Source organism: Photinus pyralis, unplaced genomic scaffold (assembly GCF_008802855.1).
Source record: "Photinus pyralis isolate 1611_PpyrPB1 unplaced genomic scaffold, Ppyr1.3 Ppyr1.4_LG8, whole genome shotgun sequence".
NCBI classification, from domain to species: domain Eukaryota; kingdom Metazoa; phylum Arthropoda; class Insecta; order Coleoptera; family Lampyridae; genus Photinus; species Photinus pyralis.
In genome coordinates, this window is record NW_022170819.1 from 12005815 (window position 1) to 12149993 (window position 144179).

Sequence of the window (144179 nt, forward strand, 5' to 3'; positions counted from 1 at the left end):
TGAAAAGGATTGGAAGAAAAGTAAGGGATATTATTTTGTCTTGACGTTCCGTTACACTAGAGGACGCTCCACTACGCTCAAGGACGTCGCGTTTATATCACAGTTGCGAATGAAGAGTTTTTCAAATATACGTCGTCGCAGTTTTGTGAATTTAGAAAGTATTTGAGTTGCACCGGTACAGTCTTGCGTCAATCAAATTCGTCGTTTTTTTCTTTGGTGCACTAAAGGTCGTGATCAAAACCAGAAAATAGCAAGATGGCGTTTGAATTCAATAAAAATAAGTCAGCATAACAACAAGATTATACAAGTGAAATTGTTTTTTTTTTACTGTCTGTGTTGTTTGAACATTAAATTTGTTTCCGTCCAACTTAACTTGAGGAAAAATAAGGTTTAATTGTATATTTAAAGTGTTTGTAATTGTTTTTAAATTTTGTCGCGTGTGTTTACGAACCCAGTAAATTTAGAGTCTTATGTAATTTGGGCAAGCCGAGTGTGCGATTTAAAAATTGTTTGTCAAGTTTGTTTGTAAATCTAGTGGGTTCATTTATTTCTTTAAGTGTTAGCCCTGAAGTTCTGCATGACATTCAGTATTTTATATTTTTGTGTGGACCATACCAAACGACCAAGTAGTTCACACAGCAATATAGTCTAGTCAATTTAATTATTACACCTTACGCTAACTACCCCTATTTTAAGTATGAGTTAAAGCTCTTACTTTTATCCACTCGGCGTTTATCGTGTTAACGGGATACATCGAGAAGTGTAACGGTAGCACCTAATTTGGATTTCGAAAGTAGCCACTTAGGAGATTGTTTAGAGGTGCGCATTGTTGCATGTGGAGAGTGTACGGGGTGGCTTGATAATTTCAAAATTCAATTCAGGTTAAAATTAGCGATCGTATTATTTATTCTGCGTATTTAAATTCTATAGTGTTCTCATAATGGCTTCCGGAAATCTCTGATGGTTCCAGTATGTCGGATATTTTTAAATACACCACCGGCCGTCGGAAATTTTTCCTTGGCACCAACATTTACGTTTAAAAACAGTCGTCTGTGTAGTCACTACCGCCATGTACCTATGGGATTTTGTAAGCACAATATTTTCCAACTAACGTTTCGATGGATTTACAAAAATTCCATTTCATGTCAAATAAATCTGCAGTTTTTTGCCATTTTTGACTATCTGCTTTGTACCTGAAATGCGAAATTCATCAAATCTTTGGCTTGGGCAAATGTAATTTCGTAATATTTGTCAAACCTGGGCCATGTAATAATAATATTAGGGAAGGGGCGACATCTGGGCGCCATTCCCGAGGGTGGGTGATTTTCAGTTTCTTATACAGTTTTGGTCCGATTGTTTTCAAAGTTTGTTTTTTTTTCTAGGGGCGAAATTAACCACCTTGCAAAGCGTACTTCGAGGGGTAGTCGACTTCGGGTGCCCAAAAGTTTCTTAAAGCTCGAATCGCGGACTCTCTCTCTCGTGTCTGTCCGTCGAACCATGAGAAATGCTCCAAAAATTGAATACTATTTTGTGGAGGTACCGACAAAGGGAACGTTGTAGCCCTCTACAAGGTCTTACTGATGGTGGAGTCAAAACTTCAAACTCGAATTGAGGGTGAACGGGACGTCTGAACCGGGCACCGACAAAGAGAACGTGGTAGCCCTCGACAAGATCTTGCTGATGGTGGAGTCAAAATACTGATCTGCCACAGAAAAATACGCTAAAGTCCCTTCGATCTCACATGAGGACTTTGATAATTTTTTTGCGCATTTTTTAAGAATTACAAAAAAGTGTGGGGGGGGGGTTAAAAATTAATTGTATCTTTCATTGTATTCTAATTAGAGGTCTCACCGAAAGAAACAGTTTTCTACAAACTACTGTCCTTCTTTCTGTTCTCTAATCAAAGTACGGGGAAAAGGGGGAAGGGGGGGGGGAGTGGAACTAGTTTTATCCTTCATGGTACTCTAATGAAAGGTCTCAACGAAAGGAATTAATTTATACTAACCATAGTCTTCCTCCTCGATCCCTTGTCGTGATCGGTTATAATTCCTTATATCTTAAGAGTGAATTGTCAAAGGAAAGTACCTACAAAGGGCGATTGGGACGTTTGGAAGAAATATAACCATTGGGCATTTAAATAAAATTTGATACATAGCCACTTGGAATAAAACCAAATTTAACGCCAGTTTCAATATTTCCTTTTGCGCATGCGCAGTGCCAACTTTCTTATTTATGGAGGGATTTAAATGAAATTTGATACATAGCCACTTGGAATAAAAGCAAATGTAGCGCCATTTTCTAAATTTGGTTTTGCGCATGCGCAGTGCCAACTTTCTTATTTATGGAGGCATTTGAATAAAATTTGATACAGAGCCACTTCGAATAAAGGTAAATGTAGCGCCATTTTCCAAATTTGGTTTTGTGTAGGATGTGCAGTGCAAACTTCCTTATTTATGGAAGAAATTTCGTAGGGGTGTCTAAAAAAATGCGCTTTACCTGCACAAGGGTTGTGCATAATTTGTACTTGTTTCTATTGCTTCGTTACGCCCTGTGTGTTGGTATATGGATAAACAATGTATCTCCAACAGAGAGGTACTGCATGCGGTAAAATTTCGCTAATCGCTCACTCTCCGTGGTTGACCCCATGTAGAGGAGGAAAATACATTTAATTTTGAAAGGTGGTTTCGTTTTAAAGTAATAGTGTAACGTTCTCTTCTTACCAATTTAAAATTCCATTATATGTTCTACAGTGGTATTCATTTAGAAGTAGACATAGGGATTTCCTTTATGACTACTTTTAAATGACAAAAAGTCTTTTGAAGGACGCCTAATTTTATGCAACCAAAATAACTTCTTAAAACAAATGAAGATTTTGCTGTGATAGTGTCATATTAATTAATTGGAATATTATTGGTTTGGTTTTTTTATTGTTGTGCGATGTATTCAACTGAAGAAAAAGTTGATATTGTCCATTACTATAGTGCCGGTAATAGTTGGTATTTATATGCGATCCACATAAGAGACCGTAAGCAACTCTCACTTTTAACGCAAGATATGAAACTGAATGTTTTAATTTTTGTGGAAGAGAATCCATAAACCGTTTTTATTAAAACCGTCCGAGTGTTAGAGGTTTCATTGACCTTACTTCATTCTCTTGTCGCTAGAGTTCACGCTATCTACTTTTCTGTACTTCTATCGCCTCTTTAATTTTTCCTTACGCACTAACTGTTCTTGATTCGGTATTCACAGTGGTTACATGTACATTTCTCTTGATACGCCATTACTGTGATTTTACTTATGTCTATCTGAAAAGGGCTCTGTGTTTTGGCTATCACACAGTGAACAATTCAAGGAACAGGCACATATATTGACAGCGAGTAGCAATAATCAGTTGGCGTCATCTGGCTTGCCCGGACACCACCTAATGATGGAATTGTTAGGATGCTGTGAAGTTCTATTAAACTTTTGTTGAAACTGTAGGTCACTTCCAAAGTAACGTTCATCTTGAAGCGTGTTATAAAAAAAACAACATAAACATGTTGATACATCTATCGTGACATGTAAGAGTTTGCGTATACAAGGGCAAAAAACCATTTCTGATTGATGGCCAGAGCCGACAGGCGACATACAAGAGACGTCAATTATGTAGCGGGCCCATCATTTGGAACAGATACTTTAGACAACACCCAAAAAGTCCTATATAAATCAGAATTAAAATTCTTCATGCAATCTCAACCGCGCCAAACAAGAAGATCGAGTTCTTGGGTTAAGAAAAAAAAACGCAAACCTCTAACGCTATCAAACGTACCTACACCACTCACAAAAGTATACTTTTCGCTTCCGACTGTGGATTACATCACCACCCCCATTAACATGTCGCCATCCAAAAAAAAACCTCCTGTTGTAATAATAGATAATGTCTTGTACTAAAAAAAAAGAAATCGGGTAGGTATCGACAAAACAAGTTCTGTTGTCTGCGTGCCTTTTGAAATTAATTTAGTTTGTAGCAAGACTTATGGGTACTATAACCCCTTGTTTTCTTTGATATAAACGCAGTGGGCAGGGAAGGAAGATGGTCGGCATCTTTTACAAGTTGCCAATTTGAAATGTTTTCGTAAACGAAGAATTTGGATTAAAATAAAACCACTCATTACATCCCCAAATCGAAATTATCTCCCACACGAGATCTTGTAGCAGAAGACGACGATTTTCTCGGTAAAACATTCCTTGGATTTGACAGTCGAAATTTTTAATGGTACTGTCTCGCAAACGGACTGCTTTATTAATATGGATATCCACTGCGTCGGAGTGGAAAATTGATTACTGGTCGTCATCAGTCTATATAAGGTCCTATGCGTTCGCTTTCATTGTACGTCCTCAATGAAACTTTATATGGGTTATTTTGAAATGTTCCATTGTGCGCTCTTTCAAATAGGTACTTACAATATTTTGAAAACGATCATCCTTTACCTAATATGTACAGGTACACTACACTAGCAGTCGGGCTTCTCTGAAGTGCATTGAAAGCTGAACGGTACAAGAAAATAAATAAACGCTTTTTTGCACTTTTCTTAAATCGAGTATGGATTTTATACATATGAATGTAGCCATTTTGACACTGCTATTTATGAAAGTTCTTAGAAACGCGTTGAATGCTGTATTTTTACATAATAAGGAATGGCATAAATCTGCCGAAAATTCCAATATTAAATTACATTTTATCTCCTTTTCATGTGCATGTTTATATGTCAACTTAAGCATTTCGGATAACAGTGGTGGGTGGTTTCTTTATACGTATAGTGCCAAAAATAAATACGTATTTTATCTTAGAAGCTATAACGGGGGATCAAAAATGAGTTGCTGTCGAGTCGCCTTTGTACGATTTCTCATGTAAACAAAAATTCCAAATGTAACTTTTGATTGCATAGTATAAATTGTAACCGCTAGGTAACTTAGATAGGGATGACCGACCTTTACCATGTAATGCATCAAACTGGTGTTTTTTTAGAGTAAATGTTCACACGTGATCGTACATAACACGTTATTACATGGGACTATCACATTTTATTTTAGAATAATATCTAATGCTATGGGATTAACCTAAATTAATTCATTCCAACCCAAATTTCACATACATTCATTACCGTACGTTGAGCGACAGATTAAGTAAGCCACCCCTAAATTTCTAAGCCTATACAAATTAAAAGTCGTTTACAAAGTCAACTCTGGTCGTAACGGCCTTTTGAGATCAGAAGGGTGCTTTTCTGCCTTATCTGTAATAGATAACAACACAAAACAAGCAAGAGGGATAGTGAATAGCGCGGCACATAAATATTGCGATAGCAATGTCTAACGTCTGACACTAATCAGGTAAATCGTATACTAAAACGTTACGTTAATTAAACAAAAGCAAAGAATGGTCCGCACAAATCGGACTAGGTCTAAGTAACTTCAAAACGTATTTAGACCGCAACGGGTCGTATAAGAAACTAATCTAAAGAATACAACCTAATCAAATTAACAGGAATTACTCTTCGGAGTCTCGGAAGGTATATTCTTCGGTAACGACAAAAGCGAAGTACGTAGGATCAAAAACATCGAAACGATAATCTCCAAAAAGTTTCGTGATACTTGTTGCAGTTAAAATCCAGGAGCAATATTAAAATCTCAAGGTGTAAATTTTCGAAGTAGGTAATGTAGCAATTTAATACGTGACGTCGTTAATGTCATTCTCACTAAGATGGCGGGCCCAGGTAAAAATGTGTAGTCAACCAGGTTTTACGTGGGTAATTTCCAGGTAGGTAATAACGAAAAAGTAATCCAGAAGAGAAACGATGAGGGAATGGGAGAGGCCAAAACTCTAAAAAAATACGTGTTAAGAATAATGTTGAGTTATATCCGTACTTACCTCACACTAATTACTTGCAAATATTAATCCGCTAAGCGAATCCAATGGAGCAGCCACAACACATTCGAAATAGAGAGAAGCAATATGGTGATAGCCAAAACAAAGAGCCCTTTTCAGATAGACATAGGTCAAATAATAGTAATGGCGTATCAAGAAAAATTTGCACTTAACCACTGTGAATGCAAAATCTTCTAAGTACAGGGAATACGCAAGCCAAAATTAAAGAAACGATCGAATCACAGAAAGGTACATACAGCGTGAACTCTAGCGACAAAAGAATGAAGTAAGATCAATGAAACCTGTAACACTCTAGCGGCAAAAATAAAGAACTATTGTAATGAAACCTGTAATACTTCGTCTAAACTGTTTTACAAAAGAAATATCTAGGTGAGAATATCACTTAAATAAGAGTAAGATTACTTAAGTGAAATATCAATTGGTAATAATAATAAAAATATACCTGACCAGTGATCATATACCTTATACCGTCTTTCCGTGATATTCTATGTATACGTTATCATAAAGTACGTTTTGGATTGGATAGAGCCTTCCATGTTATGTTTTCTGTATTATCGACGTGCTACTGTTAGTGTCGCGATTTCTGTCAATTATACGGCGATGAAGATCATCATCTTGAACATTTCCATTCAAAGAAACGCAATTTACAGCGGAACGAATCACACCAGGGATTTTGTAGTAGCATCCCAACAGCGATCCTGTTTCCATTTTTCCTGGGGGGAGCCATCTTTCATTTAACGGAGAAGCGTACTATTCGTAACTGAAAAAAATACCGTTTATACCGATAACTATAAGCATTGAATAAAAACACTATAAGAAGCCTAACCCCGTGGAAATAAAGCGCGACAGAGTTTGAACTGAGAATATAATGGGAACACTGTCAATAGAGTCGATTCTTGAACTGAGAAGAATGAGAATTTGCTTTCCTCCTATTTACCGCAAAGAGAGTTCGGTGGTCACAACCAATGCGGGTGCAAGGGGATTTGTGAGATTTGTCGCGCTTTCTTCCATAAGCGTTAGGCTTCTTATAGTGTTTTTATTCAATGCTATAAGTTACTTGAATTTTTTTGAGATTGTATAAAGTATTGGCCGGTTAACTTTAAAAATTTGCAGCGGATGTTTATTTGACGGCATTCTAATATCTTTAAAGGAACCGACCTCTGGAAATTGATTGCATGAAACCGATTTCTTGCGCATTTTTTATTGTAATTTGATTCATACAAGGAATTTGGTTAATTTTTCATCATTTGGGAAGTCTAAGTGATTCCATTCCTTTGCATTATGTGTGTATACGGCATATATAAAAAAAATGATCAAAGTCCTCGTGTGAGATCGAAGGGACTTCAGCGCATTTTTGTGTGGCAGATCAGTGTTTTATTAGCCAATATTGACTCCACCATCAATAAGATCTTGCCGAAAGCTACCACGTTCACTTTGTCGGTACCATTTTCTCACTTACCGTGCACTCGCAATTCGCGTTTGAAGTTTTGACTCCACCATCAGTAAAATCCTTTGGGGGTTACCATATTCCCTTTGTCGACACCCACTTCTGATCACCCGCAACAATTCGGATTTGAAGTTTCGACTCCACCATCAGTAAGATCTCGTCGGGGGTTACCACATTCCCTTTGTCGATACACAGTTCCGACGTCCCGTTCATTCGTAATTCACATTTTGGTAGATTTCGCTAAAATCCCGGCATAAAATCGTATTCAACTTTTGGGTACTTCACATAGCTCGACCTTCTATTAGTGACACGAGAAAGAGAGACCGCGATTCGCGCTGTAAGAAACTTTTGGGCGCCCAAAGTCGACTACCCCTCGAAGCGCGCCGCGCAAAAGGTGGTTTATTTCGCCCCTAGGAAAAAAAACAAAATTCCGCCACGCAGGAGTTGTGCGCGTTGACAAGATCTTCCCGACGACACCAATTTGAAAACAATCGGAGAAAAACTGTAGAAGAAGATAGATAAAAACTGAAAAATCTCCAGGTTAGTATAATACGCTCGGGGATGGCGTCCAGATGTCGTCGACTCCAAATCTTGTAGCCCCATCCCTAACGTTCTTAATTACACGGCCCCGATAGTTACATGTACACTCCTTGTCTTTTTACAAGCGTTTTTCTACGGGGGCGCATTTACTGCCAGCCAGCCAGCCAGCCAGCCAGCCAGCCAAAGTGAGATTAAAAGCTACTTTTGACAAAAAAAATTTTTGCAAAAATGCGCTATAATTGATGGCAAAAAGTCTTAAACATTTGGGACATATTTCAGAATCTAAATTAATTAGCGCTCTTCTATTTCCACAAGACACCAAATCCCATCAGACGAGGTTTGCTGCAACTCAATATATTAACTACGGGTAATTGTACTTACTAAATGGCCGAGCGAAAGTTTCGACATTCGGTCATATAACATCTTTTGTTAATTGGAATGCCGGGTCAAGCGGCGGCGCCTTTTGTCAAGCTGCGTAAGCCTGTTGAAGACCCAGAACAAGAGAGGTAAATAAATAAACCCATAAAATATTATTCTGCCCCTACTTCCCCATGCCGAGGCCTCTCAGATGCTACAAGAACAATTTACATATCTCTATGGGAACGGCTGCAAACGGCAAATTAGTTACAGTATCGCATTCCCTTATCAGGTAAAACGATGCTACAAATTACACTTTCTATTTCCAACTCTTACAAAAAGAATTTGCTGTGGCTAGCACAAATACCACCCGCACACCTTCGCGTTTTGCAACTCTTCCTTTCGTGCCTAAGAATATGTGTACCAAATTTGGTCTTAATCGGTTCAGCCGGAAAAGAGAGTACAGACGGACCGACAGATCGACATCATCGAAATTTTGGTCGATTTGGATTCCTGGTGCTTCAAAACGTGTATTTCCGTCAAAAAAGTGGAAGGGGGGGGGGTCATTTTTTACCGAAATTCAATACCGCCGTTACTATAACGTGGTACTGTTTCTTAGTAACGAAACGTCCAATTACTCGTCCACATACCGGGTGGTCAATAAAGCTCGTAGTTTCCATCAATGTACGGTGCGTTCATTAATTCTGATTCAAATATAATTTTCTCAGGGGTTTTTGTCCTACACTTGTAATTCCTGTACGACAACGAGGTGTTTCGTTACAAATTTATACCAGTGCCTTAGAGGTTCAATTTTATGTAGGACGAACCCTTATAATACAACTAGATGTTACAAAACATCATTTACATGCGATTTCCAATTTAAAGAAACATCTACTCTTGATACTCTCTACTTTGATCTACTCCCAAATGACATATCCTTGGTAGGCAACGGTAACTTGCAATGACCAAGTATTAATGAACATTAAAACTGGAACTGGGACTGCCGAATCACGGATGTAAAACACCAACAGCGTTTTCTATTTTTAAGATAAAACGATCACGATATAACGTAAATTGAAAAAATTCCTAATATAGTAAGAAATTATGTAGCGAATATTCCCGAAATCCCGATAAATATCGAGGCGCCATGAAAGATTAGTAATCGGCGATACAGAACAAAGGCGGATGTGATGTAATCTTTCCGGGAAATGTGATGCGTTTTGTTCAAGACCATTCGGGAGCACTCGGGAATATTCGAGTTGGCTATATAAGCAAATCGAATTGCGTTTCAGGAAAGTTCCAATTTCAACATCGAAGTAATAAATAGTTCCCATTGTTATAAATTGTGTTAATGTGACTGATAAATAATATTTGGATGTTATAAATCAATTCATTTCAACATTGATATAAATGCATTTTTAATTAATTGTAAATAAATAAATCTTGAATCTTGAGCCGACCCTGAATGCAGACGATATCCAACATTATCGAGAATTGAACAATTTTTTTACCATTCACTTCATCCAAATTGGTTTAATTAAAATATGACAGGTCGTAGGTACTGCATTTAAGCATTCCACAATTTTAACTCCTATCTTTTCGTGGACGATTACAATAATTTAGAAATAAAGCCGCATTTAATGGCCGGTCTTTCCAGTCGTTAAATTTAATTTTAATGCGCGGTCTCCGGCTCTAGTACCAACGTATGAATTGCAAAATACGCGCGTACCATAGGTCTTTTAATGCATAACGATAGAGGAAATAAATAAGTTGGACCATCATTTTTACACACATTAAGTATTAATAGCAACGATTTGCGGAATAACTGGATAGTGCACTCTGGCAATCAGGAGAATGATCAAGTTCACGTACGCCAGATTTAAAACCGTAATAAATATTAACGTGCCAGGAATGTATAACGCACCGACAGTTAAAAATATTTGAAGAAGAGTGGGCATTGTTAGGAATTTTTCCAAATTTTTAAGGTAGTTTTTCAGTTTCTAGGAAAAAGGTCCTTCATTTCATTTCGCATTTGGCTTGCGTCTGTCCATCACAAGGTCCTGAATGAAATCAGCAGTGCAACCAGGAGGCACACAATCATCATGCAAGTTTATATGCGAACATTCCTTTGCATAGTAATAATGTTGCAATTTTGTGACATATCACTATAGCATTTCCCTAAAGCTGCTTTGCATCGAAATGTGATGTGTAAAATTACAATTCCTGGATGCTTTACATAGAGGGTCGCGCTTAGACCCTGAAAATGGATCAGCAGCAAAAATTTCTGAGAAGAAATGAAATAGTTTGGGAGCGAGCGTTCTATTCCGCCGGTCTTAATTTTTTCGATTCTGTATATACCTACGTCGAATGGGGGTTTACAGTATAGTTGAATTCCGCAGTTCTAATTTAATAAGCGTGTACCTGAAACCATAAAACATTTTTTTGTACAGTAAAAGTTTATTTAAAAATAGAGCCTGATTAGCAAAAAAATAATGAACTAGTGCGGTTTTAAAGGTTTATTCAAAACGATATGATTGTGGCGGGCTCTGTGACGTAATAAGCCCGACCAATCAGCTCCTAGAACCATTCAGATGACATAACGACTTGGCAATATTGCAGGAGAATGGCATTTATAACTTGCGTCATCTGTCACAGGCACTTGTCACTTTCGTGCTAGATGCAGTCATAGAACTGTATACGTAGTAACATACAGTTCTATGGATGCAGTTAAACATCCCTCTCAAAACGTCAAATGTGATAAACGTCAGACCCTCGCGTAAAGTTGCCAGCTCACTTCTACGTGATTGGTTGTAGGTTTGTGACGTATTTAGTCTGAAGCGTTTCAAATTCGGGCTAAAAACACAGCTTTTCAATAATTTATTTTGGGTTTAGTTTACTCGCAAATAAAAATTGAGGACACACGGGTCTTTTTATTTTTAATGTACTTTGTGGATCAGAAATAAAAAATGAAGGTGGGATGACCCCATTACGTAATTTTGAGTAATCGTAGTGAAACTTCAAAATCGAAGAAGCCATTCATTTACCAGACTTGGGATCTTGTATCGGCGGTATGTGGATCAACAAAGTAGGTACATCAATCAGAACTTCCAGTTAAACGACGGAAGGGTATTCCTTTAGCATACTGATAACCAAGGGGTGTTGAAAAGTTAGATTTTTGCTATTTAAATAGGAAAGAAAAAAACTCTTCAAGATTCGATCATTTAAAAGGTATACTATATACAGGGTGATATTTTTAAGTGGACCATAGAAGTATCTCAGGAACGGTTTGGAATTATGATTCGGGACTCATTACCTTTTTTGAATAATCCATCAAAAGGAATCATTTAAAAATATTTCCAAGATGGCCGCTTTTCCGGTTGTATCAGAACGATACCGGAACTTTCTTATTTCAAACGGCACTATCTTTTCTGATGGTATTTTTGAATTCCTCATAAAAAATCAGTAAGATTATGTTAATATGATGGTATGTCTAACTGACATGGTTTCGAAGTTATTTGACATTTTTACATTTTTTCACAGTTGCAGAGGTTCAGTAAATTAGCCATATCAGTTGTGACGGCTTAGTAAAATGATTTTTCACGAATGGACAGCTAAAAATGTACGTAAATGTTATTGATCTGATTTTCAAATGTAATTCGAAAATAATACAAATAAATCAGTCAAAGTTGACAGTGGGTTTTTTGTCAAAAACTCGACATTTTCAAATGGAAACCATATCTTTACAATGGAAAGAGCATAAAAAACGGACAAAAAATGTACTTGCAAAATTTTTCTAAAGTGGACAGTTTATTTGGTTTTTTAGAAAAATTTTGTAAGCACAATTATTTATTCGCTTTTTTGATGCATGGTAAAGATATGGTTTCCATTTGAAAATGTTGAGTCTTTTACCAAAACCCAATTGTCAATTTTGAACGCTTATTCGTAGGTATTACTTTCCAACCACATCAGACCAATAGCATTTGATAGCGTGGACTTTTAACTGTCCATTCATGAAAAAAACATTTCGCTAAGTTGTCAGACAACAGTGATATGGCTAATTTACTGAACCTCTGAAACTGTGAAAAACTGTCAAATAACTTCGAAACCATGTCAGTTAGACATAGCATCATATTACCAAAGTCATACTTTTTTTTGTGAGGAATTCGAAAATGCCATCAGAAAATATAGTGCCATTTGAAATAAAAAAGTTCCGGTACCTTTCTGATACAACCGGAAAAGCCGCCATCTTGAAAATATTTTTAAATGATTCCTTTTGATAGATTATTCAAGAAAGGTAGGTAATAGGGTCGCCCGATTCGAAATTCCAAACCGTTCCTGAAATACCTACTTCTAATGGTCCCTTAAAAACACCATCCTGTATAATTCCATTGACTTTCAGAATGAATAAAAGTCCAGTAACCTTCAAAAATAAATTAAGCTTCTTGCAAAACGCACGTCATGTCATTCACCGTCCAATTTTATTAAATTGCCGGCTCGTGTGGCGCAGTTTAGTTGAAGCTGGACTGTGGTGCTAAGCGTCCCTGGTTCGAATCCGGGTTCGGGCATGGATATTTGTAAATGTATAGTGGATTGGGTTGGTAGAACAGCCTTGGCTGAAACGCCGCCCACCCAAAAATAAAAAATAAAGGCAAAAAAATTTATTTTCAAATACATATCGACAATTTTAATGGGATATTTCCGTTCAAATGCGCTTTTAAAGGGATCGCCATTCCGTATACCAGTTGCGACATCACAATAAAGTGATCCCTAATTTCTGGCGCAACTCGATTCCTAACGTTGGCGAATTTTTGAGACCTCCCGCGAGGGCAAAATGAATCAAAAACGCGTACGGTTAACTTTGTGGTAACGTCATCACAAAAACATTTCGAATGGCTCACGTGATTTTTGCAGACCTTTGAGAGAAATTTTATTACGGCGGTGTCCTCCACGCCCTAAACGGTAAAAGAAAGTAAAAACTCGGGAGCAGGTTCGTAGGTACGCGGGACCGAAATTCGAGAACCACCACGGCAGAAAAACCCTCCTCCGCGTTTTGCACGATCGCTAAAAAACCTAGTAGTAGTTTACGAGCTACGAATTTTTTTGCTTTTTTATCGATTTTTACATTTCTTACGGCAGCAATAATTTCATCAAAATCGACTCTATTTATCAAATTAAAAATATTTTACGAATCCCAGGTACCCAATTATTTAACAAGTTAAAAATTAATCGTAAACGATTTACATAAAGCGCATTTCCACTTGCATTCATTTCCCATTTGTAAGATGCAACTTCTGTTAAAATCGTAAAAATCCGGCCACAAATATGAAAGATAGCATTGCACATGGGCAATCCATTGTTGACGTGCTACTTCAATTTCAGTTTATGAGAATTTCATTTCAATGCTTTTCTAAATAAGAAAGTTGGAACTGCGCATGCGCAAACCTAAATTTTAAAACTAATGTTAGATTTTCCTTTGTTCCAAGCGCCTAAGTATCAAATTTCACTTAAATAGTTCCATAGATAAAAAAGTTGGCACGGCGCATGCGCAAAATAAAATTTTGAAACTGGCGCTAGATTTTCCTTTATTCCAAGTGCCTATGTATCAAATTTCATTTAAATTCTTCCATAAATAAAAAGTTGGCACTGCGCATGCGCAAAACCAAATTTTGAAATTGGCGTTTGATTTTCCTTTATACCAAGTGCCTATGTATCAAATTTCGTTTAAATTCTTCCATAAATAAAAAAAGTTGGCACTGCGCATGCGCAAAACCAAATTTTGAAATTGGCGTTTGATTTTCCTTTATTCGAAGTGCTTTTGTATCAAATTTCGTTTAAATTCTTCCATAAATAAAAAAGTTGGCACTGCGCATGCGCAAAACCAAATTTTGAAATTGGCGTTTGATTTTCCTTTATCCCAAGTGCCTATGTATAAATTTCGTTTAAATTCTTCCATAAATAAAAAAGTTGGCACTGCGCATGCGCAAAACCAAATTTTGAAATTGGCGTTTGATTTTCCTTTATTCGAAGTGCTTCTGTATCAAATTTCGTTTAAATTCTTCCATAAATAAAAAACTTGGCACTGCGCATGCGCAAAACCAAATTTTGAAATTGGCGTTTGATTTTCTTTTATTACAAGTGCCTATGTATCAAATTTCGTTTAAATTCTTCCATAAATAAAAAAGTTGGCACTGCGCATGCGCAAAACCAAATTTTGAAATTGGCGTTTGATTTTCCTTTATCCCAAGTGCCTATGTATCAAATTTCGTTTAAATTCTTCCATAAATAAAAAAAGTTGGCACTGCGCATGCGCAAAACCAAATTTTGAAATTGGCGTTTGATTTTCCTTTATTCCAAGTGCCTATGTATCAAATTTCATTCAAATACTTTTATAAGTAAAAAAGTTTGCAATTCGGTTTATAAATGGTCGAGATGCGAAAAGGGCACTGTGAATTTTGAATCGATTCGATTCAACTTTTGGCATTGCGTATTATATGGTTAAAGCTATGCCCATATTGAATTTCATGCAATTCAGTTCATAACTAACGGAGATGTAAAAGCGATCGAACATTTCTAAACAAAAGTTATCGTTCACACGGACAGATAGATGGACAGACAGACAAAGGAACAGACGGACAGAGACCAACCGGCAGGCGACAGATAGCAATGCAAAATTATAAACGATCTCTAGGATCGTTAATAAACGGCAAAAGTGTAAAATTATGGAACATGTAAAAAACGGTTTTTTGTTTTTTTTACAATAACTTTTTTTGTAAGCGGTACAGAAAAAATTCCTTCCTTGGTACAAGACTCGACACCATAACGAACCAAATAGCGAAAAAAGTAGAACAATAGCTCTTAAGATAAAAAAACTAGTAGCGTCGCAAAGTTAGCGGACGGACGGACGGACGGACGGACGGACGGACGGACGGACGGACGGACGGACGGACGGGACGGACGGACGGACGGACGGACGGACGAACAAAGTGGCCACAATAGCGCATTTTTTTTTTATTTTTGTGGAAATGCGCTAAAAATTAATAAAAAGTGTCAATTTAAAAAATAATTTCATAATTCCAAAAGGGTTTTCATGAATCCCCCCCCGTGCCCTTATCTACAGGAATATAAAGTTTTATATTTATATTTAAATTTAAATAAGGAAAATTGTCCAGCTGGGTTCAATATATTTTTTTTTCTTGTCAACGAAAGTCGTCGCGACCCCGGACCCGGTTCACTTTGCAATAGGCGATTTTTTGATTATGCACTCTGACTCCACGATGCATTTCTCGACAACGATCGGTACGAGATCAAAAATTATAATAAATCTCTAACGAAAGCTGCGAAAGAACAGTTGAGATGTTGGTCTTCTGAATGGTCCGTTGGTTGCGATATGGACTACTTATTGGAGGTGTAGTCTGATCCAAACGATGTATCTCAGGGTGAGCAGCGGAAGGGAGGTGCACAACGCGGGCAGAGGTAGTTGTTGGCGCTATTTGTTTACTTTGATACATGGAAAATAAAGTGTTTATACGTTGGTTATTTGCTCCGTTTATGTTAAAGACTAATAATATTGTTAACGTGTTCGTTTAAGTTAGAAATTATTTCCATTGTAAATATTGTAAGAACATTTCAAATCAAGCATAAATTTGAAAAACAACAAACATTTGATGCTGGAAGCTATTTTGTTTTGATTTGGGATCACCTTTTATAGACGTACTCATTTCCATTATCTCTATTGTTTTGAATTCTTCGCTTGCTTCTGCTTTTCCGACGTTTAATTCAATGCTATCTTCCTTTTTTTTACTCTAAAGGTATTCCTTTTCTAACCAAGTTCCTTCTATCATTTTTAGCGCATTTTTCAAATTTATTTGTAAAAAGGTAGCTTATTTAATCTCACTTTGTCCGGCCGGCCGGCTGGCTGGATGGCAGCAAATGTGGGCCCATAGAAGAACGCTTGCAGAAAGACGAGGAGTGTACATGTACGTACCGCGGCCGTGTATAATTAACAACTTTAGGGATGGGTTGGGCGTGAAGCTAACTTGGAGATTTTTCAGTTTTCCCCTATTTTCTTCTACAGTTTTGGTCCAATTGTTTTAAAAATTGGTGGCTCGGAAATTAATCACCTTTTGAAAGGCGCGCGTCTTTTAGGGTATAGGACTTTGGGCGCCCAAAAGTTTCTTAGAGCTCCAATCGCGGTCTCTCTTTTTCGTACTACGAGAAGTGATCCAAAAATTGAGTACTATTTTGTGGCGGGTTTTTAGCGAAATCCACCAAAATGCGAATTGCGGGCAAAAGGACAAAAGGAATGTAGTAGCCCCCGACAAGATCTTACTGATGGTGGAATCAAAACTTCAAACCCGAATATGCGGGTGAACGGGAGGTCGGAGTTGGGTGAAGTCCCTTCGGTCTCACACGAGGACTAACATAATTTTTTTTATGATCTGGCAAAACATTCATTTCATGAGACGCCTGCGTTTCTCATTCAGAGCCATCATGGTATGTCTTCGCCTCTCTTGCCGCGAATTTCAAAAATATTGTTTACTTACCCTTTCGCGCCTTATTTTTGTGTTCCGCTCTTTGTTTAGCTCCCCTACCCCATCTTTTACGACCTCCAAGTTTCTGTTTAATTGTTGATATTCGTGTTTGTGGGTCACCGAATGTGTAGCTCTGTGGTAGAGTGTTGGGCTACATAGCCGGAGGTCGGGTGTTCGAACCTGGCCTGAGGTAAGAGCTTTTAATCTGTGGCAGAGATGGGAATTTCCTTAAATCAGCGAGCTACTCCGAATTAGGTTTATCCTGCAGTTTTCCTCATTCATAAATGTAAATACTGGAGTAATATAGAACAACTTAAGACCTTCTGCAGGTCACTAAATACATAATCATGTGTTAAAATAAAATAGGTTCATTTTTCTGCTAATAGATACAATGCCAAGGATGGTAGGTACAAATCAAACTGATAAAAACACTTTTAGCTTGAATCTTATCTTCGGAAATTTACCAAAGTACCTAACGCAAGTTCACATAAAACATAATCATTTATTTGCATAACGGCATAAAATTAACAGATTATCGCTTAGTTCCACACAGCAATTATTACTTGCAAATGTTGTACTCACATTCAATTACTAACTTAATGTTATAACTGAAGAAGCAGTCTCAAGGATGCGCTTCAATTGCAATGGCCTTTGAAGCATTTCTTTTGTAACTTCTTGCAAGAAATTGCACTTCTGGTCAGCGGTTCATCGTGAAACGAAATCAAGATCACCTAAACATTTTTTTTGCCGTTTTAGGTATTCACAAACTGGTATCTACAAGCTTTGGTTTCAAGCAAAGCTGAGCTAAATTATTCAGAAGGGTGTTGAGACTTGAGTGGCTTCTGTGAATTAGAAATAGCGTAGGTTGTTATGAAAAATTGTTTTCAACTGATGTTCTCGTGTTTACCACGTTTGTGGTTTTTTATACAATTGTGTATGATTTATACGCATTTTCTGCATAATTTATTAGGTACACGGACACTAAGAGGAAAGGATATACATGCGAGCACTACGAATAAAAATGTTAATCTTCTACGGACCGAAATATTTTTAATTAATCATCCAGCCATATAACTATTTAACTACAAAATTTACACAAATCAATTAAAAATGGCAAAGGAAGCGATTTATCTTTTAGCTTAACAATTCTGGCACATCTCCATAAATTTGGTTGACAGTAAATATTGCTAAAATATACAGCGCGAGATATCTTTACGTTCTGCATGGGGGAAATTCCAGAAATTAACAGAAATCCACCTGTACGATATTTTTAGCTTTTTTTTAAATTAAATCGCCTTCAACTCGTTTGTGTATGAAGAGCGAGAAAAAATAAATTAGTCGATATTTCGCACAGTTGAATTTGCGTGGGCTGAGCGGATTTTACCGTTGCGTTTTTTTACTGATCATTGTGACCCGGAGGTTATTAAATTGCGCACCATTCACTAAATAAAAAGAGATTGTTATGAACCTCTACTTCAAAAAATGAGTTAATCTGCTTTGTGGCAATGAGTGAAGATGTCGGTGATGTAGACTCTAGAGCATCCAGATGAATCATGGACCCACATACAAAAAGAAACCTAAATAAATTCGTTGATTTGCAATCACGTTTGGAACTCGTACGTATACTTTTGCATTTTTTTGTGTCCTGATAATCTGGCAATAAGTGCTAAGATACGTATGTTTATGATGTTGCACCTTCAGCAGGCCATGTCGTACCGTCCAAATTAAAAGCCCTGACAAGTTATTAAAGCAATATTAATTAACCTGAATGCTATATAATATTAATTTAAATAAACCAACAGTTGTCTCCTTTTGTAGGAATTACTCTACCGAATTTTCTAGAGCAATATCAAGGCGCCATCAAGTCGCCATCAAAACGATAAAGGATTAGTCCCAAACGACAAGGAATGAAAGCAGATGTATGTGACTCATTCTTTCCATGATGCTTATTCGAAACTTGCTATACAAGCAAATTGTATCTTAGTCTTAACTTCTATGCCGAAGTGATAAATAGTAAAATGCGCGCTCGTGTTATAAATGTGAGTACAAGTATGTGATAAATAATAATAAAATGTTATAAATCAATCTAGTTAAGGACCGTTATAAATTTAGTTTATTAGTGTGAACGTTAATAATTAATTTTATATAAATAATGGCCGTTTGCACCGACAAATTTAAGCTGGGCTTAGCTTAAGCATAGCTTAAAATCCATGACAACAATTGTCTCAATAATCGTTGCCATGGATTTTAAGCTCCGCTTAAATTTGTAGGTGCAAACGGGCATAAATCGCGTAACTAAGTTCACTGTATACTGCTATCAAGTGTTGAGTGTATGTAAGTGGGCAATTAGTGAAAGTTTAAGCCAGAAGCGCTGATAAAACACTCTTTATCTGTGCCAGTAGTAACCCGATTGACGTAAGAAAAAATGGAACAACTACTGCAACTAAGGCAAACAAGTATAAATTGTGCACACCTGTTGTGCAGATAAAGCGCATTTTTTTAAACCGAAATAACTTTTGTTTTGACATCACCAATGGATATATTTCTTGCAGACGTCTCAGTCACCCTTTGTGAGTACCCTCTTCCGACAATCCGCTCATGAGGTATAAGGGAATATACCCGATCACGATAAGAGGTCGAGGAGAAGGGCTATGGTTGGTAGAAATTAATTCCTTTCGTTGAGACCTTTCATTAGAGTACCATGAAGGAAAAAACTAATTCCGCCCCCCCCTCCCCCTTCACCCCGTACTTTGATAAGAGTGCAGTAGTTAGTAGAAAACGGTTCCTTTCGTTGAGACCTTTAATTAGAATACAATGAGAGATAAAATTACTTTTAACCCCCCCCCCCCCCTCAGACCCCGTCGCTCACTGATCTCGAAAAATAGTCGCACGGGAAGTTATAGTTTCTACAAACCAATTTATTTCGACGAGACGTTTCATTAGAATACCATGAAGGGTAGAACATGTGTTAACCCCCCCCCCCCTCCCCCCATTTTCTAAAGTTTAACTTGGTACCACACTAAAGGCATGCGTATGCCAAATTTGAGACCAATTGGTTGTCGTATGTAAAAGTTACTTTCAAAAACAGCATCTGAGGAAATAATACGTGGGAGGCCCCCTTTTACACAGCGAAATTAGATGGCCGTCTGGCACACCTTCAAGATATAGGTGCTGAAAAAATTTCCAGGACTCTAGGACCGTTCCCCTAGAAGTAGTTCAAAACGGCAGAAGTGGGCCCGGACGGACGGACGGACAAAACGCAAACAATAGCAATTTTTTTTATTCTTAAAAAATGCGCTAAAAATAAGAAGTATATATGATTCAAGATGAGGTAGGTACAAATAAGTTCCCAAGATAAGATCCATACGGTACAAACGGGAGCCAGTTTAGACCGTTTAAATTTTTCGAAATATACGGACGTTGCATATGTACCGGTAGCGGTACATACGAATACTTTATTAGCGATAAACGTGCGCGGTTAGTACGCGTGAGCTCCATTGGTTCCGTTTGGATATAGAGCCGAGAGAACGTAAAGATAAAACTGAGGGTCTACGATTGGTGAAAAGGGTACGCTGGCGCGAAATTTGCGTTTATTTCCAATTTCGAAAAGGGCGGAATTTCAAAGATCCGCGAAAATCATTAAATTAAAGTTTGTGACGCATGTTCTTAATAGTATATTAAGATACAAGTGTATAATCAAGTCTTTAAAGCACGCGCAACGAGTTTAAGGGCACGACGCAAAGCGGAGTGCCTTTAACGTTGCAAGTGCTTTAAAGACCAATTATACACGTGTATCTTATAGTATTTTTTATTATACCTGCAGTATAATTTAAAAATAGGAAATACAATGAAATCATATTGACGTTATACTCGAATACATGTCTAATTAAGTGGGCTGGGTGTTCGTAATTTCACGATTGCCATGGAAATGTCACTTGACGTTCGCTTATAAAAATTATCGTCTTTGTGAATTAAACGATTTCCGATGAAAAAGATAATACACCGTCCATTAAATCGATTGTTGTAAAATCTAAACAAACGTTGGTAGGTGTAAAATCCAACTCCAGTAAAGCCTATTATAAAGAATATGAAAAGTTGTTTCCATGGATGAATAAGAAGTTACTTACGAATACAGTCTTAAATGCATCGATAATGCTGGCATATATGAAGGAAATATCAAAGGTATTTAAATCTTCTATCTTTTGGTGCATTCATTCAAAACTTCGAACAATGCTGCGATTAAAAAGTAGAACAGATTTGGAAGCATACCCTAAATTACGCGCGTTTGTGAAAGCTTCAACCAAAGGATAGGTACAAAAGCCAAAGAAATGTTCTGCATTTACAGAAAGCGACCTAAGAGGAGTTTTTATTTCATCCAGATGACAGTTTCAAAAGTCATACTTGAAGTATCGTTACTTAGCAACTTTAAAGCACGTGTGTTTTAAAGGCCCTTTTTCGCACGCATTTGAGTGTTTAAAACGGAGATTGTGATTCAGGTATAATAAAAAATAAATCAAGGAAACCAACTTTAGTGAAATCGCGCCCGCAAATTCATTTGTGGTCGTAAAAATACACATCGCCCAACGGCAAATTTAACGCAGCAGTTTTATCGTGAACGCAACAGTGTGCAAAAAAAATTAATTAATCGGGCGTTTCGATGACCTCATTCATAGGCGATTATAGTAAACAGTTTCTTGTCACAAACGGTCTTCGTCAGTAGAAAGCTAGTGTGAATGCAGTCGATATAAATAAAGAAGTTCATTGCTTGACCAATCACACACACAAAAGTAGTCGTCCAAAGAAGATTCAAGAAAAACAATTCTATTTCTCCAATAGATCCAATTTTTCATTTCTATGTTGTCCAGCTCTATGGCGCCATCTTTGCAATGAAGGGCAGTACCGTAGGGAAACCATTGATTCTCGAAAACACTTGGTAACGTAATCTTCTTGATTTGTATAAAAATTAATGATCGGTTTTGTTACATTAAATGTTTATTGAAAGTACTATTCCCAAAGAAATTGATCGGTGTAAATTGACTGCGTGGAACGAATTTGTATCTTATTTAATAATTACTGTTTGTACCCAGGTAAAGGAATTTTGGTTGTTTTCGTTCTTTTGGAAATTGTGTATTCATTTAAATGAGAATAATCCTTTAAGTAAGTTCAAGTTCATTAGCCATAACGTGTATATTTTGATTGTGTACAAAATGTCCAGATTTTTCTTATTGTTGATTGAAATTTAAATAAAGGAAGATTTGGTGTTGTCCATAAAGAACCTAAAATACACATTTCTTTGAAGTACCAGTAGAATACCCTTGGGCTCACTCCATAGCCAAGTACATCAAAATGTCCCGGAGTATTACCGTAGGGTTCAAATTCCGGTTTGGTCATTTAGAAGAAATCTACCTTCAACGTTAACAACAGTTAATTGCTTCTTCTTCGAAGACGGAAGATGTACGTAGGGGTCATCGTGCAACCGCAATTAAAATGTAGTCAACGACAGCCCCCTAGGATTGTAACTCCAATATACAGCGGCCCCTATACAACCGTCGTCCGTGTTGCAATGCGCAACAGTTTTAAGAGGGGGACACTGTACGAAACTTTCTAGGGGTACCTATATCAAAGCGCCATCAAGTCGATAAAGGATTAGTCGCCGGCGATAAGGAATGAAAACGGATATGACTCATACTGTCTTTGAAATATGATATGCCTTCTTAGATTTCTATTGTTTGCTATATAAGCAAATTGAATTGGGTTTAGTCTCAGTCCTAACGTGGATGCCGAAGTAATAAATAGTGAAATCCGCGCTCCTGATTTAAATGTGTTATAAACTTACAATCATGTTATAAATGTGAGTGCAAGTAAGTGATTAACGGTAATTAACTTTTATAAATTCATCAATAATTCATTTTATATACCTAATGTTTTTTTAAAATAGATTTGAACATCTCTAAATAATTCCAAATTCCATGGTTTGTCAGTGAAAGCGACGAATAACCTTAAGAGCGTATTGTAGCGGGAGGTCTTGAATGGAGGGCTGGTTATTCCAAAATTTTGTTATTTTAATTGTTTTATTCTAAAATTTATTTATTTATTTATTTATTTAATCAATTTGAGTTGCAAACAGGACAAACCTAAAATAGCAACTACATCGTATTGAAAAAAATATAAATCAATGGTAAATGTGACATTCCACAAGCATAATCAAAATAAAGGCTTAAACAAGGTTAACAGAGTAAATTAAAATATAAATAAAATATTAAAATAAAAATAATTTTAAACACATAAGTAATAAATTAGTATGCAGGACACAAGTGATGTGCTACTTAAATTCAACAAAGAGTAGAGGCAAACAAAAATGTAATTTCGTATAGTATGAAATAAAATTAAAATTAAGATACAGTAAAATAAATGATGTATGGCAAGATAGTAAATGCGATGCGACATGTAGAAAAGGAAAAAGGATAAATAACAAAGTTAATAAACCGAATTAAGAGATTTCAAGTAATATTTTAAATAATTTCTTTTTAAATATATTAAAGCTAAACGAAAAAATGTCCAAATTTCGAAAAGCATTGTTATTAAACAACAAAAACATTCTATTCATTGGGGCATTATAATAGAAATTGGTTCTAGCTTGAGATGATAGGAGAGGCTGTTGATGACGAGGGACATAGGAAGGAGTAATCATTAGAATTTTGGAAAGTAAGTAGTTGTCAAGAAGGTGATTGATAATTTTATATAAGCACATAACATCAATCTTAGTTCTATGCAAAGATAATGGACAGATTTTAAAGTTGACACAGGCAGTTTTTTAATCCACATATTCAACATTAAACTTTTTTGAAATAAACTTGAGAAAAGTTTTCTGAACGCGTTCAATGTGATCACTGTAGGTAATGTAAGGGATTCCAGATCACAGAGCCAAAGTTAAGACGACTAAACACATACGAAAAATATAAGAATTTAAGAGCTTCAATAGATTTAAAACTCTTAGTGGCACGAAAAATGAATCCAAGTAGCTTAAAAGATTTGGCAACCATATAGTCAATATGTGAGCGAAATGTAAGTTGAGAGTCAAAAATAACTCCTAGATCTCTAACTTCCTGAACTCTCGAAATTTGTTGATTACCTAAATTATAAAAAGTTGTTAAGTAATTTCGTTTACGTGTAAATGAGATGGTATAACACTTAGAAAAATTTAACGACAAGTTATTAATGCTACACTAATTGAAGAGTCGATCAAGGTCGTTTTGAAGAAGTTTAGAATCATATATGTTGTTAACCGCTCTGAACACCTTTAGGTCGTCAGCGTATAGTAAAAAATTCGAAGATTGAAAGCAATGATTGATATCATTGATAAATATATTAAAAAGCAAAGGACCTAAAAGTGATCCTTGATTCCTTGCGGAACACCAGATGTGATACGAGACTGATCTGAGTGATAACCATTAACTACAACTACTTGGTGTCGGTTTTCAATATACGATGACAACCAGCGATAAAGATTCCCACATATTCCAATGAGCAACAGTTTTTGTCTAAGAATTTCATGATCAATCCTGTCAAACGCCTTGCTGAAGTCAGTATATACAGAATCAACCTGATATAAATTATCCATCTTTTCAGCAATGAAGTCACAATATTCAATCAAATTAGAATCGACCGATCTCCGTTTAATGAACCCATGTTGCTCATCAATTAAGCGATGCTTGATTAAGAAATAAATACGTGGATAGACCAATTTCTCAAGTATCTTGGCAAAGAGAGATTGAATTGCGATGGGTCTATAGTTTTGAGCTATTGATCTATCGCCACTTTTGAAAATGGGTTTTACATGAACCGTTTTCCATGCTGTAGGATATTCACCTACAGAAAGGGAAAGATTAAAAATTAAGAATAAAGGATATGACAAAGATGACGCACAGTTCTTAATAAAAAGTGCTGGAATATTATCCGGTCCAGGACCTTTTTGTAAAGAAATTTTCAGTAATTCTGTAATAATTTCGTCTTCTTGAACAGTAATAGAGAAAATGTTCGATTCCGCATAGATGACCTCATTGACGGGATGCTGTGAGTTCGATGTGGTAGTGGAAAAAGTGGAGGAAAAATACTTATTAAATATTTCCGGAATTTGTACAGGGTCATTGGAGACAATGTCATTAAACGTAATCCGAGAAGGAAAACCTGATGAGTGTCGTTTGTTGTTAATAAAGTGCCAGAAATGCTTAGAATTATTCAAAATATTACTTTGTACATTAGAAACGTAGTTTCTATAATCCCTGGAAATCAAAAACTTAGCTCGTCCACGCAACAAACTGAAGGTGACATAATCTAATTTGTTTATTGGCTTATTAATAAAATTGACGATCTATATTTTGTGGGTCAATGGTTTCTGGATGCGCCATTGCGTTATTGGCGTCAGTCTGACGATCGGTAACACAATCTTAATGTTCTTTACGTGACTCCACTCTTGTAATGTAACTAACCCTACACTTACCTTATATTTGTGCTACTTCAAATTAAAGACGTACTAAACGACAATCCCTAAAATGAGTCTGAATCTAAGAGAAGGTAAATGGTATATTAACATTACCCTAAAACTCACCACAGTAGGTAAGGTAAGTACCTTTCATTTGAATATCACGCATAGGAGAAACATCGATCTACATATTATCAGTATAAGATTGTACACTCCAATCTGAACAGCAATACGGTTAAAGTGGCAATATTTGGTACCTGCAACTGTTTTTAACAAAGTTAATTTTTACAAATTAATCTCGCTGACAATTTGGGAAAGAGAATCAACTAATTTAGCTTGACACCAACACAATATCGCCGTAATAATATGTGTTCTGCTTCCCACAAGCTAAATTGTTCTCATAGGTTGTCGATAATTCAACGCGTCCCAAATCTCAGTCACCAGTCGCCCCCATATTTTATAAAAGCATGCTTTTTAAAAGAATAAGTAGGTATAACGTATGGAAAAAATCGTGATCATAATTTTTATACCTATACTGCATGCCCAGACCATTTTACATACATTTTATTTAGACAGGTTTACGGTTCGTTGGTACCTACCATAAGCGACCGGATTAATATTTTATTCTATGCAAGCTATAGCTACACGTTGTAAATTAACAGAGTAGGTAAAAAAATGTTGAGACCAAACCGACCTCCATCTTTAGCAAGTGTAATAAAGATTTAGAAGAACATGCAAAGCAAGTGATCGAAAAATTCAGCCACCCCTGTGTTTCAAATCATGAGCGTGACTTATAATGGTCGCAAAGTGGAGAACCGATAATGCGCTAGTTCACTAGTTCACACCAATATAGATTTTTTATCTGCAGTCGTGAGACGATTAATATATAGTTCTCTTCCGACTGGCGTAAGCGATAAAGATGGTATAACTTAAGGCATTAAGAATTTGTTTGTTGTTCAAGCAGGCAGAACGTAGTGTGTTGGAATGCACTGCTGATGAACTGCGAGTACCATAATCACTGAAACTCGTAGAGCATAAATACAGAATGCTTAAAAAATGTCGAATTGATCCCATACTGCACTATTTAGGGAACCCCATAACCCCAGAACCACATAAAAAAAATGTTTAGGAAACCCAACTCGCTGTTTCGTAAAGATATTGAAGTTTTATTTCTCGGTAAGCTGTAACAGTGAATTTTTAATTGTGATTGTTATTTATTTATTATTTATTACCTAACACTTAAATTAACAAGAACACTGCATAGGAACGAAGCGGTTGTGTCGCGCATCTTAGAAAGGGGGAAGTTTGCGATAGGCATTCGTATCCGAGACGTGGGCAAGAAAAAAATTCCCTCCCGGGACACTGTTGCGAAAAATTCGTAAAAGTTGTACGAGTAATTCTCCAGAATGACTCTATTTATCGACTTTTTGCTTGGTATTGGATACACTTAAATTGTGCACAGTCCTTGTGCAGATAAAGACCTGTTTTTAAATCCCAAATAGCTTAATAAATTGTTGTGTTATAAGGCATGCTATATTTATCGATGCTTCCTTTCTTGTCTCGTCCAGACAATTAATTTTGCCTTTTTGCGTATTTCCCCCGATAAAGCGTTTTCGAGTCTCTCGTAAAGTTTTGACATTACCATTCACTAATAGGTATATTTTTTCCAATTGCCCTTTGTGAGTACCGTTCTCCGATAATCTGTTCTTGAAATATAAGGAATTATATCCGATCACGATAAGGGGTCGAGGAGGAGGCCATGGTTGGTTGAAATTAATTCCTTTCGTTAAGACCTTTCATTGGAGTACCATCAAGGATAAAACCACCCCCCCCCCCAAGTCAGAAAGTAGGGCGGTAGTTGGTAGAAAACAGTTCCTTTTGTTGAGCCCTTTAATTGGAATAACATGAAAGAAAATTACTTTCTACTTCCTCCCTCTTCTCCCCGCGCCCACCTACTGATCTCGGAAAAGAGTCGCACGGGATACATATAGTTTGTTCAATTCCAATTCATTTCGGTGAGACCTTTCATTAGAATACCATGAAGGGCAGAACGTATCGTCCCCACCTTCCATTTTGAAAAATTTCGGAAACACCTGAAGAAACAGAATCCTACTATTTGGGAAAAAATGATAGAATTTGCAGAATCTGAAACTGAAGATCATCTTTCGAAGTAATTAAATCTTTTTTAAAGATCCAGAGTATCGATTCAGCTTGAAGGTGCGAATGAACGGAAACGTAAGAGCGTGAAGAAACTGAGGTATCAGAAATATCTAAACAGAATTCAAAGTTGTCAGAGAATCTGAAGAGCCATAAGAATATGAAGATTCTGAGAATTATAAATCCGTGAAGAACTATAGAAGAACATGCAGAACCTAATGAACCTCAAGAGTCAGATTCGGAAACAGATCGAGTAAAACGTGAAATTGCGTGTTAAAATGAAGAAACATTTGATCGTTTGCGATAAGAAGTTCTGTTATCAGACAAAATATAATAATTAATATAATATATAATTATATAATTAACGCAGTACGCGAAAAAATGCGCTTTATTTCGGCGTAATTGGGGACGTTTCGTGCGTTCCTTCGCATCTGGCGTTATCAAGTTAAATTATGATTGGCGGTGTATTTGAAAGTCCCGAGGAAGGAGATTATTGTACAGTGGACATCGTAAAAACGAGACTGTTGCTAGCTGTTAGTTGGATAGTTTTTAAAACGGTTTGTCTGTATTCAGAAAAAGTTAGCTCGAGTGGGAGTCAACAAAGCAGTTGTCTGCTTAGTACAGTTATAAGTTTCTAAAGTATACTAAAAAAGAAATTAAGTTTCCTAAAGCTGTCAGCAAATGTTTTTGTGTCTTTGATAGGTGCGCCTGAATATCGCAACACTTATCAGATTATTTGGAATCTTTAAAAAAATTTGAGGTTTTTTAAATTTTTAATTATCGACCGCCTGCGTGCGGGGCTCAAACAAGATTTGTAACACAATACAATAAATTCTTTGGAATCTTCGGAAGTTGATCGAGGCCACCGAGAGAAGTTTAAGTCAGTATTACGACTTTTCTTTATAACCGATGCCAGATGTGTACCAGACGAGATTCTAAGTTTCAATTTTAATTTGATTTGAGCTAACGAGTCAGGTGTTTTGTAGGTGACGTAGTGCCCGCACGCCATTCCACACAGTAATATAGATTATTATTGCTTGAGTAGCACTGCAATTTTTGATTGAGGACCACTGCTGTAGCAGATGATTTAGTTTAAAAAGCTTCAATTGGTGGATAATTTTTAAGGTGCAGTGCACTTCGCTTTCTTTTTCTGAAACTTCACTTAAGAAACGTTTAACAAAGCCGTCGTATCCCTTTTTGAAAAATTTAATGTCAGTTTAATTTTAAGGATTTCTGGCGAGTAACTGAATTTGGTGTGGATCGGAATACACTTTCTTTTATGTTGGATGCTCTCAATTGACTTATTCCATCATTTTTGGAAACGTAAGGATCGCCAGGGCTGGTTTTTAAAATGATACGCACACAACCGACCATCATTTTAAGTTTAAATTAAATCCTTCTTTATTTAATCATTTATGTATTTTGACACAGCTGGAACTGTATAAAATTAAACTCGAAAATTTTCACAAGTTCTGAAAAATGGTGCACAATGTAACGGTAGCTCGTTTTGCAATTTTGACCTTCATACGGAAGGTGAGCGCGATAAGGTTAGTAATAAACGTGCGCGTTTCAAGGAAAGCGTGGACCGTTACCGAGATAACTGGGAACTCTGTTGTTTGTGTTCGGTCCCCCATGCTGCTCTCGAATTGGACACAAGCGGGTTTTGTCGCGACTATGGCGTCGGGTCCATTTCGTATTTTCTACTGGGCACATACATATAGAAACGTGGAAGCAGAGAGAAAGGAGATCAAGCCTAACTTCGATCATAATAGCGCATCAATTTTCCGTTTAAATTGCTGTTACGTAAATTTGTTCATCGTGTGGTTTCGCTCTTACATAGATTACGGTCATTTCCACGAGAAATGTAATTACGAAGAAATTAAAGATGCCATTTATTTCGGAAGCGCTCTAATAAAATGAAGGTGGCCGCCCAGTCACAAGGAACTGGAAATCAAGAGCAGTATGTGATCGAGTGTCACAAATACATATAGTAGATACTTCTACTGACTCTACTGTAATAGTGTCCACTTATCGGCCTTTCTCTTTTAAGCATAATATGTGGAGAGCCATCTACCTACGTGAAAAACTGTGTTTTGGGGACTTTATTAACTAATCTGTTCTTACATTTAACGTTAATTTGCTCAACCACTAGGTACAAGCTTTAGCAATCGGTGCTACTTTTGTAATTTGATTTGTGATTGGATTCGTACAGTACAAATATATGCGTATTGAAATAAACTTGCTCAGAAATCATGTCATATTCGAGTAACAGTTACTTACTGAATTGTGGGTGAGTCGAAAAAATCGGACATATTCGAATTTGTTTTTACATAAATATCCTACAAAGTGCATTAACGTCTTGTAGCGGAATATATTACAACGCTCTGTAACGGTGGTGGTGGCACTCCTCCGCGAATTACCATTAAGAGTAAATTGCATTTTCAAATAACATAAATTAACGTGATTCTGGAATTTAAAAGGGATATGCACTTAGTTAGCAATTACATATTGTAAGTAGCGTGTCAAATAAACTTAACACATCACGGTGATAACTTCCCACATTTTTATCGGCGTATAATAGCGTTAGTGAATTATCGAAGAGCTTCGAGGGTACCAGCGTGGGTAAATTACTTGTATAGCGTCGTAATTAAATTAACTTTGCACTTGTGCAAATTGGATTGAGCTTTTCTATGCTGGGCGAGTAACTTCACAAGTAAGTACCTATACGATTGAATAAAGAGCAAAGTCTTGTTTTTTTACTATTCAACTGACAAAAGATTAATTTTTTTAACGTCCTTAACAGAAAACGTTAGGTACTGATTTGAATATAATATACAAAAGTAACGCAAATGTCTGGCACTAATATTCAGGAGTTCCAAAAGCTAAAAACGTGTAGATAAGTTTTCCCTCTTGAGGTTGGAACTGCGTTTTCTTAACAATCTGCATCTGGCCTCCCCTTAACTGTTACTTCCTTTGAAAAAATAACTTCGCGTCTTCCGCAATTAAAATTCTCCCAAAAGACCTGTACCCCCAGGCTGTCGTTGCTCGTCTCCATTATTTTCCTATATTGCCGTGCGAGCTTAAAACCGAAACCAGCGCAACATTCACGACTAGCGTCCATTTTCTACCAATCGCAAGCCCTTGTAACGGGCTTAGTTACCTTCACAAAGGTTTCGAAGACCTCACTTTTATAAACTAATTGAACCTCTACGGCACTGGTAAAAATTTTAAACTAACCATTAATTTTTAATTTATCCACGGCTAGCTCAGTAATGAAAAATGTTCTTAAACACCTACCTTAACTGGCGGAAGTTTGGCTCTAATTTACAGTTATTGATGTACGTAATATTCTCATCTGGTAACAATTGATCTTATCTCTCCTTGGTATTCCCTACTCTTTTTAGAAATATGGCAACATACCGCTTCAATATGTACAGTTGCCCCGTGATAATGCAAAATAAAAATGTCCCTACGTATGGCGAATCCGAGCAAACCGGCTTCAATTTTTCTCGATGTCGTGATTATGCATAGCAGTAAAACGCCAATGCTCCGCGGTGTTGATTTCGATTTTGCCCGATTTATTACCTCTTCAAATTCCCCGCCGTATGTCGCACTTTAGTTCGCAGACCTCATCAACCGCCCTCGTTGTCTGCAATACATTTCTTGTTACCGATTGTTATCGCCAGACATACTTTCGTTCACGTTCGCGGTACATGTGGAAATTTTCCTACTTTCTGTCAAATTTGTGCCGACGGCTAGCTCAATATCCATGAAAATGGACCTTTTTCTCTATGCTTGAAAAAATTAAATTTTGCACTGATCTACAAACCTCTGTAACAATAGCAACGGATAATGTTAATTCAAGTGCTGAGGTTGTACAAAAGTGGCCATCTTTGTTTTTGCTAAGTAGACGGCAAAATGTAAATGTCTCAATGTGTATAAAAAATATTATTAACACATAATCGACCGCTTCAGATGCGCGAAAAATTACAATATGAAATTCTCCATTTTTCTAGAGTCATTAGGGTCATAGCAAAAACGACCGCTATTGTTACCCATTCGCAATGTGATCCTTTGAATTTGAAAATCTCCAAAATTTGGATTAGTTCGTTTAGACTTTTCGATCTTGTTTTACACGTACTTAACTTCGCTACCGTATTAACACGAAATTTCTGGAAATTTGTCGATTAGTATTATTATAGGGTGTCACACACATATATAGGTTTAAAACCGCCCTGCACTAATTTACAGGTAGTTCATTTAACGCTATCTCACTTCTAAACGGGAATTCTCTGTTCACAAAATAAAACACACCCCACGATAATTTACAAGTGGTTAACTTGACTTTGCTTATACGACTGAACGCCAATTGCATGACGGTTCTCTGAAGTCTCAGACAACCAACTTCCAATCCATTGACGCTGTAATGTTCCTAGGGGTCTATCAATCCGACACTGAAAATTTTGACTTACCCTATACTTTCCGTTGGCAACTGGCAAAAAAAACTACAAGCAGAGCCACCTACCTTTCAAGTCGTAACGATGGACGTTTCGCGGCACTTTTCAATTTGAATGACAGTCGGCTCGACATGGACGGCACGAATGAACTCCTACGTTGTGTAATCGGTTCTTTATGTGTAGGGACGTGAGACATCATCGGGAAGGGAATTAAATAAAAGACAGAACTGGGCAACCAAAAAAAAAAGTAACTTCTGGGTATCGATTCCCGAAGTTGGTCGATATGCTCCGTGATGTGCATGTGATGTGACCGGCTGCCATGACGTCATGATCGTATACGATAGGGATAAGTTCAAGTTTAGCTGCATTCCCGAATCGCGAACAAACTGTATGCGCTAACCAATCACAGACAAGAATTGAACTGTCATTTGTCAGTTTTGTATTTTGTTTCGTTTTTGCATTAAGGATACTGTTATTAATAACCAGAAAATCCTCGAACAATTCCATGTTTTATTTCACAGAAAATATGTGAATTTATAGGTTAGGGCACTGAATAACCTCTATAGCAAAACAGCTGCAAGATCCGTCCTGTAGCTGCAACTGCGCATGACTTTCACGCAACGAGTGGTCTAGACCAGTCGTTGCGTTCGATCAACTTTTCGCTCGATGTGGTAGGTTCGAGAATGCAGTGACATTCACGTTCACATCAAGGTCAGTCGATGTGAACAAAGCACATCTTCGGGAATCGACGCCCTGACCCCAAACTGGAAGAAACCACTCACCTGCTTGGCCAAACTTCGTTGTTACTATATCGGACCGTGCTTAATTGAAAGAGGAATAATGACATACGTACGGGGTCTTGGAAAGAACTCCGCTCTAACGCTGCAAACAAAAAACTGTATCTTCCCTAGGTACCCAGACAAGAGCAGTGTTGGATTTAAAGGAGACAAAACCGCCCGAACATTACTCTGAAGCGACACGGCTTGAAGAACCTACAGAACCTAAAACTCATACATCTTATATTAAATTCACGCTTTTATTCTCCACCATCTAAATCTTTAAACTGCAACTATCCCATCTACTTACGGTGCCTGGATCTTCACCATTCCTGGTGATCTTCTTTCTACACAAAAACCCTTAAATATCTCGAGTAGCCGAGTACTCCTCGCAACAGTCGCAACACGGTCCCAAACCTGTCTCCTGTCCGCCCCCCGGTAATACCGTATGTGTAAAATTGTTACAATCGAAAAAAATTGTAGTAATAAATACAAATTAATTTATGAACAACAAGCTTTAACCAAATTTGTCCTTGTGTATATTTTTGACATAAATAGATACGTCTACGTTGTATCACCGTGTATATTAATCTAGCAGGGACTTTTACTTCTTACGTGTAACGTGTGGCTATTGTTTATATTCAAGTTGAAAAGTTACCATAACCGTTTTCCTTTTCCCTTTTTTAAAAGTTTTAAACAAATACATAATAATTATAAACAATATAACTACGGAATGAGTAACATATTAGAATTATCGTTAATGAATTCAAGCGATAAGTATTACATTATAAAGCAATTCATTATTGCAACAACGGACTACATACAAATAAAAGGCGAGGACTCCGCAAATGGAATAAATAGGCATTTAGAAGTAAAAGGCAACTCATAGTTCTAAATTGTGGTAATTTTTCATATTTTCTAGCTCATAAACGAAGCAGCCGACTTGAGCATATTCGATCCCCATGTGAACTTAGTCGTAGAATTCTTTGTGTGTTTACACGAGCTGCTGTCAAATTTGGAACCCGGATCGTTCCTAGTCTGGCCTTGTATAGACGTACTTACCTTAGCCTGTAAGAACTTGTCGGCGAGAATGGTGCTTATACAAACGTATCAGTTTATGCCGTTACTATCGAGATCGTTGAGTAATCAGTTACCGAAGGAAAAGAAGTTGAAAATTTTAGGTTTAATGCAAGTTGGTGAACGATCCACCCACTCTTACATGTTAGCTAACGAGTTTGTCGTAGGAATTGTCGTGCGGTATCAAAATCTCGTGGCAAATACCGTATTTGATACACATTATGTCTACGCTTACGCATTGGATCGAGAACAGTGACCAAGATATTCAAGCATTGTCCTTGGCAGTATTAGTAAATTTGTGTTATAAAAACGTACCTGCTGTCTATACATTATCGCGATGTATTGACATAAAGAAATTTATTCGTTTTTGTCTGCCTTTGAAGGTGAGTGTTTTGGACGTGACTTACCGTAGTAGCGTTGTCGATTTCAGGGCTTAAAAGTAGAAGTTCACGTTTGTAAGTTGCTCATAATATTGGATTATATGAATGGTAAAGTTCCCGAAGATGTAGTTCTGAAGTCGATCGAAGTTACATTTAAATCCTTAATCGAAGCGTTTAGGGCCAAGGATTATATTTTGTTGCGGCACGTCGCCGAATTTTGCCTCGATATGTGGGACAATAACTGTCATAGCAGAACGTTACTGAACTTTAACGGCTATGATGGTGATGTGGAAAGTTTGTTGGTGGTATGTATTATGTAGTTGAATGAAAAATGTAAAAATCCCGAGATTCCCATGATAAACATGCTTATCCCAAGATAAGTGGAAGCTCAAGTCGGTTATACCAGATTTGTTAGTACACACTGTATCCAAATACAGTGTGTACTAACAAATCTGGTATAACCGACTTGAGCTTCCACTTACTATATGCAATTTGGCTTGAATGAAGTATTATTTTCATTCGCAATATAGTGTTGTGTAAACTACATCTTGTGTGGACGTTTTATTTGACTTTGGCATCTGCAGTAATGATAGGACACCCTGTATGTTAACTGTCAATTATTTTTTAGCGTGGTTGTTAATTATTAAGTAGGACACAAAATTCGATCATATTAGTTGAATTAGAGGTCAAACTTTGTATCAGAATTATTTATTTAGTTGCTAATTTTGTTTAAATAATCACCTTGTATTTTGTTTATTTGATTAATTTTATTTGTTATCGCGGCGTATGCTAATTAGTTTCAAGATAAGAAAAGGTGCCTGTGCAGTTTATCGTTCAACGACGCATTAATTTGTTAAGAAAGTGGAGACGGAAGTTGAAAAGAAAGGGAAATTGTTTTCAGTAGAGAGACGGACGTGAAACGTGACCTTTCGATGAAGTTTGTTCGTTTTGGTGTTTTTGAGAGTATCCGAAAAGACAGTCTGTCTTGTTTAATTGTAAAGTTTTGTAGGAGAAAGCTATAGAGTGTTTAAAGAATTTTCTTTATATCATGATAAAAGTAAGTAAGTTTAACCGGAAGGCTGCGGTATTCAGCCTTTAGCGCCGAAGAGAGCCATTCTTTAACGTCTTCAAGTGTTTAGTTAAAGAGAATGTTTTCCATCATCGAAGGGCCAATACTATAATTACAACGCAGTCTAAATCGAGTTTTAAGTGAAGTCAAAGGATCATTCAGCTTGATATGTGCATAGAGGAAATACAATAAGAGTTACAAACAAATAGGATAAACTGGGATTGCTAATTTTCGCTCAGGAGATGCTTGTCATCTGCTTTTTAAAGGAGTGTAACTAACCGTAAAAATAGAAAATCGTACGTTCATTAGCGGCCGATATGCGGTCCCCTCGTTCTGAGATGGCGCTATAGTTAGTCGAGGAGCGCCTAGTTCCGAAATGCGTTCTTGTAAATCTAGTTTAGAAAAACGTACGTAGGTAGTTCTTTCACTCTCACACTTTAGACTCTTTAAAGTTTCATTAAAATTTTTCTCCACGTTTTAAGACATAAATACAATTTCAACCGAAATATAGTTCAACAGACGCCCAACGTGGTTCCAGCAATGGAGCAATTTACGACATTTACTGTAATGGTCAACACTCAACTGCAAGTGTACAATCTAATCTACTATGAAATATGACACTTTCTACACAATGTGTAAAAGATAATTCGCTTAATTCGAAAAAATATGAGAACACGAAAGGCGTAATAATTAGGAAAGAGAGGTTTTAATTTTGATATCTAGAAATTGAAATTATAAAGGCTCTCCGGTGTGAGTTATTTCTTCAATTCTTCAACACGGAAGACAACTTGCTTCTTATTCTTACCAGACCACATATGCTCTATAATCTAACCAGTAACCAGCAATGCAATGAAAGGTAGATCGGCAAAGATTGTATTTTTTAGCGCTGGCGCTATTGTTTTGCGTGTTCTCCGTCGGTCAGGAACCACTTTTGCCGTGTTGAACTACTTTTACGGGAATGGTCCTAAACTTTTCATGCGACAACCAATAGAGTCTATTAGTGGTTACGTCATAATAGCCCGCGAAATTCGAACTGCAGGACTTGTCTGTTTTATTGTCGGAAATATTGACCCCTATCGCCCTATCCATTAAGGATCACTTTTAAATAGGCCCTCTTTACGGGCTTATACTGAGCTTATGCGCATTAAATAAGCATATCGACCCTCTTATATCGAAACACTGATTACTTAACTTTAAAACAGAGCAATAATCGTTAAATAAAATCCATTAATTGCGTTATAATTAAAAATTAAAGATATGTCTACCATATTTACACTTTACGGTTGGCAAGATGGAATGATTATGATATGACCTTGTTCTTGTGTTTACATTTTCCCAATTGCTAGACTTGGTCGTTTACTTGCCTTTAAAGTTAAGTAATCAGTGTTTCGATATAAGAGGGTCGATATGCTTATTTAATGCGCATAAGGTCAGTATAAGCCCGTAAAGAGGCCTATTTAAAAGTGATACTTAATGTATGGGGCGATAGGGGTCAATATCTTCGACAGTAAACCAGCCAAGTCCAGCATTTCGAATTTCCCGCTCAAATTTGACGTCACGCCATTTTACATGCGCATGCCTTTAGTGGCAAGTAAAACTTTTGAAAATGGGAAGGGGGGGGGGGAGGACCACACGTTTTATCCATTCATGGTATTCTAATTAAAGGTGTCAACAAAAGGAACTGTTTTCTACGAACTATCGCCCTTTTTTCTGACTGAAAAAATTCGAAATTACTACAAACGATTTTTTGAATTTTTAAGAAATCTTTTTTGAACCTTTTTGAATCGATATTGAATTTTTTCAGTGTTTAATTTAAAAAAAAAAGAATTTAATATGCTATTTTTAGATTGAAATATTCAGGGTATGCCATTTAAATAAAATTAAGTTAGATCCAATAACTTTTTTACCCGATAGTACTGTATAATTATTTATTTTGAAAACGGCAGATTATTTATCAATAATTTTCAAGAAACATTTTTTTGTTTCTGTTTTTACTAAGAATATATACGGTCATTCTGAAATTGAAAATTGTTTGATTTATCTCCGTATCTCTGAAGCAAAAATGTGCAAATTTTGATTTTACCATTGCAAGTTTGACCCAAAAAGAGGCCATAACGCCTATAAAAGTGTCGAAAGTGGGACACCCTGTACATGAAACACTGTAAAATTCCAAAAGAAAATAAAAATGAATTTTCATTAAAAAAAAAGTTGTTGGTTGTAACTTATTTTTGGGCATGTGCTCTTTTTAAATTTTAAAACTTAATACGGTAAAATGAAAATTTTCGCTCGGGTAAGAAATACAGGGAAAACCACAAAATTGTTAATTTCAAAATGATTATCGGCCCGTAATATAAAGCATACTGAACTATGTTGTCAACTAACAGTGTTGTTAAGACATGTGATTGGATGTTTTTACAAACAATAACGTCATTCTTAAGCCAGCCCGTGTGTCGCAGTTGAGTTGAAGCTGGACTGCGGTACTAAGGGTCCCTGGTTCGAATCCAGGTACTGGCATGGGTATTTGTAAATGTGTGTTAGGTTGGTGAGCAGCCTTAGCTGAAACCCCGCACACTCAATACTAAAGACAACAAGTTAAAAAAAAATCGTAAAAATCCGGCCACAAATATGAAAGATAGCGTTGCATATGTGCAGTCCATTTTGATGTCCTACTTCAATTTCAGTTTATAAGAAGAATTTCATTTCAATGCTTTCATAAATAAGAAAATTGTCACTGCGCATGCGCAAACCTAAATTTTGAAACTTACGTTAGATTTTCCTTTGTTTCAAGTGGCTATGCATCAAATTTCATTTAAATGCTTCCATAAATAAAAAAGTTTGCAATTCGGTTTATAATAAATTAGTCGAGATGCGAAAAGGGCACTGTGAATTTTGAATCGATTCGACTCAACTTTTGGCATTGCGTATTATATGGCTAAAGCTATGCCCATATTGAATTTGAAATTAGACGAAAGTTTTAGGACCGTCTAGGCCATTGTTTAGCAGCAAACAGTAATTTAACTTTTTTTGTAATTATCTCTTATTAACGCATTTTTTGCAAATTTATTTGTAAAACGGTGGTTTTTTATCTCACTTTGGCCGGCGGGCTAACTGGCTGGCAGCAAATGAGACCCCGTAGAAGATCGCTTGTAGAAAAGATGAGTGCACCTACCGGGCCGCATAATTAACAATTTTTTAGGGGCGGGGCTACATGATGTGTGGTCGGTGACATCCGGGCGCCATCCCCGAGCGTGGTTTACTAACGTGGTGATTTTTCAGTTTTTGCCGCAGAAGAAGATAGGAAAAAACTAAAAAATCACCACGTTAGTAAAGAATTGTTAATTATGCGGCCTGGTAGGTACAAGTACACTTCTCATCTTTCTACAACTGCAGAAGAAGACTAAAAAATCACCACGCGGTTACCTTTTGAAAAAGTTACTTTGCGACTTTCATGTTGCAATATAAATGGCTAATAGAAACTGGTCTATCACACAAAAATGCGCTGAAGTCCATTCGATCTCACACGACTTTTTTCTCAACGTCATATTTAAATTCTGTTTACGTAGTTTCAAAATTTGGAAAATGGATATCAATGTTACGAACGGATGCGTAACATTAATTTCTACAAAAAAAAAACTAAATAGACTGTTCGAAGCGAATAATCGGACATGAAGATTATTTGGCATTGTATCGGAAGTAGGTAGTTACGCGAGAAGTTTAAAAATTTGTTTGAAATTTCCGAGTAAACGATCAATTTATTAATAAAAATGTGCGGTACAAATCTTGTAATCTTTATGCACTCGAATTTAAATAGGGACAATAAGTTTGTCAAAACCCTCAACAAATTTATTATTTAATGAACCTTCGATACTTACTATTAATTGTTGTGGAAAGGATTTCGTTTCGCACATTTTATTGAATTGCAAGTAGGTAATAAACTATTCGACAGAGTACAATCAATGTATTTTTTTTACGGAATGCATCCTCTTGAAAGGTCGCGCAGTAAAGAAAAGTGAAAAATCAGTTCAAGGTCAGACATTATAAATGAATTCGTAAAGCCGCGGCTTTCAGTGGTTCATAAACGCGCTAATTCAGCTACCCAATTTAGTGATCTGTCCTAGATAACAGGGGGCACGCTTACTCTATGGTATGTGTTAGTGTGCCTGTTTGTTGAATAGCGCATTTAGGTACGGCCGTAGTTGGACCTTTATTTAAATTCTATTTGTTTAATCGATCGCTTGGTGCGTTGTGTGTTGCCCTCAGTGCCTATATTTCTTTCAGCTTATTTGATTGATTTTGTCTAATAAATTTGTTTCATCTGTAAATGTGCTATGTTGTGTTCAATCGAGCCCAGATAAGAGTTCTCAAGTTAAATTTTTTCTATTTCGTACCCAGAATTTAATCAGATGTTGATTCAAAATTTGTTAATTAATCCTTTGAACTTTTGGGGGCGGTTAAGGCTGCTGATTTGTCACATTAATAAAATTTGCCTCAATTTCGACATTTTAAATTGAGGTACCTGAGCTTGTAGGTGGTTTGGTGACCGTTTGCCATTTCGCGTAGCAATAGCAACACATGCGTCCACTTCTCTTTACAAGTTTTTGATGGGTCAAATTGTTTTCATTGAGATCTGGAGGTTCTTTCTGCTCCCCTGATGGACTAGACTAGACCATGTATGATGCAAATCCACTTTCCCTCAGCAATGTATACCAACCAGAACTTTCGTTACAGTACCCCCTCCTTTATCAAAATTCAGTAAAATAAAAACAAATTTGACTTGCCGCATCCGCATTGCACGTTCCTTCACTTTCTCATGAAAATGAACCCCCTGCATCATTTTTGACATTTGTTTTTTCATGTTTAGGAACTGGAAGGCAGACACGAAGACGCGCGAAACAACAACGTATCGCAGTGCGTGGCTGTCGTATTCCAATTTTTACATTTCGTCATGCAAAAGCGACGTCCGAACATAAAATTATTGGACAAGAGATTGGTTAACCTGGCGCTGAAGTGGGTACAAGTCAATCACGTTTGCTCGAACGCTTACGAAATACTACGCACTTTGGCCGCGAACGTAACCGAAGAAACGTCGATCACGCTCGATCCGCTTTTGACCAGCCTGCCGATTTACCTGCTGGACATCGTAAACGGTGAGGAGGAGGTGAACACAAATATTGAAACGAATAGGCGACTGAAATCGTTATTGGAACTGCTCAGATCGTTGATACGAACGGATAGCACGAGGGAACGCGTTTTGGCCATTCTAAAGGAGGACTTGTTCATCAAGATTTTTGTGCCGTTACTCAATAAATCGCCCACAAAAACTAGGGCACACTACACAAGTACACAGACGCTGGACGCTGTCTTGTTGTACGCGAGTGCGATTGTTTTAATTAGTGAACTGTGTAAATATGACGGCATGTGGAGGAGTTTCTTTGCGGATCTAATGCAGCAAAGGTAATTGTGGTTTATTTTAGTTATTGGCATGTGCAAATTTGTCGCAGTTTCGCCTCCTCCTTTTTGGAATCTTCAGTTTGGTCATTCCGTATTGGTAACTTTTTTCCAATTATTTGAATTCATTCGCGTTCTCACGAGTCAAGTTTGGTTGACTGATTTTAGTTGATCAAGAAAAGTGAAACGAAAACTGTAGTGAGAACTAAAATCGGTCAATTAAACTTGACTCGTGAGAACGCGCCTTCTACCGGTATCAGTACCAATTTTTGACTACTCGTATAGGGTGTAACAGGTAGGTAAGTATGTCAAAAAAGTAAATTTTTCTATTTTTTTTTAATTTAGCTGGTGACAGTCTTAAATCACTCACAATTGAGAGGCGGAAAACATTTAAACTGTCATTTTTTATACATAATAAATTCCCGATGCCTTCTTCTGTTCAAGATATACACATACCTCGGAACAAAACTTTAATCCAATCAAAGGTCTGACATTAATTCCAATCAATGAACCAAAATATTTGTTTAGATCCGATTCTTATTGATAAATGCAATACAAATCTGTGTCATGCAAGTAATTCTCATAGGTCGATTCCTTTGGGAATATTAAAATTACTTTGAACAAAATTTCTCATACAAATTCCTAAAAATAATCGACCACTACTTTATACAAATCAAACAATTTAGAATAAGTTACAGTAATTGACTTGGATAAGATTCCTTTCAGGTTACAGTTGGTCTTATCTCTCCTCGGAAAATTCTGCTCCCTTTAGAAATATGAAAACAGACCGCTGTTAATCACGTTTTTTTTATTACAAAAGCGGATCTACGGCTCAAAAATTTTCATTCGCTTAAATTTTCTCGCTACTTACGATATGTTTTTACCCGCAGTTGAAGTCAACTACTATTCGGATAGATTTCACTCAATAATAAACGGTTCGGTTCTTGAAATCCCACCACGAATCTTCCCACATACGCGCCAGAAAATCTCGTACACAAAACGATACGCGCCTGAATTCAATTTCAACGCACTTAAATTGGTCAGCGATAATTCGCGAAAAGCAACTTATAATAAATCTTGAACCGTAGAAAAATTCACGCACAAATAGTACGTTTCAACTCGCGAACTCAAACAAGAACTCGCTGGCTCACTTCTTTCGCTATGCCCGATAGAAATATCGAAACGAGCGTCCTTTTCTGAACGCAACGACCTCGACTTTTTAAACGAATAGTAAATGCGCATTTTTGTCATGTTCTTGGCTTTAAACAGAACGGAACGATACTTTAGGTCCCAAAAGCTCCCTTTCCGAATACGTTTCTTACGAGGGTCGTTTAAAAAATAAGTTTAACGACTTCACTGCTCACGGGCATATTGGGTCCGCTTGACGCAAGAAAAATTGCAGCAATTCCGATGGAAGTGTTTGAGTATCCTCCCTACTCCTCTGACTTGGGCCTAAGTGACTACTATCTTTTCTCTGTGGTAGACGATTCAATTCGACGGAAGAAATTTGCACCGCTACTTTGAGTTAGGAATTTCATAATTAATTTCGCGTTATGAAAAATGTTTAGACCGTTTTGGTCACTGTATAGAAAAAATAGAAAATTAAACGCCCTTGTTTTTGTGATTCAACCTCTTCTTCAGTGTTATGTAGTTGTTCAACTTACTCTTTGAACGACCCTCGTATTATCGCCAGACATGTTTTCGTTCACGTTCGCTATGAAGCGGTACATGTGTAAATTTTCCTATACTGAACAAAACACAAATTCGAAAAAAAATACCTTTTAATTCTAAAGCCACCCGACTTTCTAGCTTTGGTTAAGGCATGTTACTCTCTCCATAGCGCTAGAAAGAGCCGAGGGGCTCCTGGAAAACGCTCAAGATACACCATTTTATTTTCTATCCAAAGCTACAGGTCTTTCTTTAATAGGTATGCTAAAATTATTCTTCGTTTTGGCTTCAAACTCAATCGCGTACAAATATTTGTGCGTGAAAATTAAGACGAGGTTAGACTTTCAAGAGCGAGCACGTATTATTGTTGTGTTAGTATTTTATTGACAACCAATTTCACGGGCGGTTACGTGCGATCTTAGGTGCGCTAAAACTTTCGTTTGTAAAAATTTATCATTTTACATTTTTTTTTTTTGTATAAGGTAGTGGTCGATTATTTTTAGAAATTTGCATAAGGAAGTTTGTTACAAGTAATTTTCATATTCCCAAAGGAATCGACCAATGAACATTATTCACATGAAGTTGCAACAGAAATAGTTTTAATATCATCAAAAATTTAGACAGATACATATGGTGCTGGCGCAGGCGCTATACAATGGCACCAAGGAAACAAAAACGTTAATAATGAGTATATCATCGTGCGAACACTTCCCAATTAATCGAGTATCAGAAGCAATGTGCGAACTACAACCGGCAATGCAATTAGAGACGACGAAAAGTGTGTCGAACCCGATCTCGGATAATTTTAACTTTCCCATGATGTCAGTTACACAAAGTGAAAAACTGAACGATTTAATGGCTAAGATTAAGGTTCGTATTAAGCAAAATTCAAAGGCTTTTATATTAAATGTAGCCGTAGGAAGCGTACAACCAAAGTTTGTTAAGTATCTCGATGGCGGATATTATGGAATTGTACGAGTACAAAATAGCGTCGATGAACCAGGCCGAACGCGCTGGCACCGCTAGTATAGAAGCGGCGACGATGCATTGCACTCATTTACAACACAGGGTGGCGCAACTAACCGCCGAGGTATCGAAATTGCGCCAACTAGGCCTGCACAGTCAACAGTGTAACGAGGAGATGGCGAAAACGAAAGAGGCCGTTCTTGCAGAAAAAGCAAAATTACAGGAATTGTAATTGGGGTACTTCGCGACTTGATTTCTAAAAACAATTATTTTAGGTTGGACGCCGAAAAATCTAGGTATGCCAGTCAATTATCCGCCAAAGAAAAGGTGTTAAAAGACACGATGCAGCTTCTGGAGGACACGTCAAAACGACTGAAAGTGGTGGAAACGGAAAAAGGTGCGCTCGAAGAGAAACAGACGAATCTTAAACAAATTGTGGCGAAATTAGAAGACAACATATTGAAAAAGGAGGCGCTCGTGCAGAAGAACGAAGAAATCATTTTGCGGACTAACGCAAACGTAGACCATTTAAATTTGGTAAGTAAAGCTGAAGCGACGAAACTGCAGATAACTGCGAACGTTTTCAGCAAGTCTCGCAGCTGGAGAAGCAAGTCAAGCGTGGCGAAAACGAGCTGGCGTCAAAGACGCGGGAGTTATCAGAAGTGTCTAAAGAGTTACATAATTGCAAGTCCATATTGGGGACTATAACGCAATTAACTAATTCACAATATGGGAAACATGCGGGTGGTGCTATGTAGGTTAGATTTAAGAAATTGCACGTTGTACATAGAGATCGGAAGTTTTATTGTCCATTGACTGAGATTAGAATATTAGGCAATAAAGGATATTTAATATAATTTGTTCAATCTTAATTATTATTCAATAACTATAATGTAGATAGCGCTTGCGTCTCTGTATGTAAATTTCACTATAGATATGATAATGGTTTGTATTTTAAGCTTCAATTTGAGACTGGGAGTTCAGAAAAGTGACTCCAGAGATAATCAAGTTGGTTCTACCCCACTCATGGACATGTGCATGACCCCCACCGTTCAGGGTACCTGTACTTTTATTAGAAGTGTCAACTATCTTTTACCATTTGTGTACTATCTCCTCTTATTTCAGCATGATAGCTACAATAGATAGAAAATTGGTTGTATGTGTGGTCGTTCTATTGTTCTATTTTTCTCTTCACGAATAAAAAATTTGCTTTCACAAACTAGAAAGGTGTTTCTACGCATGCGCGCACTCGACTTTGGCTCATGCGCAATATAAGTACTATAGTCAAGTAAAATTAGAGTTCAACCTAGAACAAATTCGGGACAAGCAAGCAATGCCCGAAATTAGTACTACCAATAATTCTCTTTAACATACTAAAAGTCCCCATATCTCCGAGGTGCGGAACATCCTGAAAATTGAGCCGCCATCTTGGATTTTCATGTTTTTTGCTAATAACTTTGTTATTATTATTTTTTTCGGAAAAAATTGCCAGTACAATTCCTGCAACATGCAGTGCATTTGAGCCCCGACTTCCTAGAGCTACAAGAATTAGAACACATTTCTTTGCAACCGCAAAACAGCATTTTCAAAATGAGATCCGGTCCACAGGGATTTTCCATTCTTACGGGCTCCAAGACATTGTTTTGATTCGTAAACCAGCCAAAGTCTTTAGGGTTCAATTCCTCACCCATCCAATTCTGGACCTGTAGATACACCCATCTCAAAAGTAATCTAGCAGCATGCGATGTAGGAGGTAATGTTGCTAGCTCGAAATTGGTAGATTCTGCCTTGCTACGACTTGGTTGTACTTGATGTACCGGTAGTCATCGAGCGTTTTGCATTTTTTGGCACCGTATCACATTAATATAAATGCTTCTCCTTGTTTGAGAAGCTCATCCATTCGGTAGATATTTGAAAATATTGCCCCAGGAGGGGGCGGTAAACTAAAATTTGGACTGAAAATCGTTGAATCGATAAAGAATAATAAAGTCTTTGGTCTATAAAGTTCCAATGAATTTCGCCTATCGGATAAATCGAATTATTCGTGTATAGTGCGATTATTGATACAAAAAAAAATCATAACTCCCTTAGTTTCCAATCGATTTCGAGAAATAAAGAAGCATTGGATTCGTATTTTAAAGCTTCACAAATTCCCTTTCCTAACTTTTTCCGAAAAAAATAATAATAACAAAGTTATTAGCAAAAAACATAAAAATCCAAGATGGCGGCTCAATTTTCAGGGTGTTCCACACCTAGAACATATGGGGACTTTTAGTATGTTGAAGAGCATTATTGGTACTACTAATTTCGGACATCGGTTGCTTGTCCCGAATTTGTTCTAGGTTTGAGCAAATATTACTCTAATTTTACTTGACTACTAATTTTGGAGGGACATACTGTTATCATAGTAATTGAAGGCGGTTTCTATCATTTCGGCATGATCACTTCATAAATCAAAAAAGTAATTTCTTGTTTAGGCCTTAACTTATTTTCTTTTGTACAGATAGTCCGTTACATGACGTTTCGGAAAGTACTGATCAATTCATGGAAAATACGCCAAATCCTACTCTGCTTAAGGCGGAAACCCATTTTTTTTAATTTAACACCCTGTATGGGTTTGAAACCCATTTTTTTTAATTTAACACCCTGTATGGGTTTATTTATGCTTCAAACAGTTCAAACCCAAGCATTCTACGATGATTTCTTTGAGTTATACTTAAAAAACCTTTGCAGCCGACCGACTGAACAGTCAAAGTGAATATAATAAGCCTACTTTTTTCAAAAACGCACTAAACATTCAATATTGATTCAAAACGATGGAAAAAATACTTTAACCATTTTTTTTCATTATTATATAATTAATTTATTTTAACCATTTTTTAATTTTATTTAATCATCTGAATCTTTTTGTAATATAAACCTTGTCGTGTTATATTTTTGAAGAGAATGTAATATGCTATATTTTTAGATGAAAATATACAGGGGGTTTCATATTTATAATAATAATAATACTTTATTGCTCAAACAGAAAACATTCCAAAAATAGAGCAACAATACACTATTTACAAGAGTGAAATTAAAATTATGTAACTAAGATAGTATACTTACGTAAAGTAATATTATAAACATACAAAATTTGTAAAAATGCATTGAAAGATCATTAAATTCGATTAAATTGCGCAACATAAACCAAAAATATATATAAATTATATTAAACGTACAAATGAACAACAGAGATATACAAGAGATATAAGTAATAGATGTAATGAAAGAAAAAAAAATAAATAAAAATGAGCATCAATGAAAATGAGGTTAGGTCCAATAACTGTTTACTCTCCCCTGTGTGGTTATTCTGAAAACGGCAGATTATTAAACAATTATTACAAAGAAACTGTTTTAATAAACATATTTCTGTATCTCTTTTAACTAAGTAAATAAAGGTCGTTCCAAATTTGACAATTTTTATTTTCCCATCTTATCTATTAAACGAGCAAAAATATTCAAATTTTGATTTTACCATTTTAACTTTGACTCGACAAGAGCACATAACGCCTATATTACCTATATTTTATAGCACTAACAGTTATGGAGATACCCTATAAGTGTCGAAAATGGGACACGCTGTACAACATGATCTCATATCTGATCTATTTGAAATTTACCATGATTAAAAAACCTCAAAACACTTCCTAAACCTTACTGCCGCTACTTTACCTTCCCCTCTTTTGTAGTACTACTACACAGAACATTATACGGTGGGGGTATGGCGATAACCCCTAGAAAAGAAAGGTTCAACGACGATTTCCAAAAATCCCTTCCCTGTAACCATCAGTCCCCATACCATCAGGAACTACGTTATGTGCTGTAGTACTAGAGGAACTGTTGTGCGTGTGCTGGATCATACCCCCCCCCCCCCCGGTACCACTTTCCCACACAAAACGTTCAGATTTCAGCACTTTTTGGGAAAGGCTCATCAAATCGTGTTCTTCTAGCAGGTACAGGGCAAAGAACGTAAAACTGGGGTGTATGGAAAACCCTGCATCAGTACACAACAAATTCATTGCCATTTCTGGAAAACCATCACGAGGGTTACAGAGGTGTTTCCCGTCTCATCATCGAAGCTTTCTTTTCTGGGCATTATCCGCATACCCCCAGGTACCATGTTCTATGCAGTAGTACTACAGGAGAGGGAACTGTTGTGTGTACTGGCCCTTGATATTTTCTCACACAAAACATTTAGGCTTCAGCAATTTCTGGGCAGTTTCTGTGAAAGTGTCATCAAATCCTGTTCTTCTATCAGGTACAGAGCACTGAGTACACATAACAAATCCATTGCCAGTTGTAGAAAAGCAACATGGGGGCACTCAGGGTTACAGGGTAAGTATTTCCCGAGGTATTTCCCAGAAATTCTCATTAAACCTTTCTTTTGTGGGGGTTATTCCCGCATACCCCTAGGTACTACATTCTGTATCGTAGTACTACAGGAAAGGAACTGTTGTTTGTGTATAACATATAATTATGCTATATTTTTAGAGGTAGTGTTCTATTTAAAAAATGAGGTTAGGTCCGATAACATTTTTGTCTGATCCGGTATACTTATTTTGAAAATGGCAGATTACTCAACAATCATTATAAAGAAACTTTTGTTTTTCTATCTCTTCTATAGGTTCATTCTGAAATTGCCAATGAAAGGTTCCACCCTGTATATACAACTTACGACGATACATACATTTTTGAGAGTTGGCAACCATGCAATTTCCAGGTGGGAAAAAGCTGCCTGTGCCCTTAGACCATACAAACCTGTGCCATCTAAAAAGCACGAACGGTCAACGGGGGTTACGTTTGGCATCTTGTCTTGAATGGCGGCCGTGAACGCGTCGCTCCATAAATGTTTGTTGTTATTTTGTGTGTTTTTAATGCAGGTAGTAATCGTTGCATTTCTTTATAACGTATTTGTGTTTTGTATGCCACATTTTATATTTTTTGTGTATTTGAATCTTTGTTTTTGAAATTTACTTAGTTTAACCACAATGCAGAATCACATATGTGATACCGTTATGCTATTGTTTGTAATTGTTTACGTTTTTGGTGTAGTGCTTGCTTAATTTATGTTTATTGATGTTGATTACTTGGTCTTGTCCCTGAAGTAACATTCATATAAGTTTTGATCATTTTATTTTAATATGTGGAAATTACAGATTCGTTTGATGTATGTACTGACTTTTTGTTTGTTACTAACATTTTTCTCCGTGAATGAAGCAGTCACGGGGGGTGGTAAAAGAAACTGTAACCATTTGAGCTACGACACCTAATTCCGTGATTGTCTTCGACATTCAGGTGTAAGCTCGAAACCAGGGGCGGGTTACCTATCTTGCCGGAGCGGGATTACGCTAATCAAAGCTCTTCAGTTTAGAATCTATGTGCGATAAATGAGTGACGATTCAATAATGTCCACGTATCTTGTTTTGAGTTAAATTCGCTTACAAGGCCATGTAATTTTCCATTTTGCTTTTAACAGAAGGACTTTATTGTACCAAAGATGAGTCACATCCTGTGTATTTCACCCTTTCTTAAAATCTTGGTACCTGCTTTTACTTGATCCATAATTCCCAAAACTTGTTTTTAACCTATATGTTAGCTCTTGAAGTCTACATGCTACTTTTTGTGATGTTATAATTTTATGTTACGCATTCACATCAGTACAAACAATTAATTTTACTATACAATTTAATATTAATTTGACGGCTGTTTTTTTTTATTGGTAAGTTCTTCTTTCCCAGCCTATTTTTATTCGGTGAACTACCAAGTTTATTTTTGCAATGTAATTTATTTCGACTTAAATTTCCGAGCTTTTGGGATCATTATTAAACGAACTTCACAATTTGAGTGTTTTATTTTACGTTCCTTCCCTACTGTGCTTCAGGTCAAAGCGTTGTCTACAACTAACATGAGGGGGCCCTGCCTTAGATATCTTACCACGTGCCACTTTTCAAATTTAAGCGAGATCTTGTTTAGTTTTCGAAGGAATAGTCATTTGGGTGGCCATTTTTAAACGTTGTCGGGCTGATTTTATTTCCGTGTTCTTGTAGTGTGAAGTTGGCGTAGAACCTGGGGGTTAAGTACACTAGAACAATTTTATTTTCCCCGATATCTCTTAAGTGAGCAAAAATTTTCAAAATTTGATTTTACAATTTTGAGTTTGGCCCAAAATAGTAGCACTAACAATTACGGAACCCTAATATAATTATCAAAAATGGGACACCCTGTAAGAAATAATATGTATATTTAATTGGAAAGCAAAAGATGAAATTGGTTTATGAAGACGTACAGGAAATAATTTCAAGGTAAATCTGAACAAGAATTTTAAATTTAAGTTTCTTTTTTCTTATCGACGCCATATTGAATTTTTACGGAATGAGGTAGAGGACAAAAAAGAAATTTTATGGAGAAATGAATGTAAAAAATATCCAAAAAAATTTTCTTTGAACCACCCTGTACAAGCGGGAATCCTGAAACAGTCAGCTGAACAACTGAACCGCAATTTACGCTTCCCCTTCAAGTGCTTGAAAAAATGTGTAATTTTCATAAGCAGGCGTCCTCTCGTGAATATAATCTAAAAACAAATGAAACTTAATTTCTTACGTATATATTCTTCATGAGCAAAGCTACAACTTGGCCTAATCTATGATATCACAAATACACTAATCTTATTACTTACAAAATGTACATTCTTATTCGATATTTGGCAAAGAACTGACTAGAGATACAAATATACAGAACTTACATTCACTGTCTTAGTCTAACTAATTATATTAACTCACTGGTCCCACCCACTTCTATCTCTGTGCTAAACTGAAAACAATACTGTGAATGTTCATAACAAATCAAGAGAATGGACCAAGTCAATAAAATATAGAGATTACAAAAATACAAAAACCAAATGCAATGCTGGAAACCTTTGTTTTTCCGAACTGCAATGTGCAAACTACGTATACGGGAAACTTCTTTTTAAATATGGTACAGAAATGTTTCGTACATCAACGGTTGTGCTACATTCAACTAATCAACTAACAACAGTCAAGTTACTAACAAATACAGGAGTGGATAATTTATTGTGGCTAGTTATTTACATTGCACTATAACCTTAAAAATAGAGACTTTTGATGCTTTGCTAACAAAATCACGATGAAATAAGTGACTGTGACGTTTTTTGAGTCACAAAATGAACACAGTCTTATTGTATTATTTTTGTGTTTGCGATACACAACATTTCTATTCTGATAGATTAGGAGTTCTACTGGAAATGACCTTCAAACACCCAAATCCAGGCCTTTCAATTACACTTCAATAATCAATATGCGATACAGATTAACAATAGAGGCGCTGGTGTAATTTACAAATGGCGAGTGTAGTGGAGAAGCATTTTATAAACAGGGTTATTTTAGTAGGTTTTTAAGTGTAGTTCCCCTAATTTTAAAGGGAACTGAGTTTATCATGCCGTTTTTGAGACTTGAAAATATAACCCCCAAATGACATTTTTGCAGCTGTAAACACGACAATATTGGTTATTTTTGGGCATTGTATAAAGGAACGCTATCAAAATGGCGATCTTCTCCCAGCAATGTGCTGCCACCAGAGGTATCACTGTTAACCTGAATCGTGTGAAAAGTGAAGGTTATAACATTTCAAAATGTATCAAATTTTCTTAACATAAAAGTGTTTACTGGAGAATTGAAAGCAGTTTTGGCCTCACCTAAAAACTAAATTGAAGGACAAAAGTCATTTCATAAAATCTTCCTTCACAAAGTCAATGATTCGGTACATTTCAATGGTTCAGCTATTTACAATAATGAAGCTCTGCATTTTTTAACACGGCAATTTACAAGAAATATTCACCATGACTGTTTTGTCTCAAAGCTGTATTACCCAATACAAGCCGATCACAGAGACACCGCATATTTCACCCGTTAGACAGTCCCAGCTAAAATTTCTAAAAGATCTACACTACGCACTTCCTGTTTTCCCGCTTGAAGATTCCTGATTAAGAGTCGGCATATCCACGTGATACGATATACCGTACGGTCTTAAATGATAAATTAGATACTCTAATACGTACATTTGGTTAGGGCTGACATAGTGAAACGACACTGCGTTATCGGAGCAGCAGTCCATTCCCTTTAAAATGAAATTTAAAAAATGTACTAACCGCAATCGATACCTTACCTCTTTGCTATTATAGTAAATGTACTTCCAGTACCAGAAGTCTTTTGAAACGTGTCCCGGTATCAGGTGATGCTCGGGAACGAAAGGAAAGAACCGCCCCCTTCCTAATGAGTCTCTCGAATCTCCGGCGGCCACGTGAACGCGTTCCATGCATTTACCCATTTCTACGTCTTCGCTACCGCCCGCCGATTGTCGACATAACGTTTTATTCGGTATGCCTTCCTACAAAGTGAACATAATATCGGTATTTTTTTATGGTTAAAAGTTGAACTATTCTTATTATACAAGTTTGACACCCATACCCGTAAGTACATAAAATTGGCGTAGTAAAAAAATCTTGGACCATCTTTTCTGAGATTTGACCCAAAGTTGGTATTTTTTTAATGCAACATCCTGTATACCTTAACTAAACTGTTTGCATTCTTTTTCCTGATTACATTGATGTATCATAACCTATATTTTTTATACACCTAATTACATAAATATATCATATTTGCCAAACTTTTGAAATGATCATCAGCCATTTTTATTTATTGATATCGACTGCCTTAGTTACCATGGATACAATAAACAAAATCAAATCTCCATGAATCCATGGCCTACTATTTAAAAGCTGAAAAAATCAGGTTTTTATTTTTGGTTCATACATCAATGTAATCAGGAAAAATAAGGTAAAAAATTAATGTCAAGATATACAGGGTGTTTAATTTAAAAAATACCAACTTTGCGTCAAATCTTAGAGAAGCTGGTTAACATTTTCTTTTTACTACGCCACTGGATTCTACGTAGAAATATATAAAACTTGGAGTTTTATTTCTTTTATTTCTTACATGGATAATCGGATATGATAACATCCCAAAAACTCAAACTTTTCGTTTGCACCCTGTATCTCAGAAACAAAAGTAGCGACATGGGTTCTATTTGTGGTATTAGGTTTCACAAAAAAGTAGCACAGGGGCGCGCGAAAATCGTAAGTCTCTTTCGTTAAAAACAGCCGCGATATACAGCAATCTGAACCAAAATAGCAATAATTCAAATAATTCTGAAAATTCCACAGAGTTCATAAAATACTTAAAACTTCCGAGTACCCGTATTTTAGAGTGGAAAGCATTATACCGTCCCCCCCCTGTTGCGAATTTTATATCGGCTTATCTGTTAATCAGAAATTAAGTAATTAAACATCAGATAATGGAGTGTCTGAAGGATCAAACCTAGGTCCATTGTTATTGCTGATATTTTTTAATATTTATTTTTCTTTTTATTTATTTATTATCCCTCTCTTGTCCTGGGCCCTCAACAGGCTTGCGCCCAATTACAGACATATATATGTAGACAATTTGAAAATATTTAGTGCAATAGATAATGCAATATTTTATCTAAATGACCTCCATTATTTCAGTTATAATATACCAATAAGGCCTAATGAATTGAATGACCTTGGAATATTATCAAATAGTAAATTCGTTTTGAAGGCGCAATATTACAAAAATACCTTCTAAATGTGAGATTCAAAATAGTAGATTATTTTCACATATGGCATTTATTACTATGGTATGGTCTATAAATGTTTGTTTCCTTGATTTGGACATACAAAAGCTAAAAAAACAGTATTAAGATTATTTTTTTGGAAATATGAATTTAACCACGAAATCTTCCATAACTGTATCGCGTGACTTTAATTATTGATAACATTTTATTTTCTTGAATGTTTATATAACTGGATTGATAATGTTGACATTGACATAGTATCAAAATTCTTATCTTATCCTTAGGTATAATATGCTTGGTTTAACCTCACCAACGGGCTCACCAATAAAACATTGGAAGGTTACTGAAATCATTTCAAATTTCGATTTGGATATTTCACCGGATTTTTTATTGTTTTGGGCCAAACTGGCCGCTTTACACGCAAAAATCGAGAATATTTTTCTATGGACCTTTGAGGTGGTCTCTCATAAAATTCAGACGTGAATCTCTCTAAATGTTTCGAAAACTAATCTCCTCTTTTGTTAACTAGTAATTTTTTACGCCCAAAAAATGGCAGATTGTTAATGATTAATTGATTGATTAATTAATTGTCATTGGTTAGCGACTTTCCTTCCACCTAACAGCAAATGGCTTTTGAGGCAGTGGCTTAATCTCCGTCTGTGTGGCTCAGTGGTAGAATGTTGGGCTACATAGCCGGGAGGTCGGGTGTTCGAATCTTGGTTGTGATGAATTTTTCATCTGTGGCAGTGATTGGAATTTCCTTACATCACTTTCGAGGATTCTGCCGGCTACTCCAAATTAGGGTTTCCTGCAGTTTTCGTAATTCGTAAAGTAAATATCGGAGTAGTATAGCCAACTTAAGACCAGAGGAACCTCTAAAAAGCATTATGCGGGTCACTCTGTAATTGGGCGCAAGCCTGTTGAGGACCCAGAACAAGAGAAGAACAATCAATAAATCTCAAAATTTACAAGCTTGCATTTTCTCACAGTCTGATACCCATATTGCAGAGTTGCAAAAGTAACTAAAGAAGGCTAATTAACAGAGTGTAATTTAAAACTAAACCCCGACAATGAGACGACCACCATTGATTAACACAAAGGCTGTACACAAAGTCCAACTATGTCTCATCGGAACCTTGACACTTTTTTCATCTTAAAATTTTTATTTCGCGTATTCCAGCGTTTTTTGTCGCCACGCGAAAGGAGAAAAAAAGCGTGCATAAAATCGAACATGAACATCTGATAGTGAGACATCCCCCTAGCAACATCCACAAATCCAATCTGACGTCCATTTAACAAAAGAAAGTTCAGTAATTGGCATCTTGAATTTTCCTTTTTAATATTATTTTGTGCTATCAAAACTTTCATATTAAAGTTAATATTTATAATTTAATTTGGAATATTTCAATTTTCTTCACAATTTTATTCAAAAATAACAAAGTTTCCCATGTAAACCCATTCAATCTGGGACACATAGTATGACAAAAATAAACTCCGTATAAAATAATACCATTTTTTAATGATAAACCTAACTTCAACACCAAACAAAAAATTTGTTAATGCAAGAAATGCAAATGCTGCCATCAAACATATAGTATTTACCAAAGAGCCATTATGATCTGCCACCTGCCCTCCCGGATCCCGCCCTCGACAGCATCTCCCAATTAGAAATGACGGGCCATTCTGCCTACAACTCAAATGTGCGTTTCCATTAGGGAAATGACCTTCAATCTTTCTTATGCAGGAATGGATACCAATTACCCACCATTGACTGAGAGAATAGCAAAATTCCTAAAATGCAACCCTGATGCACTCCATAGAGTAGAAAAAGTAGACTTAATGAAATGCGAAATTTACAGTTTTAGAATAATTGAATGAAGGATGAACTAGCTTTTATGTCTAACGCAACTCCTACTCGCAAATTACAGATAAAAAGTTACGGGTGTGGGTGTAAACGTTTGATATCATTAAACTTGACCTATTAGAAAGTTCACAGCATTTTCCTACCTCAACAAATCTCTTAACCGCTTCCCTACTTAATACGTAACCGGCTCCTCCGCTCATATAGCCCTGTTTAACGAATGGCTTAAACCTACACCCGAAATAAACAGGTTCTGACGGGCTGTGGGTCATCAGCATGTAACGTAAATTTTCTAATATCACATATCTGTAAAAAATGTTATGGCAACAAGGCCCTGCAACAAGCGTACACATACGTGTCATCGTCGGCTTTCAAAAACCAATCAGCTTCATGCATATGATGCTTATACACGTACTGAAAGGCCTCTTTGGTTTTGGCCCATAAATTATCCCTCCCCTCCTTGACAGGCAAGGCAACAGCAGGTAACGACGGATCTGCAAAGAAGATCTTTAGACAAGATTCCGTGATAAACTCGGCTGCAACCTTCCTCCGAGCTCATAAACAATAAAATGTTGCACCGTTTGCCCCACGTATTTTTAACATGTTTGGCTTTCTTTTGGTGATTTTTCGGGCCAGTCATGATCCAACATAAAATTTTCACTTGCCGCGCCAAGTAGTCCGCCACCGTCGAATTTTCCATCTGGTGAAAAATCTCGTCGTTGTCGTGCGTGCCGGGATCGTTAATCGGCCCGGCCAGACCCTCCATTTGAGCGCTGGTGTGAGGATCGCTTAGCTCCAGGAACGCGTATTCGGGTGGCGATAAAATTAAGTAAGCTGCCATAAAGCCTGTCAGCAACCCGAGAGTTAGTGCTACGACGCAATTTTTATTGATGCTCATCCTGAAATCAAACAAAAGTATCAAATTTGTCCTTGTGCGTCAATTTGTTCGGGAAAAAGGTTCAAACGTATGATTCTGTCGACCAAGAAAAATTATGATTGACTATGACTGTCACAATTAGAGTCGACTTCTAAAATGTTTATAAGCTGTTTCTGAACATGTCCCAAAGCACCTCATCCCCACTTACAAATCTTTCTCCCTGTTCAACATTTGAAATATTCGTTACTGACGTTTTGGCCAAAATAAGTGCGTCAATAGGTCATCATTTTACCACTTCATGACCACAATTTCTGACGACTACACAATCCTAAGTTGAGTGGTTCATTAACTAAGTGTAAGTCATAACTAACCATGCGAAAGGCGAAATTAAAAATATTGCAACATCCTTCAGGTTGAACTGTCTACGAAGTTTTACAAACCTCCAATGCCACTTTATCCATCTCCACTGCCGCCCCCACCAAGAAGCACGCCACAACATCCCTCTGGATAGTATCAATCAATAAAACTTTCCAACCGTTGTACGTTGCTATATGTTCTGCACTTCCACTTTCTTACCACCGCCGGCGCCACCATCAACAACAAAGGTACACCTCTACATCGCCTGTCAAAACCTATAAACTTTCTTACATAACTCTTCAATTTCACCGCAGGTGCTACCAACCACCCCCTCTAGTTGAGATCTACCAAATGAAATCTTCTAGGATGATTCCACTTCTACAATTTCCACCACTGCCACCGCAAGAAAAAGATGTTACAGAATCCCTCTGGTAATACTTATCAAATGAAACTTTTTAGAGCTTTTTACAATGTTGTCTACTTTTCTCCACACCCTCTACCACCAAACGCCACCACCCTCAAAAGAAGTACTTAGACCTCGACCAATTAATAGCTAGGTACCTTTTTTTTTGCGAGCTTTCGAACAATCAATTGAACTCAACCGAGACATACCTACTGACTATACAAGGTGAGTCAGGGTTAAACATTTCCAAAAAGTTGCTAAAAAACATTTGTAACATTCCTTAACAATTGCTACCAAATAGTGCAAACAATTTATACGTTTTGTAACGAAGCACCTGTTCTCCGGCTGGAAATTACCAGCTTTAGTGATCACTCTGTAGATGAACACCCGGTATCTAGAAGTTGGGCGTTTCGTTACAAAGATTGCCGATCCCACAGATTTTAGGAGTTAAAGACAGAAGCTAAAGGTAATTGATTTAATTTCCGCCGCTACTGTAAATAACGCTGCAGCTAATCCGACGTTTGCAACCGTTCCCGTAGGAATGTTTAAATTGTTTTTACAGCCCCCGAAAGCTTTCTTGCCAGGGAAGAAGCGAGAGAATCAATATTAAGTTTTAGGTCCGTTAATTCTCAATTATGCAATCGTTTTCAATTGTCTAATGGTATACGAAATCCAGCTTTAAAACCAGTAAGTCGTGCAGTCTACGAAAATATTAACGTGGTAGGCGACCCGGTCATTTGACCTCACATTCCATTTCATGGAACAAAAGAGCATTACTTGACTGCCGAATTTGGAGATTTCATTCCGGCTATTGGGATAAGTATAATTAACCGTAATTAATTAGTTGAATGGGTTACAAATAACAGCCTCCGATTAAGTCGAGATTACATCCGTTATATGCGAAGGACGTAATTAATTAAAGAAGAATTTTTGGAAGTAGATAACTGAATGCGCCGGCCGACTTGGAATTTCCTACGTTCCCGCCATGCCATGGCCGAATTTGATATATAAAGTAAACGCTTAAGTTAGATGGGATCTTTTTTGCATTTGATGGTTAATGGACACGTAAGTTTAATCGAAACGTGAGAAATCTTTTGCTTTCTGCCTTTTGGGATCTTTGCAAACCTCGTTTTGTAAGTACCGCAATGTTGAGTTTTTTTTATAAATTTATTTTGCTTTCATACCGTTTAATTTTTGCTTTCACATTAAGTTTACCACACCATATTTATAGCTTTTGCCTTTTTTTTCACAGTGATTCCTACCGCTCTAATTGCAAGGTAAAGCTACTTTCTCGGCTACTTTCCGTTTCATGGGAGTGGAATATTGTCTCCCTTTCCTGCAATTGCTTTCCCGTACAAACCGCTATCAAATCCGATTGATGACTGTTCCCGGTCAGGGAAATTGCTGTGCGTTTTAATTTTGTTTTAGCATTCACCGGTAGCCGATCGTCCTTTAGAATTCCCGGAGCTCCCCGTTTACTCCGTTTTAGTTTGCCCGGGGCTTCAGAGACCGATCCGCCAAACCACTCCTACCCCGACCTTGGCTAGGGGCAAGGTTACAGCATCCCTTGCAGGAGCCCGAGTTGAACGTTCTGTCGTTGTAACCGCTGCCGTAGAGTTTATCGAGTTGTATTTCTATTTTTTTCCTTAATAAAATGTTATTTTTATCAGTTTTCCGATTGATTTTAAAGCTCACCGATTGCGTGCGAACTACCAAAGTTTGTCGCAGTGTGGAGCATATGCCACTTTCCCGATGAAGTGGGATATTCTGCTTTGATAGGTTGGTAACAGTAACACTTTCATTCATATAACAAATTTGTTTTCTTGTTTGAAATTTCTAATTCTACTAACCTGGGGAAACTGACATGTTCCACCCTGTATTATATTTCCGCAACATTTCTAAGAGTATAATTGTAATTCAAAACACTTTTTGAAATTTGTTATATTTTTTTGTAATTATTGGAACCTTTTTTTAATCTTTGTTTAATGTTTTTGAACATGTTTTGTTTTTAATCACTTAAATTTTTAACGTCATCGCTGTTAGTATGCTATCTTCTTAGATTAGAACATACAAGGCGTTTTTAATTAATCTTTTTTGAATTTTTTAATCATTTAAACCTTTTTTTGAATATCATCCCTTGTGGGAATTTAATATGCTCTCCTTTTGGATTAAAATATACAGGGTGCTCCATTACAATAATTGAGGTTAAGTCCAATAACTTTTTTACCTGACCCCGTATACTTATTTTAAAAACGGCAGATTATTCAACAATCATAAAGAAACTTTTCTAATAAACATTTACTTATGGTATATATGTTTGAGAAGTTTAAGAAAATATAGTCATTCTGAAAGGGACAATTTCTTCCTCCATATCTCTTAAAAGCGAGCGAATGTTTTAATATTTTGCTTCACCATTTTAAATTTGACCCAAAAAGAGTACATGACACCTACATTACTTTTTCTACTAGCACAACAATTACGAAGTGTCGAAAACGGGACACCCTGTACATCGCCATTTTCCAACTAATGTTGGAAGGCCCTAGTATAAGCCACTTTCTCCGTTCGTCCGAGGCCTTAACTACTCCTACAGTTTTCAAGATGTTTAGTTTGAGCCAAGAAAAATCTTGACGATTAATGTGCGCATTCGCAACATTAAGTTTCTGATTTATTAATACATTTTGTTGAAATGTTAACCACAGATACTTCTAGTAAAGGCGAGCATATCGCATTTAGTAAAAATCAGATGTGCGCATAAAAAAGTTATCGGACCCAACTATAATTTTTTAATGGAACACCCTGCATAGTTTAGTCTAAAAAGATTTTTCTCTTTTTATTAAAACGTGAGTGATTTAAAAAATTTAAAAAAAGGTTAAAATGGTTCAAAAAATACAAGAAAATTCCAAAAAGATTTTTGAAAAGAGAATTTAATATGATGGATTTGACAAATGAAGCTCGCGTGAAGGTGTCGGTGTTGCAATGGTTTCCTCCGAAGTTACTTGTGCTTGATGACTCCGTTTGATATGTCGGGACAGACCCCTTTTCTTGAAACAGGCCGACCTGCGTAGCTCAGATGAGCTTACGTTAGAAGCTCTAACTTTGGCTACAAGGGTCCTGGGTTCGAATCCCAGGTAAGGCATGGCTGTTTGTGATTGTATAGTGGGTTGAGTGGGAAGAGTAGCAAATTGCTAACACTCCGCCCACTATAAAATAAAGGCAATAAAATAAAATAAAAATTGTATTGTAAAAAAACGCCTGTTTCTCTCTTTGCGCCTCGCTTTACGCAAAGATTTATAATACATATGTACTAGTCATAAAGTTTTGATATTTTGGTGGCGGTTTTATATTTTTATTACGCGGCTTTCTCATTTTAATGATTCTACTTATTCAGGTTTTTGGTCCAATAAAAGTTCTGCTAAAGTTCGGCACAAACCTGTTCATAAAGAAAATTATTAAAGGTACGATATATTTTACTTCTTTTGCTGTATTTGGGTAATGGATAATTGAATAATGTTCTAGATTGTTCACGCGGAATACCACATTGTCATTAGCGCATTTCCACAAAAATTAAAAAAAATGCGCTATTGTGGCCACTTTGTCCGTCCGTCCGTCCGGCTGTCCGTCCGTCCGTCCGCTCGTTTCCGTTCTTTATTTTAAGAGCTATTGTTCTACTTTTTTCGCTATTTGGTTCGTTATGGTGTCGAGGCTTGCACCAAGGAAGGAATTTTTTCTGCGTTTATTGCTAAAAAAGTTATTGCAAAAAAACCAACAAACCGTTTTTTACATGTTCCATAATTTTACACTTTTGCCGTTTATTAACCATCCTAGAGATCATTTATAATTTTGTATTGTTGTCTGTCGTTTGTTGGTCTGTCCGTCTGTTCCTTTGCCTGTCTGTCCCTCTATCTGTCCGTGTGAACGATAATTTTGTTTAGAAATGTCCGATCGCTTTTACATCTCCGTTAGTTATGAAGTGAATTGCATGAAATTCAATATGGGCATAGCTTTAGCCATATAATACACAATGCCAAAAGTTGAGTCGAATCGATTCAAAATTCACAGTGCCCTTTTCGCATCTCGACCATTTATAAACCGAATTGCAAACTTTTTTTCTTATAAAAGTATTTGAATGAAATTTGATACATAGGCACTTGGAATAAAAGCAAATTTAACGCCAATTTCGCCAATTTCAAAATTTGGTTTTGCGCATGCGCAGTGCCACTTTTTTATTTATGGAAGAGTTTAAATGAAATTTGATACATAGGCGCTTGGAATAAAGGAAAATCAAATACCAGTTTCAAAATTTGGTTTTGCGCATGCGCAGTGTCAACTTTTTTATTTATGGAAGCATTTAAGTGAAATTTGATACTTTGGCGCTTGGAACAAAGGAAAATCTAACATTAGTTTCAAAATTTAGGTTTGCGCATGCGCAGTTCCAACTTTCTTATTTAGAAAAGCATTGAAATGAAATTCTTCTTATAAACTGAAATTGAAATAGCATGTCAAAAATGGATTGCTCATGTGCAACGCTATCTTTCATATTTGTGGCCGAATTTTTACGATTTTAACAGAAGTTGCATCTTACAAATGGGAAATGAATGCAAGTGGAAATGCGCTTTATGTAAATCGTTTACGATTACTTTTTAACTTGTTTTTATCTTGCAGTTGCCTTCTCCAGGATTTCACAATCTCTTTCTAGGCTTTCTAGTGCCTACGCAATTTTATCAGTAAGCTATTCAAAAAAAGTGTGGTCACTGATAACGTAAATAATTGTCCCCTTGAATGTCACTTTTCTAAGTGCCATATTGCTGATAAAATAGTGCACCTGTTTCACAATTTATATTTGTAAACAACCATGGCAGGTGAGATAGCGAGAGCGATAAGCAAGTCTAACATTTAAAAAAGATAAGATACGGATTAGGTACACAATCACCTCTATGTAGATTTGTTGGCCAACATAATACAAATTTAAAGCCTTACTTGTGTGATTATAGTGATAGTGATAACAGAAAAATTCCTAATACCATACTTTACAAACCTAGTGGCAGGCTTTATTCACAAATCCTTATAGATCGTATTGCCTACATACATAGATGTAGCTTCCCATTTACTTTCAATCTCGCTTTCAATAATGAGCACCTGTGCCAACATACCTAACAAAGACAGGGACATATTTTGCAGCGTAAGTAGAACATCGCACATGCACAATAGCATTTTGACACAGAATTTAAAATGTGTCCAGTGTGATTATGCAATGAATGATGAACCTGAATTTCTGAGACTTGACCTACAATTGATATTTTTAAATGAAGATTAGTATTTTATTACAGGAATAAGAGCAAACTGCATTTTTTTTTGTTTTACCATTTTTTACATGCTTTATTTCGGACATTGATTCTTCCTTCATTAGAGCAGACAATACACAATTAAAATTTATTTAGCGTGCTGAGCACCTGTGCATTTTAAACGGAACGTGAGAGATTGATGTTTATCTGAGAAACGTTGAAGGTCGAAATCGGGATGCGCGAACGTACGCGTCAAGTTTGTCTACTTAGGCGGTGTATTTGAATTTGAATTTCGCGGGTTTTTCTTTTTGCATTGTTTTTTTTTGTTGTGACTGCTTTCTTGAGCGGATGTCGCCCTTCTTTCTGGCTCCTTATCAAAAGAAGAGGGGGGGGGGGTGAAGTGGAACTGGTTTTATCCTTCATGGTACTCTAAAGAAAGGTCTCAACGAAAGGAATTAATTTCTACCAACCATGGTCCACCTCCTCGGCCCCTTATCGTGATGGGATATCATTCCTTACTTGATTCTTGATTCCTTACAACTCAAGAACATATTGTCGTAGAATTATTAAATAGTAGGCCATGGATTCAAGGAGATTTTATTTTGCTTATTATATCCATGGTAACTAAGGCACTCGATACCAATCAATAAAAATGGCTGAGAGGTAGCTAATTACTAGTTAGAGAAAGCGGCGACCCCAAATCCGGATCATAATATCTTACACAACGCATAGGAATTGCAATACAACGCAGAAACGCAATATCTGTGGTGGGGGAAATCTATCTTTAAATCAAAAGAGTGTAAAGAAAATACTCGAAAAAATATTAAAGCTAGAAATTATGAAACTATAAAAAATATATAGGTTGTGTACATCAATGTAAGCAGGAAAAAGAATGCAAAAAATGGATGTTACGATGTACAGGGTATCTCAGAAACGGTTGTCCAAGAAAAGCATACCTCGAGGCATACCGCATATTACAAAAATCAGATATGAGCATGCGTAGTGTCAACTTTCTTCGAAATTTTAACCACAGATGCTTCTAGTAAAGACAAGCATATCGCACATTGTAAAAATCAGATATGCGCATACGCAATGTCAAATTCCTTATTTACCGAGATATTTCTTTAAAAATTTAACCTGATGCTTCTGCTAATGTCAAGCATATTGTAAAAATCAAATGTACGCAATTGTTTGAAATTTTAACTACAGATGTTTCTAGTAAAGAAAAGCATGCAGCGCTTCTAAGCAGAAGGACAGGACGCAGTGCAGCGCTGCTAAACCATGCTAAACAGACCAGTATGAAGGGGCAGTTACGAGTATTTACTTTGAATTTTGCAAGTATAAGCATTTGCTTACTTTTATTCGTACAGGCCATTGTATGAATCAGATGTGCGCATGCGCAAAATCAAGTTTCTTATTTATGTAGATATTTATGTGAAATTTTAAGCACAGATGCTTTTGGCTTGGTAAAGTCAACTATATTGCATATTGTAAGAATCAGATGTGCGCATGTGCAAACTGAGCAATGTCAACTTTCTTTTTTATAAAGATATTTTTTTGTATTTTAACCAAAGATTCTTCTAGTAAAGGCAAACATATCGCAATTTCATAGACGTACCAAAACTCTCAATGCAAAATTTTCTAAAGATAAATATTCTGAAACAGTTCCCATATTTCTTAAAAATTTCCGATTTTTTTACACATTTCCACAAATACAAACATTAAAAAAAATTTTTTTTAATCTACATTTCAAAAAATTAAAAATCCTACGCGTTTCTAAAATTGCCTAAACGATTCCAAAATTTCTTTAAAAATTTCCATTGACCAAATTTCTTCCAATTTTCAAAAAATTCCTAAAACTTCCTGCATATCTCCAAATTTTCCTTCAAAAACCCAACATTTAAACCACTTCCGAGATCACTTTTTAACAATTTCCTGTACGAAGAGACAGGTTGGTTAATTCCACGCGTCTCCACTTCCACGATCGATTTTCTTCGATATAAAATCAATAAAACAATTTTTCTTGTAAAACAACTTTAATCAATTGCATTTTTGCAAGTTCTTCCATTTGCAAGTCGACACTTTACATGAACTTCTAGTTCAAAGTGAGCATGTACCCATGTCAAAAAATTGAGTGGTAAGTAAAGATGATTAAGGCATTTTCCAAATAACAAAATTCTCCGCAAAATCGGCGTTTCTTCTTTAATCTTTTCAACAACCATATACTTAACAGAGAATTGCAATTAACGCCTATTTCACTGGTTGTTGGGTATGCACTTGCAGTTTATCAGATTTTTCCAAAATTCATAAAGCAAAGCACAAAAAAAGAGGTTTGTCCACAAAAATGTTATCCGGGCAAAAATGAATCAAAATTTGTGATGGTCCCATTTTCGACCCTCTTTGATATCACTGTAATATTGTTAGTGCTCTCAAAAAAGTAATATAGGTGCCATGTGCTCTTTTTGGGTCAAACAAAACTTGAAAATATCCACTCACTGAAGAGATATGGGGATTTTGGAATGGCCCTATATTTTCTTAGTGATAAGAGATACCTACAGCAAATTGTTTCTTACAAAAGTTTCTTTGTAATGATTATCGAATAATCTGCCATTTTCAAAATAAGTATACAGGGTCAGGTAAAAAAGTTATCGGACCTAACCTTATTTTTTAAAATGGAATATTCTGTACAGTTGAATCTCTTGAAGAGCTTTGAAAGTTTCTTTGTAATGATTATTGAATAATCTGCCATTTTCAAAATAAGTATACAGGGTCAGGTAAAAAAGTTATCGGACCTAACCTCATTTTTTTAAATGGAATATTCTGTACATTTGAATCTCTTGAAGAGCTTTGAAAGGTCTTTCGAATCTTAAAAACTTACAGCAAAGGCTAAAATGATTTCTAGCAGTCACAAAAATGAAAATAATAGTAAATGTCTTTATTAACAGTACTACTTAGGTAATATCGAGGGTAATATAAACATATAAATCAAAATATCGGTATGCAATCATTCAAGCCAAAGTTCAGGCAAATGATAACTTAAGATCTGCAAATGCAAATAAAGCTCGCTGGACCATTATAAAACAAAACTTAAACCCACAGACCGGTCCATCAAATATCAAAATGCCTACTGCAGAACAATTTAATACTTTTTTTGTAAGATTGCTCCTCGAATACATACTTCTTTTAAAAATGGAAACTCTGCCTTTAACAAATATCTTTCTGAAATTCAAATGCCATATAATGTACAGTTCAGTTTCAATGAAATATCAATAAACAATGTTAGAGATGCTATACGCAACTTATCAAACAGTCATTCCTTAGACTTTGATGGACTAAACTCAAAAATTATAAAATCAGTCATAAATGAACTGAAAATTCCATTAACAAGCTTGATAAATCGAGCAATAAGATTAGGACAATACCCTGAATGCTTAAAAACGACTGTACTAATTCCATTATACCATAAAGGTGGATTAGCTACCGATCCTTCAAATTATAGACCAATAGCAATCACATCAGTAATTAGTAAAAAACCGTTCTACCATTTTGGCCCTAATAGATATAAAAAAATTAAGAATTTTAACTTTGCCATGTGTTTTCATTTTGCATTCAGTTGTGCACGTCCGCAAACATGGTATTTTAAACAGTACCACTTGTTCTACAATTCATAGTCACAATACAAGAACAAGAGAGAACTTATATACCTATTCCTTTTAAGAGAATGTCAAAAACTCAATCTATTTACCTTTCTATAAATTATACAATAAATTGCCATACAATTGGCGCACACTTAGTGAATTCAGTCTCAAAAGTAAAATCAAAAGTTATTTGCTAAACAATCCTTTCTACCACTATGAAGAATTCTTAAATAGTACCATCTGTGATAAAGTGTGATAAATCTGTTAAATGTATTCTATGTAGTTTGCCATATCATATTATATTGTCCATGTTTTTTACTTTACACAACTGTTATATTATGTATTGTACCTATATACTTTATATATTTTTGGCAATTGTGAGTAAATGTTGTATAATAACAAGCAAATATATTATCATTATTATTATTACATTTTGCAATAAGTATAGTCAGACTCGAGGTCACGACTTGACTGCTTTCATATGCGAGTAGATGAAACTCCAGTTCAAAGTTAAATATCCCTATCACCTCTTCGAACCTTTGGAAACTCCCGATGACTTTTAGAGGGTCAGACTATTAAGGACTCTTGAAGCTTCTTAAAGACCCTATGGATATTTGGAAGAACTTTCTATTGGCCACTAGTAAGGCTTAATGATTCATCGGCATACAGGCTCCATCAAAAAATAATAAATTGCTACGGTGAACAAATGCTTCTGAATGAAACACGTGGGAGCTCAACCACTGTTCTAAACGTACAATTAAAATTATCTGAAGGAAGTGAGGGAACGAAACGGAAGCTGTCTTATAAATGAACCAATACAAATATATATTAAATACCTAGACCTAAATTTCAAAAGGTCAATTAAAAACGTCCACTATCACTCCAAACACCCTAGCAATTGCCAAGGGGGCCAACATCTACGATTACCTTAAATACTCGCTTAAATATGTACCTATAGCAGGTTGTATGTCGATTCGGTGATTGGCATATTTCAAAATTGAATTCATTAATTATAAAAACTTAAATCCAGCTTATTGACATCCAAATTATCTATCAATTAGAGATAAGAGAAAAGAAAAAAAATTCTACATTAAAAAGCGAGACCAGTTTCCAATTGCTTTGCACTCAAAATCAAGTGGCTGATTTTATTTACAAAAACAAATGCTGTCAGTTACTATGGTTACGAAACAGGAACAATCAAGATGTAACAACTTAACAAGAATGTGCACTTACCACTTAAATGCCCTTAAGACGGTCATCTTTGCTAAAAAGCAGCGTGTGGTTAGTTGTTATAAACTTGATCGGGAGTTATTTGCACATTTCGCTTTAAATTTGTTAGTAGGAAATCGTCAAAAATCGTTGTTTTTATTTTCAGGTTACATTTTTCATTTTTTGTAAATTGAGGAACTACGATGCGTACCACCGCTTTCGCACTGCGCAATGCGCATCCGCTCGGCACGCGGTTGCTTATAAGCATTTTCGCTGGTGGGAAAGATATACAGTGTGTCCCGTTCTTCGTGTTAAATAAACAGACCAGTCGCTAAAAATCGCAATAAAACTGCTAGTTCTGATTTTTTAATATGCTGTTACGACTACTACCTACCAGTAGCGTATCTGTACATCCTAGTTTGCAGCTGTGCTAACTTTGCAGCACTCAACTAACCGCCAAATTTTTGCTGAGCTCACCACATTTGATAAGCTGTATAGCTGTAGCTGTAGGAACATTTCAAATACGACTTCTATACTCAACTTTCAGTCCGATATCCCTCAACAGTTTGCTGTGATATATGGGGGCATTGATTATACTCACTTTTGTGTATAATCAATGAATTCAGAAGTGTGTATAATCAATGCGATGGGGTTTACTTACTGCACAAGGTGATTTGGCATCGTAACGACTCCGTGAGGGATATTTTTTTGTCACTCAGCTCGTATTCGGAAACCAGACTTTCGATCCGGCTCATATTCAATACCACTGATCCTTGAACTCGTAGAAATCGATTGGCGAAGGTGTGACATCCCTGTCTCTTTTTGTTCTGGAGTTAGACGGAGAACAAACAGACGGACAGATAGACAAAACCATCACATAAGGGAAATTTTGTTATTTCGAAAAATTCCCCTAACAACTGTCGAACGCGCAAGGCGCTATGGTGTAACAAAGCCATCTTTAAAGCTTTTCATTCGGTGCTGATCAATGGTTTTGGATCAGCTATAATTTCCAGAGAAGAGGCAGAAATAATTGTGGGCCTTTCAAATATTTCTCAACATCATTCAATCGTGGAGATTTGAAAGTCCCCTTGGAGTCGAATTGTTTCTCGTCTCTGTTTCGTGGCATGGCAAGAACAAACTGTGGAGCGCCATTCAGAAAAACGTTGATCTCATCGCCAGAATGGAAGTGTTTCTCCAACCCAATTCAGCTTAACAAGCCATCGCAGATGATGGAGCAAAGTGCTTAGTAGCTCTGTATGAAAAAGACTACACTGAGGATACCCGTTAAAAAATTTGCAGCCCATTTTTTATATTTTTAAAGATTTGTCAGGAAACTATATGGTCTACAGACGTCGTTCTGTGCTTCAATTAGAGTTACTTACATTTGCTAGATCGTTCTCTATGATTTTTCCTGTAAAATGATTATTTTCTTCGATATGGGCGTCGAAAATTGACCGCGAATCTGAAAATTATATTTTTTTTGAAAAAATGTCAATCTCTGAACAGCTGTATCTCGGTAAGTATTGAACCTACAGATATGGTTCTGGTCTCAAATTGTAGCATTTGTAACCTACCTCATTTAACGTATAGAAAAGATGTTTTTCCACAATCATTAATTAATAGGATGTTTTGCTCGCGTGAGCAACACGAGAGTTTGACCACAAGTGAGCAAACATTGTTGATTTGATTGGTTACTATGTCTTCGGTTTCTATGAAAATTAATGCAAAAAGGTCATAGTAGGTCTGGGTATTAGGCGTATCGCAAATGTCAAATCTCGAGCGATCAAAAAAGGACTGACGTCGAGTCGCCTTTTACGATTTTCTATCTAAACAAAAATTCCAAAGGTGACCCGACAGCAACTCTTTTTTGACCGCATAGTATATGATTGTAGAAAAAATTATGTTTAGCATTCCTAGCCGTAGATGTATGTCACTAGAAACGTCAGAATCTTTTAAGTTTGGAAACTTTAGCCCCAAAACTTTAAATATTGTAGTAACCTGACTATCAAAATCTTAGTGTTTAACAACTAACCCATTGACTAAAAAAGGTTAGATATTTTTCAAGCATCCTTACAAGTTTATAAACTTCAGAAAATTCAGAAACGGACTTTGGGCCCACTTTCGATAAAAAGAGAAGTCGTATAAAACTGAACAAAGCAGTTGTCTTATGTTTTAAAAAATCTATAATTGACTCAATTCGTCGTTGAACACCCTGTATACAATCTCAAACCCAAGGTGTTGTTTTCGTTCTTTACGAAATGTGTGGTGGCATATAGCCACCAAGTCTGAATCGATTACATTCTTAAAATAAACAAAACTAAAAGCGGCTTACATCATTTTCTATATCCCTTGTCCATTCAAGAGAATGCTCTTAAAACGATAGATACATTTTTCAGTTGATAACAAGAAATTTTACAACCCATTCCGTTCATGGGTTTTGGGTAGGCTACCTATACATATAAACAATTAGTTTGAAGAAGGTTGTTCAAAATGCGCTTACCTATGGAATATGGCATCATTGGATTATGAAAATTAAATAAACTGACGCACTAGAGTTTTAAAAAACCTTCAGAACTGACATGCTTTTTTTGTGATTTTGTGAACGTCATTTTTGGATATTTAAAAAAAATCAACGACGTTTAGTGCAATACGTTTAACGTTAGCTACCTACCTATTCGGACCATAGGGCATATACGCCGCGAGACCTTTTCTCAATCTTTCGTTTTCCTCAGCAACGCATTAAGACATAGATAGTGGTAAATAGACAATTGATCAAATTTTAAGAATAGGTAGGTATCTTATCTATGTTGAAATGGTACCTATATCCACCAGAAAAGTTCACATTTAAAGGTAATTTTCGGTTATTGAATGCAAAGGAAACAGCCATTGTTCAAATTGTCGGCTAAATTTAAGTTATCTAATCGTAAAACGTTTCCTCTGAAATCTAACATGATTTTGGTGTGTTAAAGATGATTTAACAAAAAATTATCGCAAATGTTTTACTTAACGAATTCTGACTGATTTGTGTAAAATTGTCTGCTCTATTTTCTGTCTTGGCATTAATTGGAATTTTATTGCTAAAGCATTTGCAAGATACAGACGAACGGCTGAGCATGAGAAAATACAATATACAATTTCCCTGTTATTTTAAATGGAAATGGAATGGACCAAAAGCGTTAGAGAATTTAGGCAACTTGTATAGCACAAATTAGTACTTATTTTAATGTAGGTAATCTTTGAAATATCTAAACATGAACACACAACAGGTATTTCTCTCTTTGAAAGTTTGTGACCTTGCCACTCCTTCACGTCACGCTCAAATCGTCAGATTATTAAAATTACATTAATCACTCCTCTACTATTAGAAACTTATTACGTTAAATACGAACAATAGTGGAAGTTTTAAAGCGTCTGTCGGTAAATATAATTGAGAAATAGCGGATCTTGTTGTGAATACGGACAACATCGTAAAATTAAATCTTATCATCACAATATTGCATGGATTTCTAAAAAATTTCATGTTGTAATTTTTCGCAAATTTGACATTTTTATTTATTTTATTTTGTATATTATCCCTCTCTTGTTCTGGGCCCTCGACAGGCTTGCGCCCATTTACAGAGTGACTCGCATAATGCTTTTTAGAGGTGCCTCTGCAGAGTTGTTCTATACTACTCCGGTATTTACCTTACGAATTGGGAAAACTGCAGGAAAACCTAATTCGGAGTAGCCGACAGAATGCTCGAAACTGGTCTAAGGTAATTCCAATCACTGCCACAGATGAAAAAAAAAACCTCAATCCAGGTTCGAACACCCGACCTCCGGATTTATAGGTAGTCCAACGCTCTACCACTGAACCATAAAACCGGTTTTATAGACACCGTTCGTGGCCCAACTAGCCCTACTTTCTGCAAGGTGAAAAGTTCATGGTCAAAGAACAAATTGTCGTGACTTAACTTTGGCATTCCACAAGGTCTATCTACAAGTGCAAAGTTCAAGGTTAAAGATACGGACATGTAGATACGCACGGTAGGTCTGCAACTAAGACGCACCCATATTCAGTTTGTTTTCTTGCTTCTTTCTTCTTTGGAAAATGGGTAAATACGTGTACCGCATCAGATACATGGTGAGTAAACACTCTCAGCTAAAGCCGAAAAAAGAAGACATTAGGTGCAACTATTCAATGCATTCAATGCAATTAACATTTGTTATTAATTATTTAAAAAATATGCTTCATAAATAACGGAGATATAATCGACCATTTCGGGACTTTTTACTTGTCCTATATTATGCAATTGAATGTTTTATTATCCTTATCCGGTCATGGTCGTATTAGGGGAATATGTAGCCACAGGTGCGGCCTTGTAAACACAATGGCATTTGTTCCGCATGGCCATTGATTATACAGTTGTGTGTATAATCAATGGCATGGCGATGGATTGTTTCTTTTCTTACACCTTTTACCGCTTTTTATACATGTATTAATGTATTCTTTACATCACCTCACTATTTTGAAATAAAGGCTAGGTACGTGTTATTTTAATAGATCGTTTGTGATTATACTAAGAAATAAAGGCTTTTTACTATGCTTATCTACATATGCATAACTTTTATTAGCTTCAATCAATACACACACACACACAAAGGCAATTGAATAATTCGGTTAGGCAACACACCTATACTGTCTAGGTTTAAATAAAACAACATTTTATTTTTTTATTTTTTATTCAAAGAACATAAAGATTTCCTTTCAAGACACCTTCCATTCAACATTGTTACTTTACTATTTTTATGACAAATTTTAACCTTACCACCTTCAAAAATTATTTTGAACCCTTCCTTCTCAATTTTTTTACCGACAGCAGATTGTACTGAAAATCACCACTTTGTAACGTCTTTTAATTTGAATTTCTTTCCCTGCATATTTTCCACACGTAGGTAAAGTAAAAGTTCCACTTTTATAAACTTTCACTACGACTACCGAACCTCTTCTTGCGACATTTACTTGATATAACAGTTTTTACTTCACTTAAGGCTCCTCTGTAGTCAATTTGCATTTCAATGTTATTGCAATTGGTTAGACCACCAACAATACACATTTCTACGTATATATTCGTGGAGTGCGAAAACGGTATAATTCTATCCTTTTCAGTTTTGCATATTTTCTTCATTTATTGTTAAACACAATAGACCAGGTATAATGATCAAGGACTAATTATGTAAACAAGTTTATTGAAAAGGTGTAGTCAATATTTGAATGAAGCTACACAAATACCTGTTCCTTTTACTCCATTTGTCTATAATGAGATCTTCTGTAAATTACTAGATTCTAAGGTAATTAGTGGAAAAAACTCGCAATGTTTGCTAACATTTCCCAATACATTGTTAATTACACCTTATTATTTCCGTTTATTTGTTTTAATCAATTTTACTTATCAACTTTGATTTAGACATTTTTATAATTACTAGGTTATTATTTACTTATTTAAAAAAAAGTTCTTATCTTTTCAAAAAATGATTGTACAGTTAGCGTATTCGTTTTATTTATGCACGGCCCATGAAGGTTTTTTCCGAACAGACAAAACTGCTGGTAAAAATGTAACTAACACAATAACACATGTCTATACATATTTGTCATTGCAACCTATCTTCCATTTTTGTGGGTAGAATCATATTCGGCACCAAAAAGCATGACATATCACATGGACATCAAGCAATCGAATTTACACCTTTTGGTCTGTAAGTATGGATATTGGCATCGTTTGTGCGGTATCATAATTCGGTTTTTTTAAATCTTTAATTCAGTAGTGAAAATTGAAATTGGGCAATCCTCTATTTTTTTTGACGAACAAGTATTCATCTTTCTTGATATCAGATCATATTGAAACAATTATAAATTGTGCACAACTCTTCTGCAGATAAAGTGCATTTTTTTAAACCGAAATAACTTAGTAAATAGTTGGGTTATAAGGCTCTTCTATTGTCAAGATATTCGCTTGGACTTCACCAATAGATATCTCGTCCAGACGATTCACTCTGCCTCTCCTCCGACAAACTGTATTCGCTCTTATCGTGTTGATCTTACCAATGGATATATTGCTTCCACACGTCCCAATCGCCCTTTGTGAGTACCTCCTTCGGCAATTCGCTATAGAGATAAAAATTATAACCGATCATCGATGAGGCGTCGAAGAGGTAGAAATGGATTCCTTTTGTTGAGACCTTTCATTAGAGTATGGATAATACTAGTCCCTCTCTTCCTCGAACTCCCTATTTTGATAAGGGTAAAAAAGAGAGGGGCCTTAAAACAACTAAAAGCGATGGCCGTCTGGCGGACCTCCAGGATATAGGCTACTTATTGCAAAAAATTCCAAGACCGTTTTCTGTTGCCACATAGTAATGGAAAATTTAAAAAATCGCAGCAAAGTTGATGTGAAGATTGCGGGACTCTATCAAAAGGCATAGGTACTCAAACGCAAAAAGTAAATAATCCGAAATTTGTTAAAAGTGCGAGAATTTTTTATATCTGCCACTAATTACCTGGGAAACCAACGAATTATGCCGCTTTTTTTAATACGGATATTCATTTTGGTGGTGTCTCGCTAACTTGACAAACTTTACTTTTGAATTGATGCTAATTGAGACTTCTGAAGTATTTTGTAAGATACTACATAGGAATTGCGGTATTGTGCTTTCTCCTTATGTCGAGATCATGCGTTTGTCCTGCCCTACCACATTTTTTTAATGTTTTTATGCACGTAGATAAGCAGTTTCGTGGTACAAAATGTTAACAAAACAAAACGGAGTCACATTTTTACACCACACCTGAATTGCGACAAGAAGCCACCAAATTATTGGTATAATCGTCTCAATATGTATGTAAAACACATAAGTGGTCGTATTCCGCTTGGGTTGTGTTAAAAAATGGGGCTACTATTTGATATCTTCCTAAACAAATTTCTTGAAGAATCTAGATAGAATGAAAAATTTAGAAATAAGAAAGTATGTATTTCTATAAAAAAAATAAACGTTAGCTAATTATATAGTAGTTTATCTAATCCATGCCATTAGGAACGAGGTAACAATGTGCCAGGATAATGCCAGGTAGTTTCTTTTGTTTTCCTTTGCAAGTAATGGGTTATCGCCTTAGGGGTTTTAAGTGCAATTTGAGTTGCCTACCTTTATGTTAACGTTGCGCTCTTTTCTGAAAATCGCGGAACCTATTTTTTAAAATATATGCCTTATCATAATAGATGGAAATAATATCTTTAAGTACCGCCGTAAAAAATTCTGTCGGATTTCCAAATTGGTGCTGTAGGTTTTTCTACTCCCGTTACAACGGCTGTTATTTACGAAAAACGATTTTTCTATTCATCGATCTTCCTAAAAAACTAAGACCGATATTTCATCTTTTTTTAAGTACCGCCGTTCTTTTCATCATTGCAAAGAATATCCACTATCGAGAATTTGTTAGACTTCAACTACAAAAGCAGCATTTCATAAGAAAGTTTAGCTATTTTTCCAATATGGCGGATTGACTACAGAGGAGCCTTAAGTACTTACTGGTTGCTTTACTTATTAGATGATTGGTAGCACCTGAGTCCACAATAAAAGTAATTAACTCACTAATTTAGAATCAGCTGAGAGCATTACAGTTACAGAATTGCAGCCATTCATAAGGTCATTATCCTCATGTTCTTTACCGAGTTCTTTACGATCCTCTGCTTCTGTAACAAATGCAGTTTCTTCTGTTTCCTGTTGTACCTGCATTTCTCCTCTGTCCTGTCGTCGGCTATGTTCACACTCTTGCAGTCACTCCGTTTATGTCCCGACTTTCCGCATTTGTAACTTCTAAATCTAAATGCTGGTGTATGGTTGCCTTTTCCTCTACCTCTCTTATAATGATTATAATGAGAACTATTCGATGACCTTCCTCGAAATTTACTGGAAAATGCAACTGAACCTTCCGATTTATTTCCGTTACCTTCTTGTCTTAATTCTTTCTGCATGAGCGTACCTACTCTTCACAAAGTCGCTATGTTTATCTCCTTCGGACTGGTACGTACTAAATATCACATCTATGGAAGTTGTTATTGCTTGATAACTGTCCGGCATTGAGACACTATTTCCTCATCATTCATGCTTTCTCCGCTTTCCTTCAATTCTGCAACAGTTTTTTCAAATTCTTTGATGAAATCACTCAAAGTGCCACCATTAAACTTCAAGTTACGTAACTTCCTTTGTAGATCAACTTGTATGGATAATCCTCGTTTTGTGTATGTTGCCTTTAGAGCATGGAATCTTTCTTTTGCCGTTCTCTTATGCTTTACTGTTTCCAACACATTATCTACCAACCACTGTACAATAATATTTCGCGCTTTCACATCCTTTTTCTTGAACATCACCAAATCTTCTTCAAGAACTTCTAGCACTTCATTTTTTTCGAACACCAATTTTACTCTAAATTCCCAGTTTGAGAATCCAGTGCCATCAAATTGCTTCACTACATTACTTCCAACTTGCAAAGGCATGGCCGTCATTTTTCCGTGTTTTATCTCGGAAACCGCCATTTAAAAAAATGTTGCAACTTTTACCTATTTGAAACTTTTTTCGATAGCTCTCTTTGTTACTAAAATATTTGAACGTTTTAAAAATGACGATTTTCACTTTTGTCCAATTATCGACGAAACGAAACATTTTTTTCAAAATATCGCATCGGAATATCCATCAGCATCAAAAACTACACAACTTTGCCAATTTAACCGAATCTGTAAGCATAAAAATATCAAAGATAGCCATGCTATCCTACTCAATTTAAGACACCCTGTATACTTATTAAAAATTATTATTGTTATAAACGTCCAACATAATGTATTTTTATATCATTTCTCAAAGGAATTCGTGTGCACTATCTGCAAACGTAGAAGGAATAATTTGTTTTGCCACCAAGATGTAAACTTACGGGGGGGGGGGGGGGGGGGGGGGGGCTAAAAACTGCCTGAGAACTCTTGGGATTTTCAAAACTGGTTACCCAGAAGAAGTTATCGTAACAGTAAAAACACGTTCTAACTAAGTAATCGACGTAAAGAATAAAGCGCCATGTTGACATGATGAGACCGAACAAAAACACTGGTAGTTTCCGAACGGACCAAATTCTCGTCCTTGCCAAGAATAACCATAAATAAATGGGATCTATCCAAGCCATTATTTGATTACCTTCTAACCTGTTTTACCTTCCTGTTTATTTGCTGCGACCTTAATTATTGCTTTATTTCTTTCCAATGTTTATCGCACACTTTGTGTTCCTGTTCTCAATTATTAATTATGTCTTGATACGTCCCAAATATCTAGGTGAATGTAAAAAAACATTCACTGTTTTTCGGCTCATTTAAAGCAGTACCATATTAGAGATGGCATCTCGTCCAAACCGATTAGTATTTCTTCTTGTGTTAGGCTTATCATTACTTCATTTCGGTGAGTTTTATCTGCACCGTTCTCAACTTATTTGTTACTGGAATATTGGAATGTTTGCATTTTTTATTATTATCAGTTTCCCGAACTATAGTAGCTCACGAAGAATTTCGTTTCCATTTACAGCTTCTCCTTTAAAATGCTACACGTGCAACTCCGCAAATTCGAATTTGTGCAATGATCCATTTGTAAACGATACAGTAGAAGCAGTTCGCTGTGCTTTGGTAACGCATGTTTGTGTCAAGCACGTTATTCCCAATGAAGGTAAGTATATCGGACGTTTCTGCAACTTAAAAAACAGCTGCGGTCCAATTTCAGGAGTGTCCAGAGGCTGCAGCACCAAGGACTACTGTCGCATATACAATGGATCTAACAGGTGTCACACTTGCTCTGACGATTATTGCAATTCCGGATTAAATCAAATTTCCTCAGTCGCCGTTGTGGGATTGGCAGTATTCCATCAATTTATTGCGATTCTCTGTTGAAAACCTGTTTTCTCATTGTTTGAATTACAAAATAGTCTTAGCATCCGGTATTTAAATAATTATTGATAACATAACTTCAAAAAACGTGGTTAGCAAATAAAAATTCGTATTGCGCACGATGCGCCAGTTCAACTTATCACATCACATTTTGATGTGAGGTTGGGGTTGCCGGTTGGTGACGTGACGTTAACGTTCCGTAAAATGCGAAGGGAGGAAGCGACCCACGAACTTATAAATTAAGATGGACTGCTGTTCAAACAGTTCCATAGAGGTAGAAATGGCCCTAGTAAGGGCGCGGCCATGATGTGCACCTTTTAGTTATTTTCTAGGGGAATTTTCCTAGTGCTTAAGTTTTGAGACTATTGCAGCCTTGGAAAATGATATGCGTCACAGTAATTTATTTAGGAAACGTGAGGTTATGCTTGTTTATTAGTTGATTTGAATTTCGCGCCAAGTGAGTGCACATCATGGCTGCCCCCATGTAGGTGTCATTTATCAATTCAGTATTAGCAAAGTTCGTGAAGCGACCTTAATTCAGACAGAATACAAAGCGTGGGCGGCCGTGGGTTGTATTTCGTGCGCTGCGTGATTCACAATGAGCACCTCGCCTGATTTTTGTGCTGCGCTACAGGTTATGTTGAAAGTTGTTTTAACCAATTGTCTCGGTGTTACATAGATGGCGACACTATTTATACACTAACCAAGCACTAATCACACTAACATATATCCATGTACACTAAGCACACTAATTTCACCCATTCATTTCTTGCATTGCGAATGATTCCTTTGTGTAAAAGTTTACGTAATAATTTCCCTCATTAATTATAAGCGTTAATTGGAGGTTGTGAACGCAGCTTAAAAATTTTTGTATAAATTTATATTCCTAAACCATCAATCGCAGCCACTACTCCATACACCGCCATGCCGTGGTTCTAGTTACACCTTGAACCTCCATTTTTTAAATCCATTTTTGTTCTTACTTTTTTAGATTTAGTTCATTTAGTTTTAGTAGAGTTCAAGTTTGATAGTTTAGTGTAAGAATGTCTGTGCGTGTTAAAGTTGAACCGAAAGAAGAAGAAGAAGATATAAACGTATCCATTGATGAGAAACTTTTGCTTACTAATGATGTCTCTGAAACAATTAAGCAGGAAATTATCTGTACAAAACAGGAAGTTGATATTGAAGGACTGCAGAAAGATCAGTTTGTTGATGACATCTTTTACCGAAATTCTGATTTCCCATGTACTGAGAATATGCACATACAAATGTATGGACGTTTTAGATCTGCCCAGTGCGATTACACAACCGATAAAAAAAACGTTATAAAAACACATTTGGCAACACACAACATTCCTAATGAGTTGAAATGTGACCAGTGTGAATATTTATCCAATAACAAATACTCTTTAAAAAGGCATCTTTTAACACATAAGATTTCGAAAGATTTAAAATGTATCCAATGTGATTACTCAACCAGTAACAAATTCTATTTAAAAAACCATCTGCAAGTGCACAAGACTTCTAAGGATTTCAAGTGTACCCAGTGCGAATACGCATCGAACTGTAAATTTCTTTTCAAAAGACATTTGTTGGTCCACAAGTCCTCCAAGGATTTAAAATGTGTTCACTGTGATTATGCATCCAACAATAGCTCTCATTTTAAAAGACATTTGTTAATACATAAGCCCTCTAAGGACTTCAATTGTGCCCAGTGTGATTACTCAACCAATAACACAATCTATTTAAAAAGACATTTGTTAATGCACAAGACTTTCAAGGATTTTAAGTGTTCTAAGTGTGATTATGCTTCCAACTTTAAATCCGATTTTACAAAACATTTGCTTACACACAATACTTTCAAGAATTTTCAATGTGCCCAGTGTGAATACGCAACTAATAACAAATTCTGCCTAAAAACACATCTTTTAACGCATAAAATTTCCAAGGACTTAAAATGTATTCAATGTGATTACTCGACCAACAACAAATTTCATTTTAAAAGGCATTTGTTATTGCACAAGCCTATCAAGGATTTAAAATGTACCCACTGTGATTACGCTACCAATAACAAGTTCTATTTAAAAAGACATCTGTTGTTGCACAAGACTTCCAAGGATTTCCGTTGTACCCAGTGTGAATATGCAACCAGTAACAAATGCTACTTAAAACGGCATCTGTTAAGACATGAGATTTCCAAGGATTTCAAATGTGCCCAATGTGATTATACTTCCAACTGTAAATCCAATTTTAAAAAACATTTGGTCACACACACGACTTCCAAAGATTTCAAATGTGCCCAGTGTGATTACTTAACCAATAATGAATTCTATTTAAAAAGACATCTCTTGGTACACAAGCCTTCCAAGGATTTCAAATGTGCCCAGTGCGATTACGCATCGAACAGTAAATCTAATTTTACAAAACATTTGTTAGTGCACAAGCCCTCCAAGGATTTCAAATGTGCTAATTGTGATTATGCTTCGAACTATAAATCTGATTTGAAAAAACATTTGTTCACCCACAAGGATTTCAAATGTAGCCAGTGTGATTATGTTTCTAACTTCAAATCTAGTTTTAGAATCCATCTGCGCAAACACACCATTTCCACTGGTTTATAATGTGCCCAGTGTGATCATTCAACTAACTCATATATATAAGAGAAGCTAACTACAAATCCTATTTTAAGCAATAATTGTTCACATACAAGACTTCCAAAGATTAAAACTGTGTAACCACCTACTTATCAATTATCTTTCAAAAGATTATTATTTATACAACTACATGAGATTACGAAATGTGATTGGCCATAGGTATGTGCATGTAATTTAGATTAGAAACAGGTGCACTAATAGGTAAGTGTTCAATTCTGCGTTTTATCTCTATGGTAAATTAATACATCACATTCAGCAACAAATTTAAAGCTGAATTTATAGTTCCGTACCCGCAACGCCGTACCGTAACGTTTGGAATTAAACCCTACTTGTTGCGTGTGAACATTTATAGTTCGCGTTAACGTTACGTTAGAACGGTTACGGTACGTAGGAAATGCCCAAATCTTATTTCTTACGGTAAATCGTGCTAACGCGTTTGTCGTCGGCAGTACTCGGATAATTCAAACAGTTGAGTTTATCCTGACGTTCGTTTCGTTTATTTATAATAATTATTGACACTTTGTTGGTTATTATTATTTTGAAATGCACGTTACTCTTACTGACAGATGACATGCAATAACAGATCTCGTTTCGCACTAATGCGCAAGCTCATCTCTTACCACTACGGTAACTATAAATCGTATAATTTTCTTTAACGTAAGATTTTACGGTTCCATTCTTACGTTCTTACGGCTACGGAACTATAAATCCGGCTTTATTGAATTATTTTTGGAGAAAAAATGTGCCCACCCTATATATCAAAGCGCCGAATGCAGCCACTGGAGTCGAGATGATAAGGAAGAATAGCCACAATTTTTTTATAATTAAAGACGGGACTCCACCAAACTGGGCTAACCTGGCGGCATCGGGACAACATTCCGCGGCTTGGTGCGGCAAGCGGACTTAAATTCGACTCCACCCAACCGGGCAGATCTGTCGGCTTGCAGAGAGTTCTTGTTCTTCATTCGAGATTGTTTGACGACGAAGAAATTTTTTTGTTGAGGTATAAGGCCCTAAAAATTGTTATCAAGAAAAAAAATAAGAGGTAGCAAAAGTTTTAGGTGCGGCCCAGTTTAAACAAAAATCTGCGCTGCGAAAAACAAAATACAAACTCAAATAGCGGAAAAATCAATCAAAATACAAACATAACACGTGAACAACGAACCGTTCGACACAAATACGCAAAAATGACTGAAAACACACGTTTGCACGAGCCTGCCCCTGGCCGCGATGGCCTGTTGAAATCCCTTTGATATGTACCGACACTTGCCCTCTGCCGCTCTAGCAAAATTATGCCAGCGGCCGATGCTAGCAGCCTCGAAAGAATGTTTATTTCTAATTTTTCTTCGCCAAAAGCCGGCCGATTGTCCCGGCGGCTGCCGCCGGCCTATTCCAGTTTGGTGAAGTCCCGCCTTAAGAAATGCTATGTTCACACCTCTAAAATTATTATTCTGTTTACTGCTATTATCAAAACGCTACTTTAACCACAGCATTCGATTTCATTGGCGTTCCTTTCCCTTCTCATTTTACATTTGATAGAAATTTGTTGCAGTGATAAATTGTGTAAAGAATGTCTGTGAAAGTTAAAGTTGAACCGAAACAAGAAGAAGAAACAAAAGCATTCATTGATGAAAAACTGTGGCACACTAATGAGATGTCTGAAACAATTAAGCAGGAAATTGGCGATTCAATGCCAATGTGTACAAATTATTTTGTGAAGAAGGAAGAGGAAAACCAAGTGGTGCAGGAAGATCAGTTTAATTACAACGCCTCTTACCCAAAGTCTGTTTTCCAACATACACAAATTTTAGAAAATCTGGGATGTACCCAGTGCGATTACGTGACCAATAGGACATCTTGTTTAAAAGCACATTTGCTTACACACAAAATTGACAAGGATTTCAAGTGTACCCAGTGTGAATATGCAACCGCTAACAAATACTATTTAAACAGACATCTGTTAAGACATGAGATTTCTAAGGATTTCAAATGTGCCCAGTGCGAGTATGCTTCCAATTGTAAGTCCAATTTAAAAAAACATTTGGTTACACACAAGGCTTCCAAAGATTTCAAATGTGTCCACTGTAATTACTTAACCAATAATGAATGCTATTTAAAAAGACACCTGCTGGGGCACAAGTCTTCCAAGGATTTCAAATGTGTCGAGTGTGATTACGCATCCAACACTAAATCTCATTTAAAAAAACATTTGTTAGTGCACAACCCTTCTAAGGATTTCAAATGTGCTAATTGCGATTATGCTTCCAACTATAAATCTGACTTCAAAAAACATTTGTTCACACACAAGGTTTCCAAAGATTTGAAATGTACCCAGTGTGCTTATGCTTCTAACTATAAATCTAGTTTTAGAAACCATCTGCTCAAACACAAAACTTCCAAGGATTTCAAATGTGCCCAGTGTAATTACTCAACCAATAACAAATTCTACTTAAAAAGACACCTGTTGGTACACAAGCCTTCCAAAGATTTCAAATGTGATCATTGTGATTACGCGTCCAACTATAAATTCGATTTCAAAAAACATTTGTTCACACACAAAAACATCCATGAAATTAAAAATGTGCCCAGTCTGATTACACAACCATAAAAAAATTATCAAGGCATATATAGATTTTATGTTTTAATATAAACTAAGGTAATATGTTAGGTATGTTACAGTTTGGTTATTTTATACAGATATTTATCAGATTTTATACAGAATAAGTGTAGTAATTAGCACTTCACTGTTGATGGCATTTACTTACCGTAGCAGGTCGATAATCAGTAATGAGTAGAGTGCGGATTTATGGCATTTTGCCTACACCTTAATGTTGAATGCAGAACATAATGGTTTTGGATATACACGTTTCATGAAAAAAGAAAGCGTTTGAGGCTATTTTTATTTTGGCTTTTTTGCTTTTTTTTAACAATGGTGCTTTAAATGCCTTTAAACGCTTTTTCTTGCCTTTTTTTACATTTCTACACTGAGATTAGAATAATATCTCGCATATTAACTTAATGTGGGCAAGAATGTTGGGATTTGCATTTTTTTAATGAATAGCGCACTGTAAAAAATTAGAATCCCCAAATTTGCCACTTGACGAATCAATTAAAATCGTAGATTTTCAAAGAGACACAAATAAGATAAACGGTCTAATAGCCGATATAGTTCAGAAGAAATTAGAGGACGTGCTAACAAAAAATTCTGGTTTTCATATTCTTTCGAAAATCTCCAAAAGGCTAAACGGAAATTTCGTTGAAGATTTAGAAGCACATACTACAGCACCATTAAACTTTAAATTCTTTAAATTTGCACCAATTACCTCTGCAGATGTCGAGAGAAGCTTTTCCGTCTATAAAAATATTTTATCGGACCGAAGGCAAAATTTTTAATTGCAAATTTGGAGAAATCCATAATTGTTAATTGTTTTTCCGATAATTAGAGTTAGTTTCATCATAATCATGTTTTATTGAGGAATACAGGTTTTTTTTGTGTGGATGGTTGATTGTGCATTTGTTTGCTTACTTTGCCTTTTTTTAGCTTTTTTGCCCGTTTTGATGCATATAATAAGCGCTTATTTTATAAAAATAAATGCATTTTTATCCGCACTCTAGTAATGAGTATCCATATAATTTCTTATGTCTTTCTTGTATTTGTATTTGTGTTGTAACCAACAGTTAAAATTGTATTACGGAAATATTTTATTGCAATTGTTTAAAATGGGTTAATGTATTTTCAGAAGATGAACACCCATACCAAAAATATGCAGGTACCTACTGTATTTCAAAGACACTCATATAGAATAGGTATGTATTTAAAGATGATGTATATAGTATACACTGTAACAGACAGGAGACTTATATATAAATAAAATTCAAATTTTAAATTTTTGTTCACTTATAAGATGAGGAAAAGTTTAAAAAATGTCAATTTCAAAATGGCCCTATGTATCTATACAGAAGCTTATGATTGTTAAATAATATGCGGTTTTCAATATAAGTATCTGGAGTCAAAAAGTTATCAGATATAATCTAATTTTTTTAATAAAACCCCTTGTACTTTTTTGAACTCTTTAGTCTTCTGGAATCTGAATTTTCTTGAACCACTTGATACTTTTTTGAATATTATTCATGAAAAGAGAACTACCTTTTTAAATTAAAATCTCCCCGTGTAGGTACTTATTTTGAGAGCGACAGATTATTAAGTTTTTAATTTTGGAATATGTATTTCAAATGTTTTAGAATTTTCCCGAATTTCTGGCTGTAATTTCACATTTTCCTTAATCTGCCTTTATTTGATGAATCGTTTTAATATTGCGATTTTTTCACTTTTAATTCCAAACATTCTCTCAGGTCGAAGCTGAAGTGATAAAGATACTTAGTGGCATTCATCTCGAAATACAACTCTAGTTTAAGGTAACTGTATCCAGGCCCTTCAGATGCCTTTTGGACAGGAGAAGGTTTGGCTAATTAACAATGTATTTTATGTACTTTATGTAAGGGACTTCGGAATGTTTTTTTTTTACAAATGTGAAAGAAGTGTAGTTGAAAAGTCTTTTCGTTCAATATTGACACAATACTATCCCGGAAGTCGCTCACATAGAAAAACACAGATTGTAGACCGGGATCAGGTCTTCTGTGACCGGCAATCTTTCCTGGCGACAGGTTTATCTAGTTTACTATATCTAGCTACAAGTAGATATCTAGATATATCACAACACTGCTAGGTGTAGTTGTCGGAAATTATGATTGTATGCCCACGCCCAGTATTACTGGAACCAATTTTTGACTACTTTTCAAGTAATTCGCTGGCAGTATGGTGTCAATGGTAGCATGAATATTCGGCACATACATATTTCAGTGTATCGACTATGACAATTATTCAAAATGGCAACACTGGTTACTTAAATGGCAGGTATGACGGAAAAAATTACTAACGAAATTCATACCACCAATTTAATAATGCAAAAAAAAGCTAGAACCTTACGCACGAAATTCAAATGATCATCACTTTTAAAGAATCACCCGGTGGGTGCCTTCCTTAGATCATTGTAAAGGGTTTTCCAATAAGAGATGTTATTTTGATATTCAAAGAAAATTCCATTTTTTAAGATAAATGATCGGTTATTAATTACATTATAAAGAGGAAGGTATGCCGTTAATAATGTAAAATAACATCAGCTAAATGACCACGCCTACAGGACCATATCATTTTCATGAAATTTTCCATAACCAAATCGCAATGTGGCTGCCCTATGTCCTCGATAGCCTCACGAATTCCTTCTTTGAGGTCTTGAATCGATGCTGGGCTGTTGGCGTAGACCTTGTCTTTCACGTGGCCCCAAAGGAAGAAGTTGCAAGGTGTCATATCACAAGATCTCGGTGCTACTCAAAATAGCACCTCTTATTGGAAAACCCGTTATATAACTCGCCAGGAAAGATTGCCGATCACAGCACACCTTGTGTCGATCTACAATCTATGTTTTTCTTAAGATGCGAGCGACTTCCGGAATAGGATCGTGCCAATGTTGAACGAAAAGTCTTTTTGTTCAACATTGACACGATACCATTGAATTTATAAATTCAATGATGATACTATCCCGGAAGTCGCTCACATCTTTAGAAAAACATAGATTGTAGACCGGGATCAAGTGTTCTGTGACCGGCAATCTTTCCTGGCGAGAGGTTTAAATGATCTAAGGTGCCTTTTCCTTTTTTCACTGATTTTTTTTACATATCAGTGGTTTTTGATTTACCGTGGAGGGGTGGAGCTCTCTCTCTACATGCACTTGCGTCTGGTATCGTACGTTTTTGTAATATTTTCTCTGCATAATCATTGCGAGCAGTTTGAAATTATAAAACTTTCGCGGCATCCTCAAATCTAATATCTGTCCGTCGCGGAGAGATGGCTCTATTTCAAACGGGTGGGGCGGGGAGAGGTGTTCAACCGCCAACCGGGAATTTTAAAATGGTTCAACCCGATTTAGCAACGAGTTCTCTTTGCGATTTAGTATTAGTCATCATGTTTACAATTTTTATCTATGCTCTTTGTTCTAATCAGCTGTAACCATTGACTGCAATTATAAGATAACTGTTATAGTTTTGCAGTCACGTAATTTGTGACCGTCTGTTTCTGTTGCGTGCCAACTACCAAAATTTCGGTGTGCAAAAGACGAACGTCATTTCCTATAATGACAAATACCGTAATTTTGGTAAATCTTTCGTGTGATATAATTTCCTCGTTTAAGTTTTAAAATGAAAATAAAACGGATTTGCCAATCGGTCGACTTACGTTTTGCAATTTTAATTAAACGTTACCGTATCCAATTGAAATAAATTAACCTAAAATTATGCGTCAAAAATCAAAAAGAATATGGCTAACAAAGCAGATATAGACATTGAAAGCTGGGAAGATATCGACGGCACTGATGTAATCAATTTTCTAATTAAACTTTTTTGTTTGTTTTTATTAAGATTAGAGTTTAGGTGAACGGTATCTGCTTCCTTTTTTCAGGTTTTCGATGAGAAACTGCAGACACTGGTGTCTTCGAATAGGATAGATATAGAAAATAACGTGTAAGTAGGCTCAAAATGTGTACAGCAAATAAACATGTAGTTTTTAGATGCTTTAATGGAACAAACGGAACCCCAATCAATATCATTTTAACAGGTGATGATGCCTTACGATCTCAATATGTGCCTCCTGAACCGACGGTGAAAATACTTAAGAGACCTATTAGAAACACCCTAACGAGTGATGGCAAAGTACAACAACCCAAAAAAACCTTACAACAGCGCGAAGAAGAATACGCTCAAGCTCGGCTCAGAATATTAGGTGAAGCACAAAACTCGGACGGAGTAGAGGAAAAAGTCATATGCAGTATACAAAGTAAACCAGTACGATGCGAGGTAGATAGTGTCGTTAGACTTCCAAAAGGTCCAGACGGTACTAAGGGTTTTAAAATTCGTAGATAATATTCAAGTATATTTAAGTATAGAATAAGATTTTTTAAATTTTACAAGAATCAAACGGTTTGAATTTTTTTCTGAGTAAGTGAAGCTCTTGTCGGTTGTATATACTTAACATTATTATTTAAGTTGTGATTTGCGTTATAAATTATTGTAAATTTTTGTATGTGAATATATTGTCATTATTTCTACATACTGTATTAGTAGGTACTAATCTTGATTGTTAAATACGTCTACTTTGGTAGGTTACATTAATTTGTATTCTATGCAAACGTCCCGATAGCATGACGGGAGTATCCTTTTACACAAAACTATAATAAAATAAAATGATTCCATCTTTTGAAATTATTGGCCTAGTTACTCAAGGGTTTTATCATTAAGAATAATGTATAATAGTAGTTAAATTGATTTTCTTTGTGATTAATTGCTTTCGTTTATACTTACTGTAGGTATTAGAATCATGACTGTCTAAAAGTTACTCGAACCTCAAGAGTAATGTTTTTGTTAGATTTAAATTTGAGAGGTTGCACCCTGTATATATAACTTACATGATACACACATTTTTGAGAGTTGGCAACCGCGGGACTGGTTAGTGGTTAGAAAAAGGGAAAACCTGTCTGGGTCATATTTTTGAATTTCTGCAAAAGGAGTTCCCGGGATACTAGCTCGCCTTCACTCTCGCGTCCCTTTTCTTGAATTTCTGGGAGGAGAACTTCTCTGGGAAGTAGGCGTGGCCACCTTAAACCGGTGAGTGTCGTATTCTCCCCGCCTTTTACGTAAGAGAAAATAAACTCCCGCGATGGGTTTATAACGTCTATCATTGAATTTAAAATTCAATGCGTCTATAATAGACTCTAGTCATAAAACTAATAGGGAATATAATGGTAGAGGGGGTAAGAATTTTTGTAGACGGAAGTTGCCACAGACAGAGGCCACTCGCGTGGATAGTTTCCCGTGAAGGTACATTTTGGCCGACATTATTTGACATACGAAAACGCGGGTCCTGTCACTGTCAGTTTTCCACCAAATTCAAATTTTATTAAATTTGCCATTTTAAAGTACCTAATAATTTCGGATCGGTTTGTGCTCTGGTTTATATAAATATCTAACTGCCGCATAGTGTTTTTATCACACGCAATTTTGTGAATTGAGAATGATTAGCTGCGTAGCATGCAAAATTTCTCATAAAGGGAAGAAACAGGGCATTTCCTTTCATCGGTAAGACATGTCATTTATCATGTTGTAGGCGAGGTTGTAGGTACCTAGTTTATGTTTCTTAGTTTTCCAAACGAACCAGTACTTCGAGCAAAATGGTTACCTAACATTTGTAAATATATCTCAAGAACAGGTCTCGAAATTTGCTTTTGTGCTCACAACGCTTCATTGACTGTGATTTCTACCAAAGGTTGCACCGGAAAATTCATCAAATATGCAGTAGGTACTATCAAAACTTGTTTTTACAGCTAAACGTGTGAGTTTATAATATGGATATCAGGTGCAAGTTTTTTTACGAGTGCGGATACATTTTGAGACCAATTAAACAATAAATTATTATTGAATCTCTCTGCCGTTGTAATGAACCTGAGACCAACCAGTCAATTGTAGCTATTGATCAACACAGTGAATTTAATGGGAGTTGTCAAGTTGTAGTGGTTATAGTAAACTGGCCTTAATTATACTACTGGAACGCACATGTATATTTAGATTTGTAATCAATGATTATATTAAATCCGCATACTTTCCCATCCTTGTCTATTTTGTTTACTTTACCAAGAGCATATATATTTTACTCCTTCTATACTTTTTTTTTGTTATTATTCCTATTAGTGGAAAGAAAATTATATCTCTACGCCACTGAAGTGAGACGCTAATGATAACGGAAGTGGTGTGGTACTTTAATCACAGCTAGAAGCCACTTTTGGTTCCCGTGGTCACGTTGAGATAAAAGGCCTAAACTCCGTACAATCTGCGCATGCGAAAGAAACGTCAAAGTTGCAATGTTATTCATTAAAATGTAGGTTGGGTTATTGTTTTCATCACAGGCTGTTATAATGAACAAATATATTCGTAAATCGTAATGTACATTTAAACTCACAGACTTTTGACGTTGTTATACCAAGAGCCATGTTTCGCTGCGGCAGTATAAAATCCGAAAAGGACAGTATAAGCCCCATGTTCACAAATCGTAACCCAAGACATTTCAAATACCTACGAATCGCTAATAAACCGGACGGCTACTACGGTGATAAAACTGGAACGCTCCTACTGGCATAAATATACAAATTTGCTTTCCTACCGCCTCCAATAAGACAGCCAGATTGTAGATGACAACTGACACAAACAGGCCGTCACGTAACTTTATTGTTTGTGCATTACATCAATGGACCCGACACTCACCGCTAGCACGAAGGAATGGCCCCTCAAAACCCGGCTGTATAAGACCATGCACCAAGTCGTTGGCGTACGTGAACGTCCCTGCATTCAATTTAATGTTTGCTACTTGTAGGTTTCAGTTCTTAGTACAAAGATGCCTTGCAAGCGGTCCGACAGAGTTTATGTGCGATTGCAAACCCGAACACAACGTCAGTAAGGTCGCAAAGTTTCTAATGTGCTCCAAGATTTCAATTTGAAATTGCCAATTCACTATAACTAAGGTGCCCTTTTTATTATTGTGTAATTTATTATTATTTAATGTTTAAAATATTGGTAAGCAATAAAAAGTTTACATATTTATCAAATTTATTGTTCTTGAAACCCATTAACTTCTTCTTAAAAAATCAAATAAACGGTTTTTCATGCAATCTAGAAATTAGTAATAAGCACCTTCTTTGGAAGAACCTTTGAGTTAGAAACAGGGAAGCATCTCGACAGACTGAACGTAGGGCTTTCTATCACTTCATTGCAGCGACCCAATACTCAGCCTTCTCTTTACAGAAACTATGGAAGCACAAGTACAAATAAAACTTTATTGTAAATTATGCAGCTATTTACCTAATAGGTCCACAATTTAAGATCGATTCACATTATCTGTCAAGTCAGATTATATCCCACGGGTTTGGTAATCTTTCTCTCGTCCACGGCTCTCTTGACTATTCCGGTTCAGACAATTTCAAATTGAAATCTTGGAGCACGTTAGAAACTTTGTGACCTTACTGCCGTTGTGTTCGGGTTTGCAATCGCACATAAACTCTGTCGGACCGCTTGCAAGGTATCTTTGTACGAAGAACTGAAACCTAAAAGTAGCACACATTAAATTGAATGCAGGGACGTGACCGTGTGACGTTCACGTACGCCAACGACTTGATGCATGGTCTTATACAGCCTGGTTTTGATGGCCCATTCCTTCGTGCTAGCGGTGAGTGTCGGGTCCGTTGATGTAATGCACGAACAATGAAGTTACGTGACGGCCTGTTTGTGTCGGTTGTCATCTACAATCGGGCTGTCTTATTGGAGGCGGTAGGAAAGCAAATTTGTATATTTATGCCAGTAGGAGCGTTCCAGTTTTATCACCGTAGTAGCCGTCCGGTTTATTAGCGATTCGTAGGTATTTGAAATGTCTTGGGTTACGATTTGTGAACATGGGGCTTATACTGTCCTTTTCGAATTTTATACTGCCGCAGCGAAACATGGCTCTTGGCATAACAACGTCAAAAGTCTGTGAGTTTAAATGTACATTACGATTTACGAATATGTTTATTCATTATAACAGATACCAGCTTGTGATGAAAACAATAACCTAACCTACATTTTAATTAATAACATTGCAACTTTGACGTTTCTTTCGCATGCGCAGATTGTACGGAGTTTAGGCCTTTTATCTCAACGTCCCGTGGTCTACGTCTGGCCAAGCATTTGATTCCCTCCATTAGTTTTCTAACTCAATGACTCTAGTTCTTATATATATGGTTCATTCCCTATAAGTCACGTGTTCAAGAATAACATTCGCCGTTTTAAGGTGAACCACGCCCACTTCCCTGAGAGTTGACCGCGCATTTAGCGCAAATTTGCAAAAAATATAGGTCAATTGTGAAGTCTTTGCGAACATTTATTTTTTTGTTGAAAACAATAGGTCGTGAGTCGTGTACCATAGAATGCAACTTTACAAATCCCACAAAATCGGAAGCGAGCTAAAGCCACCATTTAAAAAAACATGGCCGCTTGCGTTATTTTTTTAAACTACAATTTATGCACGTCCGCTTAAATTTCGCGGCACGCGGTACGCACCATGAACACGATACACAGACACAGACCGCGCCCAATATGTTTATTTGTGTGTTTTTAAGTCAATTTGTGCAGTATGAACGCAAAAGGAATGTATAGGAAGAATACAAAGAGGAAAATATTGCGAAGATAGATACGGGAGGCTAAGGTCGGAAGGAGGAGAGGAGTAGGAAAAAAGATAGAAAATGAGCTGGTAAAAATGGATCTGGATACACAAATACAACAACAGATTGTAAAGATAGAGCACGCATGAGGTAGTAATTAATAAAGACTAAAGAGCTAATAACGAGTGGTTAGCAGGGGTTGGAACCGAAACCGAAAAGAACCGGTACCGGAACCGGAACAGATTGCATTCATAAGCGCTTTACCTACTTGGAACCGGAACCGTTATTTAAGAAGTTATGATAACCGGAACCGATACAGGTACCGTTATTATTATAGTGCTAAAGAATCGGTATGTTTCGGTTCTCTCTGTCTTGTAGGTAGAGTAGATACGTACATTAATATTATTCAATTTGCTAAATATAGGTAGCAAACGAATAGCATGTATAGAGAATTCTAGAGTCAGCATAGGTATCTTACTTTCTGGAAAGCACACGTCATAATATCAAAGAGTGGGTACTCTTTGATCATATCCGATCGAATTCCTTGTCGCCGGTGACTGATCCTTTATCCACTTAATGGCCAAAAATAAAATGTTGCTTTATGAACTACGTTAAAAGTTGTAGAATTTGCAACTTGCAAGAAATTTCAAAAGCCAAAACTCCAAATTCTCTCTAATTCAGAGCTGCTCACTAATTTCTACAAATATAGAATATTTTAGAGTGAGCGAAACTGAATCAAATACAGTAGGTAGCTATAAGAGGATTGAAGAATGCATGAGGAAAGCAATAAGTAGTTGAAACTACTTACTGCTGCGAAAAAAAGGAAAGTAGAAAAACAAAGGCATCAGTTGACAAAAGTGAAACGAATGCGTAAGTTAAAATTGAGTTCCAATTAAGCCAAATAATAAATATATTTATGCAAAAGAATGATATACCTACACACTTTAATTTTGTCTATTATTTATTTTCTATAATTAATATGTAATAATTTATATTTTTTAATAATAATTTTATTTAGGTAAGTATTTATGTTAGAACCCTTAAAAACCGAAAAAAAACTGGAACTGGGACCGGAACCGAAAATTACTGAAACCACAGAACCGGAATCCTTAAAAAATAATTCTACCTAAAAAGTGCGGAACGGGAACCTGTATTTCATATGGGTTCCAACCCCTGGTGGTTAGGTATACCAAAATATTTGTGGGGTGGAAATATTAAACCAATATAGAGAATTAGACGCGGAATGAATAGAGGGAAAGCGAAATTGAAACAAGTTAGAAAGAAAATGTAGCATAGGCGGAGAGGAAGAAGAAGACACATGCTATAAGTAAGTTGTACCTACCTACTATGGAACTGTACGGAGCGGAGGTGAAAATGACACGGAGAAGTATAAAAATGAGGTTGGAGTTAAGAAGTGGAAAATGTGCGGATTTGAAAGCAAAGATGGGAAAAAATACATTTTTCTCCAACCACCTGAATAAGACGCTATTTTGTGACAGTGTTCGATACGTAAAATTGACGTTTTGCGGATTAATCGCTATCACCATGGCAACTGTACAAAAAGTGGATACTTTTGGTCCTAGTACCAAAAAGAAATTGACCTTGAAAGTTGGCCAATTAAAAAATTACTATCACGGAGATATGTCACATTGACATCGTTTTACATTGCAGGTTGTAAGATATTTCTATACGTACAAATCAAATATTTTTGCATATTCAATACAAATAATGCTGTTACCTATACGTATCTACATGTAATGAAAATGATTTACGCTCGCTATTTTTATTTAAACCATGTGTAACGTAATTTACATATTCGGTGAACGTAATTTTAATACGTATACAACCGGCCGTCGCGCGTAACGCCATCTACTTAAGACACATTGCACTATTATCTGTCATTTTGAATTCAAAATTTGAAAAAGTTAATTGCAATTAATTTTAATTAAAAAACTGTATGGTAAGTTTTTTATTTCAATACAAAATATAACAATATTAATTTTGTATACAATAGACTGAAACGTCTGAAACTGATAGCGACATGGATAGCACTCCGCCAGAGATTATAAAAACGGCAGAACATGCTACCTTAGATTTGGTCCCTACAAAGTCGCGAGAGGTGAGAAGTAGGAACGAATAGGTTATAAGTTAACCTAAATACTACAGTGGCATGACACGTGAGGACAAGAAAGCAGAAGTTCTCAAACTAGTAGTGAAACTGTGAACTGAATCTAAATTCGAATATAATTTAAAGTAAAGGGGGTTGGAGAAAAAATTTTATGTTTTATTCGTACAAAAAATGCGTTTTCGAGACTCGGAAGGTTGCTGGACTCCGCTAACGCGTCGTCCAGCAACTATCTTCCTCGTCCCGAAAACTGACATTTTTTGTACTAATGAAACAAATAACTATTTTAGTTTATTTTGTAATAAAATTTGCTAGCTGGCGTCTAATAAAGATTGATTGAAAAGTTAATGAAAAGAAATTTGTTTGTGCTTAATAGCATAGAGTAAATACTCTATATGTTATTAGGTAGGTTTAAATTTCTGTACAAATAAAAAAAACACAGTTCCAAGAATTAAGAAAATCGTTAATTTTTAAAAATTTCAAGAGGCGGGCACGATATTTCATGATCTTGCATTTAGCTCACGATGGATTTTTGGGATTTTTAAACATTTGTTCATGAATAGAAAATCTATCGATTCCCATTGAGAAATAAAGTGCGCTTAAACTTCATTGAAAAAATAAGATTTGACAGGTCTATCAAGAAATACAGACCCTGGGGCGCCTCGAGAGCACGAAATGCTTCTTACAGCAATCTGAACCATCTTGGTTTAAATTTAAACTATCGTCAAGAGGAGATCATATATATACTTTAAGGTTGTTGTTTTTTTGTGTTATTATAACGCAAGTGCATTTCTTTATCATTTATTTTAGGGTTAAGTGGTAGAACAGATTGTAGTTTGCACTACATATCTGAACTTCGCCCTTTTGGTATAGCGTAATAAATTTAGTTTAATATTCACTAGAATTATGTATTGTTTCTTTTGTACGTTATCCCATAAATGACTATTATTATTATTATTTGTGTTTTGTATAACATTTAAATTTTATTAAATAATTTTAAACCTTATTATTAGGGACCGGACTTATACCTATGCATGAAAACACGCTAAAAATGCACATAAATATGCACAAAAAATATGGCAAAAAAGCATGAATATATGCATGGAAAATTAAATAATGCCCAAAAATCATTGAAATTTCTTTAATTCAACATTTTCCTCGGCCAACATTCGTCATCTCATTTGTTAAACTTGAAAAATTAATGCTGAATTGAACACCGCCGACGTTTTATAATTTGATAAATTTGGGCGCCATATTTTGTATTTCATTTAGTTTTTTATTCTTTTCTTTTGCTTTTTGTTTTTTTTCTTTTTATTTTTTTTCTAATTTTATTGTTCTCTTTTGTTCTGTTTCTATTTTATAATTTTTATTTTATTTGATTATTATTATTTGTATATCTTCATAATTTATAAATAAAAATATAATTGTTGTAATTACTACCACTGGAAACTTGTCTTGTAATAAAAATGGTCTAAAAAGTTAATAAAATGCTAATCTTTCTTAAATATGCACAAAAACCCCAAAAATGCAAAATATGCACTATTTACGTAATACATAAAAGCATGAAATCCGTCCTCTACTTATTATACTTACCTATTGTTTTTGAGATTGACATGATTTAACCTCAATGCTGCATCACGTGTATGGAAAATGCCTGTTAACTTTCATTAGTTGAAACTGTTGTAAATCTTTTGATCAATTTATGAGTTATGTTTTGATTACCTGTCTGTGCCTATACATATGCCCTAACCTGAAGTTTAATTTATATATTTGACGGTCATTCCTTTAAATTTGTGCCGTGCTAAACATAAATTCTTCTATTGTGAATCTATATATATGTGTGCCATGCGCAGGGGTTGGAACCCATAGGAAATATGGTTTCCAGTTCCGCACTATTTAGATAGAATTATTTTGTAAGGGTTCCGGTAGGTACCGGTTCTGTGACTTCAATAATTTTGGGTTCCGGTTCCAGTCGTTTTTTCAGTTTGTTAAGGGTTCCAACGTGAATAAATAAATTAAAAAAAGATAAATTATTATTAATTACATAAAATAAATAATACACAGCATTAAAATACATCATTCACTTGCATAAACATATTTTTTAAGTTTAATTGAAACTTATATAATAGCTTAGGTAGGTACGTGTTCATTTCCCATCTTTCTCTACTTTTGCTTTTCTTCAGCAGTAGTTTCAGCTAACTTCCCTAGCTCCTACACTCTTCAACCATCGTACTGTTTTTGATTCATTTTCGGTATCAGTCACTCGAAAATATTTTTAACTTGTTTGGTATTGAGGTTAAGTTGGTTGAAACTAGTGGGCAGCTCTGAATAAAAATGAAAATTTGGATTTTTGGCTTCTGAATATTCTGTGCCATTGAATAAGCACTTATTCAATGATGTATAATTTAATAAAATTTGTATCATTATACACACCGTGTAATCAAAGCGTTCTTACCCCACTATCCCTTATTGTTCTTTGCATTTGTGTTGTTATTGGCTTTTCCGTTGCTATTCCATTCTTTCTCTATTTTGCAGGTTTATTTGTAAACTAGTTTTTCGCAATCAAGTTTGGCTAACGTGGTTATTGGATTTCGATGGTTCAACCTTTTGTCTTAAGTAACGTTACAAATCGTGTTTTGTTTCTTTGTATTAACATGGAATTGTCAGTGTGCTGTTTGCCCTGTAGGAGTGCAACTCCTGTGTCTCGGCACTACAAGAAAGGGTGCTCCAATTCCCTTTTCCCATGTTTGCAACATTGGATAGGTGGTAGGTTCTGTGATGTACGTTTGATTGTGAAGTAATAAATGCAAGTTAGAGGTTTGCAAACCATAAACCTTATTGTTTATTTATCACAGTCCGAAGTTCTCAAAAATATGAGACTGGAAGGACCAGTTGAAGTTATTAAGAGAAAGATCGACGGTAAATAATTTAATTAACAATTAGATATACATTTCTATAATATGATACAAAGCAATAAATTAATTTACACTTATTAAAGCATTTTAAACAAAAAAAGAGGTAAATACAAAAATATGGTCGATAGTAGTTATATCACAATCTACGAAAATTACAACATATACTGGAATGCTACGCAATAAATAATAAATAGACATTTAAACTTACACTTTTTGAATTTCAAATAATTTAACGTCCGTATCATACCATATTGGCGGTTCCACATTCCTAAAAATAAATAAAAACACTACTAATAGAATCGAAGATTAAGTTACCTGAGATAGATAATGCCCCACATGTAGGTTCGAAACCAAACTGTGGTTCCAGTATTTGCCTGGTATTTCCTGATCAAAATGGGATGGGGAACGGGCAGTAGTCCGACTAGTGTACCATGTTGTAAAAATTTCAAAATTTCACTTTCATCAGTAAGGCCCCTAGGTAAACACTGTCATGCGATTGGATTAAAATTTGTTCACCTACTTGTCAATGCAAATTTTCTCAACTTGTGGTACTAAAACCTGCAGTAACCTCATAATCGTTTGCAAGGGTAGTTTGCTTTTCCATGATTGCACCCATTCACCAGTCGGCACCCATTGGCTCACCATTCTATCAGATGTTGCCGATACGCGCAAACTGTTACGCTAAAAGAAAACGAGATGTGTAACGCGACGCTAAAAGTTCGACTTACTGTGTTGACCGAATGTTTTAGGGGTGTCGTCAGGTCATCCGTTCGAGATTTGTCCGGCTGTATTGAAGGGTCCGTTAAATTTACATTCATGTCTTTTTGCTCGTTCTTGTCGAAGCCACCGCTGCAGCCGGACGTATTTAAATTCAAAGATGCCATGCCATTTGTTAGCGGTAACTGATCCAATTGCTGATACGCCGGGTGCGCCGACTCTTTCTCGGTCATTTGGGTAATGCCGGGTGTGTCGGGCAAAGACGCCTTTAGCGTTCCCGGTTCCGCGGGTAGGGCGGGATGCGAACCGTCCATCGCCAGTTCCTGCACGTTTTCATGACTCACCGACTTGGGCAGGTGATTTTTGATTTTTTTGTTGAGGGATTTCGCGATGCTTCCGTAGTCGCACGGCAAATTCGCTAAACTATGAAAAACCTGCCGTTTACGTATAATCGTGTAAACCAAATTGGAGTTACCTACCGATTGGTTTATTAGTCGAACGAATGAGAAAAGTTGGGAGCTTACCGTCAAACTGATACTGGATAATGTTGTTGAATATTTCTAAAAGGAAGAATACTAAATGGTGGTGGGAGGGGGACGAAAATAAAAACCAAGGCGTGCTGAACGCCTCCAGTAGGTGTAACAGTTTCGTGCTTGCCACCATGGATAGGGTTTTTAAATAAGGGGAGACTGCAAGAGAGACTTCTGCATTAATCAGGATTTGGGAAAAATCGAGTACGAACCATTTACTAGAATAGTCAAAAGGCAGTCAAATAACGGCTGCAGACGTTGATGTCCGGTCGTTATGATCTTGTGAAATACGATAATCAGCAGGTCCGCGTGAGTGCCGGTAAACACGGGAATGTCCATCGGAATTGTTGCGGTGTAAGGCTTGTTGAGGCGTACTCCGAAATTTCGCTCGCCAGATAAAAGAAGCAAGATAAATACTCCGATATGCATTAAACCCACTCGAGCTACAAAATTCAATAAATTCATTGAAGTTTAAAATCAACTGCAATATAGTCAGTAAATTGAATAAGTTCGCATATTGGTCTGCCTAAAAACCCCGTTTTATCTCAAAAATGCACACCTTTATCAAAAATGCACGCATTTTATGTCCAGACATATTTTTGTTCATGTTCGCTAAAAAGCGGCATATTTGTAAATTTTCGTCGAATAAAATACAAAATCTAAGATATATTTTTGACATTCTAAAGCGACCACCCGTTACATTCTCTACTGGCATTTACAAAGGAAAAAATGAAAGCACTGAATATTGATGCGAGAAGCGTGGATGAATTTCACTTACTCAATTAATTATGATTTAACACCTGAAATTCACAGCTAGCGTTTAAAAGATGAAAACTACTTACACTGATCTGCTCTGGAGTCATTCAAATGATACAGCACCGGAACTAAGACTTCAAGTACGTCGCTACTTTTCAAAACAAAGTACAGAAATTTCTAGAAAAATTACAATATTACACTTACCGACCCAAACAACGCATACCTTATTATAGTCGCACATTTTCCAGAAAAATATAAGTAACTCCTGATGAAAGTAAACCTTCTTGGTGGAATTCGGTAGGTACGTCTGGACAAGAGGATTGTTAAGCAACCTCGTAACGCCTCTCAGTATAAAATGGAAATCCTCGTCTCTGTGAATTCTCGATAAATAATTAATGAAAAGGTTATCGGGTGTTGGGGCTTCTTCCGAGTCCGACGTAGTCGTGCTGTTACTGGTATCGTAGTCTAAGGTTACGATGAGAATTTGTAAAGCAGCCTCTACTAACGGTTCCAGGGAATCGTTGAATAATAAATGGTTGTACGGCACGCCCAAACCAACCGGATCATAGGCGCATACCGTATTTAACAGTGAGGTAAACATGGGGAGGGCGTGGCGATTGTCGGCCGAAGTTAGGTGCCTAAAAGTATAGGTAGCTTAGTGTGTGTGCGTGAGTCTACTCACATAATCCACTTATTTGGATTTATCGATATTTCGGACGGCGGCTGATAAATTGTTTCGCTGAAACATGTCAAAAGTAATTTGATCAGCTCCGTGCGGTTCGAGTCGAAAATGGTATTCCTCGGCGGGGAATGCGCGAATCCGACTCCGGCCTCCCAGATATACTCGCAACTGTCTATAGCTAATAAGTCTTCGGCTTTATCCTGCAAACGGTTTCTTTTTGTAAATCTTACAATTCAGTGGTGAATGCACTTACAGGGCCAAGTTTACGTGCTCCCATTACGGTGAAGTCAGGACAAAATAAAAGATCCTAAAACAATGAAATTTGTACAGGAAACAATGGAGTAGTGAAACTTTTTCTGAAATGCATGCATGGCATGTGAAGGTTGTATTAGAATTAGATCAATCTGTTACACAATTATGTTCTTGTTTTCGTATTGCCGGTGCTAATAGATAATGAAGAGACACCCTGTATATGAGAAATATTTCAATTTCTTAAACTGTAAATTGCGGAGAGGGGGGTGTTATTTATGAATAAACGCAGAGTTGGTTCGTTTTACTTGAATTTGTGGCTCAGTGTTATTTTTCCTTTTGGTTTTGTCCATTAAGTAAGAACCTGATCAGGTTTGTGTATTTTTATAAAGGGTTTATTTAAGGGTTTATGATACAGAGTGTTCTCAAATGTAATTTAATAAACGCACATGTTCTGATGCTGATAACAAGAGATGCAGGTGGTCAACGATGTTCGCATTATTTTCGGCGTAAGTGGGGACGCGTTCCTTTACAGCCGGCGTTATTTAATCTACTTGTAATTGGTGCATTTTTGGAAAATACGAGGGAGATTATTCTGTAATCGAGGTGGTGTTTCGTTAAATATTGCAAGCAAACTGGTTGGCGACGGTTGGAAATCGTATGTTTCTTAACGCTATTTGATTGATTGAAGACGCAGTTCGTCATTTTCATAATATTTCTGTACAGACAGAAAGTTGGTCAAGTTGAGATAAAGGAAGCAATTACGGGGACTGTTAGATCTTTAGACAAGGTTCTCTTATTATCAAAGTTAAAAGTGTTTACTATTGAATAGCCACTGGCAGCTCGTAATTTCATTCATTGAGTTAATGTTGCTTGTCATCAAAATTTGCGTGTTAAAGAAAAGTAAAATGAAGAAGCAGCGTTTGTGTGTGGAGTTAAGGGCGTCATATTAGGATTATTAAAATAGAAAAAAACTAAGTAACTACAATTTTCTTATTTCTTTTGTAGACACCTGCGTGCGGGGAAATTTGTCCAAACAAGCGTCCCTTTTTTTCAGGAATTTTGATTATCGTTCTTTTCATGTGTGTTAATCGTGCATTTATTCGAACCCATGGTGCGATCCGGATAGTGTTCACATTTTTCGTATCCAATATCACACTCAACTTGTCACTTTTTGACAGATTGTCTAATTTTGTCTCATTTTATTCTACCTAGAGTGCGTTAAACCATTTAAAATGGATAGTCGTGCATTGTATCGAAGTATTCATAGAACAATCCTCTTTTATAAGAACGAAATGAGCCACAGTATTTTATTTAAACGCGTTTGTAATAGTGTATTTTTCATAGGCTACTTGACCACATATCAACCAAAATGTGACAAATTAGGTGTCACAGTTCTTAGAATCTCTTTTCTATCAAAATAAACAAAAAATACAACGCGTCTCATTTAAAAATCGAAAATTGAGCCACTTTCAGACTAAACAGGAAGTGTCAAAAAACAATTGAATTGACTGATATAGACGCGAGCCAGTTTTGAGAACCACTCAGTATATTAACTACCAGTTCACACTGTGGTTTCGATCACATATCTTTTTGGACCACTAACGCCTAGGACATAGACTGGGGGTAGAATTAAAGCGTACCGTCGCAAAAAATGAAACAAAGCACTTAAGTTATCATATAGGAATTTATGAACACACTGTACATGACCGCTACCAGCTTTATTGAACGCCCAGGGTCTAGAAGCGTTACGCAAAGTGTTGTTCCGAAAGTATTTACTTCTTTTCGGAGTTGGAAACAGAAGGTAAAAGTATCTGTTTTAATTTCTAGCGCCGTCTTAGTCGCCGATAGGAAAACCAGTTGCTGTATACATATATAAATTGATATCAGTTTTATAATTATTCCGGTAGAGATATGTAAATTATTTGTGTAGCATCCGAGTTCTCTGCATCGGAACTAAGGGAAAAATTAATATTTTAGAATTTCGGCGCATTTAAGTAATTATTGGTTGATTTTGGTTTCCTATGTCAATTTAAAACGAGCATTAAAGCTGCAAGGTCGCAGACCTGTTGCGATTGACCCGAAATTCTAGGTAACAATGGGCATTACTGTGCTACCGAATTTGGAAATTTTAATCCGGCAAATGAAGTAAGTGTTTAAATGAGTTGCAATAAATCTCATCTGAACCAGTCGTGATAGGTTTCATTAGAGGCCCGCCTAAATGAGCAACATTTTAAGACCAATTACAGATTTTTATGTTTATCGCAGGCCACACAATTAAATAAAGATAGTCTGTTTGGACAATAAATTATTATTATTATTATTATTAATTTTTGTACGTTATAAATCGAATACGCTGGGTCAGCTAGAAAAACCGTCGGTCCCTCATGAAATGGCTGAATTTTTAGTAAAGCCGCTGTTTAGAGGGGGGTCTTTTCCGTTGGTGTGTTAATCAAATAGCAAGATTTTTTGGCAATTTTCACTGTACGTTTTACGATTTTATCACCGTAAAGTAAGCTTGCTAGCTTTCTTCAACTAATTATTTTCTTGCTTTCCTTTTCCTGTATTTGATTTCCTGTAGCTACCGCCAATTAATTAAGTGTGCCGTAAATCAGTTTTAGCTGCTTCCCTGGACGTTACCGTAGCTACTGATTATGATAAACCTTCGAGACTGTTCCGATATCAGCGACCTTGGCCAGAAAAAAGGCTATAATCTTCTGGTGGCACTCGAGTCCGTCCGCCATCACATCCAGGTTGCCGCCTTCTGTCACTACTTTTCCAATAAATTGTAAATTTATTTATTTTTCTTTGAATTAAATTTTAATTTTGAGTCCACTAATTAGATTGTTTAATTTTCAATCCATTTGTGTGCGGACTTCCTACCAAAGTTCGCCGCAAAAGAAAGATTTAGTTACGAAAGGAAATTGGGAAGACCCTCTGTAAATACTTGAAGGTTTCTTTGTGGCGCATTTTATAAATGAAAGCAAATTGCTATTGCTCGAGTTTCGCACGTCCTTCCGGACGCACTTCTGTGGTTCTGAACTACTTTTAGGTAGCTATACCGTCTACCGACTGGTTTTGTTACTTTAAGATTCAATTAATGACCATGAATTTAAGTTAATTAGGTACTTAAGTAATTTGGTTTATCTAAAATTAATGGAATTCGTTTTGTAGGTGTTTGTATTATAATGTACTAATTTGTATTCAAATTTGTATGCTAACGTTGGAAATGTCATACGGGACAATACCATGAGATTGAGTTGAATACTTAAAATAAACATAACCTTCAATTTAATTACGTCTGGGCTGAAATTGCATTTTTTTCTTTGTTTACGTTCTAAATTTTTGATAGTTTCTTATACCATTTTTATTTACTACAATCCTAATGCTGTGCATACGAAGATACTGATGGAATGTCAACACAACATTCTTCACAAAGAGAGCACCTGCACCTTAAATTTCTAAGTAACAGCAACGAATAACTACGAAAAAGTGAATGAATGGGTGGAATCGGAAATTAAGCCTACTTGATTAAAATTAAATGAAATGATTAATTTTTCTTTCTTTCTATTTCTCTTCTTTTTAGGATTTCTGTCTTCAATCATAGTTTATCTTTTTATTGGTTGTTATGATATTGATGTTTTTTTCGCTAGTTATACCATTAAGTAATGTAATTTTGTATACACATTTACGTTTAGAGGATGGGTATCGTGGGTTAAGTGAAGTAGCCTGACTTGACTAAAAGTTGCAGGTTCTGATGACGAAATACGTTTTTCTTTTCTTTGTCTAAATAAAGACCTAAGTATTATTAATTGCGCTGCAGTAAATTAAAAGGATTGTTCCAAATCTTAAGAGCAAGTACAGAAGGCGAGAAAAAAATCTAATCAATGACTTAATTTGTGGTCACACATCCGTTAATGAAATTCTTACCACAAAATTCCTCATCATCAAATCTACCTACCTAGTTACTATCGAATACTTACACACACTGCATTTTGCAGTGATTGTGCTAAAGGCAGCGGTTCCTCTTCATTCTCGCACTGATTAGGCAGAGAAGACCAAAAGAACCCTCTCCACTCTGGGTCTTCAAAAATGTACGGCAATATCCTCGTCAGCAATCGAACACAGTTTAAGGCTACAAAAAATTGCTACCACTTTATTGTTCTGGCGATTAAATACCTGTCTGTTGTTCGTGTTGTGTTCGACAGCTGCTGTCAACTACTTTGACGATTTTTTCGACCGCCTTATAACACAGGGTGGCCAAATTCGTTGGGGCCTCCTCACGTAATGACCGAATCTCTGTTGCCGGAACCAGTGTGAAAATGTCTTGTATGTTTGTTACATTTTCGGACCAAAACTGTTCCCAAAATGCGTCATCTGATACATCGATACGCTAAAACACAAAAACATTATTTTTAGTGAACATATTTTAGAGTTTTTCCTTGTTATTACCTCAGTTTTTGAAGTTAATTGTACGACGGCCTTTCGAAAATTTAGCTTCGTGTCCACGTTGCCCATTACGTGTTATGTTCTTTTAGCTTATCTATTCAAAAAGGAACGTAAGGTGAATTGCAATCGTAATTGTATAAAGGGTCGATTATTTTGTAGGTTAAAAGTACTTCAGTAAACATCATTTGTTTAATGATTGACGTAAAGCAACACAGATGTCACCACTTACAATGCATACTCTCAAAAAGAATCACTAATAGATGGCGAAATAATAGCACCGCTCTAGTGACATTAAGCACCGCATCCGGATGTGCCACTGCACATGTGGACTGGTGTACCGGGTGACCCAATAAGACTGTTCCTCGACCATATCTCGGGAACCGTTCGTCGTATGGGGTAAAAAAATTATTGGGTAAATCGGTTATGAAGAATCGCTGGAAAATATTTTCAAGTTCTACAAATGACCACGAGAGGGCGTAACTGCTATCTTAAATTTTAAAATTGCATTTTCTTTAAATTTCGCATAATAAACTAAACATTCTTTTTTCACATTTTTAAAGAGAACCAGTTTATCTATCATTTTCGTAAAAACAAAAACTCGGTTATTTCAAAAACAAAGATGGTGTGGGGCGTTCAATTGTTTTTGCAATAACCTGCTTTAACCGTTTGACCGAGTTTAACAAATTTGGTATGGTTGAAAAGAGCATTGAGGCAATGAGAATATAGTTAATTTAGCCTCCGCCAGGATGCTAGTTTTGACACTATGACACAAAATCCTAAAAAAATCAAAAAAATCAAATGTAATGATATGACTTTTTCTTTATGAAAAAGTAGCCAAATAACATCCAAAGAGGCCAGTGAAAACCGTTTTTCAAAATCTAGTTCCTGACCTCAACTATTGGGAAAATGAGATTAATTATTTAATTAATTAAAATGCTTAAATTGTATCTTATTTGACGTATTTTCCGGTATTTGTCGATGGCGCGAAAGATTGTTTGGAAAAGGACCTTACACTTTTAGGTAGGCCTTGGAAAATTAAACAAATGAAACACGATGCATTATAAAATAATAACAGCCGTAATTTGTAAATTATTCTGCTGTGTATACATTCAGAAAGTGCAGTTTTTTGAACTTGTAATCTTTTCTAAAATTCTGATTTCTAACCCAGAAGCATTTTATATGCTGGCAGCTATGGTTCGATTCGGATATCGCAAATAGAAGATGTGGGCAGCGATGATCGCATTTTGAAAATATTCAAAATATATCGCCAGCATATTAAAAGCTTCTTGGTTAGAAATCCGCATTTTAGAAAAGATTACAAATTCAAAAAACTGCACTTTATGAATGTATACACAACAGAATAATTTACAAATTACGGCTGTTATTATTTTATAATGCATCGTGTTTCATTTGTTTAATTTTCCAGGCCTACCTAAAAGTGTAGCGTCCTTTTCTTTCGCGCCATCGACAAATACCGGAAATACGTAAAAAGTAAATTTAAGATACAATTTAAGCGTTTTTATTAATTTTCGCAATATTTGAGGTTAGGAACGAGATTTTGAAAAACGGTTTTCACTGGCCTCTCTGGATGTTATTTGGCTACTTTTTCATAAAGAAAGACTCATATCATTCCATTTGATTTTTTTGATTTTTTTAGGATTTTGGGTCAGTGTCAAAACTAGCCCCCTGGCGGAGACGGATTCAACTAAGTTAACTATATTCTCATTGCTTCAATGCTCTTTTCAACAATACCAAATTTGTTAAAATCGGCCAAACGGTTAAGAAGTTAAAGCAGGTTATTGCAAAAACAATTGAACGCCCCACACCATCTTTGTTTTTGAAATAACTGAGTTTTTGTTTTTACGAAAATTATAGATATACTGGTTTTTTTAAAAATGTGAAAAAATTTTTTTTAGATCATTATGCGAAATTTAAAGAAAATGCAATTTTAAAATTTAAGATGGCAGTTACACCCTCTGTTAGTCATTTTTAGAACTTGAACATATTTTCCAGCGATTCTTCATGACCGATTTAGCCAATAATTTTTTTCTCCCTTAAGTCATATGACGAACGGTTCTCGAGATATGGCCGAAGAACGGTCTTATTGGGTCACCCGGCACATGGACGCCTAGAAGGTCGACGGATCTGGATTTTATCGACGCCGTCAAACGTAGGGTCAGGAAATTCATGCCTTGAATGGCATCGGGAACAGGGCGTTCAAGGAGCTTCTTCAAAAAAACCAATACAACGAAATATCGAAGGATCCTCAGTATTACCAATTAGTTACTCTTTGGTATTACAATCACTTAGTTAACAAAAATGCATCAAATTCATGTCTTTGTCATTGAGATAATGCTCTTAATCTTGCCAACGATATCAGTGCAAGAATAACGATAGTTTGATGTTTTGATCAAAGTCCATGTGGTTGCCAAAAATAGATCAAATTCAAGTTTTGGTCATTGAGATAATGTTCTTGGTCTTTTTTGCAACGAGATTGGTGCATAAATAACGATTTTGACATATTTTGATTCAAAATTCATGTGACCTCAGAAAAATAATTTAATGTACTCTTTCAGCATGAAGATAATGCGTTGGAAAACCTTTAAAACTCCAAATTCATGTGTAAAAAATAATTTTGGGTACATTTTGCTCTAAAACTTTTGAGCTATACCTCAGAGAAGAGCTATATTGAACTGTTACACATCTAAGAGTAATAGGGAATAATCTCTAGCGAAAGTCCGAACTCGATACATGACCTAGGGAATGAAATGTTTTGATTTCTATTATATTGAGCCCGTAGATTTTCCTGTTCCCGATTCACTCGAAGTCCTATAACTTTTGTTTCCGCTGAACCAGCTTCCTGAAAATCAATAGCGTCCGCCCTTAATGTTCAAAGTACCCGTACATCTAATTTCAACCCAATCGGCCACTTTTAAAAAGAGTTAGAGCGCACACGGGCGGACGGACGACAATACAAAACTATAAGGAGGATCCTTAATAATGTGGTGACATACCCTTGCGGGTAGACAACGCACATTACAACAATGGGAAAAAAATACGAGACGCTCTATATTTCTATATCTTTGTTTTATTTTGAAAAGTGTAATTACAGGTAGTAATCATTTTATTGGTTCTAGTACTAACCATCAACCTTTGAATTTTATGTCATATAGGTATAACTTATTATTTACATTTTGCAGATATATGTTGATTGAAGCATGATACGCTCAAAAGTTTTGTTTTAAGTACCGCACTTATGCATTTATATTAAGGGCGCGCTATCAGTATTGTGTGTTGCCTATCTCACAATAGCATTCTTATGGGAAACATGCCTAACGGAATTCATACCGTTTTTAAAAACTATACATTTTTTTTGGGAAATGTTTGTTGTTTCTTGTTCTTAAATGTATGTAAATTATGAGTGAACAGTTTATATTGCACTAAAACTCATAGCACATTCTCTGAAAGTGTATAAAGTAGACGTTCGATTGCAATGGCAATCTTTTGTGTATAATTCAAAGGTCAAAGAAGTTTTTGAAATATAAATTGTTTCTCCAGATTCTTGAACATATAAGGAATAAAACGTGATGTAAAAATGGATAATATGTGGTTTCTAAAGCACAAACGGTATGAACTCCGTACACTTGAAAAATAACTCGTAAAACAATTATAGAAAAGAAATCTGTGCTCAGTGTAGTTCAACGTGTATCCACTAAGATGGCTACGGTATACTATTCTTACAAAGCGGGAAATTTAAAGTGGAGTACTTATTGGAATGTATTAATGTATCTATTTTTTAGCAGTATAACTTATTCCTTTATTGGCTTTGTTGGTTATTAATGCAGATAAAATGTATCCAGCAAAAAACCGTACCATAAGTAGGAATTACACTGGTTAACGTTACCTACATTCAAAATTTGGGTTAGGAAACTGGCAAAAGAAGTCTTTATAAACGTTGAGTTTAGGATCATGGGATTTTTCACTCTACGTTATAATTAATTAATATAAAAATTTCAGAGCTTACAACAAAAAGAGGTTATGTGGGATGGTGTTTCTGAATTGATAATACAGTGTTAATACTGCTTACGTTTACCAGACGAAGCGCTACTTATGGGCAAGAATACTCTCGCCCAAGTTGCTATCTAATAGCACTGTCGACTTGTACGATGGTATTTACACCTCGGAAGTGCTATCAGACAACTCTGCAAGAAATCAGTAACTGAAGATTATATATTTATTCGATAATAAATGTACACGTCACTTACAACTAAATTTAAGCACTATTAATAATAACGAAACCCCACCGATTGGATGCCATCTTGGTTCCCATAATTTGAATGAACTACATACTATCGGCATTGAATAATTCAATCGTTGAGTGAAGGATCTCAATGTTATCGGTATTATATCAAAATATGATTTCACACCCAAACAAATAACATTCAATTATGAGTTAGTATTGCTGACTTGCAAATCTGGTTTTCCTAAAAATATTGCGTGGATTGTCCTTTGTGATCATAAAGGCTGAGTATTCCTTAAGGCCGATTCACATTATTATCGGTCAGGTTACGGTCAGAACATGAACAGTACAGAAATACACGGTTACAATAATTGACCGCACCGTGTTCTGACCATGATGTGACCGATGGCCTTATATAAACGCACTGCAATGACATTGTTCGGTAAAATGATAATCGGAAAAAAATGTACTCGGTGTCGGAAGTCAATCTTCGGAAATGTGTACAGTCGAAAGATAGCCTAAAACAATCCATTACTAGAACTATATTAAAATAAAGATCCTCAACTTTACTTACCTAGGTAGGTACTGGTTTTTTTTGTTATTTTGCAGTTAATAGAAAATCAGGTAAACATAATCCATAACATAACCCAACTTTGAATGGCATTTCAGGAATTACAATTAGGCACTGTTATTGGCATTCAATTGAATTACTGAACAAAACCGCATATTATGGTAAATAAGTATTTTTAGGTAGAATTTATTTCGCAAGATCACTAAATTCCCTTTTTAGAGTTACGGAACGATATTTACAGTTACAGGTGGTAACCAAAGATAAGCAAAATACTATTTTTAATTTTATCTCAAGACGAATGTATGCGAGTGTCAGCGACCTAACGAAGTACAAATAGGGATCGCGGATTCGGGATGGCAGCACAAAGCAACGAATATTTCAAAAATACTTCTTAGTTCACTTTTCTTACACCATGGCGTGCAAACGCACCCTTAATTTATGAAGTATTAATTTATGCATTGCCTAGATTGGTACGAGGGCCGTTTTTTTTCAACCTCCGGTGCGCCATAAATAAAAGACAAGTAAACAGAAAAAAATTGTTTATTACCAAAATATACGTAAATTTATGCTTATTTCTCGGGTCTAGGAAGATTCACCGATCACAATTTACCGATCACAATTCACCGACCGTCATTTTCACCGTTCCGCAATTCTGCGATTTTATACTTCACCGATATTTCATAAAAAGACTTCGAATGCTTTGATTATTTAATGCATAATGCAAAAAATACGAAAACAAATATTATACATTGCATCTATGGAATATAATACAGAGTGAGCAACAATGATTGAAGCGTGCGTCATCACCGCTTGTTCCTATTAATATCAAAACTACCTTCTTTGTATGGAGTTGTATACGAAAATGACGTTCTGCGCTGTCACAGTGACGTGCGTCTATTCGTATTTCGTATCTTGTATCAAATCAGCATATGCTATGAGCGGCACATTGCCAATTTAGCTGAAGCGGCACGCTTCAATCTTTGTTGCTCACTCTGTAGTTATTTATGTATTAAGTAAGGGCATAATAGTAATGTTTATATTCTCGAGGGCCTATGGCCCGAGAGCTTTTTAGTCGCCCGAGAGTATAAACATCAGTTTATGCCCGTGGTAGGTACATACACAATTTTATGTTTTACAAATAGTTTTCTTCGTCAAAATTCGTTTACAAAATAATTCATTATGTTTGATCGAGTATGCGTGGTTCGAATTTGTTAATGTGAGTGAAACCATCCAAACGTCAAACGTAATTTTATAGTTATTTGTATACTTAGGCCGCGAAGTCATTCTTTAACGTACCGAAAAGAAGATTGGCGCCGAGGCCGCTTGCGGCCGAGGCAAGGCAACTTTGAGGACGTTAAAGAATGACGCGGCCGTCGTATACACAACATTTTTTGTGCAATTGTGTAGAATCGTCAATACATAAAAATGAGATTTCAAAAATAATAATTTTCGTCGCAAATAGAAAGACGGCCAGTTTTCATTTTACCATGGAAATGAGATAAACAATGAATAATTTTTCGTGAAAGAAAAGCTTAGACCATATAGTACATGGACTGCTAATTGTAACTAAAATATGGTCAAGGACACCGCCTGGGTATGTGAGTTTCAGGGTAAACGAGTCTGCCCGAAGTTGTCCGATTAGACACGATTTGAGACTGTCAACCTATAAATTAACAAACGTCAATTAATTAATCGCCTAGATATCCCAAAAAAAGCAGACTTATTCTTATTTGAGGACGTATAGTAAATAATGAAGAGTATTTAAAGCTTCCCGTACTACGCGGTTACTATAAAGCTGCTCTTTAAGCGATCCTAGTGGTGTTTACACGACCTTAGTTTACCCTGAGATTCACATACCCACGACTACAGTGCCCTCTATTCGTGACCATCCATTTTGTATTGAAAGCATAGGGCGAATAGCAGTCCATGTACTATATGGTCTAAGAAGAAAAGTCAAAATGTGTGCCTCCGAAAGTGATTCTTCGATATCCGGAACCTTGTCTGAAAATGTACTATTAGCGTACCTTATGGAAAAATCGAAGACCTTAAAAAGTTCAAGCTTATGGAGTGTGTATTCGATGCTAAAGTGAATGCTTAATATAAACGAGTGTATAAAAAAGTGTACCTGTCAGTTTGAGTTCTAATGAAAATCAAAATGTTACAGTTTCAAAGTATAACGCTTCTAACACTTTAGACTTTCTTTCAGGAGTAAGTATAAGTAACAATACGAACTGTACGATTAATATTAACATTTATCCAAAAGATTTGTAATTACCTAGGTACATGCTGATTGTCAAAATATATGTGACATTGTTTTACTTTAACGGCCGTCACTATGACAGCGGCCGCGAAAATGAATTTCGCGGCCGCCATGGCGAACGCGAAGTTGTTGTTTCTCGTCCAATTGCACAAAAAATAATTTAATTCATCGTGAATAAGCAAGAAGTTCCAGAAAATATACGAAATAAAGCCAATCTTGTGATTTAGTAGGTATTGACAATTAATAATTGACGTTTCTAATTTTCAATGATCTGCAAATATTTGTTTGTTTTGTCATTAAGCATAAATGAGTTACTATGGTGATACTTTATGCCCGCGTATCACAGGTATAAAATGTGCTATGATAGGTTAGTAAGACATAAAACTTAATATGATAAATTATGAGCTACCTACCTATCCTCTTAATATAATGGAATATAATAATATTAACGTCGTATTGAGCTATACAATACGTTTAGTTCCTTGCGCGTAGTCTCCATATTTTTTTCTTTTTTGGCTGAGCTTCAAATCCGCTGACGTATTGCTCGATTGTAATTAAGTCCTTGTTCTTTTTTTTAACAATTTATAAATTTCCAAATATTAGGATGAGTCGCCCCCACCTGTTCTTCAAATCCACGATGCCATCCTTCGACAGAATTGCTTGTCCTCGGTACATCATCTAGTATCCTTTGGTAAACACTCCACATCGAAAAAGGATACTGTGGAGGACGACGTAGCCTTCTATTTGGACGACCGAATAAAATCATATACCCCATTTTACCTATACACGTTCTTGAAATAACATTCCTATCTATTAATTATCTTGAAATATTTCGCATTTTTAATATCGACGAATTGTACCTACTGTCGGTGAATTGTGGATCGGTGAGATGCCATATCGGTAAATTGAACTCGGTGATTTGCAATCGGTGAATTGTGATCGGTGAACTTTCCGGAACCCTTATTTCTCAATATAATCACCATGACGATTGAGGCATTTGTCATACCTGTGGCCAAGCTTTCCAATACCCTCTTCATAATATGTTACCGCCAGTGAATTGAAATGAGTCTTTTTGGAGCCTAAATGTTCGGTAGGTAACAATAGAGTACAGAGAAGTTCTTGACACTTCTGGAAATTCCACAGACAAAAGCACTTATTGTGAATCTACGGTTTTCTTTAACCACTTTATCAACTCGTTCAACAAGGTCGTCTGTAGCGACAGACTTGCGTCCTTGATCTCCTTCATCATGCACGTCAGTTCGGCCATTTTTAAACTTACGGTACCATTCCCCTACAATAACATCACTCATAATTATATTTTCTCCGTAAACACGGCATATTCTCCGATGGACTTCTGCTTGCAAGAAACGAATAACACTTCTCAACTTATACTTGGCGAGAGAATCAATAGACGCGGCCTTTTGAGAGTACCTTCTTTCGACAATCCGTTCTGGAGATATAAAGGAATATACCTATTCGATCACGATAACGGGCCGAGGAGGACTATGGTTGGTAGGAATGAGCCCCTTTCGTTGAGACCCTTCGTTACAGTACCATGAAGGATAAAACCCTAGATAAAACGAGCCCCCCCCCCCACCTTCTTTTTTAATAAGAAGTCAGAAAGAAGGGCGGTAGTTGGTAGAAATCGGTTCCTTTCGTTGGGACCTTCAATTTTAATACCATGAAAAATAAAATTAATCCCCCCCCCTCCCCCGGCGACCTAGTGCAAAAAATTGTGGAATAGGGTTTCTCAAAAACGGGTGATGCTTTAAACACGTAAGTATATTACAACATAATTATTACATTTTTTAGTTTAGAGGATAATGTCAAAGAAAAAAGAACAAAAATATTAAGAAACATTATAGTAACAGTAGGTTGCAGGAAAATGTTGACAATATTTATAGACTTGATCATATTGATCAATATTTGTCAGTATTGCAATAATTCTCATCTTTGCACTCCGAACAGTGAAGGCCTCTTTTCTCCCTATTATAATGTTCATAACATTGCCTGTCAGAACAATGTCTTATCGCTTGCTCTACGGTCTTTCCGTTTCTTGTAGTAGCTAAAAAGAGGTAGGTAGATGATATTCGTGTATTAGACAGCATTAAGTACTTACTTCTAAAATAAAATATGCATCTTGCAACTGGCCAAAGGAAAGTAGCACGGCATGAATGAGTGTCGGTAATATTAATGAAGTGACGACAGTTCTTAAAGGCTTCAGGGTTCTCGTCGGAATAAACATTGCAATAATAGCAGTTTGCGTATTCGCCTGCACCTACGATTCGATACGTTTAAGGAAATCAAATTTAATAGTTACCTATTTGTACAACTAGTTTTGAAAGTAATACTTTTTAATCAAGCAAATAGGTAAGTGCAAAAAGGGCACTTTGAAAGCGTGTCGAGGTACACGAAATTTTTTGCATAGTGATCCTTAATAACATATAATTAAAAATCATTGACATTCGTGATTTACACTTTCCATACGATTTTTTGACAGTAATTTGATCACTATACAAAAAAAATCATATAGGGGCGATCAAAAATGAGTTGCTGTCGAGTCGCCTTTTGAAATTGAAGTTAAGCACAATGTTCCATGTAAACAAAAATTCCAAAGGTGACGCGACAGTAACTCATTCTTGATCGCCTAGTTACCTAGTATATGCGGCGGGTATTTGACGTGTCGGGAACGTATTGCAAGAGCAACAGCAAAAAAGTGTTAGGTAAGCTAAGTGGATGACAAAATCACTTTTTTGAGTAGCGACTCATTCAATAGTATATTGAAAGACAAGTGTTACAATGCGACCTATTGTAATAGGTACGACTATCTTGTGGCACGAGTGGCGTAGCGAAGCGGGGCCACGAGTGTCCACAAGATAGGAGTATTACAATAAAGCATTGTAACACGTGTTTTTCATACTATTTTTTCTATTTCGGGGCTTTAATTTAATTAAAAAGTAATTATCAAAAACTACAGGAAACTTTAGAATTAATATGTCTTACTTTAGAATTAATATGTCTTAAGTTGGCAACACCATTTACGTTGACAAATTTTAAGTTGGCAGCGTAGATCTTCTCTTATATACAGGGTGATTCCTATAGTACCTGCCACCGTTTGGGAGCGTGTAGGTGGTGCGTAGGGGAGTATTTTGATATAGGACACTTGGGGTCGGAAATCTAAAATAAGGGTGCCAGAGCCAAATTTACCTTCTGGAATTATGGCAACCCAGTGAACTTGTACTGGGACCACTGGTTCCAGCACGATGGGTGCCCTGCTCACTACGGGCGGCAGGTGAGGGAACACTTGGACCAAACCTATCCGGACAGATGGATCGGCCGTGGAGGTGCGGTGGAGTGGCCTGCCCGCTCGCCCGACATCACCCCATTAGATTTTTACTTGTGGGGTGTGATGGAAGCGCACGTCTACGAGACTCCCGTCGAATCCGAAGAGGACTTAATTGCGCGCGTCGTCATGGCCGGAGAGGCTGTTCGCCAGGACATAGGAGTCTTCACGCGAGTTCGAGGGGAGTGGTTGGCTAGATGTAGGAAGTGCATTGAGAACAACGGTGGCCACGTTGAACACTTGTAAACGTTATTGCTTTTGACTGTCGTTTTCCCTCCTTCCCTCCCATGTCGCTTCCTCGCGCTAACTCGCTCTGCATCGCTCCGCGCGAAACGTCGGTCGGTTGGGTTGCCTACATACAGGCGTGAAATTCCAGAAGATAAATTTGGTTCTGGCGCCCTTATTTTAGATTTCCGACCCCAAGTGTCCTATATGAAAAGACTTCCCCTAGGTACCCCCTATACGCTCCCAAACGGTGGCAGGTACTATAGGAATCACCCTGTATATGAGATAAACACAACACTGACATTTGGAAACTTTAAATTCCGTGAATGCGTAAATTTTTACTCGTAGATAAATTTATTTATGGTGGATGTCTAAACTGCTGATTTGGAATGTATTAAGTTCTTCGTGTACCAAAAATCAAGGAAAACACATTCGTTTTACGTATGTAATTTGATTTCACATCTGATGATTTGACGTTGACGTCTTGGCGAACTACCAACTTAGAGATGAAAAGTTACCAAAAACAATGTTACAATGGAACTCATTGAAACACTGTTTTTGCCGAAAACAGTTGCACAAAATTCTCATTGTAACACCGAAATAAAAAATAGTATATTGAAAGACAATGCGACCTATTGTAATACGACTATCTTGTGGCACGAGTGGCGACGCGAAGCGTAGCCACGAGTGTCCGCAAGATAGGAGTATTACAATAAAGCATTGTAACACGCGTTTTTCATACTATTTTTTCTATTTCGGTGCTTTAATTTAATTAAAAAAATCATTATCAGAAACTATAGGGAACATTAGAACTAACATGTTTTATGTTGGGAACACTTTTTATGCCGTTAAGTTTTAGGTTGGCAGCGTAGTAAGACTGACATTTTGAAGTTCAAACATGGAAGTACCCAACGAAGTACCTACTTGTACTAACTAGTAACTGCCAACTTAAGAGATGAGTTACCAAAAAAAGACGACTATAATCACTGTCTTTGTACAACTGTTTTCCGAAAACAGTTGTACAAAATCATCATTGTGACACCGAAATAGAAAAAATAATTTCCAGAACCGTTATTATAGAACGTCATTAGTTATTTCTTAACTGATTTGTTTGTTCTCTCGTTTCCCTGACAAAATTGGCGCATTGGACACAGCGGTAGCCATTTTTCAGAGCAATGAAAGGTATATAATAATTAACATTAAATTCAATATGGAATTATACCTAAGTACAATTCTTTTGCACCAAAGATGACTTTTACATCACTATAGTTTGTAACAATTTCTACATGAAATTGTTGCCATCTCTTTCTCGCTGAAATGTTGGCATGTGTTACAAATAACGAACGTGATTGACATTTGTTCCCAAACCAGTAATGTAAAGCTCATCATACGTACCGTTCGTGCATCAAATCATAAAAGTGTCGTTACATACCTAAGGCAACACCTACACACATGAGACCAACGGAAATCAATACAAGTTTAAAATACATATCTTTAAAATGATGATAATACTCGGCTATGAGGCAGCCTGCACACGCATTTATACTACCTAAATCTCAAAAGCTTTACCAGATTAGACTAGATAAATTTCAAAATAGTCTGCTTATCTTATAATTATTGCGAAGACCAAGTGATTGCCCGTACTCCACTTATACTTATTTATCACCGCATGATTTCTTTTTTTCCCAAATCGTCATGAAGCCTTTTTCATGCCTATTTTATGTCAGGCCATTTTCGTTTCCATGGCAGTGGCCCAGTAACACTTTAAGCTGGTATATCATAAAGCCATAGTCAGCTAACCGTGTTGTTAAAAGACATGCGAATTTGCCATCTTCGAATCGCTTCCAGAGCCTTTTCAGCTCTCGAGACCATTTGTTTGAAATTTCAACCAAATCTGTTGGGTAGTTTCTTCTGAAACTTGTTTACAAGAATCATGCCCCACGCACATACATACATCCGTACTGCGTACATACAGACACTTTTTAGAAAGCACATTTTTGGACTCCTGGGACCTTGGAACGTAAAGATACGGTCAATTTTTATTGATGAGGTTAATATCCGCAATCTGAAGCAGTTGCTGAAAGACTAAAGCAGGCCTTCCACGTGCATTCATTTCATCGAACTTTGAATTAACGCCATGTCTTCGAACTTGGAACAGAATGTTGAAACACCACTTCCACGTTCGCACATGGTTCGTACAAACTTGGTGAACAAATATAGGTACGATTGTGCACGTGAAAACAACGATATGCGTTTTCGGTTCCTCATATACCACAATGCGTAAATCTATCTCAGGAGCGACAACCACTTCCACGCGCGTGCCCAGCATCGCTCCGCGCCAAGAATTTAGGATTGGCAAAACTCTTCGCTCCGTACCAAGAACGATGCAAACTTTGCGCGATGATCACTTCCACGTTCGAACTTGGTCCGTTTGTAGGAGTATACACTCCAAGTTCGAGAAATGAATGCACGTGGAAGGCCTGCTTTATATACGCCATTCGTTTCTTGAGTTTCTGTTTCAGAATAAAAAAATGCTTTACAAATCGGACTGCGCGGTAGTGACATCATAGGCGTGTAGGTACACATTTTACAATTAAAATTTAAAATGTAAAACATAAAAAATTTGCATACCTACATATAATAGGTAATTAGGTACATATACGGACTGATAAACTTGTTTACCTACCTACTATCTCTCTTATCTATTGCCAAGAATAAAGATATGTCCATTTTAGATGCTTATTACACTCTATTACATTTGTATCTATTAATCTCCCTATATCATATACCTATATCTCAAGTGATTTATTGTTTTGTATCACATTTTCGTAAACAACTTTGTTACACAACAAACAATAAACACTCTTGACTAAATCCACTTAACTGCAGAGCACCACGTGTATATTACAAAAAAAAACGATTTTGGGGGGAAACTCCGTTTTACCTCCAAAAAGTGGAAATTTTTTCGAAACATTTTCACGTGCTCTGCTTCGCACCCCGGACACCACCCCAATCGTTCGCGCCAATAGAACATCCTGTATTTTATTGCATTTTCGAAATCTACATGAAAATCTATTTCATTTGATACCACATTTCCCTATACCAGCATCAAACGTTTTCAAGTTATTCAAGATTTTTCAACATTTTTGACGTTTGATTGCTTTTCGTTAGAGCCCCTGCACCTATGACTCCGTTGACTTGCATTTCAAAAAATCTTCCAAAATCGACAATACTGACTTCTACATAGTGTTTTAAAACTGATATTCAACTTTAACATCTTCAAAACTTAAAAATTTGATATTTACCAATAATAAAAAAATCGAATTTTGCAAACTTTAGCGCTTTAAATATTTTAACAGAGGCTGGTGTGTCGAACAACATAGTGAATGCCATATCATCCTATCTCCACGATCGTAAGCAAGTCGTTGAGCATATGGGCGATCAAACCGACATGTACATCGCCAACCAAGCGAGTTCCTCAGGGATCCAATCTTGGGCCACTGCTTTTCCTAATATTTTTTAACTCCGTATGTAATGTATTATCAAAGACTATCTAGTCTTTGGTACTATCTAGTAATTATCTTTTATACGGTTGGACGCGCAATAGAAATTTTAAATTGCCGCCACGCCATGTTGTCGGACCTACGCGCGTAAATACAGCAATAGAAAATATAACCAGAGCTAGTAGAAACACGCGGCGGTTACAACGAAGAAACGTAAAATTGTGAGATTAAAGTTAAGAACAAGAAACATTCAGTTATTCAAATTATCATTAATTCATTATCCATCTCGGCTAATTACGATAAAATTATCCCTATTCCTATTCCATTCCCTTCTGAATACTGTATGAGTGACGATATGGATAATCTTTGGTAAGTTACAAAAATTAATTACAACGGTGATGACTTAAAAATATTTAGGGCAGTAGATAGTAATGATGATTGTTATGTCTTGCAACGTGATCTTGACAACTTACTTGAATGGTGTACTGTAAACGGGTTGCGATTAAACCATGGTATATGGATTAAACTAATAAGTGTTACGTTATGACATTTTCTCGTAAAACGAAGCCTATCCACTTTAATTACCGACTTTCTTAAAGGAATTATCTTAGAACGAAAAAGTGAATTAAAAGATCTTCGAGTCATATTTGAATTTGACACAAAATTAGGACATTTAATAATCACATTAGTAAAGTAGTGTCTGCCTATAATAGTCTGCTTGGTTTTATAATTAGAAATAAGTAGTAGGTTATTTACTAATATTTCATCTATCGTGATTTTATACTTATGAAGCATATGTAGTTAGTAAGTTGAGTTATGTTTCTCTTTTGGTCACCTGAAAATATAAACACACAAAAATATTATAGAAAAAATTCAAAAGCGCTTTTTGAGATACTTGTAGTATCGTGGATATGGAGTATATCCTGTCTTAGGTCATAGTTATATACCGGGTGGTGCTTAGCGCGACCATTGAATATCCAACTCCTCAGAATGCTTATATGAGCGGCGGACTTTGGAGTATGTCGCCGGCCGTTATTTTCCAGAGGGCGCCGCGGAACGTGCCGTTTTGAGATATGCTAAACGTTGCCACCAGATGGCACCCTGCGGATATAGATATTTCAATAATAGCGAAATTTTAATCACAACAGTTACCGTTATCCACTAACAGGGGGCGCCGTTGAGGAACTGTGATTACAGACGGTGTTGTTAGAGCATAATTGCGCTAAATGTGCACTGCACATCATAATACTAATATTAAAAAGGATTGCATTTTATCATTAAGGGTGTATTCCACTTAAATTTTAATTCTATTTGATGTATGTTGGGTTGGCTAATACTTAATTGCAATGAAATGGTAACGAGTAGACAAAGATCGAAGAATGTACCTGCCCAACCATTGTATAAAGTAAACAAGTAATTAGGCTAATTTATTAGTCATTGTGATGAATATGCAGATAATTACACATCGATTAGAAGACGCAGATATAATTTTATCATATTATACAGCTATTCCTCAATAATTTGACTTTTCCCATTCGGTTGATACCGATGTCCAAACGGCCAAAAAAAAGGAAAACTTTCGAAAGGCCTAGGCGCGGAAGTCGCGGCACCCCCCCCCCCCCCCGCGGGGGCGGACCGGTACCGGAACACGGGGGGTGGAAAGAGGGGTCGTTACCCCTACATAACTTTCGTTTGGGGGTGATGGGGAGGGTGCAAAGTTGGGCATCGTCGACGTCGCTCCGCTTTATCCTTCGCGACGCGAATACCCGACGATCTAATAAAAACTTTCTAAGTGCTTGTTCACAATGGACATAAGCGTTACAAAAACATAACAGATACATAAAACATAATATTGACATAAGACATAATTTTACGCAGGTGGAGAAAGTGTTCACAGTGACCGTAAGATTATAATTATCTGCGTAGGCGCAAATCAAAACGTCAAGAACATAACAATATTATTTGTGGTGTATATGTATGTGCCACTGAGATGGAAATTTCAACAGTTTTATTGCTTTTACTGTTATGAAGACACAGAGACAAAGTTGTTACAAAACAAAAACGGCGTTGGTGGGTCAGACCTATAAATCGAGACCGAGAGAAAAGGGGAGAATTTAAGAATTTAAGCTTGTCTAGAAATGAAGCTGCATGATGAAGAATATGGTTTTTTTCATACACCAGGATTATTCGATCACCTATTAACCTTATATCTTTTGTCCCCTTTATTAAACAATTAGGGTTTTAATCGCACCAAACTAATTAATAATTCGACGTCTATACGTTTTCCATGTCGTGTTGGATATAATCAAAAAACAACACACGAAGGACCAAACCACACCAAACTATGAAATAATGCGCCAAAAACTATGTACCAATTTAAAAATAACCAGATTATGTTGGCAGAAGAGATGTCATCGACGTTAGACGTAGTAACTGAAATGTCAAACCAACAGCTGCGTCTTTGTACCCAACAGAAATACACCTAATTCCACTAGATTTTTCATAAAACCTACGTAAAGTTGAAACCGACCCAACTTTATGTATTTTTTATGTACCGTTTCGGTAGGACATAAAACATACGCAAACATTTACAAAAAAATAAAAATTATGTAATCATTGTGAACACATACGTTGGTTTGCTACTATTCAACATTATGAATTATGTATCTGTTATGTTTTTGTTATGCTTATGTCCATTGTGAACAAGCACTTAGACTCCCAACTTACGGCGTACCGTACGACCCCCTTCGTCGAAGGGGTCGAGAGGGGTGAATTTTGAAAGAAAGTCGGACCGAATTCGAGACAGAATAATCGCCCGTAAAAAATATTTACGGCGGCCGGGCGGCCTCGGGGAGGGTGAGTTTTTAGTAAGTCTACGAAGTCTTTCCCCCGACGTCCTTTTCACACCCACGCACTCCTCCATTAACCCCCCTGGACCGTTAAACGATACTTTTTCGTCGTTTTGGAGTTTATTTGGAAACTACGAGGGTTAGAATTATTGCATACTTTTTTCATATTTTGGCGTTTATTGGGGAACGTGGAAAGTTAGAACGATGCGGTTTTTGGTGTTGGTCTTCCATATTGCACGTCCACTTTCACACATGTGTGAGGCGAGGCGGCGCAGTCGCATAAAGTAACTTTCTTATTTACAGAGCGATTTGTACGAAATTTTGGTGTTAGGTTCCTTTTAACAAAAGCGAATAAAATGCACTTTTTAAAAATCGTACTGCGCATGCGCAAAACGCAACTTTCTTATTTATGGCGCGATTTGTACGAAATTTTGGTGTTAGGTTCCTCTAACAAAAGCGAAAAAAATGCACTTTTTAAAAATCGTACTGCGCATGTGCAAAACGCAACTTTCTTATTTATGGTTCAATTTAAACGTAATTTTGGTGTTAGGTCCCTTTAACAAAAGCAAATAAAATACACTTTTCAAAAATCAAACTGAGCATGCGCAAAACCCAACTTTCTTATTTATGGAGCGATTTGTACGAAATTTTGGTGTTAGGTCCCTCTAACAAAAGCAAATAAAATGTCCTTTTCAAAAATCGTACTGCGCATGCGCAGAACGCAACTTTCTTATTTATGGTTCAATTAGAACGAAATTTTGGTGTTAGGTCCCTTTAACAAAAGCAAACAAAATGCACTTTTCAAAAATCAAACTGAGCATGCGCAAAACCCAACTTGAAACAAATCAAATTATATCAAAAAGTATTATATTTAGAACATCGAATTCTACATAAAGAAAGACCAAATTACTAAAAACGGTTTCCTAATATAACAATTTACAATAAATGTTCGAATAAGTCACCATAACTGCAAGACAGTAACCAAGTCGATCATAAGATCCATTTCGAACTGCTGCTAATTGATAACTGGATATCTTTTTGTTTTAGAAAATTCCATGGCATCGCAGATTATTGAAAAAGATGCGAGTTTTATTTTTCCAATTTTCCGTCTCTATATGAAAAAATTGAAAACTAATACGATTGATTGGCGTAAAAAAATTTTTTCTTTTTTGCTCTAAAATAATTTAGGTTTGATAAACTGGTTCTATTTTACAGGTATTCATTATAAAATTGTCATTTGTTTTTATTTATTGGCAAATAAACTGTAAAGGTTCTTTACAATTTTCAAACCTCAACTGTCGTTACTGAAATTCCCCAAATTTTTTTTAAATTTAAAATGCTTGTTGTTAATAACGTACTTGTCTCGACTAGCTCAAATTTGGTTATTAAATTTCCTATTAAATACTCGGAAAACTTAAACGCTGCTCACCTAAGGAAGTGCTTGTGATTTTGACCCAAATCTGGGCGTATTGATAACTAAAGTCAAAAATAGCGAATAACTATATGCGATATGTATTGAAAAAATCATAGTTACATTATTATTACAAGGCGCATTAAAAATTATAATATAATAATAATAAACCATTTATATTTACTTTTGTTGTGGTAGTAAGAAATTTAATCAAGTAGTATAAATAAATGAATAAAAAATGAAAAATGAAAAAAATGAAAAAAAATTCAATATTGCTAAGTTATAAACTTGTTGTCGATACACCCCAAGGTAAACGTAGATAACGATTTTCGGACCGATCACATTGAGGTAACAATAGTTATTTCCCATAAAATTTAATAAATCTGTGGAATTAGATGCAAGAAATTATTATGAAGCAGATCTTTAATAAATTAAACAAATATAGCAAACGAGCTCCTGGGTATGGCTATAGCATGTGCAAAACCAAATTTTAAACCTGATGTTAGTTGTGCTTTTATTTAAAGTGTATATGTATATGTATGAAATTTCATTTGAATACCTCCATAAATAAAAAAGTTGGCACTGCGCATAATCAAATTTTGAAACTGGTGTTAAATTTGCTTTTATTCCAAGTGGCTATGTATCAAATTTGATTTAAATCCCTCCATAAATAAGAAAGTTGGCACTGTGTAACAATTTTAAGAAACTTGTACTAAAACACAATGTTACGCCTATGTTTTTAAAAATTGAATTTGTCGAGCGTTTGGCGCGAGGATTTCCCAATGCAGAGAGGGGGAATCGATTTGAAGAGAGCGAAAAGTAAAGTCCTATTCGGGCGCTCTCCAGATATCAAATATTTATAGACCGATTTTTCAGTCATTTTTTTATAATTTAAAAAATTCAGCTATTGAGCTATTATGGGCTAAGAAGGGTTTGAAACCGTAAGTGTGTTTTCACTTTATTTCAATAATTAATTATAATCATATTTTAGCTTCTTGGTATTTGACAAATAAGCTAGGATTTTGATTATAATTCGCTCTCCTGCAATCGGCCGTAAGACTATTAATATTTTTATATACAGGGTGGTGCCTAGCGCAACGCAGCATAGGGATTTCAATGGTAATTTCTTTATAGTCAATTACTAGCTCCCCTAATTATTTTAGAGCAAAAGTCTAAATAAGTTTTTTTTTGAGAAAAAAATACTGCATCTTTTCATACTATTAGTTATCATTTTTCATTTTTCAAAACCGTAGAAATCGACAAAATAAGAAATTACATTTTTATAAATCAGTGATGCTTTGGAATCTTTTAACAAACTAGAAGCGCATCGCATCTAAGTTATCGTTGTTTGTTTGACGTCGAACGATTTTCATATTTAATTCTGTTTCAACTAACCGTCGCAATAAAAGGCATCTATGGGGACATGGGGTAAGGTTTTTTTTAGAGAATGTAATGCTGCATCTGCATCAGATACTATTTGTTTATCATTTTCCGGAACCAGAGTACCTACATAATCGAAGAAAAAAAATTGATTTGAAGAAGAATTGTTCTTAAACTTATATTCGGATTTTCCGCTACTGCAGCCAAAACGTTGAATGCATTATCGTTTTCCTGATGGTTTTGACGGGCATTTTGAACGTTATTGCACCTGCAGTTCTTTAACTAATTTATAAACAAGTATAAATTTAATATACGTCAAAGGAAAATAATGAAACGTGATCGCTGTTTTTTTAGGTAATTCCAAGGCATATTTTATTTATTGTAAAATGAACCTTTTTATTTTGTCGATTTGTACGGTTGTGAAAAACGGAAAATTATAAATAATAGTATGAACAGATGCAGTATTTTTTTCTCTAAAAAAACGTATTTAGACTTTTGCTCGAAAATAATTTGGGGAGCTAGTGATTGACTATAAAGAAATTACCATTGAAATCCCTATGCTGCGTCGCGTTAGGCACCACCCGGTATAAAGCGAGATACAGATAGAAGGTAAAATTGATTAATTGTAACAAGTTTGGTGTCCTTGAATAAAAGATGAGATGGATAACGAGAATTTTTTTTAGTCGTAATTTTGATTATCAGCTTTTGTGCCACCTCTAGCTATTTTTGGGCCGCTCCTCCCCTCGCCAACCGACCATATCAAAGCACAGATTGCACAAAGCCGTAACGTAATATAATAAGTAGTTTTTAATGGTACTTCATTGCAGAACCGCGTTTTAACTTTCGAAATAGGTAGATGTACCTTACCTCCTTAGAAGGCGCTGATAACTAAAATTCTACACGGAAAGAATTCGGGACAACTAATCTATTACGAGTACAAATTCCCTAAATGGGATAATGCCAGAGTTAAAAAAATCAATTTACCAACAAAAAACCGTCCAATCTTGGGACAATGAATAATAATAATAATAATAATAATATTTATTTGTCCAACCGGCTTTATACAGAAAAAACATGGGATACGTCAAGTAAAATACAGTTACAGTAGGCTCACAAACACTACAAGCATAACATTACATTTAAAATAATCTTTTTCAGCAAGTATCACAGACTAATATATTAATATATATATAACACACAATATAACAATAACATTACCTATAATACAAACTCCATGTACTCTTGGATTGAATAAAATGCGTTTTTTATTAAAAACTGTCTGACGGCATTTTTAAATCTTTTGATTTGTTTTAAAGTCTTTACCTCTGGATCTAATTTATTATAGAGTACTGCCCCCATATAAAATGGGTTTGATTTATAGAATTCTAGACTATGACGTTTATACTGCAGTTTAGCGCCATGTCTCGTGGTATAATTGTGAGTTTCATTGAGCTTAGGAAATTTCTCAATGTTTTGTTTTACAAAGCATAATGTGGTAAGTATGTAGATACATGGCAACGTCAATATATTATTACACAAAAACAACTTTCTACATGAAACAACAATTTAATTAAATCCCTGTGGGTAAAATAAACACAATATTTATTACTAAAAAATTGTAATGTTTCAAAATAAATTAAACTTGATTGAATCTAGCGTAGCACAGATAAAATACCCAATTTTATCTGTGACCGTAATGAAGAATTCTCCGCGATAACATCTTTACGTTTACAAATTAAATTATGAATGGATGGCCATTGTTTAACGTGCTCAAGACATGTGTGAAGGAATGATGCCTTTATTAAAATATAGTTCAAGGCCTCTCGATTTATTTGGATACGCGTTCGGAGTAATTCTAATTATACTAAGAAATGAAAATTAATTCTTTAAACGGAAATATTCCTACTTTTGCAATTAATTCATTTCAAATTTTGAAACGTAAATCGTGCAGAATAATCGGCAAAATAATTAGGGACGTTACAAAACCCGCGCTTTGTGTAAAAAATCGATGCAAAAATCGCAGTTGCCGACATTGCACTCTGTCGGTAGGTAGTAATAGCTTTTGATTTGTTGGGAAATTCCACAACTTAAACCCACTATATATTTGGTTTTCCCCCTAGCTATGATTATGCTAATTTTGCATTACTATGCCATCTACAGGTTCTTTAACTCATTAAAAAATAATTTCCCATATATTACTATTGTAATAAGCATTCTGAGGAGTTGGATATTCAATGGCGCGACGCAGCATAGGGATTTCAATCTATAGTCTATTATTAGCTCCCCTAATTATTTTAGAACAAAAGTCTAAATAAGTTTTTTTAGAGAAAAAAATACTGCATCTGTTCACACTATTACTTATAATTTTCCCTTTTTCAAAACCTTATAGAAATCGAGAAACTAAAAAATTATATTTTTATAGATCAGTTGTTGCGTCCCCAAACTAGAATAAAATATCCTTACGTTTTTCCTTTAATGAAAATACCCTGTACATAACCGTTTTGCCTTGCCTGTATATATTCCTATTTGTTACGTGTGCGCGCATGAGCCGCAGAAGCGCAATATGTGTACTCGTCGCGCAGAATTCGTCCGATTCTTCGCCTAGAAGCCATCGACTCAACTACGTTGAGAAGTTGCCGTTAACCAATGGCCGATTAGCCTTCGTCGTTCGCATATAGATCTCGATCGATCCCCAACGGGTCAAAATGTCGCCGTGCAGTTCGCAACATCGTTATTAACAAGCAGAACGTCAAAGCACCGCACATCAATTAGAAGATTTCGTTGTAACAAAATCGACACATTCGACAACTTCGTAGAATGAGCAATCTTCGCCATTGCAACATCGTCTTCGTTGTTAATGGACTTCGAAACAACACGTAAGTTCCTTTGTTTACATTATCCCTTCGTAACTTTACCATATTCTAGTAGCCGTCGTGCCTACGTCAACCATGTTCAATAGAAATTCATTTACTTTGTATTTTTTGATAATAAACACGTTTATTTATGTGTCTATATTCTTTCATTCCCAGCATAAACAAGGCCTTGGAAGTAATTCATAATTACAGTCCGCTTACAATCAAATTCTTTGTTATCGAAGCCCTCTTGTACGGTACATCAGTGATGCTTTGGAATCTTTTAACAAACTACAAGCGCATCACACCTACTTGTTTGACATCGAACGATTTTCAAATTTAGGTAATTCTATTTCTATTTCCAGCATAAAACAACATTAACGTTTCCACTTTCTCTTCCATTAAATACATGATAAGGAATTTTATATTTTATATAAATTTAATAAACGACAAAGGCAAATAATGAACAGCGATCGCTCTTTTCTTTAGGTAATTCCAAAGCCTATCATTCTGATTTATTGTAAAACGAACCATTTCATTTTGCCGATATCTACGGTTTTAAAAAATGGAAAATTATAAGTAATAATATGAACAGATGCAGTAGGTATTTTTTTCTCTAAAAAAAACCTATTCAGACTTTTGCTCTAAAATAATTAGGGGAGCTAGCAATTGACTGTAAAGAAATTACCATTGAAATCCCTATGCTGCGTCGCGCTAAGCACCACCCTGTATAAGTCTCTATCGAGGTCTCTATTAAATTTAAAAGAATTTGATTTCTTAAGCGTCAGCAACAAACATACACTCCAAACAGTTGAATATTTTTATGCAAGATTATAAATAATATGATTGCGATGATTTACTATTGTTTCAAAATTTAATTTTCTTATACCTAGGTTCAATTCAAGACAAAATCTTTTCTTTTATTATGCAATACGGCGCTGTTTTTATCACTTTCGGTCTCCCCTAATGAAAATGTCCATCACTTATATACTAAGTTTTGTAACTCAGTCGATTTACTTTCATCTTTTAATGAATATAAGGCTCAGTTACGTTACGTTTGTATATTACAAATTAATATACCTATAGTTAAATATTATAATGTATTTTTTTTTGTAGGTTTTATTTTTATTTTTTAATTTTTCGTTAATACTCTCTCTAGCACTAAATTATTATAATTTTGTTGTAATTTAGATTACTTACTTATGTTTTAGTTTTAGTTTATTATAATATCTCCTGTAAAAAGCTATACGCTGTTGGAAATAAACTATTATTATTAATTATTATTATAGTCGGTGTTTCTTGTTCCTTCCTGGTTAACTAATCGCACGGATTAAAATCAAGTAACGAAATAACTGGTGAAGTTATGTAGGGTCCTAAAATCAAATAAAAATTCACAAACGTACATTGGAAATCTAGGGATAGTATGTAATTCATACTTACCAACATAGCTATTGATGGGCACAATAGCCAACGCTATCATGAAAGAGGAAAACAAAACAAAAAAATCATTATAATAATTCCTGTAATTTTAGCAATTTTATTAAATGGAGTTTATTGCGTAAGTGTTATTATCATTATTATTATTGCTATGGTCCAGCATACGAGGCAGCATATGCTCGCTTTGAGGTGTAGGTTACGCAGCGACAATTAAGTAGCATTAGCGAGAACATACCTATTTTCGTTAATTGTTTTCGTATAATCGATTGCGTTGAATTGTAAGTTAAAGAAAAAATTTTAGTAGTTCAAGCAATTATTGATAGTAGTCTAGGTAGTTTGGGACTAATGTACCAGTGCACCAATGTGTCAAAATGTGACACTTGTGGCTAAATGACGGCTGTTTTAAAACTGAAAACGCCAACTACATTTAAGTATTTTGATAACGAAATTACAAAAATTTACAAGAGATTCCTTTGAGAAACTGTCCTAAATGTCATAGTATTATTTCCGAGTCAGGTAATGTCATTTTACTGACGAGTTTTGTATTAAATTTTACCCGAAATCGTATTTTATTTCAAATCCGCATTTATATCTTTACCGAGTCCTAGCGGCGGGCCAGCCGTGAGCTGACCCAGTTAAAATATTTCGTCAATTCAAATTTCCCGCCACTTTCCGCCCCAACATTTGCGGTACTTTCCAAACATATTATTATCTGTTCACCCAACAGATGTAGTTAAGCTCCTCCCAAAAAATAATCCTGGCAAATATAAATGAGTATTTTTAATTGGCCGAATTTTGAAAACCTGTAACACGCACAACCATTTGCTGCCAATTGTAATTGTAATTTGTATTTACATTGCCGCAATTTTCTGTGTCTCATTTATACGAATAAAATAGCCTTCTTGAAGATTTGAGCTATCAAAAGGTAGTGAGGTGATTATAGAGTAGATTATAACTTTCATGGGACTTAATGAATGTAGGTATCGGGAGCTTATTTTTCTCCACCTAAAAAATAGCCTTCCAACATTTTGGTCAAGAAAATTTGTTTTCGGACAGTAAACATTTTTTACATGTAATGTATTTTGTACCTACTTGTCCTTATAGATACGGGAAAGTTCCGCAATCGGCAATAGTATTCTCAAGGAAAAGGAGGAGACGGTGTTTCTTGCGAGAAATTAGACAATACCGGGAAGGGAAGAAGGTAGGAAGTTGTATTCCCTATAGGCGAAACCGAGGGCGAAACTTACATGTTGGCATACTGTAAGTTGCTTACAGTATGCCAACATGCAAGTTGCGTATGGAAGGAAAAAGCCACATTTAAAATTTTAAAAAACCCTCCTTCGTTATTTGAACAATCCGTAAGAAATGTGACGTTTGAAAAAATTGGCAGAATGCAATCCGGCATTTGATCAGCTGCTCAGCAGACTTCTGAGCAGTCCACATATAAATTAATTCCCAAATTTGAATACTTATGAGACCAACTTTTCTTCACTGTAATAATTTGCAGTCTCTTGTACCTTCACGTGTACCTACCTAATTTTTACAAGAAACTAATAAATCTGCTGTGTGTTGAAATGTCAATAATCAAAACGTGACGCTTTGTAACTTAAGCTGAATTTATAGTTCCGTATCCGCAACGCCGTACCGTAACGTTTGGAATTAAACCCTACTTGTTGCGCGTGAACATTTATAATTCGCGTTAACGTTGCGTTAGAACGGTTACGGTACGTAGGAAATGCCCAAATCTTATTTCTTACGGTAAATCGTGCTAACGCGTTTGTCTTCGGTAGTACTCGGATAATTCAAACAGTTGAGTTTATCCTGACGTTCGTTTCGTTTATTTACAATAATTATTGACACTTTGTTGGTTATTATTATTTTGAAATGCACGTAACTCTTACTGACAGATGACATACAATGACAGAGCGCTAACGCGCAAGCTGGCACTTGCCACTACGGAACTATAAATCGTATTATTTTCGTTAACGTAAGATTTTACGGTTCCGTTCTTACGTTCTTACGGCTACGGAACTATAAATCCGGCTTAAGTCATGTCAATGTGCCATGCGATTTTTAAATTTCCCGGATTTCATAATTTTGTGGCAGTGAAACGGGTCTCTTATTACATTGGCAAAAATTTATTGGGAGTGGCTTAACTACTGCACCGGTTGGGTGAACAGATTATAGTAACTTTAATCACAGACTGCAGGGCCAATCGAAGGAGAGCAATTTGGAGTCCGCAAAAGTCAACAAAGAGCGCATTTCCAGTTTCTACGATAAATGAGACTGTCATAAGAACTGATCTCAAATAATCACAAAGACAAATTTTTATTTTACATATATAACCACTCGGCTTGCCCAAATTAACAAGAGACTAAAAATTTACTGGGTTCATAAACAGCAACGTAATACATAAAAAATAGTATATTAAGTATGGAGAACGGTAAGGGATTTTTACCGTTCGAAGACAATTGTTTGGAGGAGGAGCGAAGCGACGACTCCAATTATTGTCTGAGAACGGTAACCATTAACGTTCGACGTGCTTATAACAATCTTTGCGCGATCGAAATTTAAATTATGCAACCAATATAAATATGCACTAAGAAATTTACGAGCAGAATAAATCGAAATGATCGAAGTGGTATTTATTTTATTTATTTATTTATTTATTATCCCTCTCTTGTTCTGGGTCCTCAACAGGCTTACGCCCAATTACAGAGTGACCCGCATAATGCTTTTTAGAGGTGCCTCTGCAGAAGGTCTTAAGTTGTTCTATACTACTCCGGCATTTACCTTACGAATTAGGAAAACTGCAGGAAAACCTAATTCGGAGTAGCCGGCAGAATGCTCGAAACTGGTCTAAGGTAATTTCAACCTCTGCCACGGATGAAAAATTCACCTCAACCCAGGTTCGAACACCCTACCTCCGGATTTATAACTCAACGCTTTACCATTGAGCCATAATGCCGGTATGGTGTGCTTCACTAGGTAACCAGTTAATTTGTCAAAATTGAAATAAAATTGTGCATGTGTCTGATGTAGTTTGCTACTGCACTTCCTTTATGACTTTATGAGCGAGGTATTCGCCGGTGGCCGAATGGTATGTCGAAGATTCTTTACAGAACAAAATTGTAATTGGAATGTGTTAAGAAAAACGACAGCACATCTTCAAACACATTGATTGACAGCACAAATTGTACGTAAGTATAATGTAACAATAATTAAAGATTAAATGGAATGTAAGACTGTTGATTTTGAACCGATTGTTTTTAAAAAGGCGTCGGTAAGTATTTTTTTCTATTTCGGTGTCACAATGAAGATTTTGTACAACAGTTTTCGTTGTTTTCGGCCGAAAACAGTTGCACAAAGACAGTGATTATAGTCGTTCTTTTTGGTAACTCATCTCTTAAGTTGGCAGTTACTTATAGTAGTACAAGTCGGTACTTCGAAGAACGGCTCGCGACAGTAATCACTTGGCTGCTACGCACATGCGCAGAACGGTATTTCTTTATTCACATTTCTAAATTTAAATTTAAAGTTTTGTGCATTAATGGGAAGGTGTAATACGCATGTGCGTAGCAGCCAAGTGATTACTGTCGCGAGACGAACGGGTACTTCGTTGGGTACTTCCATGTTTGAACTTCAAAATGTCACTCTTACTACGCTGCCAACCTAAAACTTAACGGCATAAAAAGTATTCCCAACATAAAACATGTTAGTTCTAATGTTCCCTATAGTTTCTGATAATGATTTTTTTAATTAAATTAAAGCACCGAAATAGAAAAAAATAGTATGAAAAACGCGTGTTACAATGCTTTATTGTAATACTCCTATCTTGCGGACACTCGTGGCTACGCTTCGCGTCGCCACTCGTGCCACAAGATAGTCGTATTACAATAGGTCGCATTGTAACACTTGTCTTTCAATATACTATTGCTGTTCTGTTTTTAGATCGGTAATTTTGGCGTCGTCGTAATCATAGCAACTGGTAAATGCTACGTACTGTCATGGAAACACACATGGTAAATAGTCAGAAATGACCGATCGCGCAAAAACAAAATTACAAACACCTTAAATCTACTGACCTCCACGCACACTCCCTAAATAAAATCAACCCAAAACAAATTTAGCGTTTATCAAACCCTACAGAGGCCAATAGAAAAACAATGTCACTTAACATCCGCAATACCTTTCTTATCAATTGTAAACGTAATAATTTCACATGTTATTCAATCTATCCCAATAATTCAATTAAAAAAAGACGCGAACCATCTGAACCATGATAAGTAAGCCTTTCTCATAAAGAAAATGACGCATAAAAATTGCGCGTGTTCTCACGGCAGAGTATATAACGTTGTATAGGTACTCTTTGATTACAGCGATATTTGTTTACAGTAGGTAAACGTACTTAATAGTAATTATGATTATTATGTTCTGGCACTCCCTCATTAGTACTATGATACCTAACTAAAATCGGTATAGGGGGTTAGATTTTCAAATAAATCTAAGATCTCCATGTTAAGGTGCAAAAAATAGGCACCCTTTGCTGTAAGTTACTATTTCGTTTCGCAATTATGCATCATGAAACGACGTTCTTTAAGAAAATATCGCCCACTTTTTCACAAAACGGAATGAAAGGCTGCACAAAAATGGTGGTTTGATGCCTGAGCTGATTTCTCAATTAAAATTAGAATCGCATTGTACAGTATACCTACTTAACTAACATGCCTACAATGTTTTTCTTCAATTGGCAGTTTTTGTAACGTACGCACGAATAAGTTATAATTGAAACAGTATAGTTGAACGATCCGTCCACCACAGAAATTTTCGTGAAAGTGGGAAAGTAAAAGTGCACTGGGAGGCAGCCCAGCTATATATTAAGCCTTCAATTTTGCCAAAATGTCAGAGCTTAATCTTCAAGGTAAAATGCGCGTTTACGAGGTAAGAAATCGGCTAATGCTTTCGGTAAAAATTAAACTCTAAATATTTTAGGTAATTCTCTTTCTTCAAGTTTTACTAGTTCTAGTTTACCAGACGCTCGCAGGGGTGTACGAGGTACCTCATGGTAAGTTGTTGTCGCGTGTCGGGAAAATCAGCTGACTAAAGATTTTCTTAGGGCATCTAATTCGAAACAGGCGGGAACATGGTCATGGTATCACGGGCCCCGTGCATACCTACGTTAAAACGGACAAACACGCTAATTTTAAATGGGGCGTACGTCATCACGTAGGACATCATTACAGTGGGTAATCGATTAGAAAATTGTTTTGTAAATTTCTGTTTTGTGGTCAATAATTGTTTCATACTTGTTTCGTTTTTTATGTCTCTTTGTGTGTTTGTCAGAAAATAAAAAAAAAGTCTACGCAGCATCACGGTATGTGTATTCTGTAACCGTTCTGTAATTAACCAAAACTTTAGCGAGATATTTTTCTGCTTCCAATTTCTTTAGCTGGTAACCTCACTTGCATAAAATTGAACCTGCGGCACTGGTAGTGACAACTAATTTTTAATTTACCCGCGGCTATCTCAGTAAGAAAATGTGTTTTATACTCCTTACCTTGCGGAAGTTTGGCTCTTTATCTCCTCTTAAAATTTGAAATTCAAAATTTAATGCGCTCGAATAAATACGCATACCTATGACTTTAGTTGATTAATAATCTCTATATATAAAAATGAACCCCTGTTTCTTCTGATCACGCAATAACTTTAGAACGACTTGGCCGATTCCATTCATCTTTTTTTTTAAGTTTTCTAATACTGTGTAGAAGGTTCTTACGGCAAGAAGAACTAAGAAAATCGCTCAGAAAATTGGAAAATTGGAGAAAACTTAACGACTATTTAAACATCGCGCGTTTGACGGTGCGATTGCAATTGTTTTAACACCTACATCGATCGGCAATGGATCGGCATAATATATCCGTCAAAAAATTAATTTATTCATATCATAGTGTGCTGTCAATTCGATCGGATAGTTTATCCAGATTTCAGTGAGTTTTTTGAGAAGTTTCGAAGTTATTTCACCGCAATCACGCCTTTTATATTAAAAGTTTGATATACCTAATATCCATTTTTGGTAAGTGTTGACAGACTAAAGATGTGGTATACATAATTATACAGAAACACTAAAGGAGTCAATTTCTATTTTCAGTTGAATTTTAGTTTTTTTAAGATGCTACTTATTAGATGTACCAACATATGGTACCAACCAACCCAACTTAGGTCGCAGAATTCGTAATCCTACAAGTCAAACATATACCGGGTGGTGCTCGGCACGTAGGAACATAGGGATTTAACATGAGAAATTAGTTTATGCACTATCCTACCCTCCTGTACATTTTACAGAAAAAACTGTAGAGTTTAAAGTTGTTCAGAATTAAAAGGTGCATACAAAACTGTTTTTACATGTTTTATTAAGCTTTTGGTATACCCGCAAATTTTAAAATAACCATGACTTTTGTTGTTTTATGAATTCCTACTAATAACAGAAATGTTGAAATTTATTTTAAAATTTGCGGGTATACCAAAAGCTTAATAAAACATGTAAAAACAGTTTTGTATGCACCTTTTAATTCTGAACAACTTTAAACTCTACAGTTTTTTTCTGTAAAATGTACAGGAGGGCAGGATATTGCATAAAACTAATTTCCCATGTTAAATCCCCATGCTCCTACTTACCGTGCACCACCCGGTATACGAGTAAGTCAAACTGACGAGCAAAGCGAAGCGCGAAGCAAAGTTAACGGAATCGATATGAACAACGTAGAAATGTCCCCTTTAATCGCTATCGAGCTGCATTTAATTATAACGTAGCAATCGATTACAGTTTACATTAAATCGTTGCTATTAGACCAAAGAACTTTATGTGTCCACTTTGCAAGGCTACTGAAGCCCCTGGATTATGTTGCGCCAGTGGCCAAGTGAAATTGATGCCATAGGTACGGCCACCAGAGCCACTACATTCCTTGGTTTCCGGAAATGAGCCAGATTCTATACATTTTTTTATTATAACAAAAAAAGGTACGTTGCTCGCTCTGAATCACCAAAAGCAACTATAGAAGTGAGTGCGTTTATTTTTTATTATTTTGGGGAGAGATGGGGAGATTTTGGGGCAAGTGTGTCAAAATCTCTTTTCCGGCTAAACAATTGAACCGATTTAAACCAAATTTGCTACACATATTCTTAGACATAAAAGGGCAGAATCGCGCATGCACATGTGGGGCGGGTGGTACCTGTGCTAGCCACAGCAAATTTTTTGTTATTATTTATTTCCGTCCGAATTGAATAGGTATTGATAGCTAAGAAAGAGGACAATGTCCGTCGGGTCAGCTAGTATATTAATAAAAATAAAGCCGCTCAAGTTTCATTTTTCTTTACACGTTTACACGTAAATTGTCCATGCTATGATTCTTATCTAAAATTCATTTTTACCACATGATAAATACATTCTCCTGTCCAAAATATGCACATCTCCGAATACTAAACAAAATTTTAATCCATCCAAAGGCATGGTATCACTGAAATGAAATGCAAAATTGCCAATCAATGAAGCAAAATAGCCAAAATCCTTTGTTTGGATATAATTTTTATATCAATAAATACAATACAGAATCTGTTCGTGCAAATGGTTCTCATAGGTCGATTTCTTTAGGAATATTAAAATTAACGTGCAAAATCCTGAAAAGAACATGCCACTGCTTTATACAATTAAAAAAAAGTAAAATAAATTACAGTAATTAACGTGGATGAGATTCCTTTCAGCTTAAAATTGATCTTATCGCTCGTTTAAAAATGCTGCTTCCTTTAGAAATATGCAAACAGATCGCTTCTGGTTCCATATGGTACAGCTGACGCGCCGATGAATGCAAAACAAAAATGTAACGAATCCGAGCAAACCGGTTACAAATACGAGAAAGTAATAATCGAAATCGTGATTACTTATGCGCGTTTCTTAAACGACTTACCTACTCAACATTTAGGAGTTCTCGCTAGCTAATATATTTTACCTTCTTTTACCTTGTTACCTTTTACCTTGTTACCTTTTACCTACTCGGGCACAAAATGGAAATCACCTGCTTTTATTATTTCGCTACGCGGTGGTTCGCGAAAATCAATTTTCCAACGATAGAACAATTTCACGCACAAACAGAGTGTACGTAATCGCCATAGACATATGAGTATTAGTATGTCTATGGTAATCGCTCGCAAAATCGCCTTCTAGTATAAATTTTAACGCACGTAGATAGTACGTTTCGACTCGCGAACTCAACAGAGATATGGAGAGGGGAGATAACGCATGAAACTGCGCGAAGTTACAAAACAAGGGGGCTGCCATTTTGACACCCATTGAAGCGCGAAATTTGAACAGGACTATAAAGGTTTACTTACAGTGACTTTATAAGGACAGTGGCGACAACTTATCATAATCCGCCATATTGGAGCTAAAAAATTGATTGTAAGATCAATATACCTTGTCATGTCAAATTGTGAGCGTAGAATAATAAATGTCAGTTTCATTTAAGTAAAGATTCTTGTTCAAAACGAACGGCGCAGAAATGATCGTTTAAAGCTTTGCAGAACAACCTATGGGAAAACAAATGCCTTCCAAATTCAAAATGGTATGGGTATATGGAAAACGGTATAATAAGTATGACATATGGTGCAATATCCAAAATGTACATATAAATAATCATTAAATTGTGTTTGACATTTCAGGGTCTTCTGTCACTTCTTGTCCCCTGTCGCGTGTTGCTCCTTCCAGACTTAAAAGTATTTCTTTAGTCTCTTAAATGGAAGACAAAACACGTTGATCTAGTCCACGGAGTACAAGAGATCAATATTCCATGTGCTCCAGCAAACATAAAACCAATTCAAGCGTATTTACGATCACAATTGAATTTGCTGCTAAATTTCGGATAAGCTGCTTCTCTAACCAGTTTTCTATCTAAACTCATTAGGTATTTAGGGCTTCTGAAAAAAATTTTACATCAATTACCAGTCGTAAGGTTAGGCACAGTTTTACATCTAAAAACACTAAGCGGATTACATACCTTATAATATCGTAATAAATCCAAACTACGGTCTATTCAGTATATCTTCCGTTGCACGTCATTACCTGAAGAAAACGACGTACCAACGTAAACTTACTTTCGTTTATTAGGCAACACATTAAGCATGTAGTTTATTTTAGCCGCAACAATTGGTAGCATTTCGCTATGTTGTCGCGTTTAAATTTGTAAATTTGATAGGTTGCTTTTGGTTTACTTTTCGTTTGATTTGATTTTTATTATTTTCTACGTCTTTCGCTGTGCATTGGTTTGAAGAGAAATTACTGAAGAATTTAGATAACCCGCCAGTAATTGTGTTCGATAACGGGAAAACAGACAACATTAAAGTGTGGTCAGGTGATCATAATGTGCAGTTCTCCGAAAATGATTTTACAGCCGAACTGTTGAAAAGGTTGCACAGTAAGTACGTTCGCAAATTATTTGATGTTATATAAATCTTGTTGATACTTTTAGGAATAAATCAGCTAAAATGTACCGCATAAGGCATTGACCACTTAGCCGAGCAATACGGTTACTTCGTTTTACGATTACCACCCTAGCATCGCGTTTTTAATCCTATCGAACATATTTGGGGCATAGCGAAAAATTACTACAATCGACACATGGGTAGAGATGGACGAAGCATTGAAAATTGCATAAACATGTGACAAGAAACACTACAACGATAACTTCCGAAACGTGGCGCAATTCAGTTAAGGATACGGAAACTGTAACACGAGTGGTACGAAAGAGAAAAGCAATTAGATCTTGAAAACGTTGCTACTATTATTATAAACTTTGAACACGAAAGCAGTTCCGATGATTCCGATTAATTTGAATATCATCCATCACATCACATAACCTGTAAAATTTTATATTTAGTACTTTCTCTGTAAAAGAGATGCTACATTTGTACAGTTCATAAGTTATTAAAGTATATTGTATTGTATGTATATTGTGGTTCCAATTAACGAAATGAATAATAAAAATTATTTTTATTTTATTTAAGGTGTGGATTGTTCACACAAAGAATGCACTGTCTTGTTACGAACGGCTCGCGACAGTAATCACTTGGCTGCTACGCACATGCGCAGAACGGTTTATTTCTTTATTCACATTTCTAAATTTAAATTTAAAGTTTTGTGCATAATGGGAAGGTGTAATAAAACAGTAAATGTTCCCTCATTTGACCTTTTACGATCACATCTTGAAAAGGATCATCATGTTCGATCGTGTGCGTTCTGCGCATGTGCGTAGCAGCCAAGTGATTACTGTCGCGAGACGAACGGGTCTTGTTGACAAGTGACATAACCTAAATCGCTCAAAACTAGATTTGGCATTATTGCATAGTAATTACGTCACAGAAAATGATGACGTGCAACGGAAGTTATACGGAATAAAGTGTATATGCGTCTTTAAAAATCGAGTTTATATAAAACTGGAGACGGAAAACGTAAAATAAAGCAAATACAAGAAGCAAAGTGTAAACTAGTAACATGAAGCCGTGACAATTACAGGTGACACTGTCAAAACAGTATAATTAATAATTATAGCACGGAGTGTACCGCGTCGTTTTGAAGGTTTTCTATTGGCCAGTTTGGAATTTAGCTCCAATATGGCGACCGGAACCAACGACCAATCAAAAACGAGATACCCTGTTGTCGCCACTGTCTCTATAAAGTCACTGTAGGTTTACTGACGCAACCCAGAGACATCTAACCCCAGAACAAAAAACTTAGAAGGGAAACGTAAACGGGAACAACTGAGTACAAATGGAATTAGTTTGGAGAACATTCAATAGATGGCGCATAGTTAGCGTGCGTGTTAAAGTTACTAAATCTAGTGACTTTAGTACGTGTCGCCAATATGACAGTTGAATTTTGAATTTTGATTGACGGCTTATTGTGCTTTAAGTATAATTACTATTCATTATTTACAATGAATTATGCATATACAAATCGAAAACGTAAATGTTGTGTGACAAATTGTGAAGACGTTTCCCAAAAATGGAGCCCGATGTTTTTATAGAATTGGTTTAGAATATAATGTGGAAGAAATTTACACAAAAGTTTTTGGTTTGTGAACGTCATTTTTCTGGTTGCGCTTTAGAACCTGGAACACGAAGAGGTTTAAAGCGTGTGGCAGTTCGCACATCTTTAGCAGGTAACACTAATTGAATTGTAATAAATTGCTACATATTTTGTTTTTAGAACAATCTTGAGAGTATCATAAAGCAGAGTTCCATGAAGTTGATCTTGTATCTTGTATATCCATATTAAATTAAATATAACTCCTTGGTTGGATTAATTGGAGTTGTTACTTATAAAACAAGTGGTCTGTACCCTTTGAAGCCCCTGACTGCTGTGCATCGGCATTAAACTGAATTTATCTGGATCCCTATTAAACAAAATTGGACTTCACTGGCTGGATTCATTTACCTTTTAGGTTTCAGCTAGTCAAATCCAATGTTATTGTTACAGATCCGGAGAAATGCAGTATAATGCGGACGTAGCTTACATTTTAATATTTAAATTTGGCGCCATTCACGCAAAAGCTGCTGAGAACATACACGAGATGGCGCGTCATTTTTACATTACATTAGAGTTTCCATTCTAAGTTTGTTGTTCTATGCATCTAACGCAATCTTCATACACTACACTCTATTCGGCAGCAGCTCCGTAGGAAGAAACTAATATCTCAATCCAAATGAACAAAAGAAAATGCCAGTGACGTTGACGTTACAAAATAAACACTTAAACCTCGAAAAAAGCTCTCCTAAACACGAACACACGCTAAAATAACACCACTATAAACACAACATGACACAAAGGGTGTAAAAATGGCAGCGCCCATGAGGTCGCACCCTTTCTTGGATGCGCACTCGTCGATCACCGATCTCCCCTCTCCATGTCTCTGGAACTCAAGCAAGTATCTCCACTATCATACTCTATCGCTATTTAAATTAAAACCTATTTTCACGATCTATTTTCGGAACGAATAGGAAATCCGCAGGGAGGGTTTAACATTAGTTCACCAAGCGTCACGTCATCGAACAATAGAAGCTATAATTAATTGAACACTGGTTAAAACAGTGACTCAGATATTGCAATACCTCTATACTGGCCAAAGGGCTTTGTTTGGGATAAACGGCGATCCTTCTGAGGACGATTTTTGTAAGGGAGAATTTTTATAGGAACTAAATTTACTTAAGACCGAGTTTCTTAGGTGACAATTTTCAGTGGCCGGACGTTGTCGTATAAGGACCCATGGATCACATATGGACTTATCACTATCATTTTATAATTTCACGCGTTTCCATTTTTTTTATCTTAAATTGTAGGACCCTTATAATTTATTAGAATGGGTCCCTCATAATACAGTAAAACTTCCATTTGATGTTTACGGTGCATTTTATCAAACATTTATATAAGGAGCCCTCTAATTAATATTTCCTCTATTTAAGATGTTTGGCTTGGCCGATAATCGACTTTAACATGAATACCTGCTATTTGCATTTTCACATATACTTTTCGTGTTAAATTAATTTATGTTAAACTGAAGCGCCATTTTGATGTTTTCCTGTGTACATGCAATTTATCATTTTAGGAGTTGTTTTATCTTAATTGATCGTATACATGTGTTTTTGTACTAAACGATTTATCATGTTTACCACTCGCATTTATGCGATGTCTCATGTATTGTGCTTTTATGAATTTGTTGAACTGCATTTGATTCGACTACCTCATTTTTCTCGTACAATTTGAGGTGTTTGTATTTGTGCATTTTTCTCTTTTGCATTTTGTTGTAGTGATTGATGTCATGTATTTGTGTGGGATATGCCGGGGTTTTTGTCCCGTACAAGGTTTCCCTAGTATTGCCTTGTTGTGTGCGTAATATATCTATTTGTGCCGCGAAACGTTCCTGTCTTTCGACTTGAAAGTTGGATGCCTCCCTGCTCGTCGATTTTTTCTCCAGAGTTGACAACTGTAAGTATAGGGTAAGTCAGCATTTAAGCAATTAAAGCAATGCGCCCTGAATAATACTTTCTTTATACGCTATAACACAAAAACTTAACATACGTTATAGGTATTAGAAATACCAGTCTGGGTGACATTCTAGGTCAACGATCAGTATTTCTGGTAAGATGTAGAAATGCTAAACATTTAGGTACCTATAAAAAATTTGGCATCGATCTGATGGCCGCCCGCGTGGCAACTACAACGATTAGACGAACGGCGACAACGATGCCTAGTATCTTACTTGCTATGGAAGGATGCACTATGGCCATTTTATGCCTAATATACCTATACTGTGACATTTTTACAAACTGGAACACATTACTATACAGACTGGTGCACTTACTCTCTACGTACCTATACATCCTGTATATTGCAAATGTTTCTGGTTTCAGTTAAATCAGTGTGTGCAGCTATGTACATAATTAATGCTGCGCGCAAGTTGCTGATTATAAGTATACAGCATGTTCAACTGTAGCGTGACCATGAAACAATGTTTATCATTGAATTTATAACTATATAAATTTAATGTGTTTGTAGTGTACTTAACCCCCAGGTTCTACGCTAACTTCACACTACAAGAACACGGAAATAAAGTCAACCCGGCAACGTTTAAAACTGGCCACCCAGAATGATTATTCCCTCCAAAACTAAATTAGTTCCCGCTTAAATTGGAAAAGTGGCACGTGATCAAACAGGGCCCCCTTACATTAGTTGTTAACAACGCTTTGACCTGAAGCACAGTAGGGAAGGAACGTAAAATAAAACACTCAGATTGTGAAAAGTTTGTTTAATAGTGCTCGTTATTATTATGATTGTAAAAGCTCGGAAATTTAAGTTGAAATAAATTACATTACAAATATAAACTTTGAAAATGGTAGTTCACCGAATAAAAATAGAAATAGGCTGGGGAAAAAAGAACTTACCAATAAAAAAACCAGCCGTCAAATTAATATTAAATTCTGTAGTAAAATTAATTGTTTGCAACTGAAAAATATGAAAATTGAACAAGAATAAAGTCCAGGCTTTTATTTATGAGTAGGCGGGGTTTAACCAAGGGCACTATAGAATTTTGATAAATGGTCACTTTCGGAAACTCTGGGGAGGGGGCTTGCAGAACCTGTCTAGGTCATTTTCGAATATATGGTTCTCAAATTAACTGGTCTGGTCGGGATCATAGGGCGTAAGCATTTGACTTGTTGCACTATTGTAATTATTAATTAACAATGATTAATTAGCACAATAACTCCAATTCTTACAAGCACAAGCAGTATAGAATACAATTAAATTCCAATATTTATTTTTTTATGACCTAACACTACACAGGGTATACAAAAACTATTCATAAGATTTTTTATACTTTCACTACTGCTTTACCCAGATTTCTGCCTTCTAACATTTCACTGAAAGCTTTAGGCATGTTCTCAAATCCTTCAGTAATTGTTTCGACATATTTCAGTTTTCCTGCTCTTAGCCATTCCAAATGTTGATTTATGCTTTCAAGAATACGACTTCTGTATGGTATAACTTGAAAACCTTGCATTACCAACTGTTTTTGTAACATGTGCAGTTGAATGCAGGACACTGAAAGCTATAGTTATACTTTACAGTACCCACCTTATTTCCATACCTTTAGGGGGATCACTGATATCAGTATTATAGGAAGATATTGATCCACACACACAAATTCTTCCAAACATATTCATTTGTTTAATAACAGTGGTACTAATTTCACCAGCCACCTAAAATCCCAGTTTGATGAAAACCAAATTTAAGCATTTCTTACATTATCAAAATAACAATCTATTCCTTCTGGAGCTGCTCTCTTGAGTTGTTCTTCTAAATTATCACGTTTATAGTTCACATACGAGTCAAATCCAAAATTGTCTACGAGATACTGCCCTTTATCATCAGATCCAGTTATTCCTATAACTTCACAAGACTGCATTTTTGCAATTTGCCCAACGATACTACCAACCGCTCCAGCGGCTCCGCTGATCACAACAGTTTCTCCAGCCTTTGGCTTACAAATATCAAGAAATGAAAAATACGCTGTATTTCTAAAATGAGAAATGAAACCGAGCCAGCATTAGTTTGGGTACGTACCCTGGACTACCGAGCACACCCAAGCTGTACGACAACGGTAAATCTTCTAAATCTGGTAAGATGTATGGACTGCCAACACCGTCGGCCGAGCTAATTGTATGGGTTTGCCAATCGAATTGTGCGGCGACGTATTTTCCAACTGGAAAATCGTCACTTTTACTTTCAATAATTCTGCAAGCAAGCACAATTGTAAGGCGAGCAATAATAAAGTACACGTACTTGGCGACCTGATTTCCTACCATTGGAGTACCTTCACTCAGACGATAAGAGTACGCCCTCATATATGGATCGACGCTTAAATAGACAGCTTCTGCTAGAAATTCTGCACGAGGAGATGAATGCCATTACTGAATAATCAATAAATAACAATACCTCCATCCTTAAGATCCGGTAGTTCCTCTTCAACTATCTTAAAATCATCAGCATTGGGAGGGCCAACAAAGTGTTTTGCAAGTAAGAATTTACGCGCCACCACCATTTTTTGATATATATTTTTTTAGGGTAGTATAGATCAATAAACCACACACCGCTACTTTCTGTGATTACAAATCCGAAAGTTCAAGATATCTATCTAGACTTTAAGGTTAAGTCACCACCACTATAACATCTATGAAGATAGCTGTATATGAATCAGCTGGGAGCAAGCATTAAAACAGCATGTGCGTAGCACTCTTTTTTACAGTGGCGTAGTCGTAGAAAATGTCTAAGTCTTGATTCTGTGTGAGGCACCGCTTATATTATATACTTTCAAAATAGTATATTAAGATACAAGTGTATAATCAAGTCTTTAAAGCACGCGCAACGAGTTTAAGGGCACGACGCAAAGCGGAGTGCCTTTAACGTTGCAAGTGCTTAAAGACCAATTATGCACGTGTATCTTATAGTATTTTTTATTATACCTGCAGTATAATTTAAAAATAGGAAATACAATGAAATCATATTGACGTTATACTCGAATACATGTTTAATTAAGTGGGCTGGGTGTTCGTAATTTCACGATTGCCATGGAAATGTCACTTGACGTTTGCTTATAAAAATTATCGTCTTTGTGAATTAAACGATTTCCGTTGAAAAAGATAATACACCGTCCATTAAATCGATTGTTGTAAAATCTAAACAAACGTTGGTAGGTGTAAAATCCAACTCCAGTAAAGCCTATAATAAAGAATATGAAAAGTTGTTTCCATGGATGAATAGGAAGTTACTTACGAATACAGTCTTAAATGCATCCATAATGCTGGCATATATGAAGGAAATGTCAAAGGTATTTAAATATTCTATCTTTTGGTGCATTCATTCAAAACTTCGAACAATGCTGCGATTAAAAAGTAGAACAGATTTGGAAGCATACCCTAAATTATGCGCGTTTGTGAAAGCTTCAACCAAAGGATAGGTACAAAAGCCAAAGAAATGTTCTGCATTTACAGAAAGCGACTTAAGAGGATTTTTTATTTCATCCAGATGACAGTTTCAAAAGTCATACTTGAAGTATCGTTACTTAGCAACTTTAAAGCACGTGTGTTTTAAAGGCCTTTTTTCGCACGCATTTGAGTGTTTTAAACGGAGATTGTGATTCAGGTATAATAAATAGTTATTTATATAACAAGAGCGCGAAGTTCAATTTCGCGCATTGAGACTGAAGGTATTTTGACGAGGCGAAGCCGAGTTAAAATATCAGTCAAATGCGCGAAATAACTTCGCGCTAGCGTTATATACAATATTTTTTCTACAACTGAACAGATTGTTAATTAAATTTGCTGTTTAAGTTCAACTTTGTCCCGTGCGCGAAATACTTTTTTTCACTGTTGACGATTTCGCGCACGTTGTCAAGAGCAACCTTACTTATTAATTAACCGATTAAAAATCTAGTACTTCGCGTTTCGAAATCCGTCAGAAAATGACAGTTTTTTTTGACAGTTGTAGAAAAAAGTTATTTAAAGCAACAACATTCAAATTAACTAATATTACAGCCAGATCTTTATTTGGTTTAAGAAGTTGCCTA

The 144179-nt window shown here is 36.0% G+C and overlaps 7 protein-coding genes and 4 long non-coding RNA genes across 13 annotated transcripts; 6 read left to right on the plus strand and 5 right to left on the minus strand.

Moving 5' to 3' along the window:
- The first annotated feature begins 33321 nt into the window (after positions 1 to 33321).
- LOC116177769 (protein CIP2A-like) lies at positions 33322 to 44138 on the plus strand. Its single transcript, XM_031496858.1, has 9 exons — positions 33322 to 33544; positions 33596 to 33865; positions 33918 to 34133; positions 34181 to 34435; positions 40061 to 40653; positions 42936 to 43185; positions 43235 to 43509; positions 43557 to 43818; positions 43869 to 44138. Exons 1-9 carry the CDS (start codon positions 33407 to 33409, stop codon positions 44037 to 44039), a joined length of 2430 nt encoding a protein of 809 aa, XP_031352718.1. The 5' UTR covers positions 33322 to 33406; the 3' UTR covers positions 44040 to 44138.
- Positions 44139 to 49911: 5773 nt separating this feature from the next.
- Positions 49912 to 66845, minus strand: LOC116177781 (glycoprotein-N-acetylgalactosamine 3-beta-galactosyltransferase 1-like). Its single transcript, XM_031496891.1, has 6 exons — positions 66644 to 66845; positions 55397 to 55752; positions 55209 to 55347; positions 55000 to 55159; positions 51505 to 51726; positions 49912 to 51456 (listed from the first exon to the last, which is right to left on the minus strand). Exons 1-6 carry the CDS (start codon positions 66667 to 66669, stop codon positions 51286 to 51288), a joined length of 1074 nt encoding a protein of 357 aa, XP_031352751.1. The 5' UTR covers positions 66670 to 66845; the 3' UTR covers positions 49912 to 51285.
- Positions 61321 to 76615, plus strand: LOC116177793. 3 transcript variants are annotated; one of them, XR_004146750.1, is made up of 3 exons: positions 61321 to 61669; positions 76214 to 76351; positions 76406 to 76615. XR_004146750.1 is itself a non-coding variant. In XM_031496904.1 (3 exons), the coding sequence occupies exons 1-3, from the start codon at positions 76027 to 76029 to the stop codon at positions 76570 to 76572; spliced, it is 369 nt and encodes a 122-aa protein (XP_031352764.1). In that variant the 5' UTR covers positions 76019 to 76026; the 3' UTR covers positions 76573 to 76615. The 3 variants fall into 3 exon arrangements, 1 of the variants encoding a protein (XP_031352764.1); XR_004146751.1 differs by lacking the exon at positions 61321 to 61669 and adding an exon at positions 70658 to 70742; XM_031496904.1 differs by lacking the exon at positions 61321 to 61669 and adding an exon at positions 76019 to 76090.
- Positions 76616 to 77503: 888 nt separating this feature from the next.
- Positions 77504 to 79311, plus strand: LOC116177776 (zinc finger protein 724-like). Its single transcript, XM_031496884.1, has one exon. It carries the CDS (start codon positions 77613 to 77615, stop codon positions 79188 to 79190), a length of 1578 nt encoding a protein of 525 aa, XP_031352744.1. The 5' UTR covers positions 77504 to 77612; the 3' UTR covers positions 79191 to 79311.
- A 5925-nt stretch (positions 79312 to 85236) lies between these two features.
- On the plus strand, positions 85237 to 86394 carry LOC116177792 (SUZ domain-containing protein 1). The gene is made up of 3 exons (XM_031496902.1): positions 85237 to 85653; positions 85738 to 85799; positions 85847 to 86394. Exons 1-3 carry the CDS (start codon positions 85597 to 85599, stop codon positions 86196 to 86198), a joined length of 471 nt encoding a protein of 156 aa, XP_031352762.1. The 5' UTR covers positions 85237 to 85596; the 3' UTR covers positions 86199 to 86394.
- Positions 86395 to 88178: 1784 nt separating this feature from the next.
- Positions 88179 to 88925, plus strand: LOC116177798. Its single transcript, XR_004146756.1, has 2 exons — positions 88179 to 88653; positions 88699 to 88925. It is a non-coding gene; the product is annotated as an uncharacterized LOC116177798 (long non-coding RNA).
- LOC116177797 lies at positions 88914 to 90012 on the minus strand. Its single transcript, XR_004146755.1, has 3 exons — positions 89484 to 90012; positions 89184 to 89425; positions 88914 to 89129 (listed from the first exon to the last, which is right to left on the minus strand). It is a non-coding gene; the product is annotated as an uncharacterized LOC116177797 (long non-coding RNA).
- Positions 90013 to 95557: 5545 nt separating this feature from the next.
- LOC116177768 (protein HID1) lies at positions 95558 to 103131 on the minus strand. The gene is made up of 13 exons (XM_031496857.1): positions 102944 to 103131; positions 102671 to 102884; positions 102475 to 102626; positions 98496 to 98549; positions 98243 to 98442; positions 97784 to 98198; positions 97647 to 97737; positions 97017 to 97247; positions 96799 to 96963; positions 96286 to 96749; positions 96078 to 96238; positions 95873 to 96031; positions 95558 to 95825 (listed from the first exon to the last, which is right to left on the minus strand). The coding sequence occupies exons 1-13, from the start codon at positions 103007 to 103009 to the stop codon at positions 95762 to 95764; spliced, it is 2436 nt and encodes an 811-aa protein (XP_031352717.1). The 5' UTR covers positions 103010 to 103131; the 3' UTR covers positions 95558 to 95761.
- LOC116177802 lies at positions 101547 to 101786 on the plus strand. The gene is made up of 2 exons (XR_004146759.1): positions 101547 to 101616; positions 101666 to 101786. It is a non-coding gene; the product is annotated as an uncharacterized LOC116177802 (long non-coding RNA).
- An 8644-nt stretch (positions 103132 to 111775) lies between the features above and the next one.
- LOC116177796 lies at positions 111776 to 115162 on the minus strand. The gene is made up of 3 exons (XR_004146754.1): positions 115012 to 115162; positions 112131 to 112289; positions 111776 to 112076 (listed from the first exon to the last, which is right to left on the minus strand). It is a non-coding gene; the product is annotated as an uncharacterized LOC116177796 (long non-coding RNA).
- A 26187-nt stretch (positions 115163 to 141349) lies between these two features.
- LOC116177782 (prostaglandin reductase 1-like) lies at positions 141350 to 142966 on the minus strand. Its single transcript, XM_031496893.1, has 6 exons — positions 142550 to 142966; positions 142397 to 142499; positions 142178 to 142348; positions 141858 to 142131; positions 141702 to 141813; positions 141350 to 141655 (listed from the first exon to the last, which is right to left on the minus strand). Exons 1-6 carry the CDS (start codon positions 142653 to 142655, stop codon positions 141426 to 141428), a joined length of 996 nt encoding a protein of 331 aa, XP_031352753.1. The 5' UTR covers positions 142656 to 142966; the 3' UTR covers positions 141350 to 141425.
- Positions 142967 to 144179: the final 1213 nt, after the last annotated feature.

Coding starts and splice junctions, on each gene's coding strand:
- LOC116177776 (XM_031496884.1), top strand. CDS start 77,613: ATGTCTGTGCGTGTTAAAGTTGAACCGAAAGAAGAAGAAGAAGATATA.
- LOC116177793 (XM_031496904.1), top strand. CDS start 76,027: ATGGCATCTCGTCCAAACCGATTAGTATTTCTTCTTGTGTTAGGCTTA. Junction 76,091..76,213: donor CTTATCATTACTTCATTTCG/GTGAGTTTTATC, acceptor TTCCATTTACAG/CTTCTCCTTTAAAATGCTAC. Junction 76,352..76,405: donor GCACGTTATTCCCAATGAAG/GTAAGTATATCG, acceptor GTCCAATTTCAG/GAGTGTCCAGAGGCTGCAGC.
- LOC116177781 (XM_031496891.1), bottom strand. CDS start 66,669: ATGACCGTCTTAAGGGCATTTAAGTG. Junction 55,348..55,396: donor GTTTATGAGCTCGGAGGAAG/GTTGCAGCCGAG, acceptor TCTTCTTTGCAG/ATCCGTCGTTACCTGCTGTT. Junction 51,457..51,504: donor TTTACTATAATAGCAAAGAG/GTAAGGTATCGA, acceptor TTCATTTTAAAG/GGAATGGACTGCTGCTCCGA.
- LOC116177769 (XM_031496858.1), top strand. CDS start 33,407: ATGAGTAACATATTAGAATTATCGTTAATGAATTCAAGCGATAAGTAT. Junction 33,545..33,595: donor GAATAAATAGGCATTTAGAA/GTAAAAGGCAAC, acceptor CATATTTTCTAG/CTCATAAACGAAGCAGCCGA. Junction 40,654..42,935: donor GCGGATCTAATGCAGCAAAG/GTAATTGTGGTT, acceptor TCAAAAATTTAG/ACAGATACATATGGTGCTGG.
- LOC116177792 (XM_031496902.1), top strand. CDS start 85,597: ATGGCTAACAAAGCAGATATAGACATTGAAAGCTGGGAAGATATCGAC. Junction 85,654..85,737: donor AAGATATCGACGGCACTGAT/GTAATCAATTTT, acceptor TCCTTTTTTCAG/GTTTTCGATGAGAAACTGCA. Junction 85,800..85,846: donor ATAGATATAGAAAATAACGT/GTAAGTAGGCTC, acceptor TGTAGTTTTTAG/ATGCTTTAATGGAACAAACG.
- LOC116177782 (XM_031496893.1), bottom strand. CDS start 142,655: ATGGTGGTGGCGCGTAAATTCTTACTTGCAAAACACTTTGTTGGCCCT. Junction 142,349..142,396: donor GTAGGAAATCAGGTCGCCAA/GTACGTGTACTT, acceptor GCTTGCTTGCAG/AATTATTGAAAGTAAAAGTG. Junction 142,132..142,177: donor GGTGTGCTCGGTAGTCCAGG/GTACGTACCCAA, acceptor TTCTCATTTTAG/AAATACAGCGTATTTTTCAT.
- LOC116177768 (XM_031496857.1), bottom strand. CDS start 103,009: ATGGGCAACGTGGACACGAAGCTAAATTTTCGAAAGGCCGTCGTACAA. Junction 96,964..97,016: donor TTTGACTATTCTAGTAAATG/GTTCGTACTCGA, acceptor TCTCTCTTGCAG/TCTCCCCTTATTTAAAAACC. Junction 95,826..95,872: donor TGGGGCATTATCTATCTCAG/GTAACTTAATCT, acceptor ATTTATTTTTAG/GAATGTGGAACCGCCAATAT.